A 144,179-nucleotide genomic window follows, 5' to 3' on the forward strand; every position below is an offset into this window, starting at 1 on the left:
GCTATTAATTACTGATTCAATTTTGGATCTTTGTTATTGGTCTGTTAAGGGATTCAGTTTCTTCCTGGTTCAGTCTTGGGAGGATGTATGTATCCAAGAATTTATGATTCTTAATTTTGCTAACACCTCCCTCTTCCCTTATCTTTTCCTCACCATCAATATAGCTGCATGTTGATATGGATTCCCCATGTAAATTTCTTTACAAAATTCAGAATAATTATGAATCAGTTGTACTATTTAGTTTTACAAAACTAGTACAAAAATTGTAAGTTCTTACAAGTTTGTGGAGGACAGAAAGCACAACTTTTTAAATTATTTATATCACCATGACAGTTTAGACGTTTATCCTTTAGTAGCAATCTGATAAAATAATATTTCAGGTAAATTACTACCAGTAACTAGTAAATAAATTTAGTAACACTAAAACATCTGCAAAAGATGCAATTTGGATAACTACTAAACTGTACCACTGATGTAACATTTTATATTCTTTCTTTTTAATTTTAAAGCAAGCAACAATTTAAAAAGAACAAATTTCAAAGTCAAAGATACTAATTATATTCAATAAACTATTTTGGGGGTAAAATAAAGTTTGAGCATGCTAAACCATTGCATCTCAAAGTTTGCCCTCTCTTTCTCACCATTTTACATGTGAAACACAAATCAAAATCCCAAGCAGTCACAGAAAAAAACAAAACTGAGGTAATTTTCATCCTTACCATCATTAGGCTATCATCCTTACCATCATTAGGCTGTCACTGCTTATTTCGACCTGTTTAAACACAAGACTATGTAGGACCAGAGCAGTCAAAATAGTGCCATCTGCACCCAAAGCTGGTGTGAAGAAGTCTGAACCCTGGAAGTCACGGTCAACTGAGTCCACTAGAGTTGATGGGCTACCTGCATAATCAAGGTCTGTAAAATAACATCCATGTAGAGTGCAGTGTTTTTTGAAGGAGACATAATAAATATGTGCTAGTTAGAAGATTATATGTGTGCTATGAAGAACAACCAAAACCTGAGCAATTGTTTAAAATTTAGACCAAAGAAATGTTTTTAGAGAAGAGTATTTTACCATGGGTATTGTTTACACATAGTAATTGTTGATCTAGTCATCATAAAGGCAGACAGATGTTTACTCAGTTTCATTATTGTTTCTAAATTCTGTACAAACAATGCATTTCCTTGAAGCCTGCACCTGGGAGTTCTGCTGCTGGACCTTGGTGCCAGAACTTGTAAATATGTGTTCCTTTGAACATATTTTATCTTTGTTATTTTAAGTAAAACTAAAGATGACTAAAAAGAAATCTAAATTCTTAGAAACAAGTTGGCACTGCTGAGAAACAGTGGCCATATAAGAAACCAAGTTCCTTCAACTAGGGAACATCTGAAGTCCAGTGACATACTCCAGAGAGCTGTAATCTCATCATGGTGACAAGGGGTTATACTTCATCTTACCTTTTCTGGCTTAGAGTTACAAAGACCTGTCTGTGAGGGAAAAGGGTACCTCTGTGTTGCAAACATACTCTCTCCTACTAAAGACAAAAAATCCCTTTTATAATGGCCATATCATCTATCAGAAAGCCATTCAATGGAAAACAGGGAGCAGCATCACTATGGCCATTTAGATGAAGTCTGTGGCTTCATGTTAACTATGTGTTTCCAGGGAGAGAAGTGTTGCTGGTCTCCAAATTTTTAACGTGTGAAGTATTGAAGAATCGGGAAAAAATGACCAGCAAAGACAACAACCATTTAAAAGAATATTGCCTTATGTTTGCTATTTTGAATTGAGTGTCTCATAGAAAGCATGATATTTTTCTTATTATGCTGTAGCATGGATAACAAGTCTGTGGTTTTCGTTCATTTAATAAAATCTAGAACACGAAGAGCTTATACTATATTGGTAAGAGTGGATTTCTTTTCAGATGAGATGTTTAAAGCATTGCTATTAATAATGCTGTGTATAAAAGCTGTCTTTATTTATTCACAAATACAGCACAAACATCTTACTTGTCAAAAGGAAAGGATTTTCTTCTACTATAAAAAGATAATTAATTCAGGCTGGATAAACTTAATGGTGCATTTGCCATCTGGGCAAAGCAAACAAAACACCAGTATGAAATTGTGTGAAGAAAAAATAATCAAAATATGAAATAAAAATATATGATAAACTTTATTTTGATTTCTTGAACAACAAATAATTTTCCACCATAAGTATCATGCTCATGCTCATTTGAAAAGAAATATAAAAGGCAATAAGTTATAGAAAAATACACAGCTCAGCTCAGATAAAATTTCAGGTAGTGTCTTCTTTTATTATTTTTACGTGTCAGTGATATATATAAAAAGGTTTTCCAGGACCTGCATATCTTCTTGTCTTTACCCATGAGGGACAGAAACCCTTACCAATTAAAATAATGTAGATAAAAGTACTTTGTGAACTTTAAAGAATCATAAATGTATAAGACAATTGTCATTACCATCAACCTGGTGTGTCCTTAGCAGAATTCATAGACACACTGAGGGTTTTGCCTTTGTTAAAAACTGAATGTGGTTGATGATCATAATCTTTAAAACTCTTGAAAAGATAGTGCTTGTCATGCACAACCAACACAGTGACATTCTATCCTTACCTGTAGGCTCTTAGCTGTCACTTATTCAAAAATGTTGCTTCTTTCTTATCCTCCCCTTAAACATATCAACTTTTATCTCTTCTAAGCTAATGTATAGCCTAACTTTCTGAGTCCCTGATTGTATGTAGCATAATTGTGCCTCAAAATCTTTCTCTCTCTCTACCCAGCCACACCTACCTTGCCTGTATTCATTCCCCATGTTTTAACTGTACCCTGTCATCACTCAGCAGAGCACCATCAGCATGCTCCTGTGCATTCCTCTACCTCATTTTTCTTACAGAGAATAATTAGCCCCCCTTATACAAAAAGTTTTCGCTGAAAATCTGAAACAAAGAAATCTTGAGCAAGAAGAACAAAGCTGAAGGCATCATATTACCTGACTTCAAAATATGCTACAAAGCTATAGTAATTAAAACAATGATACTTGTATAGAAACAAACACACATACAAGTGAAACAAAGTAAAGAGCCCAGAAATAAATCCACACATTTATACTAACTGAATTTTGACAAAGGAGTTAAGAACATACAATGGAGAAAAGACAATTTCTTCAATAAGTCATGTTGAGAAAACCGTATATCTACATGTAGAAGACTCTTATCTCACACCATATGTGAAAATCAACTCAAAACCAATTAAAGACTTAAATGTAAAGCTTGAACTTATAAAACTACCACCAAAGAAACCAATGGATAACAGCTCTATGTTGTCGGTCTGGGCAATGATTTTCTGGCTATAATCCCAATAGCAACAAAAGCAAAAATACACAAATTGGATGACATGAGCTTAAAAAAAAAAAAAAATCTCCAGAGTACAGAAGAAATATTTGCAAACCACATATATGATAAGAGAGTAATATGAAAAATATGTAAAAACTCAGACAACTCAATAGCAAGTAAACAAATAGCTTGATTATAAAATGGGCAAGTACCTGCATAGATATTTTTAAAAGGAAAACATAAATGTACAACAGATAATATGAGAAAATGTCCAACATCACTGATATTCAGAGAAATGCAAATTAAACCATAATGAAAAAGAAAAGATAACAAGAATTGGAGAGGATGCAGAGAAAAAGGAATATGCATTGTTGGTGGGAATGTAAATTAGTATATCCATTATGGAAAACTTTTTGGAGGTTCCTGCCAAAAAAAAAACAAAATAGAACTACCACATGATCCAGCCATCCCATTTGAGGATATATAGTCAAAGGAAATGAACTCAGTATGTCAAAGAAATATCCGCACCCCTATGTTTATTGCAGTATTATTCACAACAGCCAAGATATGGAATCAACCTAACAGTCCATCAACAGAGAAATGGATAAGGCAAATATGGTATATCTACACAATGGAACATTATTCATCCATAAAAAAGGAAGATCTTGTCATTTGCAACAACATGGGTGAACCTGGACGACATTATGTTATGTGAAATAAGTCAGGCATGTAAAAACAAATACTTCATGATCTCATTCATGTATGTAATCTAAAAAAGTTGATCTTAAGAAGTAGAAAGTAAAATGGTGATCATCAGGAGATAAGGTAGTGGTGGGGGAGCAGATTGGGGAGATGTTGGTCAAAGCTTGCAAAATTTCAATTAATAGTAAAAATAAATTGAAGGGATAGATCGTAAAACGTGGAGACCATAATGTATTTTATTCTTGAAAAATATTAAGAGAGCACATTTTATGTGTTCTCACAACAACTGCTTGAGGAAATGTACATGTTGGTTGGTTTGGTTTGGTCCTTCTGATAGATGTGTTTTGGAATGTCATGTTGTGCATGATAAATATATATAATTTTATTTGTCAATTAAAAAAGCAAAACAAAAACAAAAACTTGTTATCACTGAAAAGTAATCTAGAAAGTCCTTTTTTCAAGAAGCCACCCCTATATTAAGATTTTGATGACAGATAAATTCTGTCAGTCTTCAGAATTCAATGCTGGATTTATTTATTTTTAAAAATTTATTCAAATTGATATATTAAATTTTATGTATTTATTGTGTACAATATGATGTTTTGAAATACATATATATTGTGGAATGGATAAATCTAGGTAATTAACAAATACACTACCTTACTTGGGTGTCATTTCTGTGATGGGAACACCTAATGGCCATTCTCTTAGCATGTCAAGAGTACAATATGTTGCCATTAACCATAGTCACTATACGGTACAATAAATGTCTTGAAATTATTCCTCCCACCTAACTATAAATACATATCGTTTGACCAACATCTCCCTAACCCTCCCTCCTGCATAAATGCCCAGCCTCTGGTAACCACCACTGTATTCACTACTTCCTGAGATCAACTTATTAATATACCACATATGAGTGAAATCATGCAATATTTGCGTTTATGTGCCTGATTATTTCACTTAACCTAATGTCTTCCAGGTTCATCCATGTTGTAGTGAATGACAAGAAATTCTTTATTATGGCTAAATAATGTTGCATTTTGTATATACACCACATTTCTTTATCCATTCATCTGCTGATGGACTGACTCCGTATCTTGGCTATTGTGAATAATGCTGTGATAGACATCAGAGTGCAGACATTTCTTTCACTAATTTTATTTCCTTTGGGTATATATTCAAAGCAATGGGATTGTTGTATCAAAAGGTAGTTCTATTTTTAATTTTCTGAGAAACCTCCATAAAGTTTTACATAATGGTTATAACTGATTTACATTCTCACCTACAGAGTGGCAGGGTTCCCCTTTCTTTACATCTTTGCAACTTTTGTTAACTTTTAAAAAAATAATACTCATTCTAACAGGTGTGAGAGTGTAACTCGTTGAGATTTGGATTAGTGATGTTGAGCATTTTTTTTCCATATATCTCTTGGTCATTTGTATGCCTTCCTTTAAGAAACAGATCTCTGGCTGGGCGCGGTGGCTCACGCCTGTAATCCCAGCACTTTCAGAGGCCAAAGTGGGCGGATCAGCTGAGGTCAGGAACCGGAGACCAGCCTGACCAACATGGAGGAATCCCATCTCTACTAAAAATACAAAAATTAGTTGGGCATGATGGCTCATGCCTGTAATCATAGCTACTCAGGAGGCTGAAGCAGGAGAATTGCTTGAACTCAGGAGGCGGAGGTTGCCAGGAGCTGAGATCACGCCATTGCACTCAAGCCTTGGCAACAAGAATGAAACTCTATCTAAAAAGAAAAGAAAAGAAATAGATCTCTGTTCAGGTCTTTTGTTCATTTATTAATTGGGGTACTTGATTTCTTGTGATTGAGTTGAGTTTCCTCTATATTTTGGATATTATTCCCTTATCAGACGTATAGTTTGCAAATAATTTCTACTATTATGTAGGAGTTCTCAAACTCTGTTGATTGTTTTGCTGTACAACTTTTAAATCCCATTTGTATACTTTTTATTTTGTTGCCTGTCCTTTTTGAGATCATAACCAGAAAATAAAATAATTTCCCAGACCAAATGTCATGGAGTTTTCACTCTATGTTTTCTTTTGGCAATTTCATAGTTTTGATTCTCACGTTTAAGTCTGTAGTCTGTAATACATTTTCAGTTGAGTTTTTGATGTGATGTGGGATAAAAGTCTATTTTTTGAATGTGGGTATTCATTCTCTCAACACCATTTTTTGAAGAAATCATCCTTTCCTATTGTGTGTTTGTGGCACTATTGATCTTAATTCTTCTGTTCCATTAATTTCTGTGTCTGTTTTATTTTGTTTTTAATTATACCATGTTGTTTTGGTACTGTCAGAAAACTGTACTGTTATTGGTTATTGTATTTGGTACTACTATAGCTTTTTAGTGCATTTTGAAGACAGGTAGTGTAATGCCTCCAGCTTTGTTCTTTTTGTACTTCTTTGGCTATTCAAGGTCTTTTGGGATTCCTTATGAATTTGGAATTCTGTTTCTGTGAAGAATAACATTTCTATTTCAATGGACATTGCATTAAATCTGTAGATCACTTTGGATAGTATAGACATTTAACTATATCAATTCTTTCACTCCATGAACCTGGGATACCTTTCCATTTATTTTTGTCTTTTTCAATTTCTTTCATCAATGTTTTCTATCTTTTAGTGTAGCACTTTCATTTCTTTGGTTAAGGTATTTCTAACCATTTCATTTTTACTTTTGAGCTATTATAAATGAGACTGCTTGATTTCTTACTGAATTTGTTTATTAGTCGTAATAGTGTTTTGGTGGAGACTTTAGGGTTCTCTACATATAAAATTACACCTTCTACAAGAACAGATAATTTAACTTCTTCCTTTTCAGTTTGGATGCCTTTTATCCCTTTTATCTCTTTCTCTGGCCTAACTGCTCTGGCTAGAATTTCCAGTACTATGTTGAATAGAAGAGGCAGGTCGGGAGTCCTTTCCTTGTTTCTAACCTTAGAGAAAAACATTTCAACTTCTCCCTTTTAGTGTAATATTAGATGTAGATTTTTCATATATGGTGTTTATTGTGTTGTGGTACATTCCTTTAATATCTAATTTTTTGAGATTTTTTTTAAGTGAAGGAATGTTGAATTTTATCAAATGTTTTTCTGCATCAATGGAAATCATATGGTTTTTGTCCTTATTTCCATTAATGTGATGTATCATGTCTTTTGATTTGCTTAAGTTGAACCATCCTTTCATCCTTAGAATGAATCTCACTTGATCATGATGAATAATCTTTTTAATGCTGGTGTTTTGTTGAGGATTTTGCATCTATATTCATCAGAGATATTGACCTATGGTTTTTTGTTGTTGTTGTTGTTCTGATTTTGTCTGGTTTTGGAATCAAGGTAATATTTACCTTATAAAATGAGTTTGGAAGGATTCTCTCTTCTTCAATTTTTTTGAAGAGTTTGGGAAGAATTGGTGTAAGTTATTGTTTCAATGTTTGGCAGAATTCAGCAGTGAAGAGTGGACTTTTCTGTTATAGGAGGCTTTTTATGGGTGTTTCAATCTCCTTACTCATTATTGATCTGTTGAGATTTTCTTTCTTCATAACATAGTCTTGCTAGGTGGTATACGTCCAAGAATTTATCCGTTTCTTCTAGATTACTCAATCTGTTGGTAATTGTTCACAATAATGTCCTATGATCCTTTTTATTTCTGTGGTATCAGTTGTAATGTCTCCTTTTTCATCTCTGATTCTGAGTGTTCTCTCTTTTTTCCTTTGGTCTAGTGAAAGGCTTGTTGAATTTTTTAAAAAATCAACTCTTTATTCAACTTTTCTACTTTTTTTTTCTAGTTTCCATTATTTTTAATTTCTCCTCTATCTTTATTATTTCCTTCCTTTGAGTAATTTTGAGTTAGTTCTTGTTTCTCTAGCTTCTTAAGGTGCAACATAGTTTATTTGAAATATTTCTCCCTGTAATCCCAGCACTTTGGGAGGCCGAGATGGGCGGATCATGAGGTCAGGAGATCGAGACCATCCTGGCTAACATGGTGAAACCCCGTCTCTACTAAAAATACAAAAAACTAGCCGGGCGAGGTGGCGGGCGCCTGTAGTCCCAGCTACTCCGGAGGCTGAGGCAGGAGAATGGCGTAAAACCCGGGATGTGGAGCTTGCAGTGAGCTGAGATCTGGCCACTGCACTCCAGCCCAGGAGACACAGCAAGACTCTGTCTCAAAAAAAAAAAAGAAATATTTCTCTTTTTTGATATTGATATTTATTGATAAAAACTTTTTATCAATAAAAAGTGTCTCATAAGTTTTTGCTGTGTCTCATAAGTTTCCATTTATATTTGTCTTAAGAAATTTTTAATTTTTTTATTGACTCATCGGTTGTTCAAGAACATGTTTAATTTCTGTGAATTTGTAAATTTTGCAAATTTCTCATTATTGATTTCTTGTTGTATACCATTGTGATCAGAAAAGATACTTGATATTATATCAACCTCGTTAAATTTGACAAGACTTGTTTTATGGCCTAACATATTATCTAATCTGTTTTGGAGAATGTTCTATGTTCCGTTGAGAAGAAGGTGTATTCTACAACTGTTGGGTAGGATGTTCTTTTTTATGTCTGATAGGTCCAGTTGGTCTAGAGTGTAGTCTAAATCCAATGTTTCCTCTTGGATTTTCTGTCTGGATGCTCCATCCGTGCTGAAAGTGAAGTGTTGAAGTTCCTTATTACTGTTGTATTGTAGTCTATCTCTTCCTTCAAAGCTATTAATATTTGCTTTATATATTTAGTTGCTCTGATGTTGGGTGCATATATACTTACAATTGTTGTATCCTCTTGTTGAATCCTTTATCATTATATAGTGACTTTCTTGGCACTTTTTACAGTTTTTGTCTTAATGTCTGTTTTATCTGATGTAAGTATAAGAACTTTTACTTTCTTTTAGTTTCCATTTGTGAAGAATAGTTTTTTAGATCTCTTCACTGTGTGTCCTTATAGGTGAAGTGAATCTCTTTTAGGTAGCATATAATTGGGTTTTGGTTTTGTATCATTTATCCATTCTGTGTCTTTTGATTGTAGAATTTAATCAATTCACATTCAAGGTAATTATTGAATTAGGACTTATTATTAGGACTAATTATTGGGTTAGGACTTATTATTTCCATTTTGTTAATTGCCTTTCTTTTTGTAGATGTTTTCTTCCTCTCTTACTATCTTTCTTTGTGATTAAGTGACTTTTTTGCTAGTAGTATGTTTTGATTCCTTTAATTCTATTTTTAATTTCTCTATTATGGGTTTTTGTCTTGTGGTTCCCAAATGGTTGACCAAAAATCTTATGAAGGTTATTTTAAGCTAACAACTTACCTTTGATCACACATATACAGACACAAAACTCTGCACTTTCACTCCATCCTCTTTGATTTTGGATTTTTGATGTTACAGTTCACATCTTTTTTATATTCCATATCCCTTAGTTAATATTGTAGCTATTATTTTTACTACTATTATCTTTTAACCTTCATACTACAGATATAAATGATTTGCACACCACTATTATAGTATTAGAGTATGCTAAATTTGACTGCATACTTACTTTTACCAGTAAGTTTTATACTTTCAGATATTTTTGTGTTACTCATTAATATCCTTTTCTTTCAGCTTGATGAACTCATTTTATCATTTCTTGTAAGACAGGTCTGGTGGTGATTAACTCATTTAGTTTTTCTTTGGTTGGGAGTTTTTATATTGTCTTCATTTCCGAAGGGCAGCTTTTCTGGGTACAATATTCTTGGTTAATAATATTTTTTCTTTCAGTATTTTGAATCATCCCACTCCTTCCTGACCTGTAAGTTTTATGCTGAGAAGTCTGCTGCTAGGTGTACTGAAACTTCTTTACATGTTATTTGTTCCTTTTCTCTTGATTTCAGGATCCTCTCTTTGTCTTTGCTCTTTAACAGTTTGCTTATAGTATGTATTGGGATAGTCTTGTTTGGATTGACTCTGATGTTAGGTATCAGTGAAAAATTATATGCTCATTCCTTTCTGTTTCTCACAAGCAGATGGTATCTCTCTGTGCTATGTGCCTAGGGTTGGTGAGGGTGTGTGGGTAATGCAAATAATATAAAATCATTCTTTCTACTCTCTTTGATGCATCTTTTCTTATTATTATGCTGTAATCAGACACTATAATCTCTCACCTGGTTTTCTTAGCCATTGTGAAGGTACTTTCATGCATGGATAGTTGTTCAAATTGATCTTTCTGTGGACAGAGGCAATCCCTGAAGAGAGCTATTCCATCATCTTCCTCAGCTCTCCTCACCAATTATGGATTTGCATGTTAATTGTCCTGACTTCAGCCTCTCAAATTATATACACTACTAAAAGGCTTGTTGTTTTGGACAGTGAGCAGGTAATTACTTGCTGAAGTTTATGCCCATTAAGTTGAAAAGAATTCATTAAATGAGTGCGATGATGAGGCCCATGTAAGATGTTGTTATTAGAAACTGTTTTATTAACTTGGGATTTAGTGGTAAGGGAATTTTGACTTCACCTCTTCTCTTGACAGTAGAATAATACATTCTGTATGTTTTATGCATGTCAGAGTAAGTCTCATTTCTTTTGTTCAGACAGCAAATTCTTACTAGCGCCTAACCAGTTGATACTTTTCTTATCGGCTTCCTCTTTTAGTTCTTTCATTTAGCCTTGCTGTACTGTCATTCCTTCCACTCTATGAAAATGCCATGATCCTTCCTGACTGAAGGTTTTGGTAGGCTGTTTTGCTGATGAACTCTTCCCACTTCACCCCAGATAAGTCCTAATCATAATTCAGAGTTGACCTCAGATATCACTTTCTTAAAGATATTCTGATTCCTTGAATGAATCAGATCCTCCCATTATATGTTCTTCTGGTGGTGTTCATTAGAAATGATGGTAAGTGAATAAATTCTCAAGTTATTAGTTTGATAATATGGCTCTTCTGCTGAAATGAAATCTCTATGAGGGCTGAGACTATGTTTTCTATTCACAGCTAGAACTGTAGCATCTAACATAATGTTCACATACAGTAGGTTTTCAAGAAAGATGCTTTCAGTATGACTAAAGGAGAGAATTTGTTAATAAAAAAAAAAAAAAGTGATGATGACAATGAAGACAAATAACCTGTTGGGTGACCCTGGACTCTCTGATGACAATATTCTGAAAGTGTTGACACCTTTGTATAAATTACATGTAGAATTTTCAATTCTATTTGTCTAACAATTTCCTCTTCAGTTCCTCTAATTGTCATTTTGAAGTACAGGATTGAAGAAGTAAAATATAGAATAAAATAATTAGCCTTTATTAATAATTCATTAATTATTCTTCTGTGTGTCATCTGATAGATTATACAGTTACAATTAGGATACTGTTTAATTAAGCTAAAGTTTACCTTGCATAATCAATTTCTTACTAAGGACACAATTCAGTCATCAGACACATTCAGAAACATTGAACCAAACCTCTATGGAAATGAGATATTCTCTGTGCAAAATATTTATATATGGCATGCATACATTAACCATGGCTCACAAGGAATGCAAAGAACTTAAGCTAAGCCTAACATAACACAGATGAAGGAACTAAAATGCATTCTCTAGTATTTTTGTGCTAAGTTGGGGGAGAAGGGAGGGAACAACCACACTACTTGATTTTCGTATTGTATATGTTGGTTGACCTTATGAGTTATTGAATTTGATGGCCATAAACAGTAGCACATCAAAACACGTGATCCCCTCTCACAAAAACAGTAGCAAAAGAAGAAAAGTAATTCTGTGACTTACTCTTCTAAGATAAAAAAAAAATGAGAGTATATAATACTAGCTTTGTGATTAAGTTTTAAAATTCTCTGGGCTCAACAATTATTTTATTTTATTTTATTTTATTTTATTTCATTTCATTTCATTTCATTTCATTTCATTTCATTTTGAGACAGAGTCTCGCTGTGTCCCCCAGGCTGGAGTGCAGTGGCCTGATCTCGGTTTACTGCAAGCTCCGCCTTCTGGGTTCATACCATTCTCCTGCCTCAGCATCCCCAGTAGCTGGGACTACAGGCCCCCGCCACCATGCTTGGCTAGTTTTTTGTACTTTTAGTACAAACGAGGTTTCACCGTGTTAGTCAAGATGGTCTTGATCTTCTGACCTCGTGATCCACCCGTCTCGGCCTCCCAAAGTGCTGGGATTACAGGTGTGAGCCACCATGCCTGGCCTGGGCTCAACAATTATATATTGGTTCTGTTTACATTTCCATGCCCTCTGCCTTCTAGCCCTTTTGTTCATTGTCAGGGAGAATGTGGAGAAAATATTCTTTCATATATCTTTTTCTTTCCCGAAATTAAGAAAAAGATAAAAACAAAATTCATCAATATAACTTTGGACTGTATGTCATATTGTTATGCTTATCTTTACTATTTGAGTTTCTAGGTATATGTTTCTGTGCTTCCTTTATTATATGTTCCATATGGAAGATATTTTCAGCATTTAAGGCAGTAAATGAGACATAAACACAGTATCCTCTAGGCAAATGACATTGGGTTGGTTAATTAAGGAAGATAGTTCAAACAGGCAGATTTTGAATCCAAAGGAAAGATTGATTTTGTAAAGAATATAAGCATGAAAAATAAAATTTAGATTGTTTTACACTATTATTTTGTTTCTTCAGTTAACTAATAGTATTTTAAAGTAGTTGAAGATCTATGCTTTGAGTTTTCTAAGACCAACTGAAGTGATCCATATCGAGTAACTAATGTAAGAATTTAAATTTTGAGCCCTGGTGAATTCCAAGTTTTAAGCCCACTTGTATGCCTATGTAACCAAAATGAACTATTGATCACTATAAAATATTATTTGTAATGTGACTGGCATTATTATTTTCCTTCCCCCATTCTCAGGAAAACTAACATTCCCTTAAAGACTGAACTGGAAACTTAGAGATGAAAATGGTACACTTTTCCTCCTCTCCCTAATAGAAAAAGACACATAAAGCAAAACAAAAATACAGGTATACTAAAAATACTATCTCAATTGAAATAAAAAATAAATAAATAAACTTCCACAATCCAAGACTTTTAAAAGTGGCTGCCAAGTACTATTTTTTCTAGACTGAGATTAGGTAAGAAGCTGAGAGCCAATATATGATTATTGAAAGTCAAATAGGATACGGATTTCTTCTAAACTTTCTCAGAAGGTATTTATAAGTACCATTTGACTAGAGCAATAAGACCCATGTACATGGATAGGGCACTGGGGTGATAGAAGAATGTTTCAACAGAGAACCAGTTTTTACTGTGGAATGGAGAGAAATCGAATTCTTAAGAGATAATTTCCCATCCCACAGTCACTCAGTGAGTATTACCAGAATTGAATTAAGATGAAATAAATGTATAATAAAACAAAAATGTTCCATCTTTATTATAGTTCCATTAGAAGAGAGCTTGCTAATTTTAGACAGTGTAGTCCAAAAAATATAAACAATTATTTTCTGTCAGATAACAATGGCTCCAACAAATCAACAGGACTTTTTAAAAATTATATAAACATGGCAAAAAGAATGTAAAAATAAAATACCTGTATTTGGGAAAGCATGAAATATAAACACTGTCACTATTAGTTTTCTATACCAGGGGCATCCAATCTTTTGATTTCCCTGGGCCACATTGTAATAAGAAGAATTGTCTTGGGCTGCACTTTAAATACACTACCACTAATGACAGCTGATGAGCTAAAAATGAGATTTATGAATTTGTGTTGGGCCACATTCAAAGTTGTCCTGGGCCGCATATGGCCTGCAATCCATGGGTTGGACAAGCTTGCACACCATTCTGCCTAACAGTAGAAGTTTATTATTGCCACCACCACCAAGATTTACTGATGGACATTATATACCAGTTATTGCAATTTCTTTATTTCATAACAGTTGCTTTATAGATCAATAACTAAATTACAGTGTAAAGAAGAGGATTCACATATAGTTCTTCTTTTTCTTATTGAGAACAAATTCTTCCTCTGTTTGCAATGCTTAGTAAGGAAGTCAATGAGAGCCAGTAGTCAGTGGTTCCACACTGGCAGGAGCATACCAACATAGCTGTTGACCTGCAGCATTGGTACCCATCCCCGCCACTACATAATTTGACCCTTAAACAAATGCTATTTTGCCATAATAGGTAAAATATCAGTGCGACTTCAAATAACAACACTTGTACACGTTTTTATTCAACATTTTACATTATTCCACAAATATGTACAATTTCAATAATAAATTAAAAACAAATGAGTAAAGTAAGTCTGAGAGAAGTTCATAGTCACTATATTACTTAATGACATTTTTCTGTCTTCATTTCTAAGAGTTCATCTGATCCAAAGTCCGATCATCTTCTTGACAGAAAAACTTGTTTTGACAGCACATTTGAAATGCCAAGTGTTTTGTTATGTCTAAGCAGCAGAGTGATGTTCGTTAGTAACAGAAACACTTTATAAAGAATCAGTTGCAATCAAGAAGTGTTGATGAACATTTGGACAATATGTACAAAACTCTGCAAAAATTCTTTAATATTTTTTTCCTCTAGTTCCTCACATTCTTTGCATCCAGATTCTGTTATATTCTGCAAAATATAAAGAAAGATTAAATTGGCAATTTATAATTAAATTAAATATATATTCATGGGAATGGGAATATCATATCGTTTGAACCATATGGTGAGGTCTTGAGATATGAAAACTTTAGTAAATAAATAGCATATTAGGAAGAATTATGAGAAAAGAGAACTGGGAGATTTGATATATGTTTATTTTTCCAATAATGGGTTAAGGACATTGAGAAAAATAAGCTGTGTCTGTCAGACCATGGAGTTCCTGCTTTGAGCCCTTCAATGGTTTCCTATCATCTGCTTCTAGCATAAAGACTATGCCTCCCTGCATAGCACACAGGCTCTTCATGAGCTGTTCCTTACCTATTTATTTCACATATACCCCGTGCCTCAGTGTTATGCTCTAGGAACACTGAGTGAGCATCTGGCTTTCCTTGCCATGCACAGCTTACTATTAGATGCCTCTCTGCCTTTGCTTTCCTCTGTTACATTCTTTCATATTTTAGCTGCTGCTACTTACACTTAAGATTATTCAGGTACTCATTTAGGGAGTCTTCTCTGAACCCCTGGGTTCCCAGGGCTGGACTCAATGTCCCATCTTTACATCTCAGAACCTCTTATTTAGACCTCTCTCACAACATCTCATGTATTCTATTCATATTATGAAGTTTTACTCTTTTTATACTATAATACTATTCTCTAAGCTCTCTACCAGAAGGGCAAAGCCAGTATGTTTATTTCCCTAGCATTCAGCACAGGGCCTGATGCACTGTAATCACCCACTGTTTGAATTGAGCCATTTAGGTGAATGCCACAAATTGTTGTAATTCAAACATAGTTTTATGGATAACTAGAATGTTCCAAATGTAGCAATTAAGAATAAACTTTTTAGAGATCATCTGAACCATGAAGGCTGTGCCAGCAAAAATAAAAATTAGATTTTATATCCATTAACTATTTGGAATTCAGCATCACTAACATTTATCAAGCACATCCTCTATGCCAAGCACTGTCATATTTCATATAATGCTGTCCTATTTGATCCTGAAAATAATCATGTCAGCTAGGAAGACAGAGATATTGACTCATCTCAACTGACATAATCAACTGAAATTCTTCACATCCAGGTCTTCTGACTGTGCAGTCCTGCCCACCCATTCCAGCATGTATATCACACTCTGCCATGATGAGCATTCACATTGAAGAGCTCATCATTTATTTTGCCATGAGTTATCTCTTGCATGGCTCACTCTTTCCACCAATAAGATGGAGATAACATCATAAGAGTATTATAAACCTTAATAAATTCATTTCATACATATATAAAGTATTTAATATATATGAGACACTGTTCTGGGAATTTGGATATAGTACTAATAAAAGACAAAAACACTTGTCCCTTTTAAGCTGACATTCTCGTAGGGAAAAACAGACAATACTCATTATATAAAATATATCGTATTCCAGATAATGGGACATGCAGACAAGAGGACAGGGAGTACTCAAATAGGGAAGGGATTACAATTGTAAATAGGTAAATCACTGAGAAGGTTACACTGAAGCAAAGACATAAAGCAGCATTGTATTTTTAGAGAAAAGTCAAGGTGTCCACCCACACAAGTTCAGGGTCTTTGCACTTTCAGTTGTGTCTGCCTGAACATATGTCCCTAGATACCCTTAAGGCTCATTCCCTCACATCTTTGTTAAATGGCAGCTTATTAGTTCAGCCTACCCTAACTGGAGCCCCAGTCCCCCTACCCTGCCTCCTTTTTCACCACTGGGCTTCATAAATAACTAACTTATTACTCATTTGCTGAGTGGTTGGTTTGTTTCCTCCCTCTTTAACAGCAGGGATTATGGGTATTTTTTCATACTGTCTCCTGAGGGCTAAAAAGTATTTATGAAATGAACTAATTTGATTATGCCTCTTTGTTACAAAAACTGCTTTCTCTCTACCTTGCTTTGGCCACTGGTGTTTTGCCATGAAAGTCATAATTCTTTGCACTTCAGGGCCTTTGCACAGCTGATGCCCCAGCCTATCATATGAGTACCTAGAATTTGCTTTCCTGGAACCCTCTACTGCTAAAGTTGCCTGGAATGTCCCAGATTATACTCAAATTATTAATATTTTCATTGTTATCCTTTTAAAGCATTTATCTTCTCATGAGATAACAGACTCTGAAGACAGACTGCTCGGGTAAGAATTGTGGCTCCTCATTTTGCTAGCTGTATAAACTGGAGCAAGTGATCCAAGCTCTCAGTGCTACAATTTCTTCAACATTCAAATAGAAATAAAGATAACTATCTCTCAGATTTGTCATGAGGATTAAATGAATTAACAATTTAAAGCTCAAAGAACAGTGTCTGCCACACTGTAATAACTCAATAAATGTGAGTTACTATTATTGATGTTAGACACTTGAGTATGTAATTAGATTAATGTCTATCCACTGCACCTGACAATAAACACCTTGAGGTCAGTGACCTGTCTGTCTGGTTTGCAACTATAATTCTAGCACTGAAGCACACTACCTGGCATGATTCTGTAAATGTTTGTCTACTGAATAAATCATTGAACAGTTTAGCATTGTGTGCATGCTGGAGTTGGTGCCACTTTTGGATGCCATTCCACTGGAAAAGGACTCCTTCTCCTAAGTGCCCCTTAGGAGGATCTGCTTGTCCATGAACGACTTCTCCAAATCAGGCCCAAAACATAAGATGCAACTCTAAGCAACTGTTGGAAAACTCACCCCATTAGAAGACAAGATGTTGTTTGCTAGGATGATAAGATTTTCTACTGTATCATGAATATCTGTATCTCCAGACTCATGTGAAATAACTTGCAACTCCAGGAGAAAGCACTTCATTGCTGTTACTTTGCAACTGGGCTAAAAATAAAAGTTAAAAAGAACAATTAATTTTTTGTGATTATTAATTTTCATACTGATGTAATTTTGATTTTCAAAAAGTTAATCCAAATATTTTATAAAGATACACAATATCCTTAAGACATTTTACATAGGAGGCAGCTTAATTTTTTTTCTTTTGGCTTTGAAATAAAAACCAAAACAAACCAACAAAACACAATCAAGAAGGATGGCAATATTGTACAGAACATGAAACTAGAAAATGTAGAAATAGTGGCCAGTTTTTCTCACTGAGCACATTTCCCCTGTGGAAAGGGTAATAATACTGGCCTTAGACTCTGAAAATATCAACATAGACAGTGCATTTGTAAGAAGTTTTAGAATCAAATTGCGTTGTTAACATTTTAAATAGTGGTAGCTGCTAATTATACTATTCTTTCAAGTTCCAAAGTTCCAGAGGGAGAGAAGCAATTCCAAGAAATTTATTAGAAAAATCAAAGCAGGACTAATGTCCACTCACAGGCTGGCCAAATCAGAAAAGGCTCTTAGGTGCCACAAAAATATGTTTTCCACAACATTTACTTTAACAAGAACTTAAAGAAAGGAAACAAGGAATATCTAGGGATTTGACCATTATTTGACTTTGTGTTCTCAATACCTTGCACAGTGCCTGGGAGCCTGCAGGCACTTCACAAATGCTTACTGAATGGATGAAAAAATGAAGAAATACACCCATGTGCCCAGCACTGGTAATATTCCTTAACCCCGACAGTCACTGCTTAGGATTGAAAGACAAATACTGTCACCGTATCAGCAGTAATAAAACTGAGCTTCAGAAATGTTTAGCAATTTCCAAGGTAACACAAGTAAAGAGTGGTGGAGTCAGTTTTTAAATCTAAACTGCAGTCTAAGGTTGTTTCTATAACCCATGGGTTGCAAAGTTATCTTATTGCAAAAAAGCAATCTCAGGATGCTGAATTTGGTGGTTAATTGACTACTTTCCATTTTACAAAAAATGCAGAGAAAAACAATACATGCTGTAGCCAGAGGAGGGAGACAATTTCTTTGTGCAGCAGCATGACCCAATTGGTTGGTGAATATCTCTTTTTTCTAGTTTCTGGCTATGGTTTCTTTCCAATGCTTAGAAAGTCATCTATGTAAAAGAAGTTCTAATTGAAGAATAATGGAGGGAGGACATAGAGTTTGTTTTCCCTGAGGTGAAGTTGGGGATTCATTTCTTGGTTTTAGTAACAATCCCGAAGGGAAGGACCACCACCAAAATGACAAATCCTACATGCCTTAGTAAATGTCAATGTATTAATGAAATAAGTTCAAAATCACTTTTCAATTCCAAGAAGTTTCATGGGTTATGTTTCTTTTCTCACACAAAGAATAATTGATCAGAATCTTTTTCTGACAAATGTAGAGAACCATGTAAAATGCAGAACATGGATGACTTTAAGCAATTTATGGAAAATATGATTGCAGACGGTGATACATTACAGCATTGGAAATAACTGGTATGTTGGCTACTCTTAAATTGAATATGTTAATCTGATTTTTGCTTCTAATTGCATTATGATGCAACTGTATCACAAAAACTTATAATGCATCTTGTTTGGCATTGAGGGAAAAGACTTTTTTAATATTTTGATTTGGCACCATTACAAAAATAGCATTTATGTAGCTATCTGCCCCCAGTCCCATCTCAACAATCACTAATAAAACTCATTGATCATATATTATAGAAACACACCAAAAGTTAGATTTTAAAACTACACATAGTTGTTACAAAAATATACTTTTAAAAACTTTGATAATGAGACAAATAGCAATTTTGAAAAAAGTATACTCACGTGAACATCACTTTCTGTATATAAAGTAGCATCAATATGCATAGACTGGAAGGAAACAAAATTAGACAATATTAAAAACTATGCTCTGCTTTAAATATTATGAGCACAACCTACTGAAAACATTAAATTGTTTTTAATTCATTTATTTATTTTGAGATCATTTAATATTTATACGAAACTGTAAGAGTAAATACAGAGAGATCTTGTGTACTCTTCAACAAGCTTCCCCCAGTGGTAATATCTTCTATAACCACAGTACAGTATTACAATCAGAAAAATGACATTAATACAATGCAGTCACCTTGTTCAGATTTCACAAGTTTTATGTGCCACAGTGTGTGTGCATGCATATGTGTGAAGTTTTATTCAATTTTATCACTTGCATAGATTCACATCACCACCACCACAGTTAAGACACAAAATAGTTCCATCACCACAAGGATTATCCTGCTATTCTTTCATAACCAAAGTCACCTTTCTCCCCATACATACCTCATCATCACCCAATCTCTCTAAATTCTGGCAACCACTTCTCAGCTCTCCATTCCTATAATTTTATCATTTCAAGAATGTTACATAAAGGGACTCATATCGTATGTAACCTTCTGAAATTAGCTTTTAAAATAATTGATAGACATTTTTATGAGTCATTTAGGTTTACAGAAAAACTATCAGAAAGTACAAAGACTTATACACCCCTTTGTCCTCCACCCCAGTTTCCCTATTGTTAATATCTTACATTAGTGTGGTGTGTTTGTTATACTTGATGAGTCACTATTATGATCTTAGCTATATAGAATATTAGGGCTCATTATTTGTGTTGTATGTTCTACAGCTTTTGACAAATGTATAATGCCACCCATCATCATATGTTAACATTTTCATTGCTTTAAAAGTAGTCTGTGCTCTGCCTAGCCATTTCTCCCTCCCTCCGAACCTTGGCAACCACTGATCTTTTTATTGTCTCCATAGCTTTGCCTTTTTCAAAATGTCATAGTTGGGATCATACAGTGTGAAGCCTTTTCGGATTGGCATCCCTATCTTTCACTTAACAATATGGCTTTGAAGGTTTCTCCATTTATTTTCATGGCCTGATAGCTTATTTCTTTTTATCAATGGATAATATTCTGTTTTATAAATGTACCACAGTTTCTTTATGAAGATTGGCTTTTTTCACTCATCATAATACCATGGAGATCCACCCACCTTGTGGGTATCACTAGTTTGTTCCTTTTTATTACTCTGTAGTATTCCCTGACATGATATGCCACAGTTTTTACAACGAAAGCACATTTGCTTCCAGTTTTTGGCAGTCATGAAAAAATCTCTATGAACATTCATGTACATATTTTTGTGTGCACATAAGTTTTCATTTATTGAGGATAAATGTCTTAGAGTACAGTTGTTGGATTGTAAGGCAAATGCATGTTTTGTTTCATAGGATTCTGCCAAACTATTTTATACAGTGGCTGTATCATTTTACATCATCACCAGCAATGTATGAATTATCCAGTTTCTCCACATCCTTGCCAGCATTATCACCCTTGTTTATTTATATTTACTTAGCATCATTACTTTTTTAAATTTTGTACATGCTTATAGTTGCATGTAATAATATGTCATTGTAGTTTTAATTTGAATTATTTTCTAAACAAAATATACCCATTTTTAGTACTTTCCCTCCAAAAAACTTGGGGCAATGTATAATTTTCCTTTCCAATCTGCATGCCTTTTATTTATTTATTTTTCTCATATAGTTTTTCTCTCCTGCTTTATAATTTGGCTAATCTTCCAATATTATTGCTATGGTTTGAATGTCCCCTGCAAAATTCAGGTTGAAACTTAATCCCCAGTATGGCAGTATTGAGAGGTAATTGGATCACAATGGCTCTGCCCTCATGAACAGACTATTCCACTCGTGGATTAAAGTATCAATGGGTTATTATGGAAGGGGAACTGGTAGTTTTATAAGAAGAGGAAGAGAGACCTGAGCTAGCACAATAGCACATTCAGTCCCTTGCTTGTGATGCTTTGTGTCACCTCTGGACTCCAGAGAGCCCCCACCAGCAGGAAGGCCCTCACCAGATGTGGCTTCTCAACCTTGAACGTTTCAGTCTCATAACCATAAGACATAAATTATTTTCTTTATAAATTACCCATTTCAGGTATTCTGTTATAAGCAACAGAAAACTCAGACAATTATGTTGAGTAAAAGTGGTGAGAGAAGATATCCCTGCCTAGTTTCCAGTCCCAGCAGAAAAGCATTCAGTCTTGTATTCACCATTAAGTATGGTAGCTCTAGACTTTTTGAACACATTTTGTATCAAGTTGAGACAGTTCTCCACACCTACTTTGCTAAGAAATTTTATCTTCGATAGGTGTTATATCAGTCTGCCAGGGCTGCCATAAAAAGTACCAGGGACTTGGTGACTTAAATAATAGAACTTTATGCTCTCACAATTCAGGAGGCTAGAGGTCTGAAATCAGGGTACCAGCAGGGTTGGTTCTTCAGAGTCCTCTCTCCTTGGTTTATAGGTGGCCATTTTCTCCCAGTGTCTTCACATGGTTTTCTGTCTCTGTGTATCTATATCCTTATCTGTTTTTCTAAAGACATCAGTCATATTGGATTAGGACCTGCCCTAATGACCTCTATTAACTGACCCTATCTCAAAATACAGTCACATTTTGAGATACTGGCAATTAGTACTTCAACATATAAATCCAGGCGGCATATGGGGAGGGACATAGACTATGAGAGGTGTTGTATTTTATCAGATACCTTTTCTACATATGATTTTCTTCTTTAGTCTGTCGATATGGTAGATTACATTGCTTGATTTTCAAATAATTGAGCAAGACTTGTGTACCTGAAATAAATCTCACTCAATCATGGTGTATAATTCTTTTTATACACTGCTGAATTTGATTTGTTAATATTTTATTGGGCATTTTAATATCTAAGTTAATGGGTATGAGTATTTTTGTAGTTGTCTTTTTTAGTAATGTCTCTATTTGGTTTTAGCATCAGAGCAATACTGCCCTCCTAAAATCAACTGGAAAATGCTCCTTCCTCTTCTATTTTCTAGAAGAAACTGTACAATTGTTGTTAGCGCTTCTCTAAATATTTGATAGAATGTTTCAGTGTAACCAGCAGGCTTGGAAATCCCTTTTTGGAAGCTTGTGTATGATGAATTCAATGTATATAGTGATTACAGGAGTGCTTGGATTGTCCATTTCATCTTCATATGTTTTGGTAGTTTGTGGTTTCTGAAGAATTGGTCCATTTCCTCTAAGTTGTCAGATTTGTGAGCATAAAACTGTTCATGGTTTTTCTTATTATCCTTCTAATGACTGCAGATTCTGTAGTGACAGCCTCAAATTTCATCCCTGAGATCTGTGTCTTCTCTCTTTTTATTTCTGTCAGTCTTATCAAAGATTAATTGTATTGATTTTCCAAATAACCAGTTTTATATTTCATTACTTTTTTCTACTGTTTTCTTGATTTCAATTTCATTAATTTTGGCTCTTACATTTAAATATTGTCTTTGTTATGCTTGTATTGAATTTGTTTTGCTCTACTTCTAGTTTCTTGAAGTGGTAACATAGATTTTTTATTTGATAATTCTCCTTTTTTCTCATGTATTCATTTGATTTAAAAAAAAAATGTCCCTGTCAGTATTGCTTTAGCTGCATTGCATATACCTTGATATGTTATATTTCATTTTTTTCATTGTATGTATTATGAATATCCTTTGAGATTTACTCTTTGACCCATGTATTATACAGAGGTATAGTATTTAATTTCCAAGCATTTGGAGATTTGCCCGTTGTATTTAATTTCCTGATTTCTGGTTTGATTCCACTGTGGTTTGAGAACAAATTCTGCATGATTTAAGTTCTGAAAAAATTTTTACAGTTTCTTTTATGACTCAGTATATATTCAGTCTTGATAAAAGAAAGTATATTCTGCTGTTGTTGGGTGTAGTGGTCTATGTATTAAATTAGATCCTGTTGGTTGGTTATGTTGTATTTTTATGCCCCTGCTGATTTTCTGTCTAGTACTTCCATTAGTTACGGAGGAGGCGGCGGTAAAATCCTCAAGAATAATTGTGGATTTGTCTGTTTCTCTTTTAGCCCTATTATTTTTTGCTTCACAAAGTTTGAGGCTTTGTTGTTTGATGTGTATACAGTTAAGAACATTATGTTTTCCTCATGGATTTGTTTTTTATCATTATGCAGTGTCCCTCTGTATTCTAGTAATTTTATTTTCTGTGACGTCTACTTTATTTGATGTTAATCTAGCCACTTCTGCTTTTTATAATTAATGTATGCATGTGTATTAGTCTAGAGCTGCTGTAATAAACTACCAAAAGGTGGGTGGTTTAAAACAACAGAAATTTATTCATTTACAGTTCTGGAGACTGGAAGTCCAAAGTCAAGATGTTGGTAGGGCCATGTTCCTTCTGAGGGGTCTAGAGAAGAATCCTTTCTTGACTTTCCCAAGGTTCTGGTGGATCCTGGCAATCCCTGGCCTTCCTTGGCTTATAGGGGCATCACTCTGATCTCTTCCGCTATATCTTCACATGGCTTTCTTCCCAGTGAGTTCCTCTGTGTCCTTTCCTTTTCCAATAAAGACAGTAGTCACTGGATTTAGGGCCCACTCCACTCTAGTATGATCTCATCTTTATTTCATTAATTATATTTGCAAAGATATTATTTTGAAACAAGATCACATTTTAAGGTTCCAAGTGGATGTGAAATTTGGGGGGACACTATTCAACCCATTATAGTATGGTATATCTTTTTCTGTCTTTTTAAATTTCAACCAATGTATGTCATTGTACCAGAACTGAACTGCTTATACATAGTATAGATGGGTGGTGTTTTGTTATCAACTCAGCCAATCTCTCTCTTTTACTTGGTGTACTCTCATACTCTCCTATGATACTAACCACAGGAATGCTGGATCTTTTGTTACTGTTCTCAAGATCAGTGATGCTTTTTCTTTTTTTTAAGTCAATTGTCTCTCTAGTATTCTGTTGTCAAATTAACTATCATTCCTCTGTTATTCATTCTGCTAATGAACCTTTACAGTTTGCTTTATATTACAGTTGTATTTTCAGTTCTATAATTTCTATATGGTTCCTTTCATATCTTCTATTTCTTTGTTAAGGCATTTAGTTTTTCATTTGCTTCAAGGGCATTTGTAATTGGTTTTTGAAGCACTTTATATAATGTCTGCTTTCAAATCCATGTCAGAGAATTCCAACATCTGATCCCCTTCATTTTTGTAGTCTGTTGACTATATTTTCTCATTCAAGTTGTAACTTTCCTATTTCTTGGTACAATGGGTGATTTTCAATTGTATCTTGGCTTCATGTCTATTATGTTAGGACACTCTGGTCCTATTTAAATCTTCTATTTTAGCATGCAGTCAGCCTGTTTGGATTTAGCATGCAAGTTCTAACCTACTTTTTAATGCTGTGAATCCAATGACAATTTAGTTTTCAGAACTTTGTGGTGCTATTTTGGTATGCTTGGTGCCACTGAGCCTTCCACTGAAGCTGGTATTACCTTCTATGGCAGGAAGCACTTCCTTAGGTCAGGCAATCTATTTTCTCAAGGTGGGAAAAGAGGGCCTTTAGTCCACAAAAAACAACAGCTCTTCTCTGGGTCAAGCCATTCTTCCTGCAGATGCCACCAAGATATCTGGCTTCTCCAGATACAGGAAGAGAATACCTCACCTGTGCAGACTAGAACTCATCAGGCTGGGCCGCTTATAAATTAAGATTTAAAGATAATTAGATTATAAAACAGTAAAGAAAAGATTTTTTTTTTACCTTTATAAGATCATAAATTTCTACAAAAATCTTATTGTTTCAAGTGTGGTTTCTTTAAGACAGACAGAAAAACACAGAGAGAGACAAACTCCATAGCAGTTCTACCAGGCATTATATGGAAAAATGAGTACTCACTTGAATAAGATCTTCAATTTTTTTCAAATCACTTATTACATTCACCCAGTTGGCTTCTGTTTTAGGGAGCCCTGCACTGAAACAGCTGAAAGAAAAACCATGAGCAAAGCATTTTGAAGGAGCCTGTTCATCTTGATGAATACTATAAGCAAAAGAGCAATCAATAATTTTTTATTCTGACTAGTGAAAAAATCAGTGTTATCCTTCCCTCTGTGCATTCAACAGCCTTGTAGCTGAACATAAACATTGAGCATATAGTACAACTTTGACATTTTATGATAACTTGAGGCTTCACCAACCTGGATTAGAGAAAAGCCTCATTGTAGGCATACTTTATAAATAAACTGGCTCAATTTATCACAGTGAAATAGAAACAGTGCCAGATGTGTGGCAAGGCTCAGTAAATGATTTTGAATGAATTACTAGTTTCCTTTAAGTAGAGATGTACTGAGACTTTGAAGTCTAATAAATAGGTAAATTTCTTAAAATAAGTAATAATTATTTTCATGTAATGATTTTGACAGTAAATGCTTTTTTACAAAACATTAAACATGCCCCTTTCATGTTGCTCATGCTCTTACTATGCTTGCAGCAGCTTTCTCCATAAACATTACAGACCTCATCCCAGTGTAGGCTGAATGATCATATACTTACTCACTTTCATAAATTTCATAAAAATTAAAATGTAATATCCAGACAAAATACACTTATACTGACATTGGAATGATTCTTACAGCTTGAGGAAAAATAATCCCTCACTTCCTGATGGATCTTACACAGAAGCATGATAGTCAACACTAATCTGTCTTATGATAAAGAATTACCTGCACAAATCTATGGTTCCCAATACCATGAAGGCATTAGTAGAATAAAACTGAAATGAGAGTCAGATTATATAACTATAGGTTAGGTGCTTTGGGTCAACTGGGTATATTAGCTGCATCTAAGAGAGAAGAAAAAAGTTAATAGTCATGGAAACATATGAATTTTATTAGAAGGAAACAAGAAAAGGCTTAAAGAAAGAAAGAAATGTTTTCAACTGAACTAGGATAAGGATCAAGGGATAGGAGGAGTCAATGTCAGGGACAGATAAGAAGTAACATAAGCAAATTCTAAATATCTACTTTTAATTGCTGTGAAAAATATGTAGTCTATCAGTAAGTGGCACATTTCCAAGTTCAGTTAAATATCAAAAGGCCCAATTTATTTGAGGGCTATAATGCTCATTTGTACTATTACCACAATGTAGAAAAACGCTCAGTTAGGTGTTTACCCAACCTCCTCTGAATCTCTATAGTCTGCCTTCTATCCCCCAGATACTGAGTACCTAGAGATATAAGCAAACTGAACATAAACTAACTTAATGGAAAAGATATCCGAGGACAGTCATCATGACCATGAACATAATATTATTTATGCCTAAAGATAAAATTACCCCAAAATGAAGACATGAATGCCAGCTTCAGTTAGAAAATGACTGTTTAGAAGTAAACACAAGTAGCACTGGATGGAACTACTTCTCAAATGTGGTTTCTGAAAAATATAATCATAGACAAATGGTTACTTTTTTAGTTAAAAAGTGAGGTTTAAAATACCATGTCAACATATTTTTAGGTCTAAAGATGTAATTTTTTCATATTTTCATAATTAATGCTCCTTATCAAAAAATAATAAAACTATAATTTATCTTTTTTTTTGCTTTCTCTCCTACCTCCAACTCTGTGTCTTATGCACAAAATTCCTTAACAGATATTTCTGCAGATGCATGTCAAAGATAATTTAACAAAGTTGACATATTTGTTAATTTACATACATACCAATGTCACCACTTCCACTTAATGTTTTTATATTATCTTTGACCTCCTCCTCATCCTTCTCTCTGTTTTAACAGGCCAAAATATTTTATAAAGCACAGGTTAATAACATGCATTAATAACAGAGATGCACTAGTTATATTAACTTCACGTAAATTATGAAAATCAATTATATCAATATTATTTGGTGAAAAATTGGATAAAATGGAACCAACTACAGATACTGTATTCCATCTCGAGAGTGACTATCTAATAATTTTTCTTGGTGATTTAGGAAAATCATTTATCCTAGAACTTACCAGAGTTTTGATACTTTCACCTGCCTCTTTTGTGTTGTCAAAGCTTTTATAGTTTCAGAAAGCAGTGTTAACTGCCACCTTAACCACTGATTGTTCATGCTTCCTTCTGTTTACACTGAAAAGATGAATGATACCCACACCCTGCCCTCTAAGAGTACACAATTTAGTGTGTACAAAGACATTTAGAGAACACAAAAGAGTGGGATAAGTGAAATAACACATTTATAATGACAAGAAGAGCCTCAAGATGGTCAATAGAGTTTTTAAAAACTGATTTAATTTATTTTCAAAATAAGAACAATCCAAATGTGAACATACATCTATGATATCCCAAGATCTTTAGAGAATAACCATGTAACTTATTGCAAAGACTCTGAGATTCAAACGACCTTTTAGGGAAATTCCATATGCTATTTTCATCAATTTTTTTTTTTTCTTACCGAAATTCTCATTACTCAAAGCCACAGTAAATCCTTAGGTATTGAAGAAGAGTTGGCTATGGCAGGGGATTTCCAGCAGCCATCCATCCACGATGCTTCCTACAATACAACCTAGGGTAAGGTATGATCCATTAAAAACACAAGTGGACTAGTGAGAAAAAGAAAGGGAGGGAATTTATACTTATTGAACACCTGCCTTTTAATAAGCACTCTATTAGTTACTTAACAGATGCATCACCTTTAATCTTAACAATAATCCTATGGAGGAAGGTTAGTAGCATTTGGGTAAGCTGCTCTAGGTCCACAGCAAGTACATGACAGCCAGCATTTGAGACCAGGTCTGTCTAATTACAAAGACTTTGCAAAACTTTTCTATTATATTATGTCCCTGAATTGAAAAATTCCAGAGTCATACTAGTAAAAAGAAAAAACAAATACTTAGATTTATAGAAGTACTGATTGTTAGTTTACAACAGCAGTAGTCATTTCTACAGTCACTGAATATGTATCTTCAGTCTTTTAAATAAACCACTGTTAATCATTTGAGAATTCTGTAGCCAAGAAAATTTTATTTTTCTCACTCAAATCAAGTGAATAATGTGAAGATTAAACATTCCTAAATTCAACTCTATGTCATTAAAAGCAGTTTATAACCAAAATATACCAAAATACAAACAACTATTTTCTGCCCTTTAAAATAGTATCTATGTGGTGACCTCTTCCACAAAAAATCAAAATCTTCCACAACCCATGACACAAATATTCACTGAATTAAGTTCCATAAACTCAGATAATTAAATTATTATACTTTTCAGATGTTTCTGAAATATAAAAATGGCTGCTTTAAAATATGTATAACTCACAGAAAGAAAAAGCTAACACTTATTTAGGTATTAAGCAAGATATAAAGGTGTATCCAGTAGAAATACCTTTTTGTCCACAAGAATGTATCAAATCTAATCTTCCTGTTACATACTATCTAAATCACTCATTGATTGGTTTATTTAAAGCAAACCTTCTCTATCACTCTCATTTTATAATTATTCCCTTTGTCTATATTACCTCAGTGCTTCAAATTTTTTATAGGACTTTACAGTTATCTTCATCATTTCATCCAAAGTTTCTTAAATTCCCTACCTCCCTTTTAGTTGTGGTATCCTCAAATCCACATTTTTCAAAAATCAATATTATTGACTTGGGATTGAGCAGTGCCGTGGGCGATATAATTTTTAATTAGGCCTTACTAAGCTACTTTTATAAACAATTTCATTCCTGGCCTCTTATAGCAGTGAGCCTTTACAATGTCACAATGGATTTTCACTACCCTGCTCAACTACATCCTGCTGGCATAAATAAAAGAAAACTAAGTGTTTAGCCAGAATACTCCACAATAGAGTGTGATTGCCAAACATGGAGGAATGCAACAGAAAATGTCCACAAAGGTATCTAACCAAATCATGATGTTGGAAGCCAGTATAGATGAAAAGAAGTATTGGCCGGGCGCGGTGGCTCATGACTGTAATCCCAGCACTTTAGGAAGCCGAAGCAGGCGGATCGCCTAACACCTGAATTTTGAGATCAGCCTGACCAACATGGAGAAACCCCATTTCTACTTAAAAAATATAAAACTAGCCAGGTGTGATGGTGCATTCCTGTAATCCCAGCTACTCGGGAGGCTGAGGCCGGAGAATTGCTTGAACCCAGGAGGCGGAGGTTGTGGTGAGGCGAGATCATGCCTACAGCCTGGGTGACAAAGTAAAACTCCATCTCAAAAAGAAAAGAAAAAAGGAAGTATTTTATAGCTCTGCTTGCTGCCTGAATCCATTTTCTGCTGCTAGAAGAGAACACCACAGACTTAATTTATAAGGGACACAAGCTCATTTGGCTCACAGTTCTGCAGGATGGGAAGTACATGAGCATGGCACTGACATCTGCTAAAGGTCATCCTGTGGCAGAAGGGTACAAGGTGAAAGCAGGCACACAAGACAGAGAGGAAATTCAGCCAAAATCACCCTTTAATAAGGAGCCCACTCAGGCAATAACAAACTCACTCCCTCAGTAACTGCATTAATCCATTTGTGAGGGCCCTAATGAAAGTGCCTAAAGAGGTACCTAATTACCTGTTAAAGATCCCATTTCTTAACACTGTCACAATCACAATTAAATGTCAACACGAGTTTTGGTGGAGGCATTCAAACCATAGCATTCTGCCCCTACCCTCCCCTCTCTGCCAAATTCACGCCCTTTATACAATGCAAAGTATATTCATTCCATCCTAGTAGGCTCAAAATCACTCCAGTATTAATTCTAAAGTTAATACTGTTAGTTAATACTTATCTAAATCTAGTTAATCTAGTTATCTAGTTAGTCATCTAGCTAATACTTATCTATATCAAATATGGGTGAGATTTCATCCTGAAAGCAAATGTTCTGTAACCACGAGTCTGTGAAATCAAAATAAGTTATCTGCTTCCAAAATACAAAGTGCGAAGGTATAGAATAGACATTCCCATTCTAAAATGGGGAATAAGAAAAGAGGGATAACTCATCTGAAACAAGTCCAAAACCCAACAAGGAGAACAATATTAAATCTTAAAGTTGGAGAATAATTTCCTTTCACTTCATACTCTGCATCCTGGGCACTGAGTGGGTGTTGGACCCCTAAAGCCTCAAGCAGGTCAGATCCCACGGCTTTCCTAGGCTCAGCCTGTGCTTCAGTTGTCATGGGTTGGAGTCTCATGCCTGAAACTTCTCCAGACTACAACTCTACATTGTCAACCATAGTTCTGGTATTTTGGTGGCAACCCCATTTCCTTGGCTCCACGAGGCACTGCCATGTTGGGGGTTCTCTGTAGTGGTTCTGCCCCTGTGCAAAGTCTCTGCCTGTGCCCCAAAGAAGTCAGCATCATCTTTTGAAGTCAAGGTGGAGGAAGCCATGCCCCCTGAGTTCTTGTATTCTGTGAGACTGCAGACTTAACACCACATGAATTTCACCAAGGCTTAACATCTGTATGTCATGAAGCAGTGGGTCAAGCTGTAGCTGGGGCCACTTAAGCCATAGTTGGAGTGGCTGAAGAGTGTTGCACCAGAAAGTAGGGAGTCAAGTCCCTTACTGCCCATGGAGAGCAACCAGGCGGGGCCTGGCACCCGAAACCATTCTGCCATCCTAGAACTCTGGACCTGTGAAATAAAAGAGACTAAATCCCAGCCCTGTCCTCAAGGAGCTCACAGGGTAGGAACTGTTTGGAATCTTGTGACCGGGTCTCACTGCAGGGTGACTGGTGACTCACGGCAGCACTGAAATCGCAGCAGGATGGTACTGCCCAGGGAAAGTACATCGTGAGGTGAGCAAGTTCACACAGCCAGGCATCTCTGTAGTGTTCATTCTGAAGTGAAAACTGTGCCTTAGACTCGTAGTCATACAGTTGCCTCTGCTCTAGCTTTTCCTCCTGCTTCAAATATTCTTCACTCAGATACTGTTGGGGCTCATGCCGTTGCTGTTTCCCAAGCAAATAATTGCTTGTGAAAATAACTGTAAACATCTTACATTCTATACCAATATTATAGTTCTTCCCAGTGAGGAAAGATGATCTGACATACTTGATGTTTTGTTTTATTCTGCTTATTAACTTGTCTAATCACACATTTAAAATTAATTAAACATACAAGAATAAAAGATTTACAAGTATTGGTGTATTGGGTTAAATACATCATCCATTCATTCAAACCACTAGAAACATGACAAGACTGAATAGAATATAGAGATTATAAGACAGCATCACTTTCCTTGATTCATCTAGTAACTATTCACTGAACATTTACTAAAGGCTAGGCATTTTTTATGACCTTCGAATACATCAATGATGGCAGAACACAATTTTGATTTCAGAAAGAAAGATGGACTATATAGAAAATGCACAAATAAGTTATTATAATTTTGTATTTTATTAGAGAGTGAAAAATTATCTAGGAAAAAGGAAAAAAGGAAAGAAGGGTGAGGTTGAAATTCTGGGTGGTCAGGGTGAAGATAGCAAGGGTGTGAACCCTGGTGGTATCTCAGTGAAGACTATTTGAAGCAGAGGGAATAGATAGGGCAGAGGCAACTGTGTGGCTCTGAGTCTAAGGGACAGGAAAGAAGCCAGTGGAGTGAGCAAGGGCAAGAATAGTCTGAGATGAGGTCAGAAAGGTGGAGGAGAGGAGGACCTGAATCTGCTTCGGGTGGCAGTGGAGATACAGACATGCGGTTAGAGTCTGGAAACAATTTTTACGACAGGACTAGTAGAATTTCCTGACAGATTGTAGGGTACAGGAGGAAACAAGAGAATGAGAACGACTCTGAGTCTTTTCCTCTGAACACCTGAGAAGATGGAGCTGCCATCAACTGAAACAAGCAAGCCTTGGACAGAGCTGATGCCTTGAGAAGAGGGGACAGGTCAGAAGTATCTGTTCTGGACATGCTGAGTTTGAAAGGCTCATTAGATATGCACAAGGAAATGCCAAATACGCCATGGGATACATAAATCTGGAGTTCAGGAATGTTACTGAACTGGAAATAGATATGCGACTCATGAGAGTGCTCATGAGGGAGTGGTGTAGGTAGAGAAAAGGACCAAAACCTAAGCATGGGATACCTCAGTATCAATTAGGTCAGGGATTATAAAAGAAGGACCAGGAAAGAAAAATCAAAAGGAATGACTACTGGAAAAGGGGAAAATGAAGAGTATCATATTCTAGAAGTCAGTCAAGGGAAGTATATCCAGCAAAAGAGAATGATGGACACACATCAAATGCACTGATAGGCCAAGCAAGACACAGTTTTAGCACTGACCAGTGGGCTTGGCAACCCAGAGGTCATGTCAGATGACTCTGACAATAGCATGTTTAAGGGGAAGCCTGCCTGGGATGGTTGACGAGAAAGTGGCAAGAAAAGATTTTGTAAATGCTAGTGCAGGAAATGTTTTTAAGAATCCTGCTCCAAAAGGGTGGAAGGCAAGGGGGTTGTAGCAGGTGGTAGAAAGTGGTGGAAATAACAACACGTTTGCATGCTGATGAGAATGACTTACTAGAGAGCGGGAATTAAGGATGTTGGTGAGGGTAGGAAGTGCGAGAGCAATGTTCTCTAGCAAGCAAGTGAGGATGAGGATGTTAGCTCACCTCCAAGAGGGGGTGAGTCATCTACTGTCACAGGAAGGAATGCTGAGTTATAAGGGGGGTGGGGCTGGTAGCTAGGTGTAAGTTTTCTACTATTACTTCCATTTTCTCAGTGAATTAAGATAAAAAGTCATGAGCAGAAAGTGAAGATTGGAGGAGGATGGGGAAAGGAGGAGGATGACAGGGAAGAAGACACACAAAATAGCCATTTAGGTAACTGGGAGAATAGTATGAGAGCCTGGCCTATTGAAGGATCAATGTTGTGAATGGCTGTAGAGTGAGATTAGTCATTAGGGCTGTATGTGTTTTCTCCAGCCACAGTAAGCTGAAAGGGAAAGAAAACCTGGAATAGGTAGATTACTGGATTTAAACCTGTTGTGTGTATACAAAGCTAGTACAAGGAAGAGAGGGGCAAGGGATTTCAGACTATATGTAAGGGAGCGGTTGGGAGATTTGTCCAGGAAATTTTACTTCATTTCTTTATTATAGGACTTCATAAAGGTAGTGTTACTTGAATCATACCTTGAAGGTCGGATATATTCTAGCCATGAGTGAAAGGAGAAAAGCAGCATTGAGGCAGATGGCAGAACCCAAGCAAGGCCATATGCAAACAAGTATAGCGTGTTTGCAGATGACTGTGAGCCATTTTCCTAACAGTGTGAAAGTAGTGGTCGGCAGGACTCCACAAAACTGTCACCATTGTTTAATGCAGCAACTGTTAACACTGTGTAGAGGGCCAGATAATGTTTCATGCTTTTCAAGCCTTGCAGACTTTGTCGCCAGTGATTAACTCATCCACTCTAGTGTAAGAGCAGCTATAGACAACACATAAACAAATGGGTATGGCTGTGTTCCAATACAACTTTATTTATAAAAACAGGTGGTTGGTGATTTTGACAAATAAGTAGTCGGTTTTGATAAATAAACAGTTGGTTTGCCAGCTCTTGACCGCTACAGCTCTCTTAATCAGTCCTAATTTAAGCACAGCTGAGAAAGTGATATCTTTAAATATCTCCAATCTTCCTATCATTAATTGCATTAAGACATTTTCAGTAATTGCTTTCAAGCTGTTTTAAATTGACACCAATGTGAGATTTTCAAACAAGAAATTTCCTCAAACTTAATCTGTGTTCAATATCAAGGCTAAATAAACCCCAATATAAACTATAGTAATTTGGGTTACTATAATGATTTTTAAAAATTCATTCATACAAATATAAGACCTGAGGTTGGTATTAATTCTCCTATAAGACTACCCAACATATTTATAAGGCCTATAAATTTCAGTTTATCAAAACAAAACAAAAAAAAAGATTAGGTAACTACTGCATACAAAGGTATACAAATATATGTATCTTTTTAAATGAAATACCTTTAAGTCCTTTGGAATGCTTAAAATAAGACAAATTTGTTAATTGTATTGAAATGTTTCCAAACCAAACAATAATCTGCATAAATATTCTTTGAACTGCCACGGACAGAGGTAGCAGTAAGATTTGGACATCTTAGTTTTAATCACTATCAAAAAGCATTAATTAAACAAATAGTGGGTAAATATAGAAACACTATATTTAAACAATATATTTATATATATAAATATATATTTAAACAATATTTAATATATATTTAAACAATATATTTATATAAATAAATAAATATAGGAACACCTCAGGTAGTTTATCATTTAAGGTAAACAAGGGATATTCATTTAGGTGGCTGGAGGGGATATATGATAGATTCTCTTACCATTCTCTGATCATAGTTTTCTGTAGCACTATGTTCATGGGCTATTGTCATTTGGTGCAAATGTTTTGGAAAATGTTTGGTATAAATGTTTTTGAAAAATCCCAGCTAGTATAATTCTGTAGGGCAGGAACAATGGACAGCTTCCTCGGGGCAGCACAGATATATTTAACGTACTCTCCAGAAACAATCAATGATATCTGTTCCTTTGGTCAGTTTCCAAAAGCACTTCATTCAAACACTTGCTAAAGTGAAGAAATTATCCCAAACCATACTACAAAAGAATAAAAAGTTGGAAATTATGAGATAGATAGGTCTAGAAATTCCAACATAGTATCCAAAAGGAGTTCCATAAACAGACAGCAAAGAGACAACAGACAGAATGAAATAATCAAAACAGTCATAAAATAAAAGTTTACAGAGCTGAAGTAGAACACAAGCTTTCACATTGACAGGGCATAAAAGGGATAATTGAAAAACACAGCAATTTAAATTGAATTTCCTGATTCCAGGATAACGAAATACAAAGCTATTTAAGGACAAAAATCAGAATGAATCTGATCATGGTACTTACAAGACAAGAGAATTCATCTTCAAGGTTCTAAGTGAGTATGAGTTTGAACCTAGAAAGTTATTAGTATTTGAAAAAGAGGGCAAACACATTCTTTCATAGCACATCTTAGAAAATATAAGACCCACAGAATGTCCATGAAATAATTATGTAAAAAATGCATTCCAGAAAAATTAAAAAGTTATCCAAAAAAGATGTGGGATATAAGAAAGAATGCAGAATTAGTAACATTTACATTTGAGTCTAAATCACTAATTCATTAAAGTACATTTTTGACATCATTCATTTTGCAAAAATGTGAAATTCTTGTGGTCAGAAACCTTGTGTATCTTACTAATTACTGTACCTACAGTACCTACAACACCTATAAGCATGCTAAGCATATAATAAGCACATATGACGTATTTACTGGATTTGATTTTTAATTTGTTTATATTATAAATAGATTGTCCTTATTCTCACAAATATCAGCATCTTAGCTGCACTAGCTTCCCTAACCAGAAGGTGGCCCAGCCAGTCACTGTAATAAATACTATCCTAAATAGCACACTAACTTTACCCCACATTTTATCTTTCTCCTGCATTCATCCCACCAATTTCAAGTTCCAAACTGCTAAGTATTTCTGGAAAAACCATGCCAGTATAATTTCATGAGATGTAACTTGCAATGGGCTTTCTCTACATCTTGCTGATTCTTTCTTACTCTCTCTGACATTCTGACGTTTAAATAAACTTTATTGAGATACAATTTTAAGATAATAAAATATACACTTGTTTTAAGCATACAGTATGCACTTCTGATGACAGTATACACTCATGAAATTACTACCACAACCATGATATAGAAAATATTTGTAATTATAAAAAATTATCTTATCCTCCTTTTCGGTCACTGTATCATCAGTCCCAATGCTAGGCAACTACTGATTTAGCCATGTACTTTTTGAAGTAGCAATGTGCCAAGAAAATCATTTCTCCCTGGGGGAAATGGTGTAGGAAAAGGAAGAAGAGGAAGTAAACTCATACTGTGATGATTATTTTATTTGTGGAATTTGAAATACACTTATGCTGATTAATTGCAAAAAGTCAAGAGAAAATTTAACTACGAAAAAAAACCCAAGCCAGACATGTATAATTTCCAAACCAAAATAAAATAAAATGAACAGACAAAACTCAAAGAATCTAACAGAAGGTTGTAATAGCAGTAGAGGTAGTGGGGACAGGCAGAAAGAGAGAAGAAAAAAAGAAAGTGCAGTAAAAATATACAGAAAAAGCAATGTGGCAGTAGTAAGTCTAAACATACCAGTAATCATTCACTCACGCAAGCAAAGATGTAAATAAACTATATTTGACTACTAAGAGATGGATACTAAGATTAGTTAAAAAGTAGACAGATACATTTTAAAATATGAGTTTATAAGAAATGAAACAAAAATAAAATGATACGAAATGCTTAAAAATTACAAAAAAAGGATATGCCAAGTAAATATGACTGTAGTAACAAGAATAGAGAAAAAGTAGAATTCAAGTGAGAAGTACTAAACAATATAATGGATAATGCACATGGATAAAAGTTAAAACTCTCTGAGAATGTTCATTAACACTGACTCTTGAACACCTCCCACTCCTAAGACCTAAGATGATATAGCTCAACGGTTTCTTGATACCAGACCCACTAATAGAGGGTATCCTGCCCCAGGGGCCAATAACTCTCCATCGCTGAGGCCCTGCTGTCATTCCACACTAACAATGGACTGAATTTTTTTAAATGTGATACATATACACCTTGGAATACTATGCAGTTATATAAAGAAGGAAATCACATCCTTTGCAGCAGCATGGATGAGGCTGGAAGCCATTATCATAGGCAAAATAATGATTTTTAATGATTTTCTGTTGAAAATCAAATACTACATCTTCTCATTTATAAGTGGGGGTAAATAGAAACTGGGCACTGAGTTAGTGTGGGGGGAGGGTGGGAGGAGAACAAGGGTTGAAAAACTACTCATTGATTACTGTGCTCACTAGCTGGGTGATGGCATCATTCATACACCAAACCGCAGCAACACACAATTCACTCATGTAACTAACCTGCACATATATGCCCTGAACCTAAAATAAAAGTTGAGAAAATAAATAAACCCTCTGAGAAGATATAATAGCTATGAATGTTTATGTGCCTAGTAGTATAGCTTCAAATTATACAGAGAAAAATGAATAGGAAAAATAAGTTAAAAATATTTAACCTAGTTTTTTAGAAATTTAAACATATACAGAAATCAGTGAGGCTTCAAATTATACAGAGAAAATTATAGTATAGCTTCAAGTTTTACAGAGAAAAATGAATAGGAAAAATAAAAATATTTTAACCTAGTTTTTTAGAAATTTAAACATATACAGAAATCAGTGAGGCTAGCACTGATATGCCAATAAACGAGCTCTCAAAAAAAAAAATCGTTACTTTGTAGCATTTGCCAATTTTTGTTTTATAAAAACCTCACTATACTGACTTCAAAATACCAATGGTTTAAAAACTGGCTCATAAAATTCCTAACTATTTAACCATTGGCCCTAATGAGCCAATTAGAGCTGGCTCCAGCAAACCAATGCCTAGGGTAAATTTTAAAAACACAATGAACAACCTTTTTATGTAGTATATATGTACATTTGATTAAACAGATTAGATACATGACATCCTACACCACAGTGATAGTACATTAAAAATAAACATACAGAATATTCGTAAATGGTCATCCATGACCTAGACCTAAAGTGTTTATGTCCTAGATCTGAAATAAAGTATCAAACATTACAGAAATCTAAATTCATGCTTGTTACATTATATGATCCAAAAAATCCAAAAAATTAATAATATTGAACTATTAAATGGAATATTGAATTCCAAAAATTTCAATAATATTGAATTACAAATTAATAATAAAAGACTAGCCAATAAAAAATCCTGTCCACTTATAAATATAAAATTATCATTTAAAGTAATCCTAAATAAAAGAGGAAGTCAATCTGGAAATGGCACTTAATTAAAATACCTGTCCAAGTGAAGTCAGAAAGATGACTGACTATAGTTACCTGGTGCTTGTTCCCCCAACTAAAAGGGATCAAAACAATGACTAAACATCTATAATTTGACTGGAGTGACTGAGGAAATATGATGGAGAGCACCAGGGAAGTGGCAACATCCCTGGGAAGCGCAGAAGGCGAGAATAGCACCATAGAGAGGAGAGCAAGTAATCTACTTCTGCCACAATGTCATCTTCACCAGAATTAGCTCAGAGTCAGGGAGACTTCTTCTTATGAGGTAAAGGTAAACTGTAAATCCCCAGCAGTCCCAATTGTTACTACACATGCCAGAAATCCTTGCTGCAGGAGAGTTTCCTGGTCCTTACAGGTTTTGAATCCAGTTTGGAGATTAGTCAGAAGTTTGTACAGCTGTACTGCCTTAGAGTAGGAGCCCACCTTGAACACCTCCCACCCTTAGGACCTAATATGATACAGCTCAATGGCTTCTTAAAACCAGACCCGGTACTAAGGGCCAATAGCAACTGACTGTCTCCATCCTGAGGACCTGCTCTCATTCCACGATGTTCACATGAATGCTTGCAACTCCACAAACTCAGCTACCTAGAGCATAGGCCTGTCATGATGACCAAGACCCCAGTGTCCAGACTCACATGGCACACCACCATCTCAGGGAACAGGCAGATATGCACAGCAGGGAAGCTTCGAAACAGCCACTAGCCATGTTACCAACACATACCTGTGCTTCACAGCCAGCAAGCACACTGAGCATGTATGTGTCTGCACCCACCCTGGCAAATGGTCGTGTGGCAATCCACTCCTGTGAAAGACAACTGCAGAGTTGCCTGGCCTTATTGCACCCACAGACATTCACATGCAGCCTGACATCCAGTCCTGCAGCAGCTCTGCCTCTCCAACAGACTGCCACAGGGATGCTTGGCATTGCTGTGCTCATCTAGTTTGGTGGCAGCCCTGCCTCCCTGAAAAGAAAGTCACACAGCTACTTTGCTGGCAGCATCTCTGTAAGCTCAAGTCTGGCCCAACAGCCAGCACAGCAGTAGCCACTGACTCTCTGGAGAGGTAGCCAGGCAGCTTGTCAGCTCACTGTGCCCACACATGCCCAACCTGAAAACCAACCCAGTGCTCCCATCCCAAGAAAACTATGCCACTGCCTCAAAAGCTCTCACAGCATAGGCCACTGAGGCAATCACAGACATCACTGATGAGTATTATAGCCAAAGAAACTGCACAGATACCATGCTACTGAGTCCACCCAGAATCAAAGCCATTCTCCATACTGAACTTACACCCTAGGACTTATCTACAGGAAATGTCTCTCCCTAAAAAAGCTACTGCATAAAATTGTAAACAAAAACTATTCTACTATATGAACAAATATCAATGCAGAGAAAAAGGAAATATAATAAAAGCAAGAAAACATGATACCCACAAAGGAACACAATAAATCCTAGTAGAAGACCCCAAGTAAAATGATACTTATGAAATGCCTAAAAAATAATTTAAAATGATAATCTTTAAAAAACTCAGTGAGATACAATAGAACACAAACAATCAATAATTGGAATGACAAATTCATAATATGCAAGTATAATTTTAAAAGAACCAAACAGAAATCTGGGAGCTGAAAAATTCGGTAAATGAAAATTTTAAAAATACAAGTGAAAATTTTGACAATAGACTAGATCTTTCATGAAGGAATTTCTGAACTAGAAAACAGGTCTTTGAAATAACCCAGTTAGATGAAAAACACAGAAATAAGAACAAAAGAGAATGAAGAAAGTCTACAGAATACATGGGATACAATTAAACAAACAAATATTCACATTATAGGAATGCCAGATGAAGAAGAAATTTTTTAAAAAGGCATAGGAAATGTAATTAATGAAATAATAGCTTTAGGCTTCCCAAGTATGAGGAGAGATATAAACATCTAGATTCAGGAAGCTGAAAAGTCCCTAATTAAATTGAACCCCAAAAGATCCTTTCTAAGGCACATGATTATCAAACTATCAAAAGTCAAAGACAAAGAAAGAATTCTGAAAGCTGCAAGACAGATGTGTTAACTCACATACAAAAGGATCTCTATTAGACTATCAGATTTTTCAGTAGACTAGGAGAGAATGGCATGATATATTCAAAGTGCTGAAAATTAAAAAAAAAAAAAATCAGCCAAGAATACTATATTCAGTAAAGCTAGCCCTTCAAAAATGAAGGAGAAATGAAGACATTCCCAGACAAACAAACACTGATGGGATTCATCACCACTCAACTGATCTTACAAGAAATGCTTAAAGGAGTGCTACAATTGGAAATGAAAGGCTGATTACTATAATAAAAACTTGTGAAAATATAAAGCTCACCAGTATAGGTAAATTCATTCAAACTCAGAATATCTGAGCACTCTAATGTTGTGCAAATCTTTTAATCCTCTAGTATGAAGGTTTAAAGTCAAAATCATCAAAAATTACAACAGCTACCTAATGGATAAAGAAGTAAATTAAGGAAACAGATATATAAATAGTGAAGAAAAGAGAAAACATCTGGAGTATTTTTATGTGACCAAAATTAACTTGCTATCAGATTTAAATAAACCATAAGACTGTTTATTGTCATAATAACCACAAAGAAAGATACAACATATATAACATATACAAGCAAGGAGAAAAGAAACCAAGCTTAGTACCACATAAAACCACCAAACCACAGAAATAAACAATAAAAGAGGAAGAAAGGAACAAAACATTTGCGAAATAACCAGAAAGTAATTTTTTTTTAATGTCAGGAGTAAGTTATTATCTATCAATAATTATGTAAGTGGACTAAATTCTCCAGTTAAGAGATAAGAGAGTGGCTAAATAAATTTTTAAAAGGAACCAACTCTATGCTGACAACAAGTGTAACACAGACTGAAAGTGGAGGGATAGAAGATATTTCATGCAAACAGAAACAAAAAGCAAGCAGAAATAGCCATACTTATATCAGATAAAATAGGCATCAAGTCAAAAACTGTAAAAAGAGGTAAAGAAGGTCATTACGTAAAAATAAAAAAATCAGTTCTGTAAGAAGATGTAACAACTATAAATATTTATGCACCCAACACCAGAGCACCCAGATATCTAAAGCAAATATTATTAGACCTAACAGGAGAAATAGAGGGCAATACAGTAATAGTAGAGGACTTCAATATACCACTTTCAACAATGAACAGATCATCTAGACAAAAAATCAACATAGAAATATTGGACTTAAATTATACCATAGACCAAATGGACCTAACAGACATTTACAGAATGCTGCATCCAACAGAGTACGCATTCTTCTCAACTGCATATGGAACAGTTTTTTAGGCTGGATCACGTTAGGCCACAAAACAAGTCTTAAAAATTTTAAGAAGATACAGATCATATCAAGTATCTTTCCTAACCATAATGCAATAAAACTAGAAATCAACACTAAAATTAAAACGTCAGAAAATTTAAAAATACATAGAAATTAAACAACTTATTCTTAAATAACCAATGGGTCAATGAGGAAATTAAAAGTGAAAAACTATTTTCTTCAGACAAACAAGAATGAAAACACATCATATCAAAACCTAAGGGACATAGTGAAAGTAGCTCTGAGAGGGAAGTTTATAACAGTAAATGCCTGCACCAAAAAAGAAGAAAGATTTCTAGTAAACAATCCAATGATTCACCTCAAGGAACTAAAAATAACAAGAACAAGTAAACCCAAAATCGGTAGAAGGAAGGACAGAAATGATAAAATTTAAAACATAAATAAAATATGGACTAAAAATATAAATTCATATAAAAACCAAAACAAAGATTTGGCTTTTTAAAAAGATAAAAATCAACAAACCTTTACCTAAGCTAAAAAACAAGAGAGAGATTCAGGTAAATAAAATAAGGGATGAAAAATGAGACATAACTGATACTGCAAAAATGCAAAGGATCCTGAGAGACTATTATGAACAAGTATACACCAAAATAATTGATGACATGGAAGAAATGAATAAATTTCTGAACACATGCAACCTATCAAAATTAAAATATAAAATCTACCAAGAAAAATAAAATATGAACAGACTGATAATGAGTAAATAAATTAATAACAATTAATATAAATTATTTATTATTATCACTAATAAGTCTTCCATCATCAAAGAAAAGACCAGGACCTGAAAGCTTCACTGCTGAATTCCACCAAATATATAAAGAACTAATACCAATTCTCCTCAAACTACTGAAGAAAACTGAAGATGGGAGAAAACTTTTAAACTGATTTTATAATACCTGCATTAATCTGATTCCAAAACCAGACAAGGACACAACAAAAACATAAAACTATAGGTCAATATTGATGATGAACATAGATACAAGATTCTTAACAAGATAGTAGCAAACTGAATCCAACAGCATATTAAAAAGATCACTTAGTGTGAGTAAGAGGAATTAATCCCAGAGACGCAAGCACGGTAAGCATGGCATAACAAGCTAATCAATAAATAAGGTACAACACGTTAACAGGAAGAAAGACAAAATACAGTTGATAATATGCAGAAAAGCATTTGAAAAAATTCAACATTCCTTCATGTGAAGAACTCACAAAAATATTAGACATACAAGGAATGTATCTTGGTAGGTCATATATGACAAAACAACAGCTAACATCATACAGAAGAAGGAAGAGCTGAAAGCTTTTCTTCTAAACTTAAAGACAAGACAAGGATGCCTATCCATCACTTCTATTCAATATAGTACTGGAAATCTTACCCAGAACAATTAGGCCAGATAAATAAAAGGCATCCAAATTGGAAAGGAGGAAGTCAAATTGTCCCAGTTGGCAGATGACAAAACTTTATATATTAAAAACTCTAAAGACTTCATCAAAAAACTTTTAAAATTAACAAATTCAGTAAAGTTGCAGGATAGAAAATCAACATATTAAAATCACCAGCATTTCTATACAGCAATAATGAATTAGCTAACATGGAAATCAAAAAGCAATCCTATTTACAATAGCTACAAAAAATTTAAAAAAATCATATACCTAGAAATAAACTTAACAAAGGAAGTGAATGATCCATACACCTTTTTTTTTTTTTTCAAGATAGCAGATAGGAGGCAGTGTTGGCATGTCTCTCCCACTGGGAAAACTGGAAAAATCCACAGACCTTTTGAAAGAAGCGGTAGGCTGCAGCCTACTCCATGAGATAGGAAAAAAAAAATAAAAGTTCCCAGAGTATAAGAGGGGGAGATTCTGCCTTTGAGCACATGTCCCCCCTAAGGAATCTGAAAATCTAGGCCACAGGAGAAGGCCTTAACGCTACCCAGAGCTGGAACAAATTTAGGGAGCCTCGTGAAAATAAAAGCAGAAGCAGTCGCAGGAAGTGCCTTGCAGGTATTCCGAGTCTCTAGTGTGAACCAAGGGAAGCCATTCCTGACTATATCTCACAGGAGCCCTCAAGAAAGTTAGCCAATGAGCTCAGGGAGGGGTCACAGGGTGAAATAAGCTCCCAGCTGAATTTGTAATATAATTTTGAGTAGGGACGAACACCCATCAACTGAACTTGGTGGCGAGTGGGAAGAGCACTGCCGACTAGCCTTGAGGGCAGACGAGGAGGGACATGACCTGAAAGTCATGCTTGCTATTTCTGCAGGGAACGTATGGCCTCAGGCAAGTCTGAGTTTTGTGCACAGGCTATGTGGACCTAAACCTGGTGCTAATAGCATGGCACTTCAGAAACGAGACTGACCTTGCCAACTGTATTGAAGCTGGATGAGGCTTACTGCTGCCCGCTACTCCCCACTCCCTTTGTGAAATCTTCTGCATAGCAGAGGCAGTTATACTCACCTCTGGAATATTACCCTATTGGCCTGCAAACCAACCCATGCCTCTTACAGTGACTGTGGCAGGCCCCACCCAAGGGGAATCTGAGCTCAGATCCACCTAACCCTGCCCCCACCTGGTGATATTTCTCCACTCACCCTAGTAGATTAACGCAAATAACAAACTTTTGGGAGTTCTACAGCCCTGTCCATCACCTGAGAAAACCAGAATAATTCCCCTGAGCCACTTAGAGCAAGCTCAAATCCCACTGCTGCTACTGCAGCTGGTGCTGTCTTGCAAGCGCCACCTCCGGCTGGAGGCCAGCCAACTCAGGCCATTACAATACCTCTCAGCAGAATATCACTGCTCTCAGGAAGGAGAAAACGGCTGTGTGATCTCAGCTTACACCACTGCCTGCAATAACCTGGCTATCCAGGGGTCCTGAGTCTGTCCACATGACAAGTTCACTATTAGTATAACCAGCATTCAAGAAAGCCAGCACACGTGACAACCAAGGAATCTCAGAGTCTATGTCACTCCCCTGCCACCTCCATTCAAAGCAGGCACTGGTATCCATTACTGGGAGACTTGAAGACGGGTCACATCACTGGATCCATTGCAGACATTCTCCATCACCAGCCCAGGGTCTGGTAGCCCTACTGGGTGGCTAGACCAAGAAGATCAATAGTCATCACTGCAGTCCGGCTCTCAAGAAGTCCCATCACTGGATCCTTTGCAGACATTCTCCATCACCAGCCCAGAGTCTGGTAGCCCTACTGGGTGGCCAGACCAAGAAGATCAATAGTAATCACTGCAGTCCGGCTCTCAAGAAGTCCCATTTTTAGGGGAAGGGGTAGAACACCATATCAAGAGAACACCCATGGGACAAAAGAGTCTGAACAGAAGGCTTGAGTCCCAGATCTTTTCACTGGTGGAATGTTTCTTACAGCAGTGACCCAAGTGCAGAGCTGGACACAATAGAGACAGTCAGCACCTCTACCCAAACAGGCAGGCAGCCTCTGTGATCATGAAGGGTCTTGGAGAAGAGATCCTTGTTCAACCCTGGTACATCACTGCAGACATAACTGGAGTTTCTACCACAAGAATGCAGTGTGGATGCATGTATAGACAGCCTTTCTGGAGCACTTCATAGTGATTGCAGCCCAACAAGGGGGGATACACCCCATATTCAGGCCTGTATGAGAGGCAGGGTCACAATTCCCCCCTACTTGGAACACCAACATTCCTATGCGTGAAAAGAGGTGCCTGTATGATCTGAATAGCCAGAACACTGGTACAGAAGTGAGGCTGTGAGGTGGATAGTTTTTCTGCTGGCCTGGCAGGGGAACTGAGGTAGCTCACACCCTTCATCCTGGTATAACCTCTGCACATCTAATTGAGAACTCCCCTAGCCACCTTCATCAAGGCTGGGATCCCTGCCCACCACGGAGTATTACGTGTACCCACCTGCCTTAGCTACAGCCAGTGACTACTAAGGGCTACCTCTCCTATTGGATTGAAGCCTGAATCATCAACTCAGTAAATAAAATACTGAAGTAAAATTAAATAAATAAAGTGTACATCACAAAAGAATGAGAAAAAATTCAAGAGATCCCAGCCATTCCAACTCCATAGGAGACAGTGAACTTGCCCACACATCAAGTCCATAACTACTACAAGCAACATTTAGAAAACCCAGCACACGAAGTCTCTCTATAACTAAAGAACTCACATAAAGTCTTCACCCTAAAAGCACCAAGAATTAAATTAGGCTAAAATAAAGTATAAACTTTATTTTATATTAATAATTGGTATGTAATATAAATTTTATATATATAATTTATATATAATATAAATTATATAAAATATAATGTATAATATATAAGATTTAATATAAAATATACTATATAATATATAATATACATAATATATGTAATTGTAGATAATATATGTAATTATATAATATATAATTATATATTAAATATTATATAAATTTTTATATATAAAAATAAAATAAAGTATAAAAAAGGATCTTAAGTCAGATCCTTGAGAGAAAAAAATATATTTAAAAAACTCAATCCCATCAAAACTAAATTCAAGAACAATTTGAAGAAATAGTCTACCTAAATGAGAAGGAACTAGAAAAGTAATTCTGGTAATATGACAAAAAAGGTTCTATAACACCCCCAAAAGATCACATTAGCTCCCCAGCAATGGATCCAAACCAAGAAGAAATCTCTGAAATGCCAGATAAAGAATTCAGAAGGTTGACTATTCATCTACTCAAGGAGAAACCAGAGAAGGCAAAAAGCAACTTAAAGAAATGTAAAAAATAATCCAGAATATAGATGAAAATTTTTCTAGACAAATAGGTATTATATAAAAAAATCAGAACTTCTGGAAATGAAAGACATGCTATGGAAATATAAAATGCAGTGGAAAGGTTCAACAATAGACTAGAACAAGTAGAAGTAGCACAAGTAGAAGAATGAATTTCAGAGCTCAAAGACAAGGCTTTCAAATAAATCAATCAGACAAAGACAAAAACAATTTTTCTGTAATGAACACAGTCTCCAAGAAATATGGGGATTATGTAAAATGGCCAAACGTAAGAATAATTAGTGTTCCAGATGGAGAACAGAAGTCTAAAAGTTTGAAAAACTTATGTGAGGGAATAATTGAGGAAAACTTCCCTGACCTTGTTAGAGATCTAGACATCCAAATACAAAAAGCTTTAAAAACTCCTGGAAAATTAATTGCACAAAGATCGTTACTGAGGCACATCATCATCAAGCTATTTAAAGTCAAGACAAAGGAAAGAATCTTAAGAACTGTGAGAAAAAAAGCATCAGACAACCTATAAAGTCAAACCTATCAGATTAACAGCAGATAAATCATCAGAAACCTTGCAAGCCAGAAGGGATTGGGGCCCTATCTTTAAACCTCCTTAAACAGAATAATTGTCAGCTAAGACTTTTTTTATCCAGCAAAACTAAGCTTCATAAATGAAGGAGAGGGCAAGTATTTTTCAGACAAACAAACACCAAGGGAATTTGCCCCTGCCAACCCAGCACTACAAGAAATCCTAAAAGAAGTTCTAAATCCTAAAACAAAAGTTCAATATAACCTCCTTAAAGAATAGAACCTCCTTAAAGAATAAATCTCGGCCAGGCACAGTGGCTCACTCCTGTAATCCCAGCACTTTGGTAGGTTGAGGCAGGTGGATCACCTGAGGTCAGGAGCTTGAGACCAGTCTGGCCAACATGGTGACACCCTATCTCTACTAAAAATGCAAAAGTTAGCCAGGCATGGTGGTGGGTGCTTGTAATCCCAGCTACTCAGGAGACTGAGGCAGGAGAATCGCCTGAACCTGGGAGGTGGGGATTGCAGTGAACCGAGAACGCACCATTGCACCTCAGCCTGGGTGACAAGCGGGAGACTCCATCTCAAAATAAATAAATAACTCTCATAGAGTATATAAAACAATAACACGATAAAAGCAAAGTATCTAGGAAACAACTAACATGATGAATAGAACAGTACTTCACATCTCAATATTAATGTTGAATGTAAATGGCCTAAATGCTCCACCTAAAAGATACAGAATAGCAGAATGGATAAAAGAGCCAATAACCAAATATCTGCTGTCTTCAAGAGATGCAGCTAACACATAAGGACTCAAATAAACTTAAGGGAAAGAGGTGGAAAAAGATATTCCATGCAAGTGGAAACACAAAACAAGAGTAGTTATTTTTACATCAGACAAAACAGACTTTAAAGCAACAACAGTAAAACAAGACAAAGAAGGACATTATATAATGATAAAAGATTAGTCCAACAGAAAGATATCACAATCCTAAATTTATATGCACCTAACACTAGAGCTCCCAAATTTATAAAACAATAGCTACTAGACCTCAGAAATGAGTTAAACAGCAACATAATAATAGTGAGGGACTTCAATACTCCTCTGACAGCACCAGATAGATCATGAAGGTAGAAAGTCAACAAAGAAAGAATAGACTTAAACTATACCATAGAACAAATGGACTTAATAGATATTTACAGAAAATTCTTCCTAATAACTATAGAATATACATTCTTCTCATCAGCACATGGAGCATTCTACAAGATAGACCATATGATAAACTACAAAACAATTCTCATTAAATTTAAGAAAATCAAAATCATATCAAATATCTTCTCAGACCACAGTAGAATAAAACTGGAAATCAACTCTAAAAAGAACCCTCAAGACTTTCTAAATACATAGAAATTAAATACATGGAAATTAAATAATCTGCTCTTGAATGATTTTTGGCTTAACAACGAAATCAAGATGGAAATGTTAAAATCCTTTGAAAAGAATTATAATAGTGGCACAACTTATCAAAACCTGAGGGATACAGCAAAAGCAGTGTTAAGAAGAAAGTTAATCGCATTAAATGCCTACACGAAAAAGTAAAAAAGCACAAATAAACAACCTAATATCACACCTCAAGGAACTTAAGAGACAGAAACAAACTAAACCCAAACATAGCAGAAGAAAAAAAATAACAAAGAGCAGAACTAAATGAAAATGAAACAAAAATAAATAAATAAATAAAACAAAGGATAAATGAAATAAAATAAAACAAAAGATAAATGAAACAAAAAGCTGGTTATTTGAAAAAATAAACAAAATGGATAGACCATTGGTATGATTAAGCAAGAAGAGAGAAGATCAAATTAAGCTCAATTAGAAATGAAAGGAGATACCTTACAACCAAAACCACAGAAATACAAAAGATCATTCAGGGCCACTATCAACAACTTTATGCATACAAACACAAAAACTTACAGGAAACAGATAAATTCCTGAAAATATACCACCCTCCTAGATTAAATCAGGGAGAAATAGAAACCCTGAGCAGACCAATAACAAGCAGCCAGGTTGAATCACTAATAAAAAAGTTGCCAACAAAAAAAGAGTACAGGACCAGATGGATTCATAGTTGAATTCTATCAGACATTCAAAGAAGAATTGGTACCAATCCTACTAAAACTATTCCAAAAGATAACGAGAGAATCCTCCCTAAATCATTCTATAAAGCCAGTATCACTCTAGTAACAAAACCAGAAAGAACAAAGCAAAAAAAGAAAACCACAGGCCAATATCCCTGATGAACATAGATGCAAAAATACTTAATAAAATACTAGCTAACCAAATTGAACAGCATATCAAAAAGATAATACATCATGATCGAGTGAGTTTCATACCAGGGTTGCAGGGATGGTTTAACACATGCAAGTCAATAAATATGATACATCATATAAACATAATTGAAAACAAAAACCATATGATCATCTCAATAGACACAGAAAAAGCATTTGATATAATCCAGCATCCCTTTATAATCAAAACCCTCAACAAAATAGGCATAAAAGGGACTTACTTTAAAGTAATAAAAGCCATATACGACAAACCCACAGGCAATATAATACTGAATGGGCAAGAGTTGAGAGCATTCCCCCTGAGAATTGGAACAAGACAAGGATGCTCACTTTCACCATTTCTATTCAACATAGTACTGGAAGTCCTAACCAGAGCAATCAGACAAGAGAAAGAAATAAAGGGCGTCCATATCGGTAAAGTAGAAATTGATTGAACTGTCATTCAACCCCTTTTTATAATAGCTGAAAAAAAAGAAATAAAGGAATATACCTAACTAAGGAAGTGAAAGACCTCTACAAGAAAAACTACAAAACACTGCTGAAAGAAATCATAGATGATACAAACAAATGGAAACAGGTCCCATTCTCATGGATGGGTAGAATCAATATTGTGAAAATGACCATATTGCCAAAAGCAATCTGGTCATTCAATGCAATTCCCATCAAAATACCATCATCATTCTTCACAGAACTAGAAAAAACAATCCTAAAATTCATATGGAACCAAAAAGGAACCCACATAGCGAAAGCAAGAGAAAGCAAAAAGAACAAATCTATAGGCATCACATTATCTGACTTCAAATTACATTTCAAGGATATAGTTACCAAAACAGCATAGTACTGGTATGAAAATAGGCATGTAGACCAATGGAACAGAATAGAGAACCCAGAAATAAAGCCAGATAGTTAAAGCAATCTGATCTTTGTCAAAGTATACAAAAACATAAATTGGGGAAAGAACATCCTACTCAATAAATAGTGCTGGGAAAACTGGCAAACTACATATAGAAGGAAGAAACTGGATCCTCATCTCTCACCTTATACAAAAATCAACTCAAGATGGATCAAAGAGTTAAATCTAAGAGCTGAAACCATAAAAATTCTAGAAGATAACATTGGGAAAACTCCTCTAGACATTGGCTTAGGCAAAGAATTTATGACTAAGACCCCAAAAGCAAATGCAACAAAAACAAAAATAAATAATTGGAACCTCATTAAAAAGTTTCTGCACAGCAAGAGAAATAATCAGCAGAGTAAATGCACAACTCACAAATTGAGAGAAAATATTTGCAAACTATGTACTGACAAAAGACTAATATCCATAATGTACAAGGACCTCAAATAAATCAGCAAGAAAAAAACAAATAATCACATCAAAAAGTGGGCAAAAGACATAAATAAATAATTCTCAAAAGAAGATATACAAATGGCCAACAAACATGAAAAAAATCTCAACATCACTAATTGTCAGGGAAATGCAAATTAAAACCACAACGAGATACCGCCTTACTCTTGCAAGAATGGCCATAATTAAAAGGTCAAAAAACAATAGATGCTGGTGTGGATGTGGTGAAAAGGGAACACTTTTACATTGCTGGTGGGAATGTAAGCTAGTACAACCACTATGGAAAGCAGGTACAGTGACTCCTTAAAGAACTAAAAGTAGAACTACCACTGGATCCAGCAATCCCACTACTTGGTATCTGCCCAAAGGAAAATAAGTCATTATATTTTAAAAACACATGTACATGCATGTTTATAGCAGCACAATTAACAGTTGCAAAGATATGGCACCAACCTAAATGCCCATCAATCGAGTGGATTAAAAAAATCTCATATATATACAGCATGGAATACTACTCAACCATGAAAAGAAATGAAATAATGTATTTTGCAACAACTTGGATGGAGCTGGAGGCTATTATTGTGAGTGACCTAACTCAAGAATGGAAAACCAAATGTTATATATTCTCACTTGTAAATGAGAGCGAAGCTATGAGGACATAAAAGCATAAAAATGATATAATCAACTTTGGGGACTCAGGGAGAAAGGTTGGGAGGAGAGTGAGGAATAAAAGACTACATATTGGGTACAGTGTACGCTACTCTGGTTATGGGTACACGAAAACCTCAGAAATCACCACTAATGAACTTATCATTGTAACCAAAAACCACAGTTACCTAAACTCTATTTAAATAAAAATAAAAAGTAATAAAATTCCATACACTAAGAACTATAAACCTTTTCTGAACGAATGTGAAGACATCGAAAAAATGGAAAGCTATCCAGCGTTCATGAAGTAGAATAATTCATATTGTTAAAATGACCACACTACCCAAAGCAATCTACAGATTTAATGGAATACCTATCAAAATAGTAATGACGTTTTTCACATAAATATAAAAGAAATCCTAAAATTCATGTGGAACTACTAAACACCCCAAATAGTGAAAAAAATTCAGAGCAAAAAGAATAATATAGGAGGCATCATATTACCTGAAATATGCTACAAAGCTCTAGTCACCAAAACAGCATGATACTGGCATAAAAAAACAGACACATAGACCAGTTGAACAGCAAAGAAACCCCAGAAATAAGTTCACACACCTACAGTGGATATTCAACAAGGGTGCCAAGAATATATATTGGGTAAAAGACAGTCTTTAGATAAATTGTGCTGGAATATTGCATCATCACATGCAGAAAATTAGACTATATGCAAAAGTCAAATAAAAATGAATTAAATACTTAAACGTAAAGCCTAAAACTGCGAAGCTACTAGAAGAAAATATAGGGGAAATGTTTCATGACATTTGGCTTGGCAAAGATAATTTTTAAATAACTTCAAAATCATAAGCAGCAAAAATAGGAAAATGAGATTATATCAAACTAAAAAGTTTTTGAACAGCAAAGGAAACTATTAACAGAGTGAAGAGATAACATACAGAATAGGAGAAAATATTAATATTTGCAAACTATCCATCTGAATATATAGTGTATATATCCTGAATATATAGTGAATTTAAACAACTCAACTTTGAAGAAACAATACAACTTGAAAAATGGACAAAAGTCTCTAATTATCAAAAAGACAAAACAAGTGTTAGTGAGGATGTGAAGAGAGGCCACAGCTTATGCATTGTTGGTTAGATTGTTAACTAGCACAACCATTACAGAAAATAGTATAGAGATTCCTCAAACAATTAAAAACAGAATTGGATACAATTTCTGAGGTTTTCGTGTACCATAGGATCCAGCAATCCAACTAATGGGTATACATCCAAAGAAAATGAAATAAATATATCAAAGAGATATCTGAAGTCCCATGTTTATTGCAGCACTATTTCCAAAACCCAAAATGTGGAAACAAACAAGAATCCAACAACAAATGAATGGATAAATATAATGTGGTATATATTCACAATGGAATACTATTCAGTCATAAAAAGAATGGAGTGTTGTCATTTATGAGAACATGTGAACTTGTAGGACATCGTGTTAAGTGAAATAAGCCAGACACAGAAAGACAAGTACTACATAATCTCACTCATAATGTGGAATCTTAAAAAAAAAAAAAAAAAAAAAAGGTATCATAGAAGCAGAGCAGAAGAGAGACTAGGGAGGAGAAGAGGCTTAGAAGGATTGGGAGAAGTTGGGCAAAGAGTAAAAAGTTAAAATTAGATGGGGTGGCAGGAGGTGTGCCATCAGGTAAGAACCTGGGATTTAATTGGGAAACCCATTTGAAGCATGTTGAGTGTGGAGAGAATGTAAACTGGGTTAAATTTTAAAAGGCACACCAGGGCTACCATATTGAGGAAGTATTTGTGTGGACAAGCATGGGCACAGGGAGACAAATGGGAAGGTGCTACAGTAATCCAAAGTAAATACTAATGGACACAGAGAGAGGTGTATATTCTGATGGTATAGGGTTTGCTAATGAATTGGACATTACATTTGAAATGGAAGCCTCAAGGATGGCTCCAAAGGTTTTGGCTTGAGATACCAATAGAGCAGGGCTGCCATCTATTAAGATGGGTGAAACCATGGAAGTACCAGGTCTGTGGGAAAAGTCCAGAGTTTTTTGAAAGTTTCATGCCTCATAGATGACCAATTTTTTCAAGACGTTGAGAAGGGGACTGTGTTTCAGGATAGAGGTCCAGGCTGGAGATATAAATTTGGAATAGACCTGCTTATTGATGATTTGCAGGGCCTCAAGGCTGGATGAGATCATTTAGCAAAGGAAGGAGGATGAAGAGGGCCTGAGAATTGAGCCCTGGGCTTCCCCAATTCTTTCTGTTGCAGGCCTTCCATGATCTTAAATATAAGCATGTACCACCTCCATTGCAACCAGATTCAACAACACTGCCTCTTTTTTCCTTCACTGAAATTACTTGATAAAGTATCTGACCTGGTTAAGTTCACCTCTCTGCCCACTGTGACCTCACCCCTACATCAGACTGTGCCTAGAGAAATACCATATATTGAATGGTGAAGCTCACTTTCAATTCGTGATCTCTAACCTCAAGAGAACCCACCCTTAATAATGCCCAGCTATTTTATTACGTTTAATAGTCTAGTAATTTTCTCAGGTGACTGTTGCTCTGCTTCTCTTTTTTCCTTAAACCAGTACTCTCCATGTTCACAGGTAGATGATCACTTGCTTATTTCACCTAGAAAACAGGACTCACCAGAGGACTTCCACATCTTCCATCTCCTTGTATCTGTGTCCATCTGCTCTGTTTTCCCTTTACAACCATAGATAAACTGTGCCACTACCTAAGATAAAACCATCCATTGGTGCAGTAAATACTTGACTTTTTAAACTTTCTCAACACCATTGTTCCATTAATTGAACCCACTGTCTCCCACATCACCAGTTTTTCTGACACTGCTGCATCATTTATATCAGGCATATCTATATATAATTATTTCTCTCATATAGAAAGACTCTTGACCTCACCAATTCCTCCAACTACTGCCTAAGTTTTCTGTCTTCAGTACAATAAAAAAAAAACTCTTAAAAATAATCTATATGTGCTACCTCCTTTCTCTCTTCCCAGAATTTTCTTCCTTCCAGAATAGTGCCTGGAACACAGTATGTGCTCACTAATTTTTTTGTTTCAAATGACTAATGAAATTGTCTTATTTATCCAATAAATGTGTATCCAACTCACTTAATATTAATTTATTCCTGTTTTTCCACTATCTAGAAGTATCTTTCGTATGATTGCCACTCAATAAATACTTACTGTATAAATAAATCATAAATTCATTAATTTTTAAAGAAACAGTCATGGAAAAACTGGTAATATACCAAATAAGAAATAAGTCAATACGTGCAAAGAGATCTAGGGACCTATTAGTGTTAACTATTCAGATCTGTTCAGCAGACATTTACTGAGTATCCCCTATGTGTCAGGCACTATGGTTACAAAAGTGAATGAGCATGGTTCCTGTCCTTTAGGAATTTATAGAAAAACAACACATACTTCTGTTATAGTATTTGATATGATTTGGTTCTGTGTTCCCACACAAATCTCATCTCAAACTGTAATCCCTATGTGTTGAGGGAGGGATCCAGTAGGTGGTGATTGGACCATGAAGGCAGTTTCCCCCATGCTATTCTCAGGATAGTGAGGGAGCTCTCACAAGATTTGATGGTTTAAAAGTGGCAGTTTCTCCTGCATTGTCTCTATTGCCGCCTTTTGAAGAAGGTGCCTGCTTCCCCTTCGCCTTCTGCCATGATTGTAAGTTTCCTGAGGCCTCTCCAACCACGTGGAACCATGAGTCAGTTAAACCTCTTGTTTGTAAACTACCCAGTCTCAGGTAGTATCTTTCTTTTTTTTTTGAGTCGGAGTCTTGCTCTGTTGCCCTGGCTGAGGCTGGAGTGCAGTGGTGCTCAAGTAGTATCTTTATAGAAGTGTGAAAATGGACTAATACAGAGAATTGGCAGAGTGGGGTACTGATACAAAGATAATCTGAAAATGTGGAAGTGACTTTTGAACTGGTAACAGGCAGACGTTGGAACAGTTAGGAGGCTCAGAAGACAGGCAGATGTGGAAAAGTTTGGAACTTCTTAGAGATTTGTATAATTTTGACCAAACTACTGATAGTGATATGAACAATGAAGTCCAGGCTTGAGGTGGTCTTAGATGGAGGTGAGGAATTTGTTGGGAACTGGAGTAAAGGTCACTTTTGCTATATGCTTTAGCAAAGAAACTGGTGGCATTTTTCCCCTGACCTAAAGATCTGTGGAACTCTGAACTTGAGAGAGTTGATTAAGGGTATCTGGCAGAAGAAATTTCTAAACAGCAAAGCATTCAAAAGGTGACCTGGCTTTTCCTGTAAGTGTTTATAAGTGCTCTCAAAGAGATAGTTTGAAATTGAACTTATGCTTAAAGGGGAAACAAAGCATAAAAGTTTGGAAAATCTGCAGCCTGACCATTTGGTAGAAAAGAAAAACCTACTTTCTGTGGAGAAATTCAAGCCTGCAGAAATTTGCCTAAGTAACAAAGATCCAAAAATTAATTGCCGAGACAATGGGGAAAATGTCTCCAGGGCATTTCAGAGATCTTCAAGGCAGCCGCTCCCATTAAGGCCTGAAGGCCTAAGAAAATAAAACAGTTTTGTGGGCCAGGCCCAGGGCCCAGCTCCTTTGTGCAGCCTCAGGACATGGCACCCTGTGTTCCAGCCACTCTAGCTCCAGCTGGGGCTAAAAGGGACCAAGTCACAGCTTGGGCCATGCTTTAAAGGGTGCAAGCCCCAAGCCTTGATGGTTTCCACATGGTGTTGAGCCTGCAGGTGCACAGAAGATGAGAGTTGAGCTTTGGAAGAATCTGCCTAGATTTTAGAGGATGTATGGAAATGCCTAGATATCCAGGAAGAAGTCTGCTGCAGGGGCACAGCCCCTGGAGAACCTCTGCTGGAGCAGTGTGGAGGGGAATTGTGGAGTTGGAGCCCCCACACAGAGTCCCCACTGAGGCACTGCCTTGTGAAGCTATGAGAAGACAGCCACTGACATCCAGACCCTGGAAAGATAGATCCACTGACAGCTTGCAACATGATCCTGGAAAACCCACAGGCGCTGAATGCAACTAAAGGGACTGTATGCTGCAGACCCACAGGGCTAGGGATGCCCAAGGCCTTGGGAGCCCACCCTTTGCATTAGCCTGCCAGGGATATGAGACATGGAGTCAAAGGAGATCATTTTGCAGCTTTAAGAGTTAATGATTGCCCTATTGGATTTTGGACTTGCATGGAGCCTGTGGCCCCTTTGTTTTGTCCAGTTTCTCCCATTTGGAATGGGAGCATTTACCCAATGCCTGAACCCCCATTTTATCTTGGAAATAACTAATTTGTTTTTGATTTTACAGGCTCATAGGCAGAACAGACTTATCTTGTCTCAGATGAGACTTTGGACCTGGACTCTTGGGCTAATGCCAGAATGAGTTCAGATATTGGGGGACTGTTGGGAAGGTGTGATTGGTTTCAAAATGGAAAAGGATATGAGATTTGGGCAGTGCCAGGGGAAGAATGATAATGTTTGGCTCTGTGTCCCCACCCAAATCTCGTCTTGAATTTAAGTCCCACATGTTGAGGGAGGAACCTGGTATGAGGTGATTGGATCATAGGGGCCATTTCCCCCATGCTGTTCTCATGACAGTGATGGAATTCTCATGAGATCTGATGGTTTAAAATTGGCAGTTTCTCCTGCATGCTCTCTCTCTCCTGCCACTTTGTGAAGAAGGTGTCTGCTTCCCCTTCACCTTCCACAATAATTGTAAGTTTCCTGAGGCCCCTCCAGTCACACAGAACTGCAAGTCAATTAAACCTCTTAAGTTTATAAATTACCCAGTCTCAGGTAGTATCTTTATAGCAGTAAGAAAATGGATTAATACAGTATTATAGGATTTTGAGGTGCAAGAAACATCCTAGAGATGATAAAAATAAATCATCTTAAAGAATGATTAAAGTTAGTTAATCTAATAAAGAAGAAAAGTGCTTTCCTGGAAGAGTGGAAATAATGGGCAACAGCACAGAGGCATGAAATTTGAAGCACACCAGTAGGCTCCAAGCAGTTCAATTTTACTAGCCCATAAAGTTGGACAAAGGGAGTTGTGGTAATACAGAAAATGAAAAAAAATAGGAGTATGTCATAGAGAGCCTTTCTTGACAGGAGAAGTTGCTGTTCATTGTGTTCATGAATGTAATGGCACGATCAAATTTGTATTTGATGTAGGGTATCTGGACCACTATGCAGAAGGCTTAAAGGAAGCCAGGCTTAGGGTAGGAAAACAAGTCAATTATTATTGTAGTAGTCCTCATAAGAACCTAAACCGAGAAAGTAGCAATAGGAATTGCAAAGAGGAAGCTGATTGGAATAATACTTCATAGGAAAATTAGCAGGTCTTGTTGGCTGTTTGGATATGCAGGATAAGGGAGAGGAAAGAATCTAGGATGATTAATAGGTTTTATTATTTGAAATGTCAGGGTAGTGGGGCCACTAATTGAAACTGTAAACAAGACAGGACTGATCTGAGGGAAAGTTAACTCAATGTTGGACATGTTAAGTTTGGGAGGTTGGTGGGATATCAACAAAAGGGCTCTGGCAAACAGATGAATATGTAAATCGGAAGCTCAAGAGATGGCAGAACTAGAGATGTACTGCAATGGTCAAAAACCATGAGTTCAAAAGAGATCAAGCCAAGAGAGCATATAAAGAGAAAATTGCAGTGGGAAAAGAAAAGAACAACAATCTTTAACCTTTCTATAGGAAATGGCTTCAGTGAAAGGCTTGTCATTGCTTCAGGTTGTTGGTCACAGCTAACATACAGCAAACAATTATAGCACTCCTGTATACTCTGATAGCACACTTTCTTGAATGTAAGATTTTTTTCAACTTGAACGTTTTTGGAATTGGATCACATTTTTAAAGTGATCTCCACCCTTGTCCCCAGAGAAGCTATTATTTAACACATTATGCCTCTTAAAAATTGTGAAAATGCTTCAGGTAGTGGACTCTAAGAATGAGGCTCTGAGAATGATTTACGTACACAAGGTATACTGGAAAATGTTTTCAGGGTCACTACCTGTCAGGGAAGGGAGGATAGGTAAATCGGTCAGAGGGAGGAGAAGTAAAGTCACTATTCTGTCACTAGCCAGACCTTGTGGAGCTCTGAAGCTAGGATGATCCTTCAGAATTATGCCAAGTTGGGTGAACTAGACCAGGGTCTTTGTAAACAACCCTACCCCATTCCTGTCAAAGAAACATTGGGTGTTAGCTGCCCTTAGGGAGTGGCTGTGATGTTGCACAAAAAGAGTTTGTCCCAGAGAGAACTGTCATCTTAACAAGTAGCAAGCAGCACTCCTAACAACTGGGATAACAAATTCTTCATCTCTGAAAGGATCTATGGACACAGAACGGTGTCCACTACAAATGATATTTAAGAATGAAATGAATATGGCATTTTTTTTTCTCAATATGATTAGATCTTAACATGATCATGAGGTATTAAACAAATTTGCTCTATCACAACTCATTTCAAATTCACTTTAGTAAAAGGCTGGGTTATTTAGAATTCTGTCCTGTTTGGAATAAAGTAGAGAAACACAATTAATGCTAAGTTTTTTAAAAAATAAAATAGAATTAAAAAAGGCATTCATTACAAAATTCCTAGGGTTTTAATGAAAAATAATTTGCCAATGAAACAGTAAAATAATTTGGGTAAGTGCTAATTTATTGAGCACTTAAGAGTCAGAAGAAGATTTACTAGGGAATTAATGGAGTTGAGGCTTCAGAGCTCCTCATCTGCTTTTTCTATAGTGAGGAAGTAATAGCCTCAGGCCTGTAGTGGAGGTGTGGAGAGTGGTCCTAGCCTGGTCCTCACCTTCTACTTCCTAAAAATCATCCTGGGTTTGCAGCAGATGCTATCAGGAGGCAGGCTGCCAGCATTTCCTTCAATCTATCTACACTTCAATGACAACCTAACCCCAATGGACTTCAGGGAGATTTTGGACCTTACCTTAGTGACCCTAATAATGTAAATGCAAAGCTTTGTGACCACTCTCTCCCAGGCTCTTGGCTACTTTCTACTTCCTCCCCTCATCTCTCACAGAAAAACCTGCCCTGCTCACAGGGATGAAGATGGGGAGTCAAGAGAAGGCTGCCAGGATGGAGCCGCTGCCAAGGCACTGGCCTGTCTGAGACCATGCCAAGTGAGACCCATAACCTGAACTTCTCTGAGGCTTCCTTCCAAACAAGAACTTACTGGTCAAAAAGCCATGGAGGAAGTCAGAATGTGGCATTTCCAGTAATACATTATGAATTAAGTAAATGAATACTTCCTAAACCGGCAACAATAAAAAAAAATCAATAAATAACAATCCACTTTGCTAAAGAATGAATTTTCTTTCTATTCTCTTTATAGAAATTATTTAAAATAATTATTTGTAAAAGGAAATCTGAGTGTATGCATCTGAAAATATATAGGAAATAAAGTATTATAATGAGCCAGGAAAGTACTAGTAACAATAATACTTGATGATAACTGGGGTATTTTTCAGACCTTTGCTGCCTATAATTTCCCACTCCAAAGAAATACCTTTAAAATGTTCTAAAAAATGTTCTAATTAACTAATTTTGAATTCATAGATTGAAATTCATTTTCTTAAAGAGAGCTCAGACACTGTAAAAGCTTAAGGCCCTACAAACCTGGATTCTCTCTTCCCTATGATGCGTTAGGCACTTTGCCAAGTGCTAAATTTGATGCTCACAATGACCCTATGAGGTAGGCACTGCCATTGCTGCACTTCACAGAAAAGAAAGCTGAGTGACGAATTTAAGGAACGTGTCAAAGGTGACTCACAGAGGACCAGGCAGTGTCAGGATTTGAACATGTGGTCTCACTCCTGGGCTCATGCTCTTTAAATTCTGGGCGATAATGAAATAGGAAATTTATTATTTTGATGCACCTTGATATGCAGCCTTTCGTTTATGATTAAATATTCACTGTGCCCCTCCCCCACCTTTTATTTATTTTTTAATTTTTATTTTTTTGAGATGAACTCTTGCTCTTGTTGCCTAGACTGGAGTGCAATGGCATGATCTCGGCTCACTGCAACTGCTGCCTACTGGGTTCAAGCGATTCTCCTGCCTCAGTCTCCTGAGTAGCTGGGATTACAGGTGCCCACCACCATGCCTGGCTAATTTTTGTATTTTTAGTAGAGACAGGGTTTTGCCATGTTGACCAGATGGGTCTCAAACTCCTGATCTCGTGATCTGCCCACTTCGACCTCCCAAAGTGCTGGGATTACAGGCATAGCTTACTGTGTCCCTTTTTGATTAGGGGGATGTGCTAGGTTCTAAATAATATCAAACAGGTCTAAGAGAGTTCCTGCCCCTCCAAATCATAAAGACTAATGAGGAGACCCCAATGGCTGTAACAGTAAGAATAACAAAATACAAAGTTTTTTTTAATGTTATGAAGAAATGAAAGAGAAATAACGAATTAAACATTCTGATCTGCCAAGTGGAAGATTGTGATTAATGGTATATAAACATCTGATAAATCTATTCATTCATGAAACATTAGGAAGCTAATGCAATAATATTCTAAAATTTCAACTCAACATAATAGATATATTTGGGGCTATAAAATTTTAAAGTTTAATTTCAGATTTACCAATTAACCGATGTTTTTTGAGTGCCTATGATGTCACTGGCATTCTGAAGAGCATTTGGTGATTGAATCAAGAAATAAATTTATATCTGGGAAAAATAGCAGAGATTTTATAATCTATCCTTTTTTTCCATGAGGGAGCTTAGGTCAAAAACTGCATGGCATATATTCCAAAAGTCATCTCTTTCAAGAAGTTTTTCCTTAAATGACCATAATCAGATATCAGTTTACCTTTCTCTAAACACAGCGTAGGGTTTGTTGCTCTTTCATGACTCTTGTTCTTTAATTGTGTACTTATTTCATACATACTGAGATCATGAGCTCTTCAACCTTTTTAAAAAATTATCAATTACATCTTTAACATCTAAAAACCACATGCCCTCTCCTCAGAAGAATGAATATAAGCACATATCCAAACTTTAGATAAAATCCTCTGAAGTTAAAACATAGAATTCTCTGTGGGGGTCTTAGGACCTCAAATACAGGCTCTCTCTTTTGGAATACTGACTCTATTAAGTGATTGTCTGTATATCTCCTATAGTGTATAACATTGCAATTTACATTATAGAAGTTTAATAAATGTCCATTGATTTGAATTATCCAATGACTAAGTAGTAGCCAAGAGGAAATACAAATCAGCCTTATAATTCACTACTTGGTGTTGTCTTACACTATTTCATGACCTCTCTGTTAAAGAAAAAAAAAAAGACATAGTCCCTGCCACTGTAGTCTCGGTTTTATAGAGGAGACACAATACATATTCAACTACAAACTCAGTGTACTACTCGATTATGACTCTACACGAAATAAAAATTCATGTTTAGGTGAGGACAGCATCTGTAACATAGAAGTCACCCAATAAATATTTGTTGAGTTATTGTGAATATATGAAAAATGAATAATAAATAATACTGAATAAACACTGCTGCAAATGGAGAAGGTCTTGGAATGGGTGGTAACTGAGGTCAGTTTTGAAGAGTGGATAAAGTTTGAATAGAAAGAAGGAGGATATTCCAAGTTTATATAGGCCTAGCATAAATAATAATAGCAAGTATGAGAAAACCTAAGAGGTGCCACTGAACGAAAAGTATTGAAGGAAGGCAAAGGAAATACATGTGGATAGGCAGCTTGAAGCCAGATCGCATGCGTCCTTCAAAGCCAGACTGAGGAATCTGATATGATTTGCTCAGCAATGGGATATCACTTTAGATTCTTAGACAGTGATGCTGCCTAATAATTATACTTGACAGAGATTAGTCGGTAATTAAATGCATACCTGAAGAGAAAAAAAATTTACACATTACTTTTTAACGTCAGCTAGTGTGAAAACTCAGACCAGTCGTTTACCTGTTAGATAAACTAAGAGCCTAATCTGATAAATAGCCCTTCTACTTGAATAAATTGTTTATAATTCCTGGTCATCATTGGTCATTCCTTTAACAGAAAAAAAAGACTATTGAGTACTGAGGAGTGAGAATTTATAGTTGATTACATGCTAAACTTCTGTGTTAATTTTTAGCTGTCTGGGTACAGGCTGGGTCATAATTAGTTGAGGTCATAGCATGACATCTCCCAGCTTCTCCAACACATATCCCCAACAGGGGCTTTCACCTGCACTGTAGCACTCTTTGTTACTGTTGCTTCCATAAGTGTATTTTTGGGGAAGAAAATCCTGCTATGTATCAAGTATTCATATTGTGTCTACATTTCAGTCTGTCTACTAACGCTAGTCATTAATCTCTCTACAAATCCATTTGCAGTATGTTTGGGTTGTAAATCCCTTTAGAATCCTTGCTATAGATAAAAGTAGATGTGAGCAATGCCATTTTCCCCCAGAACATCTGTACTGCTCGCTCTCCGACCTAAAGCTCTTTTCTGTATCTTTAACATCATCTTCTCCATCTTCAAATAACTGTCATTCTAATAATAATGTGAAATTACACTTGAGAATGTTTTCCTAATATATGGACAAGATAAAAGTGAGCTAAAAGTTATTAAACGACTCGTTCCAGGTTCCCACAGTGCAGTTACTAGAACAACCAAGAGGAGACACTGTCCACTATTGTTTTTCTTTTCTTTCTTTCTTTTTTTTTTTTTTTTTCAGAGACGGAATCTCACTCTGTCACCCAGGCTGGAGTGCAGTGGCGTGATCTTGGCTCACTGCAACCCCTGCCTCCTGGGGTCAAGCAATTCTCCTGCCTCAGCCTTCCGAGTAGCTGGGACTACTGGCACACGCTGCCATGCCAGGCTGATTTTTTATATTTTAGTAGAGACAGAGTTTCACCATGTTGCCCAGGGTGGTCTCGAACTCCTGAGCTCAGGCAATCCACCCACCTTGCCCACTCAAAGTGCTAGGATTACAGGCGTGAGCCACCACACTCGGTCTATTGTTTTTTGTTTGTTTGTTTTTGTTTTTGAGATGGAGTCTCGCTCTGTCACCAGGCTGGAGTGCAGTGGCATGATCTCGGCTCACTGCAACCGCCGCCTCCCAGGTTCAAGCAATTCTCCTGCCTCAGCCTCCCGAGTAGCTGGGAATACAGGCACACGCCACCATGCTGGGCTAATTTTTGTATTTTTAGTAGAAACAGGGCTTCACCATGTTGGCCATGATGGTCTCGATCTCTTGACCTCGTGATCTGCCTGCCTCACGCTCCCAAAGTGTTGGGATTACAGGCGTGAGCCACCACACCCATCCCCTATTGTTTTTATTATACCACATTGTCTCTCATTGTTCCCCAACTCCCCAGAGAAGGTTCCAATGTTGGTTTTCCATTGTGTGTGGATGTGTACACAAGTATGTACACGTGTGCATGTGCCACTGAAAGAACAAAAGAGAAAAAACATCTCCCTTCTTATAGAGTTGACACGTTTTAAAATATGACTGTATATATTACTTATGTGTGTTATGGACATGCAGAGGTAAGTAGTAGTGACTTTCTGACAGATATATTCTAGCTAGTACTTTATATTTTTTAAATAATTTTGGTCAAAAGGTTTATGTAACTCTAGGTAAAGTTATTTATGAGATTCAATTATCACTGTTTCCCACTCAGCAAATAAAATTCACAGTTAGACATAATTAAGTAAAATTTTCCTAGTATTCAAATTTTCTTTCAACAATTACAAATTTTAATTTAAGGAGAGGGAGATATTTATGCAGAGAACAAAGCTGAATATTTGTGTCTTAATCATTTATATGTGATCTTAATGGTTATACTTACCTTGTTGTTAACTCTAAACAAATGTTTAGAAAAAAGATCACAGTTTAGAATAAACAATTTTTGAAGGGAGACAGGTACACTACAAAAACAAAAGCTTACATTAATGATCTCTATAGTAGAGTATACTAGTTCAAAAGTTGCATCTAATGTTTACTTCTAATCAAAAACATTAAACAATTGTTTAAAAACATCACTTCTCAGCAGAAATTACTTCAACCTGAGCTATAAGTTTGTGAATTAAAAGTCCACAGTATACTGCCAAAAGAAAATAATGATTCTTTGCCTTAGTAACAACAAAACGGGTCATTTATGTCTATGGGTTATATAAAACCAACGGAGAGAATAAACTTTCTGCACCAACAACCACTTAGTCAAGCCAATTAACGACTTGACTTGAGTATCTGAAGAGATACTGTGGGTTATTAACTGAAAAGAAAGACAGTCTTATAATAGGGTAAAAAGGCCTTGCAAAATAATTGCCTTTGGGAGAAAACGTTTTCTCAGTTTTCCAGTAGAAATATATGAAACATAAATTATATGGGAATGAAAATTTGTTAACAATCCTGTTATTTCACTTTAAATTCCCTCAGGTACCCATTAGCATGCTAGAACTGAATATTTACATCATGCAAACAACATTATCAGAAAGGGAGATGAAAGAAATTGTTTTCCCACTCATCTCATCCTAGCACCTGTGCTACCACGAGGCATCAAGACACAGTGAAGCAGCCTGTCTGGACTGCCACTTACCCTCTTATTTATTTATTTTTAATTAAATAATGCATGTGAAGAAATACATGTATAGTTTAGAATCCCTTTGGACACCGAGAAAGCTGTTTCCAGGCAAAGCAAAAGATTACTATGACTTCTATTACCCTTTAAAACAAGTCATCTCTTTTCTTTCTTTCTTTCTTTCTTTCTTTCTTTCTTTCTTTCTTTCTTTCTTTTTACACAGGTTAATTAAACATACCAACTCATAAGAAAAAAAAAAGAAGGAAAGAAATTGTGTTTCATAGTGCATCTCATATAAGAGATCAGAGCAAGAATCAAAAGATTTTCTGTGAGAAGAAAAATGTACAATAATGGAAGACAGGCACTCTCTCAGACTGTATTCAATTAAGGTAAAAGAGGACCATTAATAAGTCTCAGAACTACAGAGAGAATATAAATGCATACTGGCTGGGCTGAATATATAGACGTCAGCAGGTAAGGATACAAAACCAGGATGACATGGCCACAAAATATAAGTGGAGAACAAGAAGTTTTAATAAGGAAGAACTGGCACTGAAGCATGTTCATTGCAATACAAATCTCTCAAAAATGTATAATTAATATTTATTGAGGACTCCTTGGTGCAAAGTACTTCTTAGGAGCTATACCTAGGGTAATGAAAGAGGTGAATTGTTGAACATAAAGAATATTTTGACCTTGGTGTTGCAAATATCCTAGGAAAACACCCAAAGAACTTGGTTCTAGTGTACAGTAAAGATGGGTTGAACAAGACCATTGAGCCCCAAAAGGGAGGCTTGTGGGAGAGAGATTCTGTAGGAAGAAAGTGATAAAATGAAGGAAAGTGTTTAACTCAGAGCTGCACTTGCCAAATACAAAAGGCAAGCATAGCTCTGAGTGAAAACTAACACCCAGGTTCTGAGCTTTTAATAGCACACAGGATGGCAACCCATAAAGACAATTTCTGATCAAATTTTATGGAACTTTATAGCCAAGTCATAAAGCCATCTCCATGAAGGAAGCTTTACAACAGGGCTTTCCATCAAGAGTTCGACAGAAACAGAACCATTGGAAAAGTCTCTGACACTCAAACAAAAAAATGAAAACAGCGATACAATATTCATTCAGTAGAATGAAGCGCATAAAACACAGGGGATAGCTCACTTCTGGACATGGTATTGGTGGCATTTGCCTTCCTGCCTCTCACAAACAGAGTCACACTTTCCCTCCAGCTATAATAAAATACTGCTATCAAGCTAGATAATCAGCGCATTGGCTTCCAAAGCACATGGAATCGGTAGTTTCCCTATCAGAATCCTACAGCTTTATGAAGCCACGTACTGACAGGATGGCAATGTAAAAAGAAAATAAAACCAAAAGAAAAACAGATAAACAGCTGTTTTCCCCTGCATTAAAGCATCATTGCAAATATATAGTAGTATAAGTTCTTGTGTAGTGGAAACTCTTTTTGTTCTCTATGTACTGAATGACAACATGAATAGTTTTGTTGTTTTGGTTGCTGTTTTCCAAACTTTATTACCAGAAAAATCATTCTCTATGTGCATGTTGCTCATAATGTCCTCCCTTCTAGGAAGAGAAGTTATAGCTCATCCTCCATTTCTAATTTAACTGTTCATTTAATTTTCTTTAACACTTTAAAATATGTGAATGCTTTGACTTGTAAAAACCAGACCATCAATTTTGGGGAGAATCCATCAAAATGATAACATCAGTGTTTCATGCAATATATTTCACAAAGAAAGGCAAAACTAACTTTTCTAAGACATTGTGTAGCCATGTTGGCCATAGTCTGCAATCATCATGTCTGTTTTTTTAATATTTTCGTCATGTAACCTAGACAGCAGAAATAATCATATCTCATTTAAAGTCAGCACAATCATGCATGAATTATGACAAAACAACATTCAAAATAAAAGATATTTCTGGTTAAATAAAAGAGAATAAAAGGAACACCTTTGAGAACACAAGTGTATACAAAAAATTGAAACCAAAGAAAGAATTTTATTGTGTAAAGAAGGAAAAACAATCTTATAACTTGATTAAGTATGACAAGCCCCATGTATATTCAAATTAATTTTACTATAATATTTACATATATTGACCTATAAAATGTTTCCATGTCTTTATGAGATCTAGAGAACAACTTTTTTAGTGGTCAAACTAAAATAAATTAAATATTTCCAGCCTCTTGGATACACAGCAAAGTATATCACAGCAGATGTCATTTAAAGTAATAGAATTGTGGAACTGTTTGCTTATTTTTATAATGGAGACTAATGACGTCCAGCTGTATCTAATGACTTGTCCCAAATTACTTAGTCATTGAGTAAATAAAAGTTGGACTTTGTTTCATAAACAATCCATACTGCTCCTCATACCGCTGAGCTAGTTGTAATCTGGGAGGCTGTCTCTGACCTGGTGAGTCATGAGGAAAAAGAAGATTGTGTCATTTTCTTAATGGAGGCAAGCAAACAAGATTCAAAAGCTGTTAACAAAGAAATTAATAGTTATCTCAAAATATGTTACACTTAACAGCCTAAGAAATATACGGCATATATTTGTTTATGTTATTAAACATAACATAACAGCGCGGTGGCTCACACCTGTAATCCCAACACTTTGGGAGGCCAAGGCAGGTGGATCACAAGGTCAAGAGGTGGAGACCATCCTGGCCAATATGGAGAAATCCCATCTCTACTAAAAAGACAAATATTAACTGGGCATGGTGGCGGGTACCTGTAGTCCCAGCTACTCAGGAGGCTGAGGCAGGAGAATCGCCTGAACCCAGGAGGCAGAGGTTGCAGTGAGCCGAGATCATGCCATTGCACTCCAGCCTGGGTGACAGAGCAAGACTCTGTTTAAAAAAAAAAAAAAAACCCAACGAAATCACACGTTTGCTTTTTTTTTTTTTTTCTATTGTGAGCACCAGATCAAATATTCCACTTCATAAAAATCTATGGAGTCCCTAGTTAAATGATAGCTTTGTATGATCAAGTAAGGGATTTCTCTTGATTGGTTTTGTATCTTTTGCAGTTCCCTTAGCACATTATGGTCACTCAACTCAATCACCTCTGGAAAGGATTTAACTAAACAGAAAAAATATATATATGACTACAGATTTCCAAAAGAAACTACAATGAACCTGACTCTTAGTTAACCAAGTTTTTAAAGTATGTTCATAAGGTAAGCAGAAGGGAGAAAGGGTAGAAAGTAGAAATCAAAGCTTGTAATAAAATAGCGCAGACTAAACAAACACACACAAGTGCAAATCACAGAAACATAAGGTGCATAACAAAACCTAATGTATGCATTTCTGACCATCTGGATCTCCTATTTTACAGGACCAGTGTGTACGTAAAACTGTGCTGGAGACCTCTGAGGCAATACATTTATAGCACTATATGGAACCAACATAGCCTGGCTATATAGAACTAAGACTGGTTTCCATATCACCACAGATAAAATTAGGCCCTCTGATGAATGTGGTATAGAAAGAAGCTCTGAAGTTCAACCAAACCCAGGCTTGACCTCTAACTCTGCCAATTTCTGTTTTGAGCAATATGATATGGTAAGCAGAATTATGCCCCTTCTCCTCCAGAATATCTCACCCTAACTGTGCATGTGACAATGTATCACTCCTGTGACTGTTTCATGTTACAAGGCATAGTTAACCTTAACATAGAGAGATTTTATGTAGAAGGGGTGACTAATGTAATCACACAAGCCCTTAAAAGCAGAGAACTTTATCTGGCTGGTAGGAGAAGGGAAACCCAGAAAGACTCAAATCATAAGAAGGTTTCAACATGCCATTGCTGGTTTGAAACGAGTGAGCCACATGAGCAGGCGCACAGGTAGCTTCCCAGAGTGGTGAGCAGCCCCTGTTGACAGCCAGCAAGAAAACTGGTACTTCACTCCTACAACTGCAAGTACAGCTGATCCTTGAACAACTCAGGTTGGGGCACTGATCCCTGGCAAAGTCAAAAATCTATCTATAAATTTTGACTCCCCCAAAACGAATAGCCTCCTGTCGACCAGAAGCCTTATTGATAACACAGCCAATTAACACATATTTTAAATGTATTTCATATGTAGTAGATACTGTATTCTTACAATAAAGCAAGCTGTAGAAAAAAATTGTTATTAAGAAAGTCATAAGATAAAACATAATTACTATTCATGAAGTAGAAGTGGATCATCATAAAGGTCTTCATCCTCATTGTCTTCAAACTGAGTAAGCTGAGGAGGAAAAGGAGAGGTTGGTCTTGCTGACTCAGGTGGCAGAGGCAGAAGAAGTGGAGGAGGTGGAAGGGGAGAAAGGAGAGGCAGGCACGGTTGGTGTAACTTCGAGGAAATGTATTGTAACTTCTGACTCTTTTGCTTTTTCATTTCTTTAAAAATACTTCTATGTGGTAGCATCTTTCTTCCACTGTTCACTTTAGTTTCAGTGCCTGTATCATAGAAGGGTCCATGTCATGAAAGAAGTTGAAAGCAGTCTTTAATAACAATAACCCTTCTGCCAGATTGTCTAATGTCAATTTGTTTTCTGGCACTGCTTCATTTATAATATGTCTTCTTCCTCATAGTGTGGCACTGGTAAAAAAGCATTCATCTCCATTAAGTTGTCTTTTGTTAATTCCTCTGGTGTAGTTTCTATTAGCTCTTGAATTTCCTCAAGATCCATATCCTGAAATCCTTTACCCCATCTTTTTTTTTTTTTTTTTTTTTTCCATACCTACAATCTCATCCATAACTTCCTTGATTGGCCCCATCATAACTCCTGTGAAGTCATGCACAACATATGGACAGTTTTCTCCAGTAGGAATTTATTGCTTTGGGCTAGTGGCCTTCACGGCTTTTTCAATAACAATGACATTTTCAATGGTGTAATCCTTCCAGACTTTCATGGTGTCCTTTCTATCAGGGCTGTCTTTCATGTCACTGACAATCACTTCCATGAAGTACCATGTGTAATGAGTTTAAAGTCCTTGTGACCTCTTGATCTAGAGACTGAATTAGAAAAGTTGTGTTTGGGATCAAATAGACAACTTAGATACCTTCAATCTTGAATTCATGGAGTTCTGGGTGGCCAAGGGAATTGTCCAAAATCGAAAGAATTTTACTTGCAAGGTGCCTTCTGACTTTAGGGACAAAGCACTGATAAAACAAATGCAGAATAGGGCTTCTCATTGTCCAGGTCTTCTTGTAAAAGCAAAAGACTGGCAACTGGTGTTTATCTTTTCCCTTCAAGGCTCTTGGATTAGCAGCTTTATAGATGAGGGCGGTGTTGATCATAAACCTGACTACATTTGTACAAAACAGTAGAGTTAGCCTGTCCCTTCCTGCCTTAATTCCTGGTGCTGGCTTCTATTTTTTACTAACAAATGTCTTCTGTGGCATTTTTTCCCCAGAGTAGACACTTTTGTCTGTATTAAAAACCTGTTCAGGCAGATATCCTTTCTATTTAATTATTGTTTAATGGTGTCTAGGAAACTAGTATGGTTTTTTCTATGTAGGAAACTACTTTCCTCTTGGTCTGTAGCTATGACTTTCTCATAGCAATCCTGTACCCGCATAAAAACTACATTTTTGATATGAAATACAAAGGTATTTCACAAAATGTGCAAGGATTTTGCACCTGCTGTTGTAGCTGCAGCTACAGCTTCAGGAATTTCCTTTTCCTAGGATGGATTCATGTATCTTGAAATGATGGTCAATCAAAGTGGCAGTCCTCGTTTTATATCAAGCAATCCAACTTTTTCTTGTAATGTCATGACTTTTCTGTTTCTTGGAAGCACTTCCAGCATCACTAGTGACACTTCCTACGGGTCTTATTCAAGGTTTATGGTAGTACACTAAACACTATGACAAATACTCGAAAACTGCAAGAGGTAACTTTTTACTTCAGTATGCAATTTACTGGAAATAAACTGCTCACACAGGTTGATTAGCATCACATGGCATTTAATGCAGAGACTCACAGCACTGAAGTTCACCTCAAAACCAACAGGAGGGGGTTACAAAATGATTACAGTAGCTTAGTATGTTCCACAATTAATTTTATATTTGTTTACATTTCTGTCAACTCTAAGTGCTTCTATGTGTAAGTTCTGATACATTTTAACTTTTAATAATAGGTTTGTGTATATTTTTTGGTAGTTAATGATAAAATAGACTAGTATCTCCAGACTAGTTAGTGTCACACTTAACTTTTTCCGAATTTTTTCAGTATTTCTAGCCTACACTGTTCATCTGTTTTTTTTTTTTTTTTTTTCAAATTGGCTCAAATATCCAAAAGAATTCCAATATAATTATTTTAAAAATATGTGTATAAGTGAACCTGTGCAGCTGAAACCCATGTTGTTCGAGGTTCAATTATAATTTAATTCTGCCAACAACCTGAATGAGCTTGATAATCAGTTCTTTCCAGCTGTCAACTAAGAGCCCAGCCTGGCTGACACCTTGATTTCTACCTTCAGAGACCCTAAGTAGAACATCCAGTCCAGCTTGCTTGGCCTTCTGATCTACAGAACCATGATATAAGTCATGGTGTTATTTTAATTCTCTAAGTTTGTGGTGATTTGTTACATAGCAATAGAAAACTAATACATGGGGCAATTTAACTTCCAGAGCTGCCGAAAAACAGAGATAATAATACAAATCATAAACACATTTTAGGAGGCACATTGCGTACATATTGCATACATAATCTTGTATGTAATGTGCCTAGCACACTATTTAGCATACAGTAATAAAATAATATGCTGTTACTGTACCTTTAAATTCTTTATTTTATGAAACTTCAGAGATTTTTTATTTCTTTTTTTTATTTTTTTGAGACTAAGTCTTCTCTGTCACCCAGGCTGGAGTGCAGTGGCATGATCTTGGCTCACTGCAACCTCCACCTCCCGGGTTCAAGCAATTCTCCTGCTTCAGCCTCCTGAGTAGCTGGGATTACAGGCAGGCACCAGCACACCTGGCTAATTTTTGTATTGACACGTTTTATATTTCTGAAATTCTCTGCAAAATTGTTTGAGTATTACTTCTACCTGGGTTTCCCTGTACCTTGGACAGACTTACAGGTTTGTTTAAATTAAAATTAAGTCTCATGTGAGACACCACACAAATAATCAAATGACCCCACAAAGCACATAGAAAGTTCAGTCTGGTTGATCTGTATTTGCATCCTATCCATGCTACACTTCAGTTGAGAATAAACCAAAAGTCAAATCCCCACTTCCCAAAATTTCCAACTAGATATCCTTAAAAATTATGGAATCCTAGTAAGCATACAAAAGCACAAGGGCTCTAGGCTGTGGTTCATTATTTCAATAAAGATCAACTGAAGAGTTACCTGAAATTCCTGCAAATTTAACACTTTAATATCAACTTTGGCTGAACTTTCTAAATAGCAAGACCAAGACAAAACAGATCAAATGCTGTGAATGATCAATTTGCTTACATTGTTTAGCTGGCCCAAATAATTCATAGTTATCAAAGTACAAATATGAGTTGAGTGAAAAGAGCAGATCATTAATTATGCTGGAATATTAGAAATGGTATAAAAAACTAGAATGTTTGTTTTTAGAGGAAGCAAACCATATAATGAAATTAAAAAGAGAATGAAATCTATGCTACTGCAGTCAGAATGAATAAAGTAGTTTATTTGTATTATATAAATGGACAAAAATTAAGGAAAGGTGGCAACTACAGAAGGTGAGTTGAAATATATTGTCAGATAGTATAAATACATTATTTCATGTGTGTTCCAAGAGGCAGATACAGTCAAATAACTTGTATCTAATAGCCAAGCCCTCTGAGAACAGTGGGGCACTGAGGTCATTATTGTTTCAGAGCGTGAAAGGAAGCTGTAGAAAATTTTAAGAAGCAGAAAGATACAGGTAAAGTAGGTAGGAGAGTGATGAGTAAGATACCAAAGGCATAATTGAGGTATTTGATTTGTGTGACCTTAATTCCCATAGTAATTTGCTAGGGAACCACAAAATAAAAGTAACAAGAAAAATCATATCTTTGATTATATAAAGAACCATTTAATGAGAGACTATGTAGACACTTACAAAGCATAATGTTTGATCTGTTGTACACAATGAAAAGATAGACCATTGTATGCTTTTTCTATTTCAGTGCCAAACAACTATGAGTCCTGCTTCAAAAAAGAGATTTTCTATTGTATTTTTATCTGAATGAAAATGCACAAAGTGGGAAATTTTATTACGGTCCACCCCAAATTCATTCATTTAACAAATATCAATTGCCCACTACAATGTTCTAACTGCTGTGCTAAGAAGTGAAGGCATAAACATGTTCAAGGTCAGCATCATGCCTGTCCTCATTGAGCTAATAATCTAGTGGGAAGAAAGAAAAGTCCACAGCAGCTAGATGATAATGGGAGGCATTAGAGGAGGGTGCTATGCAAACATGCAAGAGAGGTGCCTGGCCAGAAGACTTTCTGGAGGAAGTGACATGGAAACTGGGACTTACAGGGTAGGGAGATGCTCATCAAAAGAATAGTAGGGTGTGTTTTAACCTGAGAGGGCAACATATCTATAAGTTAAAAGATAAGAAGTTGTCTTGTATTTTCAAGAAAATGAAAGGCATTCCTATAGCTAGAGTCTATGATCAACATACATCATTGGCTATAAACTGCTATATTTTTCTTTGTTATAACTCTTTTTATGTATTTAAAGTCTACAGTTCATCTGGAGACTGAATATTTTTCAAAGTAAGATTCTTGCAACTGTCAAAAGTTTGGAATACTTTTATTTCACCAAAATGGACAAGTTTGTGTTTTCTGCTTTAGCACACATACCCTCAAAATAGTGTGGGATATAAATTATAAATTCACTGAGACTTCAAAACAACAAAAATAAATCAATGCAGCAACATAATACTTTGTGGTGAGGCATTGGAAAAGTAAGGCTATCTACTTAGAAATGATATTGAAACTACTAGATTAAAATAAAAAGAAAACAAAATCACACTTCACCCCAACTCCATGCTCTGTAACCACTGGTTATATACTTAGACAAGAGGAAAACTGACTTAAAATATTTATCTTCTTGTTATGGAGGAATAAAAGTGACAGATATTAAGCAGTAAAGTAAAAATGGACCTCTTATTGCTAAAAAAAATTGACGATAGTGTAATAATAAAGTAACAAGAATTAAGAACCTTCAAACTAGTAGATTTTTTCACAGATAAATCCTTCACTCATAACCTATTGGTTAGAAGTTGCTGCAATATTTCTTTAATTACAAACAACAATGATGGAATGAACTATATAGGAGAACTCAAACTGTGCCTTTTCATACTATTATTTCCTTGCTAGCAATGATGATTGAAATACAAAAAACTAAGTACAACTCTTAGCCACTGTACACAGAAAAATAGATTACTTACATTTTACCAAATGGGAAATAAAAACCTGCCATGTGTATATGTAGTACATAGTTGCAAAGATGGCCACAACAGCCTCTTCCATCCCATGTGCCCTTCTGCAATGTGAATTTGCCACTTCTCCCATTGAAAGGTGGAGTCTATCTTCCCTCCCCTTAAATCTGGGCTAGCTAGGATTTATGTCCTAGCTATGATTTATGTCCTATGTCTTTATAACTAGCTATGACCAACAGGATATGGCAAAAATAATGTGTGACTTCCAACTCTAGGTCCCAAGAGGCCTTGCCATTCTGTTTGTTACATCTTTGACTGTTTCTGCTGTCATGTAAGAAAATCCAGCTGGACTACCTAATGAAGAAACTGCATGATGAAAGCAGCTCGCACAACAGCCATCACCAAGGCACCAGGCAGGTGAGTGAGGAGATCTCGAATGAGCCCAAACAAGACAGGGAGAAAATCACTCAGTCAACCAGTAAAATAATGAGAAATAATAAAGTGTTGTGATTTTAAGACACTAAATTTTATATGGTTTATCACACCACACATAACTAATTTACTGTAAAATTTTAAATCACGAGATTCAGAAAACATGAGTTAGTAATCTCTTATCCAGAAATCCCTCAGTCAATAATATGTCATCTAACATTCTATAGAATTTGTAGTACTTTTCACAATTTCATATTCCCCCATAGATAATCCTCTGAGTTATGCATTATTATTATTATTATCTGGACTTATAGAGGAGGAAAAGAAAGCTAATGGTTTACCTAACTAATAAGAGTTCCCACAAAATAGGAGCTTCCTCATTAGTCTATGAGCTTCTTCAGGTAAGGGTTATATTACTTATCTTTCTGTCTCTAGTATATACTTTAAGATTAGCATATAGAAGGCTATTTCTATATGAAATGATGGGTGAATGATTAGACGGATGGATGAATGGATAGATAAATGAGTCTGCTCCTTCTTCTGCCATTTTAAATATTTAAGACAACTGTGATATACACCCCATTGTGCAATGCATACATGAGGTCAGACCGTCCAAGGTCTTTCTTCTCCATACTAGTTGTTTTTGCTATTTTTCACTTGAATTAGTACTTAGATATGTTACATTCCTGGTTATGTCTTTCTACATAAGCTCCAATTTGCCAATGTTTCTCTCAAACACTTCAGGTATAAAGGTACTGGAACTTGGACATAATGTTGAATCTAAAACTAACTTCTGTATTCTGCACTCTGCATTTAATATATGAAAGTCATACTCTATAGATTTCAAAAGTTTATCTGAAACATTGTATCATCTTAAATGAAAGTAAAATAATTTCTAGGTTGTACTAGTAAAAATATTGAATCTTTCTGTAAATATGTTGCAAAAAGCAAAACATGTTGGTTAAACTTACAATCAATCAAATTCCATTAGGAAAATAGACTTTAGTGATCTACTTGAATTAAGGGAATAAATGAACTCATTAATTATGGCTAGTTTAAAAGACTTCTTCAATTTGTGCCATTCATTTGGTTAATTTGGACAGAATTAAAGAACTCATGTTGTTTTTATTTAATTCGACCTATAATGCATTTATTTCAGTCAATTTTGAAAGGATATAACCCCTTTTAATCCCACAGTTAAAGCATAAATATTATAATTCCTTGATGGCAACACAGCTGGCTATAATTCTTATAGCCTGTCTTATTCTATCATGTATCATGATATTCTCATAAACCAAAGATTACTTTTAGCCTCTGTGACATCCAGTAAGCTAAATGTTATTTTCCATTAATTTCCACAGAATTATGAAATTAGAAATTTTCTGAAACAATTTTTCTTAAATCCTAATCAATATTTGAAAAATTTTATTAATTTTATTGAATCTATTTTTATATCTAGTTGATGGAAGTCCTTAGTAACTTTACATGGCTCAAAAAAATAAGACATGATTTTATAAAAATCTATTTCTGGGCAAAACACTTTCAATGTAAATACTTATATAATTTACAATAATAATCTATCTTAATTAGAATATTGTACCTCTATGCTTACTCATGAGTTTTCAAATTATCCACATGGTGAATATTAATCTAGATTTCTAGACCCAATATCTCAGTCAAGGCTCTGTCATGAACCAAGTTACATTGTAGCTTTTTGTTGTTGTCCTACATTTTTGCGTTTTAAATATATATCAAAAGAATAGTAAAAAAATAAAAAATAAATACAAAGAATAAGATGTGACAGAGATCACATCCGGTCCACAAAGACTGAAATATTTACCATCTGGCCTTTTACAGAAAAAGTTTGCCAATCCCTGTCCCCGGGATACTTCCACTTGAATAGCCTATTATTGCCTCAAACTTAATAAATCTAAAATCAAAATTTTTCTACCCAGACAACATTCTCTTCTTTTAACTCTCTATTTCTGCTAAATTCAACATGATGCAGCCATTATCCTTGGCTCAGAAACACCCTGGGCAGCTCATCTAAGCATCTTCTCTGGAAGGAATCCAGAAGTTTCTGCCAAAACCCACAGGGAACATGGAAGATAGCTGAGGAGAGAGTCAGAGGCTTGCATGAAGAGGCAGTGGCCAAGTGGCATAAAGGAAGCTGAACCCACCACCTCAGAGACAGCTTAAAGGCCTGGCCCAGGGAGGTAGGCTGAGGCACAGGAGAGCTGCAGTGTCTCTCTCAAAAGGCCTTCCATCCTAAAGAAAATACCTCTCAACAAGGATGTGCATGTATTTCCCAGCATATGTGGCACTCGGTATGATCTCTATCTCAAAATCAATCATTTCATACGTTTTAATAAAATTATACAGTGATTTAACCACAACTGTAAAATGTGTTAATAAAAGGTAATTGTATATATACATTTTTAATGCACAAATTAAATTTCTGTAAAGTGAGCTTTACTAACTGTGACAGTAGTCAAAGTTTAATGTCCCATGAAAAGGTTAACAATGTCAGGTTGGTTTTCACAGAATATTAACATAACCTATTGTACCAGAAAATTAATATAAGAGAAAGAATTAAATAAATAAGCTCACTAATGGTAGCTGCTGACAGTGAGGTTCATGCTTATTTATCTATGCATATATGTCTAATCCCTAGAGGATTCTGACAACTAAGTATTATATACATTAGAATACCAAGAAAAACATAAATACACCCCACATTACCTCACATTATAAGAGAACTAAAAAAACAAAAGATGCTTTAAGAATTAGTATTTGATTCAACCCTACCCTTCCTTCCTATAACTGAAAAAAACAGAGACCCAAAAAGCAGAAGACAAACTTATTTCTTAGTCTTGCTGACTAGACAAGACACTCACATTTTTATTTTTTTAAAGTAAGTGGCATACAGAGTGAAAAAAGAAGGTATGAATTAAACCATAGGTACTGGGTGGGAAAAACAGTTTTTCTCTACTCTCATGCCACAACAATCAACACAGAAAATTTCTGTGACCAAGTGTGTGGGGATTTCTCCCAACGAACAAGCAAACAGTCAGTTCTGCAGTGGACACCCAACTATCTACCTGGAAATAGCCTTCTGACAGTATCTACCTGGAGACAGCATCAGATCACACAGGTTGGAGGCTCAGTTCCTACAAGTCCCAGGTTATTTTGCCTGGGTTTCTAACCAACCAGTTATAAATGAGAGTTCCCATAGCCCGGTCCTTGGGTTTCATTAATTTGTTAGATTGGCTCACATAATTCAGAGAAACACATTTACAACTTTATTATAAAGGATATTTTTAAAAATACAAATAAACAGTCAGATGAAGAGATACATAGGGTGAGGTCTAAAGGGTCCTGAGCACAAGCGCTTCCATTTCTGTGGAAGTGGGATGTGCCACCCACCCGCATGTGGATGAATTCTTCTTCACCTTTCTGCAAGCTTCCACAAGTTCAGCTATTCAGAGGCTCCCCACATTCTATCTTTCTGGGCCTCTTATGGAAAATTCATTGGATAGGAATGATTGAAGCATGGACAACCATGTAAAAATATGACTGGACAAAGAGAGTATGGCCTAATATGAATAGAGTGAGTGGGACAACCCAGCAAGGACTGTTGAGATTTTTCTTGGCCTCTCTGGGCAGCATTCCTCCTTCCTGGGTATGGTGCAGGAGGACCCCTTCAGAAATGGGGATCTTATGACTTACAATCGGACAACTTCTCTACGGCCAGCTCCAAGACACAAAGGGAGGGAAGATGAGAGTATGTTTGTAATTTCTACAGCTTTCCTTGGGGAGAAAAAGGAGAAAGTTTAAAAAAAGTGGCGGGGGAGGCAGGAAGGCCAGGTGGGGTGGATCACGCCTGTAATCCCAGCACTTTGGGAGGGTGAGATGGATAGATAGCTTAAGACCAGCATAGGTAACATGGTGAAACCAAATCTCTACAAAAGAACACAAAAAATTAGCCAGGCAGTGTGGTGTGCACCTGTAGCTCCAGCTACTCAGGAGGTTGAGATGGGAGGATCACCTAAGCCCCGGAGGTCAAGGCTGCAATGGGCCAAGATTGTGCCACTGCACTCCAGGCTGGCTGATAGAGTGAGACCCTGTCTTATAAAATTGAAAATTTTAAGTTAAAAGGAGGGGAGCCATCTCCTGACCTTGTGATCCGCCTGCCTCAGCTTCCCAAAGTGCTGGGATTACAGGCGTGAGCCACCATGCCTGGGGATGTAGTGGTGGGTGCCTATAGTCCCAGTTACTCAAGAGGCTGAGGCAGGAGAAAGGTGTGAACCCAGGAGGCAGAGTTTGCAGTGAGCCGAGATCGTGCCACTGCACTCCAGCCTGGGCGACAGAGTGAGACTCCGTCACAGAAAAAAAAAAAAAAAAAAAAAAATGAGGGGAGTGTCAGGAAAAGGTCAGAGAGAGATTCTGTTTTCTGAGTCCTGCTTCTGAGCCCTAAACAGCCCCAACATTATGACAAAAGGCTGTCTTTCACCTTTATTACTTTAAAGCTGTTTAGAAGCTGCTTCGGAAGTCAAGAACAAAAGACTAAATACTTTAACAAAAGACATACCTATTGTTTTAGTCACCTAGGAAAAACAAGATCTATGGGAATTATGAGACAGAAACCACGGACAGAAACCAAAATATATACCTCATAATATCAACAACTCTTAAATTCATCATTCCATGTCTCAGCGGTAAGTGGGGGAAATTACCTAATCCACATTAGCAACAAAATTATACAATAGTTAGGAATGAATATGGTAATATATGGAAATATATAAAGAAATCAATAAAACTAGATTGAAAGGCAGAAAGAACAATTAAGTAATTTGAAAAGTATACTTTATTCCTAGATGGAAACTATATATTACAGAAATATCATTTTTCCAAATTATTTCGTAAGAAATAAATTCGGAAGTGAAATTGACATATAAGAATTGACATAAGAAGCGAACTTGACACTATGATCCTTAAGTTCATCCAAAAACATCTACTGGTGAAAATAATTTTTAAATAGAAAAGGAATAAAGAGGAACTAGACCTAGTAGATGTTAAAATTTATCACAAAATAAAAACAAGTTTGTTCTATCAATACTAACGTATTGACAGATGACTCAATGAAGCGCTCTCTGAATCTTGAAGCAGCAGGTAAGGGACAAGTTATTACTTAACAAGGGTTTTGTGAAGCATTCATCTAGGTCTTTAAGAGATTTATATTCTCATATCACCTCCTATGACAAATAAATTCTAGTTTAAAAAAACCATCTAGAAAAAAAGTAAATATTTACATAATTTCTAGATGAGCGCTAATATTTCTGGAACTTCTCAGTGACAGCAGAAGCCCATCTTAACTACAGTGGCAAAGAGATCAACCGGTATCATTCAAGACTCACATACCTGCCCTACCTGATGTGCCAAGTCTCTGTGAGTACATCCTTGGGCAAGGATGAATCATTTGAGGCAATGTCTTGAGTTCCATTCATTCCTTTTTCCATTGTTTATTAAGAAGAGGAAGTGTCATAGATACATTAAGGAGATTCTTAGGAGGATTTGGGGTATGTATTAATTGCCTCTTTCTGAAGACTTACATCATTAGATCCCAGCCTCCATGAGGACAGGAAGCCCAAACTATCCCAAAGGAATGAGCCTACTAGGAGTGGTCTACATGAAGAACAACTGACACCTCCACTTGACACTTCTTATCAACCTGACATGCAAACAAATTATCCTTCAGGTACCTCAGGGAGCCAAACCCAACCAGTTGCCTGTTTTTGAAAATAAAGTTTATTGGAACCCATGTTCATTCATTTATATATTATCAATGGTATCTACTATCGTGAAACAGCAGAAATATGTAGTAATGACAGGGACTGTACTTAAATCTTGCAAAGCCAAGAATACTTACTCTCTGGCTCTTTAGAGAAAAATGTCCTGCTTCCTACCTCCCAGCCTTCAAGTCTTCCATTGAAGCCCCATGCATCTGGAGCAGAAACAACCATACCTGTTGTGCCCTGTCTACATTCCTGATCTGCAGAATTCATGAGCATAATAAATGGTGTCTTTATTACATGAAGTCTGAGAATAATTTGTTATGCAATCTGAGCACCTGGAACATAGGTAAATATAGTGCTTGGAAAATTTCAAACTTCTGTTTGTTAAAATCTTGGATGATCTAAACCCATTTTATTTCTTCCCTGTTCCTCCATCTCCCAACACACATACACTCAGATCTTTGTAGTCTTTAAATTCCACATAAGATTAAGGAACATGCCCACCTATCTCCCCTTTAGTGTTTGCAACCTAATATACTTTCCTTCAAGAAAGCAAATAGTAGCTACAGATGTCCTAATTAACGTTAAAAATAACAATGTTTTGTTCATGTGGGAGAACTTCAGTTTCACCTGATGTTTCCAGATCTCCCAAACCATGACGTATCATTTCACAGTTAGTCTTTGTTTCCTAATCACTGTAAGAATCTCTAATGAACAAGCAACACCCTCCAGTCTCATAGCACTGGTAACTGTAGCTCATAGTTCATGCAAAGAGATGTCATTAAAGTACCCAGAATCATTTTCTGTATTTTCTCCTTTTGTCATTCATTAAAATGAAGGTTTCATGAAGAAGATTAAAGGCCATTAAGTAAAATATACCGTCATGATTCCTTTGAAATGTTTTATGCATGTATTAAAACTAGGGCAGTTTGAAGTGAAAGGTCAGTCAGTGATAATCAATTTCCTTAAAATTCATATGATTATCATTAAACATTTAGCATTCAGTTGTCATCTCAAAAACAAAATAATGTTTCTTAAAAAGTCAACACAGGAAGATTGATAGATCTGACAAAATAAGAATTACTAATTTCTCTAAGTTAATGTATAATAAAAAAAAGATAGGATAACCAGACTTTTAAAAGGTGAGATAAAAATATTAAAATGTACTTGTTCCTTAATATATTAAGGAATTTTAAAGTTTGGTTAAAAAAAACTACAAAACAAAAATATCTCTAAAGAACTTGAACAGATAATTTTAAGAAATAAAAATACAAATAGCACATGAATGCTTTAAATAACTCAACTTACACAGTAATTGAAAGAGGTAAAATTTTTCACCTTACATAAAGGAATTGCAAATTTATATTTTTATTTTTTTCTATAAAAGTAATATGTTCACATGGCTAAAAAACAAAACAATATGAGAAAGTATTTACGTAAGAATTAGGCTTCGATTCCTGTCTCATTCACCCTATTTGTTGTCCCTCCACTCTGGTCTCTGTAGGCAACCATTTCTATTAATTCTTATGCTTTCTTGAAAGTTTCTTTATAAAACGCAAGCAAATTTAGAAATATGTATTTATATTTTCTCATTTCTTAAATAAAATCAAATAACAACTAGCATCTTATGTGGAGTTGAACACCTTTTTTCTGAGTTGAAATGCTATTTGCAATTATTTTTATATAAACTGTTCATTTACGTTCTTTGCCAACAGCTCTACAGTTTATATTTCCCCAAATGCCCCAGTTTCTAAAAGCTCTTAATATATTAGGGGGGAAGTGCTTGGTGATTGGAGAAGTAAATATTTTTCTCACTTTATCATTCTTTTGAATTTCCCCAGGTGTTTTTGTTGTTGGTTTTTTTTGCGTGTGTGTGTGTGTGTGTGTGTGTGTGTGTGTGTGTGTTTTTGTCCTTCCAACCAAAGGATTTTTTTAATGAGTCAGATGTATCTCTGTTTTTCCTATTTTAGATGCTGGAATTGAGTAATGGTTAGAAACTTTCATAGGTTATTTGGGGGTTTTCTGAATATTAAGTCACAAAAACATAAAGGTTTTACTTCCACCTGCTTAGGTCTTAGAGCTTAAGACTTAACTTGTCTCTTGCATCTGCTTTGTTGGCTAAAATCTCTGGTACAGTATTAGTAGCAGGGTTGAGAATTGTGCATCCTTATCTAATTTATACTTTTAACTGAATAAGCAGAAATGCCTCTAGTGTTTTTTTTTGTTTGTTTGTTTGTTTGTTTGTTTGTTTTGTTTTCATTACAATAATGGCTTTGAGACAAGATGGTGTGTTTGTGTGCATGTGTGTTTGTGTTTGTTTGTGTGCATTCTTAGGGCTCAAAACATAATATTTCAAAATGAAGGCCTCAGAAGCAGCCTCAGAAGCAAGTTTCTCTCTGATCTTCTATCTCGTGTTTCTCAGCCTCATTCTTCCCCAAGGAGAGCTATAGAAACTAGAAGCCCTCTTCCTCAAGGCAGGTCATAGGAGCCAGAACCCCTTTTCACCAAAGCCAGGCGTAAAACCTAAAAATATTACTCTAAACTTCCCTGACCTTTCCATGTAACAGTTGGCCAAAAAGAAATTAAGACTCTCATTTCCAGAGGGGCCATATCCCATACCTGGGAGGAAGGAAAGCTGCATAGATAGGGCAAGAAGAATCTGAACAGGCTTTATTGAGATTTCCCCACCAGGTCTATTAACATTAGATCATGCCATTTTTGTCCAAGTACAGTTCTACATTAGCTGTTTATGCTTCAATCATGCCTAGCTAATGAAGTCTCCATAAACGTTCCAAAAAGACGAGTATGAAAATGGATAGTTTACCCTGAGTCTTTGGGTCTTCATTTTTGAAGGCTTCTGTGTCACATGAAACTATGATCAAATAAGTGTGTTATGCACTTCTCTTGTTAATTTGTCTTTTGTTAGAAGGGTGTAGGCTGTGACCTTTATAATGGGGAAGAAAGGGATCACCCCATTTCTGCCCCTACAGCATAAATAGTTTGTCAGTTCGCCATGTTCATAAAATGTTTTAACTCTTATTTTATTGAGTTGTCTTTTTAAAAAATAACCACAATGGCTGTTGAATTTTGTCGAATAAATATTCAGCATCTATAGAAATTACAATATGATTTTTAGACCAATTAATATGATAAATTATTTTAATAGAGTTCGTAATATTTCATTCCTAGAATGAACCCTGCCTGCTTGGTCATGATATTACTTTTTTAATGAGTTACTTTTTTAATGATAACCATTTTAATGAGTTGCTGGATTTTTTTTTCTGCCAATAATACAAAGAGTTTTGCACTGATATTCATAAATAAAATTGGGAAATAGTTTGCTTGTGAAATTTTTATCAAGCTTAGATATCAGTGGCATTCTCACTTCATTGAAACAATTTGGAGTTTATATTCTTCTCTAAGGGTTTAAATCAAACTGCAATTATCTCTTCTTAAATCATTAAATAGAATGTAATATGCAAAGGATGCATGTTGTAATAGCTAAGTAATAACAACAAAAGAAGGAAAAGCTACATAAAAGCTGAGTCAAACAGAAAAAAATAGGTTGATGAATACAAACACAAATTACATTAAATAAAAATGAACTAAATACTCTGTAAAAGACTAAGATTGTCAGGCTGAATTCAAAACAACAACATAAAACACAGCTACCTGCTGTTTACAAGAGATGCACGTGTATAACATGGAGAAAAAAACGGGCTGAAAGCAAGTGGATGAGAAAATATATATCATGCAATATTAAATGAAATAAGCTACATTAATAACAAAGCAGACTTTAAGACAGGTAGCCTTATTACAAAGATGATGGTGTGCATTTCTTAACTATGAAAAGGTCAAACTACCAGGAAGGTCTCACGTTCCAAAATCTATAGTCTTCTAAAATCACAGCTTTAAATCTTATAGGCAAATTCACCGTAATTGTGGGTAATTTAAAAACATCTCTTTCAAAAGCTGATAGAATACACAGTAAAAGAAAAAGTCAACAAGGACAGAGTAGATGTGGACAAAACAATAAATTTGACCTACCTGTTCTCTAAGGTGCATTGCACTCAATGGCAAAACTTACTTTTGTTAGGTCCTCTTGGAACATTTGCCAAAATTAACCATATGTTGGGCCTAAAGCAAGTCATGACAAAACTAAAAGGACTAAAAGTACTCAATGTTTTATTCTCTAAAAGAAACCTGGCTGTGAAATCTAAAACTGAAAAAGACAACTAGGGAATCTTCAATTGCTTGAGAATTAAGCAATACATTTTTAAGTAATCCATGAAACAGAAAAGAAATCCCAATAGAAATCAGAAAAACAATAAAGGTATGACAGGTATGACATCATCATTAGACACAGAAAAAAGTATTTTATTGCGGGGTATGATTCCAGGAAAGCAGAAAGAAGTGAAAATAAGGAGAAAAAATAATAACCACGACAACAATAGCAAAACAGAAACGAAGGATGGAGGGAGCCAATATAAGGGTATGCAACAGAGCTCGTCATTTCTAAGTGCACAGCGGTACAGAAACTGTACTTTAAGAGGTCACACCCAGGCAGAGAAAAGGGGAAGAATGTGTTGCTGACTTCTGTATCCCATTGGTCAAAGATGAGCCACATAGGCTATTAACTTGTCCACATCTCCGTACAAGGAGAACAGCCCCAGGCACTAAGTGCACAATGCAGGCAGGAATCCAACTCTGCCTGTCAGGATGCGCCTCATGAAGTCCATTGGATCTTAGGAGAAAGGCACATGCACCAGCTCTGAGCTCCTCCAGCTTCCTCACTAGAAGCCGCCGCCAAGGGATACAACCCCTTCCTTCCAATGCATTTCTCTCCTTTTTAAAAGATGTGCTTTCTGAGATCTGCCTCTTATGGGGACAAAAACATATTTCTCCAATTCTCCCAGGGATGACTCCCTATTTGAGTTTAGCTCCCACTCAAAACAGGGCTCTTACCTTCTTACCTGCTGGCAGTCAGCAACATCTGCTATCACTGTGGCCCCTCCACACTCTCATTCCTCCTGGCAGTGCTTCCTGCACAAATTCTGCTAATTTCAGTTGCTTTTGCCTATCTACAGTAACATGTTCTGGATTTTATGGTTACTCACTGTCTCTGGGTTTTGCTAGACCTAGTTTGTGGGACTCCCTTCAATCCCATTCTCATAATTTTCTCTGTGGTTTCCAAGATGAGAATTACGTTTGGCATAAACTGCTGCCCCTATTCTTCATAGAACCAGAAAGAATTGTGAAACATCAGCACTGGTGAGGATGCAATATCACCAAGACTCATATAGAGATGATGAAGGTGTAGGGATGACAAAAAGTGTCAATCTGTACATCATTTTTGGGATAAGAGCTGAGCACCATTAAAATATTTATTACTTTAGACATCTTAGTTCCCTTCCTAGGAAATATACCTAATGAAATTATCAGAAATATGGACAAAATTTATTCAAAAACATATTCACTGAAGTATTATTTATAATAATCAAAAATTAGAGAAAGGAATGATGGGTTGGAGCCTGTTTTGAATTCGAGTACTATATACACATTAAAATAACGTTTAGTTATGTAATGTCACAGAGAAATGTCACAATTTCCTGTTAAACAAGCAAAACCACAGTGCAATTTTTCAATCTTTTTTATAGCAATCACGTAAACAAAATAACCTTGTTAACAGTCATGCGTTTAGCTGCCTTCTAGTAAGTACGGCAACTGGTGATATTTTTTCCACTTTAAACTTTTTTGTAGTTTTCACTCTTCTATAATGAGCATATATTATCCTGATAATCAAAGAGATAAGAAGAAATAAAATTAAAAACTTTAACTAAATTGAGTTAAAAGTGGTGACTCAAGGCCACCCCAGCTTGTCAGCTGCATCCCTAGCTAAAATAAAAGAGGAGGGGCCTTGAGTGAAAACATGCACTGGTGAGGTTTTTAGTAACTTAGTTGATACCCAAATTCTTCTTTATAAATGTGTTTATTTTCAGAATGTAAAAATTATAGCAAAGAAATCATGATAAAGACTACAAGTGAGATTCGGTTGGCAGAAATGTTTCAAATGTTTCTTTAGCATTGAGCCTATTATATTCCCCAGTTGACTATCCAAAATAAAAGCTACCTTCAAGGGATTAACTGATATAAATAGTGCTTTTCTGGGTTCTTGTTACAGTAAGAGCAGAGTTCACCAAGGAACAAATTACACTTATTTGCCTGTTTTACTATGTAAATTGAAAGAGATACTTGAGGTCTTTAATTCCATCTAACCTAAATCCTGACATGAATAACTATTATTGGCCACCAAAAAATAACCAATCAAAGTGCCCCTGTTTTTAAGTATCCTGACAAAGGAAGCTGAACCTAAAAATCTAGGAATCAAAGAGAATTCATAAAAAGAAAAGCAGAAGGCACACGACACTCTTCTTATGACTTTGAAACACTTATTTACTACTCACATACTAGGGGAGATCTCTGTTTAAATCTCTTGCATATTTCAAGCGTAATTTCGTTTAAGCAAAATTCCCCTGCCATAGCTTATTTGCCACAGAACTGATCAGAATAATTTTTTTAAAAAAAGAATGTTTATTCATTCCATCAATATCTCAGTGACAAGACACTTTACAACTACCTTGCTATTACTAAAAATGTCTTAAATATTATCACTCAATACCCAAAATTTCCCCCTGCTTCTTTTTTAACCCCTCAGTGAGAGCAATACCTAATTTGTGTGGATCAGTAAGACACCGGCCAGGCACAATAACTCACGCCTGTAATCCCAGCACTTTGAGAGGCCGAGGTGGGCAAATCACAAGGTCAGGAGTTCGAGACCAACCTAACCAAAATGGTGAAACTCCGTCTCTACTAAAAACGCAAAAATTATCTGGGAATGGTGGCATGTGTCTGTAATTATAGCTACTCAGGAGGCTGAGGCAGGAGAATCACTTGAACCTCGGGGCGGAGGTTGCAGTGAGTCAAGATCATGCCATTGCATGCCAGCCTGGGCAAACAAGCAAGACTCCGTTTCAAAAAAAAAACCACCAGTAAATTTGTTCTTGAGGTTGGGGAATTCTTAATGAAAATTCCAAGAAATGGTAATTTCTAGGAAGTTCATGAAGTTAAGGGGTAAGTTTCAGTTTATAAATAATTACTGTCAAAGAACATGATTTCCGTGTTTCTTCTTTGAATTTATAGTTATTTATTTTCTCATACTAAAAATGATGGAAAAATAAAGAAACTACCTTTTTCCTCTTAGATTCTTATAAAATGTTTCAATTTCCTTAAACTCTTTTACTTATTTTACTGTTTATCTTGATCTAGTATACATGCTACAGAATTCTATCTGAGGATGTTAATTAGCAATTATAACTGGAAGTGAAAATAAAATGTATAGATTCACTTTACTAGTAAGAAGCCAGATACTTAGATTTATTTCTGTGGCTTTAACGCCTCACATGCCACATAATGAAGTTTCAGTCAATGATAGACTGCATATACAATGAGGTGGTCCCATAAGATTATAATGGAGCTGAAAAATTCCTAGCATCTGGTGACAAAGATGTCTGTATTAGTCCATTCTCACATTGCTAGAAAAAACTACCTGAGACTGGGTAATTTATAAACAAAAGCAATGTTTAATTCACTCCAGTTCTGCAGGCTATACAGGAAGCATGACTGGGGAGGCCTCAGGAAACAAAATCATGGCAGAAGGTGAAGGGGAAGCAGGCATGTCTTACATGGTCAGAGCAGGAAGAAGTGCGAGCAGGGGGAGGTGCTACACACTTCTAGACAACCAAATCTCATGAGAACTCACTATCATGAGAACAGCAAGGAGGAAGTTTCTCCCCATGATCCAATTACCTCCCACCAGCCCCCTCCTCCAACAATGGAGACACAAATCCAAACCACATCAACATCATAACGTCATAACAAGTGCATTGCTCAATTTATGGTGATGCTAGTGGAAACACACTTACTGTGCTGCCCATCAAATAAAAGTATAACATAAAATTATATACAGAACATAACACTTGATTATAACTATGTTGCTGGTTTAGGTATTCATTATACTATACTTTTTTAATCATTATGTGTGGTGTACTCTTTTTACTTATATTTTCTTAAAAGTTAACTTTTACACTGTTGATGGGACTGTAAACTAGTTCAACTATTGTGGAAGACAGTGTGGCGATTCCTCAAGGATCTAGAACTAAAAATACCATTTGACCCAGCCATCCCATTATTGGGTATATACCCAAAGGATTATAAGTCATGCTGCTATAAAGACACATGCACACATATGTTTATTGTGGCACTATTCACAATAGCAAAGACTTAGAACCAACCCGAATGTCCATCAGTGATAGACTGAATTAAGAAAATGTGGCACATATACACCACGGAATACTATGCAGCCATAAAAAAGAATGAGTTCATGTCCTTTGTAGGGATATGGATGAAGCTGGAAACCATCATTCTCATCAAACTATCACAAGGACAATAAAAACAAACACCACATGTTTTCACTCATAGGTGGGAACTGAACAATGAGAACACTTGGACACAGGGAAGGGGAACATCACACACCGGGGCCTGTCATGGGGTCGGGGGAGGGAGGAGGCATAGCATTAGGAAGTATACCTAATGTAAATGACGAGTTAATGGCTGCAGCACACTGACATGGCACATGTATACGTATGTAACAAACCTGCACGCTGTGCACATGTACCCTAGAACTTAAAGTATAATGAAAAAAATTATATAAAACAAAGTTAACTGTAAACAGCCTCAGGAAGTTCCTTCCAGAGATATTCCAGGAAGAGGGCATTGACATTATAGGAGATAACATCTCCATGTGTGTTATTGACCCTGGAGACCTTCCAGTGAGATAAGATGTGGAGGAGAAAGACAGTGATGTTGATGATACTGACTCTGTGTAGACCTAGGCTAATGTGTGGGTTTGTGTCTTAGTTTTTAACAAAAACATTTAAAAAGTAAAAATTAAAAAAAATTTAAAAACAGGAAAAAGCTTACAGAATAAGGATATAAAGAAAAACATTTTTGTACAGCTGTATAATATGTTTGTGTTTTAAATTGTGTTATTACAAAAGTCAAAAAGTTAAAGAAAATGTTTGTTTCTTAACTTTAAAAAGTTATAATCTAAAGTGAATTTATTATTAAAAGAAGAAAAATATTTTAATAAATTTTGCATGACCTAAGTGTACAGTGTTTATAAAGTCTACAGTAGTGTCAAGTAATGTCCTAGGCCTTCACATTCACCCACCACTCACTCATTGAATCAACCAGGGCAACTTCCAGTATTGTAAACTTTATTTATCCTAAGTGTCCTATGCAGGTATGTATTTTTTATCTTTTATACCGTATTTTTACTGTATCTTTTCTATGTTTAGATACACAAATACCATTGTGTTACAATTGCCTATAGTATTCAGTGTAGTAACATGCTGTACAGGTTTGTAGCTTAGAACCAATTGGCCATATCATATAGACTGGACATGTATAGGCTATACCATCTCGGTTTGTGTCAGTACAGTCAAGGATGTTCCCACAACAGAATTGCACAACGATACATTTCTTAGAACATATCTCCATCATCAAGTTATACCTTACTATATTTTGTTAGTTATCAAGACTGAACTTGACCTTACATTTCTCTAAAATACTCCTCAGAAGTCTCAATTAGTCTTTTAAAAAATCTAATCTACATTACCTTCTAATATCCTTACATTAGTAAACTAATTCAAAAATTAGATGGTTTGATTACATTTATTATTGAATTTTAAGCACCCAAGTTCTTTCAAAATTAATCCAGTAATATACAGAAAGTGATGTGCACAATTCTGTCATTTTATATGCCTAGAATTGACAAACTATGACCCAGAGGCCAACCATCATCTGCTGCCTGTTTTTGTAAATAGTTCCGGTGGGACACAGCCATGCCCATACACGATGATGGCTGCTTTCAAGCAATAGAGCAGAGTTGACTCGTTGTGACAGTGATCATTTGACTCAAAAGCATATAATATTTACTAAGTGGCTCTTTTCAGAAAAAAAATTATGTGCAATATTCTGTGCCCTCAAATATATGCTTTAAGCATGCAATAACAAATGGTATATTTTTTAAACCAAGATGCTCATTTTAAAAGTTCTAGGTATATATAACTTCACCTGTTTTGCCACATCTTCCTTATTTTTAGTTATGCTATTACATAAAAGTATCTATATTGCATGATACAATTTTTAAAACTTTACTTACTCGATTTTTTATGGGCTGGTTATCTGCTAACATTGATTTCTGTGCTCCGTATGATGTCACCATCGTGGAACATGATGGAACACTGCTCCAAAGACCCACATGGCCATATATTGGAATGGATTCTGTAAGAGTCAAAGGTAGGGATAAAAGGATTAATAATTATGTATTGAGTAATGCTCCCTTCCTCAGATTTATGGTTACCTACATACCTGATCATGCTATAAAAAACAGGAAGACTCATATGGAGAAAACTACATAAGTCAAGACTGAACTTCTTAGGGAAATCTTTTCTACAATCCTCAGAGTTCCCCATAATTTAACTTATGTCCTGCTGACTAGAACTACATCATTTTGGAGAAAAAAATATTATATATCATTTTGGAGAAAAAAAATCATATATCATTTTTTAAAACCTATAATGCTTCATATAGCTCTTTAGCAAAATGTTTTTCTCTTTATCACAAAATATCACAAAGCACATGTGATGTCAAATGTATTTGTTTGATATCAAGTTACTGACCAAGTCTAAAGACGGTGTTGAAAATAAGTTGTAAACGTATATTCTAAAAGTAAAGTGGCACAGTCTCCACTCAAATACGAAGTAGTAAACCACAACATCACAATATAGTATAATATTTTAAGGCATATGTGATTTGAGGGGGGTATAAGCATGTCAACAGACTATATGATTGGAAAACCTAAAAATAGTATAACTTCTGTTTTTATAAGGGTAATCCAACTTATGCCATTTTAAAAAGTAAAGTAGTACTTTTATTTTATAAAATACATTAAGAAACATGTTAACCAAATTTCAGTATGATCCAAGAATCCTTATGAAGCTTTGTGTTGAAGAAAAAGATTAAGGTTTTTAAGAAAAACTTACATTCAATTTAAAAGTTGATCCTACACCCATACAGCCACCAATCTTAAAATTGCTTCTTCTTTTTTTTCCTTTTTGTTTGCTTCTCTGCATCATATTTGTATAATACCCACTGCTTTAAATTTGATTTCACTTCCCATTTCCTTATCCAAAAAGAACATTTTCTTTTTCTTGGATATATTTTCCATCCTCTTTATGAACCTTCATCAACTCTACCAGGCACACTTAACAGAGGCCCATTCCCTGAGCCCTTTTCCCTCTCCTGCCAGGAAACAAGCTTCCATCAATAACAACCACAATTGATGAATCCTGCAGGAGCATGAGAATGAAATTCGCAAGTACCGTAAAAGACATAGGATGGGCATTTAGACCCATCTGATTCCCAAACGGATGGTCCTTGAGAAATTGCTATTGCTGTTTATCTACACCTGTTTGCTTCCTGAGCTTCTAAAAGGAGAATAAATAAGAGCTTCTAAGAATGTGCTTTAAAGTTAGTTACGCTCCTCTCTCTTTTACACCTCATGCCAGTATATTCCTTCAATTTTATCAATATGGGCCAATGTTCCTAGGAAGATAGCAGGCTAGCTTCTTCAGTAAACACCTAACAAGAGGTAACCAAAATATTTTTAAAATAAAAAGCTCTAATTCAGCTCTCTTATTCAATTTTGCCCCAAGAGTCTGCCCCAAGTTAAGTAACATATACTTGAAAGCATTATAACAATGCACGTTTTTTCCATAACTGCACAGCAGAAATATTAAAAAATTAGGGCTTATCTATCCACATTATTGGCCTCTCTATGGCCAAGTATGTCTTTGGGAAAACTTATGTCTGACCTTAGAATTTAATTAGCACATACTGAAATGGAAATAGATGCAAAGAATGTTATAAACTCTAAAGAACTTTCAGTTCAGTATACATATTTCCTACAGCAAGAAACTGAGTCCCGGGAGACCAAATGACTTGCTGTGACCAGCAAGATACTCTAGGAACTGATAAACACTTCCTTTAAAAATCTGAAGATTCTACACAGAGTTGTAGTGAACAATGAAATTCATTGTTCCAGTTGATAGCTCACAGCTGAGACCCTCCTGAGAAATGCTTCCAATGGAAGAAAGCTGTCTAGCATCAGGGAGTGGCTCTCCCTTCCAGGAATCTGGCCTGCTTCCCTTCCAGAGTTGGAACATCTCCAAAGGGACATCCTGCTTCTAGAAGGCTCCCCATGGGATCCTGTGAGGCCATTGTTGCAACTGCATCACAGTCCAACTTCTCCCTCTGCCCACCCTGTTTTGATCTGCCCTCACTTCTATCAGGTGTTGTTCTTTAGAACATGCCCCAGTAAGCCTCTAGCATGAACATTTCTATCTCAGTCTGCTTCCCAGGAACCTGACCCAAAACAATAGTGTATTCTGTTCCTTGAGAAAATATGAGGTTGGGAAACACTTGGATTACATCGAAGCAGATTATTGCAAGATTTCTTTTAATTTGACAGTGTACACTACGAAACGTCAACAAATACCCAGAGTTAACCAAAGTTACTTAACTATAGAACCCTTTTGGATATTGAACATCTCATGAGACTTGTGTTCTGTGGAATACGGTCTGGGAAACAGGAATGCAGTCACTCTAGCTCACTTTAGAATACAAGTATTGAAATTACTCATATGAATATTTTCTGTAATAGCAAAAGAATGGAAAAAACTTAAATGTCCATCAGTAGGGAAATGTTTAAGTAAATTATAATACATGCATGCAATGTAATGTAATGCATCCATAGAAAAGAATGGGAGATTTTTTTTAATACTAGCATGAAAATATATCCAAGGTGTATTTTTTAAGTAAAAAGAACAAGGTAACTCAACAGTGTTTATTTGGTTTCAGAAAGGGGGATGGTTGAGTACATATGTGCACTTTTGTGTGTTGCACAAAACATTTATTTGTAAGGACATACACTAGAAAATGACAGCACTGGTTGCACCTATAGAAGGGAATTGGAAGGCGCTTTGAACCTTTTGAAGTTTAAACCATGGGAATGTATTATCTATTCATAAAATTAAAATCAAAATACCACAAAATACTATATAGCACAGATTTTAAATACTTTGTCTAATCATTTATGAAGAAATTTTGGGAAAAGAACTATGATATTCTCTATAAAGCTACTTAGACGATGAACTCTTGGAAGACAAAATTCATTTAGAATGCCCAAAGCATGACACAGTTTCTGAACCAAAGGAGACTGTAAATAATTTTTTTAATTGAATTCTGTTACCTCCAATGCAGCAACAATTTAAGATAGTACCCCTGCTGTTGTTGTTGTTTTTTGTTTTTGTTTTTTTGTTTTTTTACAATGTCTAAGAAACTCTAGAAATGGAGAAAAACTAGACCTTACATGAATATACTTTCCTGGACTGGGTTTCCTGTGATTAGCCTGTAGTTAGCAACATTTTAAAGTCTCCGGACCTGTGTTGTTGATCATAGTAGCCATTAACCACATGTGGCTATTTAAATTTATCTGTAAATTAACTAAAATAAAACTAGGAATTCAGTTTCTCACTTGAGCCAGACATACTGCAAGTATTCAAAAGCCACATGTGGTAAATGGCTACGATTTTGAAAACAGAAGACAGAACATTTTCACTGCAGAAAGCTCTGTGGGACAGAATAGATCCAGGTATAGACTTTGGTTTCAGACAAATCTGGGTTTGAAATCTGAATTAGCCCCTTACTAAGTGTAAGGTTTGGGACAAATTAATTTCTCAGGATCTCACTTCTTTTTTTTTTTTTTTTTTTTTTTTTTTTGAGATGGAACCTTGCTCTGTCACCCACGCTGGAGTGCAATGGCACAATCTTGGCTCACTACAATATCCACCTCCCAAGTTCAAGTGATTCTTGTGCCTCAGCCTCCCAAGCAGCTGGGATTACAGGCGTGCGCCACCACACCTGGCAAATTTTTGTATTTTTAGCAGAGACGGGGTTTCACCATGTTGGCCAGGCTGGTCTCAAACTCCTGACCTCAAGTGATCTGCCCACCTTGGCCTCCCAAAGTGCTAGGATTACAGGTGTGAGCCACCGTGCCTAGCCTCAAGGGCCACACTTTTTTCATCTGTAGAATGGGCAAAATGGCAATTGTGAGGTGTAAGTGAGCTCATTCATAAAAGCTGCATAGAACAGGCCTTGACACACAGTGAACACTCAAAACTGTCACCTCTTATTAGCAATTATCCACCACTGTGAATGTCACAGCTCACTACCAACCAGTCACCTCATCTATCACAATTATCCTACAGGAAGATAAAAAAGTATCCACTAACATCCCTATAGTCTAGTTCATTAAAGTGCCAGTTTGCAATTAATAAAGCTTGCCCTAATTTCTTTTTCAGGAAAGTCTTGCTATGAGAAAAAAAGTCACGTGGACTAAACCTGTGTTAGTGATGTGGCTAGTTTATATTCTGGTACAAGCTCTTTATCAGGCCAAATACTAGCAACAAACATTTTTATATTTGGATGGTAGTGGTCTTACTGGGAAGACATACTCCTTGATATGATTTGAACATTTTCACAAAAAGGAAGACTGTCGTATTTTGCCATGAAAAGGGCAAAGCCTAGTACAGTAGCACTGAAGGGGCAGAGACAAACTGAGGTAGTCAAGGTGAGGTTTCTACAGCTGGTAAAGTTGAGCGAAGTTTTGAAAACATAAAAACCATGATGGGGAAAGAAAGATAAGTAAAGAAGAATGATAAATAGTACCAAGACAAAGGAAAGGGTAAGAAGGAAAAGAAGCCTTATAGCTTTAACTCTTCAAGAATAACGAAATATTTTCCTTTCATTCTATAGGCCAAGGCATTCTCTTTTAGTTGTAGCTTCCAACAACAGAATTTGTTAGGCCTGAATTTAGTAGTGGTCAATTTTGGCCTCTCAAGTACCATTATTATATAGTAGAAATTATATTTTATTTATATTATAAATATATAAATTACATATGACTACATATGCATGTCATACTTTTAAACTCTAAAAATAGATATAGAAAGCTATTTTGATGGTTTTCTGAATAGTTCCAGCATTTGCATTTAAAGATAAATAAGTCCAGACAACAGAAAGTTCCCAGAAATGCTTTTAAAATTAATGTCCTTCTTTTGAATTCTTCAGGTATTTATATAAAAAGATTTGCATAAGAATTATCCTTCATCATAAAAATCAGCCAATTATTACTAAACAATTTTCCAGTAGTGCCTCTTTAGATAATTGCTTAACTATTAAAATGTATCCTGTAATTTATAACAGCCATTTTGACACCAGTCTCTATGTGTTCACTCAGCGCTGCCACAGAAGACATACCTTGTCTGTTTTAGAACAAAATACCACATGAGAATTTGTAATGATGCACATTTCTTATTACCTGCTGATAATAACCTATTTGGTGAGAAGGACGCCTAATGATAGAGCACATCTCCCACTCACAAATAACTGGACTCAAACATTGCTATTGCATCTCACCAGCCCCTTACAGAAGCAAAGAGATGCGATGACCATAATCCTCAGGAATAACACTTAAATTTAAAAATCGAGGAACAGCTTATCTTTTACTAAGCACAAATGCACATTAGACCACAAATCCTCCAGTACTCTTTCTCCAGACAGTTTCGCTAGACTTGGCTGTCGTTCTTCTGTTTATTATTCTTGCTGATTAGACCTCTAGCATCTCTTGTTCCAACTACTTAGCTTCATATGAAATGTATCAAGTGATTTAGCCTGAACATTGGATCCCTGTAGCAGTCCCAAACGTCTTGTTTCTAAAACATTGCTTTCCAGTCTACTTTCTGACAAGTAAACTAACCTTCTCAAGTCTATATGAAAAAGCAATAGTGTTTATAAAACTGCTAAGGGGGAAGTTGTCTTTATTAATAAAGTTTATTTGGCAACTAGCAGTGTTTGGACTCCTGAGCTTTAATGTGATCAGTGTGGTTGCTTTTTTCTCCCTAGATTGGACAGAAGAACTTATCTTTTATAGCACTGCTGGTTCTTTCTTCTCCACTTGGGCTGTACAAATTATCTGAGACAGAGCTAACAGAGATCCTGTCCTCACGATAGGAGAATGGTCAGTTTTAGTACTGTATCTCCTCTTTCACTGGCCTCATGAACTATTCTTATCTAAATGGTAGTTATCAAAACCATTATTATAAATAGATTGCCATTCTTATCTTTATAATTTTTGCTTTTCATTTTTCTCTGCTTTATATCACTTCTATGCCTTTCAGCTTTTGTCTAAGGAAAATAGGTTTTGTAGACATCATCCAACACTTGGCATGCCTCATCCCTTTTGTGGGATTACAGATTTGTCACAATCTTTAAGATTTTGACCCTTTCTACTGGGTGTACTTGTTGCAGGTTTCCCAAGATGGCTGCATTTTTTGTAGTCTAAGAGGTCAGATTTATTTGGAGGGCTTTTTTCAGCAGTGGTGCAATGAAAAGTGAAGCGGTGTAGAAGGCAGAAGTGAGTAACTTTTTTCTTGCACCAGAGCAGTCCCTGAGTAACTAAGCCTGCACTATTAACTTACATGACCAAATTACTAATAAATTTTTTTGACAAATACAGAGTGAGAACAAAGAAAATTGAAAAATCTTACAGAATATATATATCATCTAGGTTAGAATACAATGTAGAAAATTATCTCCATTCAGTTATAAAGCATACTTCTAGGGAACTAACATTAAATGTGGCCATGTGGTGGGACCACAAATATCCATTAAAAAATATACATTTAAGGAGTACAAAGGCAGTGCTGTTACATGGCCGTATTGCATAGAGGTAAAGTCTGGGCTTTTAGTGTAACCATCACCAGAATAATGTACATTGTACACATTAAGTAATCTCTCATCCCTCAACCTCTTTCCATCCTCCAAACCTTTGGGATTCTCCAATGACTAGTATTCCACATTCCATGTCCATGTGTACACATTACTTAGCCCCCACTTCTAAGTGACAATATACCACATTTCACTTTCTGTTTCAATTTGTTTCACTTGAGATAATGGCCTCCAATTCCATCAGTGTTGCTGCAAAAGACATGATTTTATTATTTTTATTGCTGAATAGTATTTCATTGTGTATATGTGTATATATATAGTGTGTGTTTATATATATATATATAGATGGCATGTGTGTATATGTATATATGGTGTGTATATATACACATGCACACCATAGAATCTCTCTCTTTGGATGTGTTGTGTAAATAACGGTGGAAGTGTTCACCATCTATTCTTTTCTTATACTCCATACAGACTACCATCATTCCCATCTATTCATCATTAACATATTACAATTTCCAAAACTATAGTTCATGTAAAATTCAGATTGAGAACTTCTTAATGAAATTTGGAGCTTTCCTAATCTTACCAGAACCATGGAATGGACTGGGGTCTAGAGACTTGGACCCAAGGCTTGATTCTGTCATTAAACAGCTATGTGACACTAGCACAGTACTTTATGTCTTTAAGTATCAGTTACCTTGTCTTTAAAGTAAGGAGATTAGATTGCAGGTGTCTAAAGTCCTTTCCAGTGCCTAAGTAACATCTATAAGGATTACAGGTTGAAAACCTCAGCATATGATAGAATCCATCCATGTTATGTTGGTTCCCTGAACCACCAGATTCAACACCGAAGGAAATTTCTCTGGTCTAATCATCTTAATTTTCAAGAAGAGAATAATAAGTGCAGAGAAATTAAATGTATTATTCAATTTTACATAAAGAGGTTAAATTGAGATTTAACAATGTGTTTTGGATCCCCACTTTAATTCTTCACCAGAAGTTCATTCAGCTAACATAGCACAAGGCATATGCTATGCATTGTGCTGCTTCTCCATATTAATTTCAAAAGGGCCCTGCTTCAATCATAAAAATCCATAATTACAGTATGTTTGGTACTTGCACCTCCATATGTATTGACTATATCTAAAGTGCAGTTATTAGTAGATATTGAGGGATTTTTTCATTTCACAGCTTAGATCTAACTATCCTACACCATCACTACTGCCACCCAAATCCTACTACATTGTAATTTGCTCCATTCCATTATGTCCAAATAGCTACATTCTGGGTCAGAACAATAAATTGAACATCCTACCTACAATTGCTCTGCAACAACTCCTTTTCATCCTGGCTCACTGTAGTTCAATTATCACCTCTACCTTGGAGGAGTAAGAAGATGGGAGTTTCACCATCTCCTTGCACCAATGGGAATCCACCACACTTTTGCTTTTATACTGCTTGGCACATAGGTAAATACTCAATAAAAATGAATGGTCATTATTATTTTTATCTTCGTTACTTTACTGAATAGTTGTGCCAACACTGGCATCCTCATCATCTCCCAAAATTTAAAACAAAAAAAGTTTTTCTGAGCCCTGTATTAAATTTGATGTTTACAAAAATTTTTCATAGATATACTTTAGTCAGTTTTGGAAAATCCCATCTATTCTTATTCTTCTCAGAACTTGACATTAACTTTTCCTCTATCGTCAAGATTATTTTGATAGATTTTCTGATGTTGAGCCATCTAGACTATCCTCAAATAAACCATATTTAATTGCAGCAAGCAGGCTCCTGCTGGGGAAGGTCGTGTTGCTGGTTTGTTTTACTGTTGTGATATGTTAGCTAATGCTTTATTTAGTATTGAAAAATGTTACTGAGTTTTAAAAATCTTGGTCTGGCAACTTTGCTGAACTCATTTGTTTTAGTAGCTTGTTAATTTGTATGGCTTTCATCTATAATGAAAATTTTACCTCCTCTCTTTTAATCTTTATAATTCTTATTAATTGCACCAGCAAGGTAACACCCTCTATAGGAAGTGTGCATGCTGGGGAGAGAAACCTGAGTTCAAGCTTCAGTTCCACCACTTCCTACTGGTAGTCCCTGCACCAGTCACCACCCTTTCTGGTGCTTCAGTTTACTTATCTGAAAAGTGCAAAGGAAAGTATCTCATGAGTTTGAGAAGGCTACATATGTTAATGTACTTGGAACTATAGATGAAAATAAATGTTAACTATGTAAATATTCATGGTATGAAGTTAAGAATCAAAGACACCTAACCCAACTCCGGACATTTAGGACAATATTCCCAGAGAAGCCATTATCAGACTGAGACTTCTGGAGGAGGCGAGTGAGGAGAAGGGGGCAAGGAAGAGACAGACACTGGATGAAGTAGTGCATTTCCAATAAGAGAAACGTGTCCCAAATGTTTGGCTATGAAAGTGTGTTGTGTTCAGGGGCTGACAGTAGTTCAGTACCCTGGACACTCAGCTCTTTACTTGCAAACAATAATTGTTGCACTAGATAATAAGTTTCTAAAGAGAATCATGTGTGCTGCATCTTTTTATCCTTCACAGCACTTGGCAGGGAGTCATGTACAGAGATAGTGATAGGTAAGTATCCACTATTGTTTAGAACTTTTGGTGTGCTGTTAGCTTCTTCGGATTAAACACCTTAGCCTGGAAGCCATGTTTTATAAATTGCAGTGGCTCAGCGTAATACGGCTTGACTTAAGAAAGGTCAAAGTTTAGAAGATGAATGCTTCAATATCAAGTCAAATAAGCCATCAGCATAACCACATCTTTCCAGTTTTAGAGGTTCTTTGCAAGGATCCTGCTTTTCAGGGGTAGAATCGAGAGATTCTACATACAAATTAACAAATACAGATTTTAATCTGATATTTGAGGTAACTACAAATTTTTTAACAGCATAACAAGAGAAGAAACTATATTTCTTCTCTTAAACCCTCAGGAAAAGAGATACTAAATAAATTAAATTTCAGCAATACTATAATTTTCACACAATTTCTCACCTCTTTTTTGTCCTACTGAAATAACTTCTCAAAATATTCAGCAAATAAAATTAAGAAAATGAAAGGATTTCTGTTTGAAGGAATTTAGAGAATAGGGTGTGACTTGTTTCAATTTCCTTTCATTTACTGAAGCACTTACTTTGCAAATTTATAAAATTATCCCCCCCATATTAAAACTGGCACAAAATATTAAACAAACCTATTTGTTTTCAGTTCTCTAAAGTTCATACTCCTAATAAGGAAGGTAAAGATTCTATTTGTTACCTGGCCAAAGTACACCCTCAGAAAATTCTGTTTCCCTTTCTGACCCTGATAATAAGAAATATGCTGGGAATAGTTTCCCAAAAGCCATGTGATCACCAGTAATATACTATGAGTCAAATATAGTCAAACTCATTTTCTCAGAACCTTATCTAACTTGACCCCTTGGGGATATATGTTGGATCACTGACAACAAGAATAATGTTATTACAGGTCTACTCTGTGCCAGGCAAGGTGTTAGACACATAAGGATGCAGTGTTTCTCAAACTTCAGCCCTTCCAACTCCACCACCACAACTCTTGTCATCTATGACCTTTAGCATATACCTGTGGAAGAGGCAATATGAACACAGGTAAATAGAGTGAAACACTGCAGATACTATGAAAGAAATATCTATCAGGTGGAGAACTCACAAAGAAAAGGTGTGAGGCAAGACAGGAGGTAAAGATGGCATCTGGCCAGGAAAATGTCACAGAGAAAGTGAGTCTTTAAAGATGAATATGTAAGAATAAGCATATAAGGGATTAAAATCCCTCTAGATAGCAGCAGGCAGAGCAAGTATGACAGGCAGGCAAGGGATAGGAGGTGTAAAAAGCCTGGCCTTCTCTTTTGAAGACCTGGGAGCTGGCCAATCCCTCCTCGAAGGCCTTCCTGAACATCTCCTCTTTCAGGGTGCTTAGCTCAGTGACAGTCCTTCTGATTGTCTTATGTGACCCTAAACCACCTATATATACATTTACCTCCTGGGGAAAAAGCCTGACCACTTGTTTTAACCAATAATTTTTACTTAACTCACAAACTGAAATCTCTTGTACAAATAGTTCATCCAATCTTCAATCTAGCACTTCTAATCACTTACAGGACATTTTAAGTGGTTTGTTCCACTTCTAGCTCTATTGTGATATTTCTAAAATCAAGTTCATCCATTCCCCTACCTTGCCCCATGTGTTAGCTGTAATATATATCTGTTCCTAACGTGTTTATCTTTCCTGACTCTCGTGGTTAAAATCTTGGGCATCCTCTGACTCTTCCCTGTGCTCTGCTCCTCCTATTCAATCCAGACCAGTCAAGTATTTAGGTAGGTGCCCAACCCATATTAGGCACTCAAAATCATTAACTGCTGAATTGCCAAAATCAATTCAATGAATAAATAGAACATCTTCCTTGAAATTAGCTTGTCTTTCTATTCTCCATTCTATTTGCAGTACCCTACTACTTAGCATCCATTAATCCATTCATTCCCTCATTCATTTTTGCTTCAAATATTGCTTTAAACACTCAAGCAAATATTTGTTGAGACACTACCATATGTCTGGCACTAATAGGTGATGGGAATATAACAATGAATAAAATAACAAAACTGCATAAATTGGACTTTCATATTCATATTCTAATGAAGGGAGATATTAATAATCAAATAATTCAATCACACATATAAGTCCATAGTTCCTTATGTGAAATATTAAATCAAAAAAGCTCTAAAAACTGAAAGTTTCTCCTTAATTCACTGGTTAACAAAACACAAACTGAACTAACATTAGACTATGTGTAAGCAGTATTTATTCCCTTTTGAGGAAGTATCTGAATAAGCTTGGTCGTTACATGATATATAGTAAACACACTATATTACTTTCCAAAATCTGAAAAATAAATTGAATTCCCAAACAGGATTGGGACAGGGAGTGCTGGGGAGGCTGCAATTTGAAGTACATGAGTCAAGGATTACTTCATTGCAACAGGGATATTTGAGCAAAACCCCAAAGCAGGTATGGGGAAGAGGGTGATATCTGAGAGAAAAGCATTCTAGGAAGAAGGAACAGCAAGGTAAAAGACTCTTCGACAAGAACATAGTAGTATGGTTGATGAATAGAAAAGGTGCCAGTGTAACTGACTCAGTGAGCTAAGGAAAGAGTAGTAGATGGCAGACATCGGGGTACAACTCACTTAGAGACTTAATATCCACTGTAACAGAATTTGGCTTTTATTAGAGTGAGACGAAAGAACCGTGGGGGCGTTGGAATAGAGGAATGGCATAACCTGATTAATATTTTAACGGAATTATCCTTTGTGGTGGATAATCTCCAAAGACAGCTGCCATCAATCAATGTCTTCCTCCCATGAACATGCATGACACTCTACTCATCAAGAGGTGGAATCTTTGTCCTCTCCCCTTCAATCTGGGTGGTCTTCTGACTTACTTTTCCCAAAAGAATAAAACAAATGTTACAGTCTGGAAATTGCATATCCAAGCCTTAAGTGATTACAGCTCCAACTTCCTCTCTTATAGAAGTTGGTCAAGTTGTGAAGAGTCTGACAACCCTGAAACTATCATGCTGTGAGAAAGTCCAGTTTAGCCATGTGGAAAGACTAAGAGAAGGAGAGCCAAGGGGCCCATACAACAGCTGGAACTGAGGCTCTCTATATGTGACTTAATGTCTGAGCCATCTCAGACATCCCTTGACCATTGAGTCATACCAGCTGAGGCCATATACATTGCAGTGTAGATACAAGTCATTCTCTTTGTAACTTGTCCTAATTCTTAGGTTTGAGAAAATAAAATGGTTCTTATTTTACACCACTAAGTTTTGGAGTAGTTTATTATATGGAAATTAGTAATTGAGTGGTGGGAAGACACCTGGAGAGAGGCAAGGACACTCTCAGTGAAGGCCAGAAACACAGTGATGAAATAGTTCAACCTAAGACTTGCTAGATTGGAAAATAGCAACTGTTCTCATTCTTGCCTTTCCAGGCAGTAAAAGATTCTCCAAGAAATAAGTAGTTTCAGAGCAAAGATCAAATCCAGGGTGTACTATTACATGTGCTCTCAGGTTGAAGATCAAATCAGTTGTATGGCAGGGAGGCCCTTCATTAAGAACTCTGAAAGATTTAAAGTGGTGCCTCATAGACCTTTCTAACTAGTCAAAGGGCTTCTAAAAATGCTAAGGGTTTCCATGGCATCTCGATTTCCCAACAAATTAAAGTGGAACTTGTCTCAAGGATTTGCTGGTTATGTCTTTTATCTAACGAAGTGAATGAATCTCAATAAAATTCATAGGAAGCCCCGCAAATTTTAAATATCATTGAACTTAAAAACAAAAAGCAGTTAAACAAAAGCGAGTATACAAAAGTCTCTAAATTATCAACGCTCTAACATCAGGAAGGCAGGCTACATTACTGCAACGAATAGCAAAAATTATTTCTCATAGAAAAGAAAGAAAGAATGAGAAAAAGAGCCCAAAGTACAAAAGGTAAAGTTAAAAGCCACAGAGAACGATTCCTAGGGAACAAATTTAAACCTTAATCAGGAACATGTATTGCTTCCAGAGCAAGAACTGGGACATATGCCAGCTCTATTTAGACTTGCTATGGACTAGCGACTGTTACACGCCTTCTATTGTCTTGTTTTGAAATTGTATTGTTTAAAGCAATTGTCCTATTTTTGTTTTACCGTTGTATGTTGGGACAAGGGGAAGGTCACAGATAACCTATCTTTTTAGTTATAGGTTTCTGCACTCAAGAAACTACATCAGAGAAATATCATCCTCATCTGGAGATCCAGTTTAGAGACTTAAAGTCTGAGTTTGATGCCATAACAAGACAAGCTATAGGGGATCCTGAAAGTCAATCATTAGTTCAATGGTACAACTATTTGAGACCAACATGATGTAAAGTCCAAGTTAGCCATGTATAGAGGTCACATAAAGAGAGATGGATGCCTCGCCAGCATAAGCTTTCCAGCTATCCAAGCTGATGTTCTAGACATGTGAAGGAAGATGCCTTCTTGAATGTCTCATCTCCAGCAGCCTAGGAGGAGTCAAGCAGACGAAAGTAGCCCAGATTACAAGATCATGATAAATAACAAATTATTGTTATTCAAGTCACTAAGTTCCGGGGGTGTTGTTTTGTTTTGTTCTTGTTTTATGGTTATTGATCCTTTTGATGCAGGGACAGGTAACCGAAACACTGTGGCTGCGATGCTGAGAACAGGCTGTAGTGGAGATGAGGGGACAAGCAGCAGGCACTTTTGCAATAATACTGTGAGACATGACAGCAACTTGAACCCAGGTGACAGTAGTGAAAAAAAGGGTGAGAAGAGATAGGATGTGGCATATATTTTGAAGGCCTAGCTAAATAATTTGGTGGCAGATTCAACGTGGAATATGACATAAAAGAGATGCTAAGGACAAATCCAAGACAGATTGATTGATTATCTATGGAACTAAGAGAATGAAACTGCCATCAAGTAAGATGAGGAAGAAGGTGGAGCAAGCAGATATGGCACTAAAGGCAGGAATCCAGTGAGTATTAGGCATCCAATCAGAGATGGGTGAATAACAGATAAATAGACTGCTAAATGAGTCTGGAGTTCAGGGGAGAGGTTATGGCTAGATTCACATGTACATTTGTGAATCATCAATGTAAGAAGGGATTAAAACCCATGACACTAGATGAGATCACCAAGACAGAGAGTACAGATAGAGAACAGACCTAAGGACTGAGTCCCCAGACTGCTATGTTTACATGTTAGAGAAATTAGGAACCAGCCAGAGACTGAAATTGTTGCTGGTAAAGTAAAAGGAGACTGAAATTGGTGCTGGTAAGGTAAAAGGAAAATAAGGAGAAGGGGAGTGGCTTGGAAGCCACATGAAGATCTCTCAGGTCCTGCTGAAAGGGTACATAGGAAGGGACCCAAGAACTAACCACTGGATTTAATAAAAGGGATGTTCTTGGTACCTTTGACCAGTGTATTTCTAGTGGAGCAGTGGACATGACAGCCTGCCTGGTTCAAGAGAGAATGGACAGAGGAAAACTGGAAACAGAGAATATAGTTAATGCTGTAAGTTTTCCTGTAAATTGTGGGCAGAAACAACAGATATAGAAGTGAGGAGAAGCATGAGGAGAAAAACATGAGTCTTTTTTAAAAATGGTACAAATTATAGTATGGCTACATGGTATTGGGAAAGACCCATAAGAGAGAGAAAAAAATGGTGATGGAGAGAAAGAATGAATTACCAGAGTCATGTCCTTGAGCAGATAATGAGAATGAAACTACACTCCTGAATTAGCTGTGAGATTTTTAGCTGGTTTCCTTATCTCTAATTGTCTTTTCTTCAATAAATTCTACCTCAAACTAATTTCCCTAAAATGCTATTTTTATTACAGTATTCCAACATTATTTTGCTATATTACTTATGTTTCCTACCTCTTTTACAGTTGTCCGCTTAGCTGTCAAACCCCTGAATGATGACTGACTCTTACTGAAGCCAATCCTAATAGACTCTGACCAACCCTCTGCTAAGCACATGGAGCACATTGTCCTTACTCAGAATGTAAGTGTAGAGACAGACACATAAAAATGAGTTTACAGACATTAAAGTTGTTATGAGGGAATGCAGACTGCACCAGAAGAATTCATGTAAGGGAGAAAATAATTCTGGCTGGGCAGTAGGTGGGGACAGAAAATGTTCTAGAGGGTTAACATTTTGAGCAGGACCCAGGAAGGCTGACAAAGAATGGCAAGTGTGTCTGGAACACTGAGGCAGGGTGACTGCAGCTGAAGAGGAGACTTCACTGCAGAGGCTACCCAAGCCCTTTTAGAGCTTATTTCCCACTAGTCTCCAGTGGGAAACCTCTACAGAAGTTAGCCCAGGCTCTTTACTGCTCTCCATCCCACTCCCTGTGCTTTGCTTTAAGCACAGTAACCCATGGTAATCCAGAAGCCAAAGGGAGGGTGTGGGAAAGAAGGCTGAACTATATATCCCAACTGAACAACACACACCTCTGGCGTACCCTACAACTTTCCCGGGGGTTTGTGGGCATAGAGGGTTCTAAAGGAACCAATTTCAAGATCCGTTACTTGCACAGGAGCCCCTTTTACCAGAGATATGACTGATATGTGCCCAAAGCAGGCAGATTTCTGGCAAGTTCTCCTTCCTCACTTCCTCTTTCATAATTACCCTTCTCCCACTTTAGGAAAAAAATGCCTATCTCTCCCTATCCAGAATCTTAACATGTGTCTTGCCTCACCAGGATGCCAAATAAAGGGGTGATTTGAAAAGTTGATATAAGAGACATATTTAATCAAAGCATTGGCACATCTACTTGTATGATACGTATTTCCAATGTTATTTTAGTTTTATGCTTAATAATCACTTGCCAAAAATTAATGGTTCCTTTGATTAATTTTGTAATGATAATATTTTAAATAACATAAGCAAGAATAATTTTCACAATAAAAATCCTTCCAATAAAAGATCAAGTTTTATGTACTTATTTTTGTTGCAGATGAGTCAGGAGAGCAAATGACCTAAAAATATAAAATCTTTATCAAATGTTCAATTAAGAAATAATTATTTGATAATTTTAGAGGTCAGTGCTAACAGTGTGCAAGGACTACTTTGTCAAATTTCTATTGGAAGGCACATGAGCAAAATACCCGGGAAGGAGAAGTAGCACTCAGTGATACAAAGGACCAAAGACCCTCTCTAGGCTCCTTTGATGTGTCACAATGGCAAGCAGAGCTCACCCCCACGGCCACCCCCCCATCAACCTTACAACCATCATATTTTCCTGTGCTAGAACCATTTGCAGTTTCAATTCCCTCATTTCACAAAATAATTTGTCACTTTCCTCATCTTGTCTGCATCCTGTCAGCACTTGGAGGAACCATTAGCATTTAGAGAAGAAACAACTGTGTATTACATGCAGACTTTTAAAAATCCAATTTTATATGGTCTACATAGAGTCTTCTGCCCCTGCAGTGGGATGAAACACTATAAAATAAGCGCATACAAATACTCTGGCTCTGGATGTGAAATGTGGACAAAAAGTATTATTGAACTAAACTGAGATCAAAGAGCCTCTTTTTCTTCTCTTTCTGACTCCAGCACTAAACAACTTTTTTTTTAAATTTATTTAAAAAAGGGCAATATTCTGGCCAGGCACGGTGGCTCAAGCCTGTAATCCTGGCACTTTGGGGGACCGAGATGGGCGGATCACGATTTCAGGAGATTAAGACCATCCTGGCTAACATGGTGAAACCCCGTATCTACTAAAAATACAAAAAAAATTAGCCAGGCTGGTGGCAGGCATCTGTAGTCCCAGCTATTCAGGAGGCTGAGGTGGGAGAATGGCGTGAAGCCGGGAGGCGGAGGTTGCAGTGAGCCGAGATTGCGCCACTGCACTCCAGCCTGGGAGACAGAGCAAGACTGTGTCCAAAATAAATAAATAAGGCAATATTCCTTTACATAGGCAAATTAATAAATACCATTAAATCACCCCAAATGGTGACCAGGGTCTATTTCAAGGTAAGGATGGCAGCATTTTAGTTTTCAGTACACTGAACACCTGAGTTTTCTTAGCCGAGAATACATATGATATCCAAAAAGGGGCATTAACATTAGAATCAAGATAAATCTCATTGGAGTGTCTGTCTTACACAGTTGTGTCCTAATGCAAGTGAAACTCTGCATGCCTTTTTTTTCTTTGTAAATTCAGGATAAAAATGCAATGGTTAGTCAAATTCAGTGAGGACATACAGACGAAGGGCCAGTATGGTGCCTGAAACATAGCACAGGCTTCCTCTTTGTAACTTTCAAATTCACATTAGGTTCCTGCTGGAATGGCACTATTAATAACAATAATTTGTGTTTCAGGCTTTCTGTCAAGATTTCTTAGCTACTTATGTTTACCTAGTCAATACAGTCTGGAAGCTGAGTAAAAAGTAGCCCTTGTCTGCCCACAGCTGTTAACAAATGGTACAGTACAAAATATACATAAACACACATATACACACATATACAGTATATATACACATATATAGGCATATATGCACACATATAGACATATACTTGATAGTATTGAATTAGTGAAATTCACCATCAAATAGGTGTTAGTTAATGCATTCCAGTACTCACTAAAACAACAATTTTTCCTTCAAATCCTCTATGGAATGTTTCCATCCAACCCATTCCTATAGGACAGCAGCAGGTATTTAAGCAATGTTTAGTGTCGGTAGTCTCATGCAGTTACTATAATCACTGGGTAAGTAAATCAAAGAGCTAATATTGAGTAAAAGAACTGGCTTCTTGCCAACCATTCTACCATAACGCCTTCTGAAAAGAGGATGTCCCAAATGGTTAACCTTATCATCACCAGTTGTGATATTATGGAAAACTCTTCTTCTCTGACCTCTCCATGAATCCCAGTCTTCTAGTTGTATGGATGAATGGATACACAGATAGGCGGAGATAGATATCTAGATCAGTCCACATTTGCCTACTATTTGTCAAGCTCTCTCAGCAAAAAGTGATGCAAATTAGACAAATGTTTTCATTCGGGGACCATAAAAGAAATTTCTCCAATGAACCAAACACATATTGATACTCAAATGAATATTATTTGATTAGAAAAATAATCCTTAAATACATAATAATGTCAATTGCACAAGTACCATACAAACATTATTTTACAACCAACATTCTACCATTACAATGCTGCCTGACAATAAATAGGGATTGATTATCACTGTCAAATTGTAGGAAATATTTTTATGCAGATAATACCATCCTCCATAAATACCAACAATTTTAAACTTGTCTGAGTTGGAATTCCAGCTCTACCACTTTCTAGCTCTGTGACCTTGAGAATTTCCTCAGCTGTAAAATATATTGCCTACCACATAAGTTTATTATGATGTTTTTAAAAAATACATCCTTAGAACAATGTCTGATACATAGTAAGAACTCAACAATGTTAGTTATTATTCATACTGTTTCTCATAACTTAAGTTATGGGTCTGAAGACAGAACTCTGTATTATCATTAGCTAACCCTCAGAAAAATAGTTAACACAGTGAGCAGAACTCAACATTAAACTCCAGGAGAGATGAGGAGAAAAGGACAGTAGTCTATATTTCTGAAAGATTTAAAACTGTTTTGGGTCAGAGACGCATTTAAAAAGCTGACCAAAGTTGCGGATATTTTCCTGAGAAAAATCCACATGTACCCAGCATTTCAGGGCTCCTTTTCTAGCTATTCTGAAATCCATTAGAGGCAGCAAATCTGAGATGAGTATCCCGTAGGCTTTAAAACCTTCCATTTCCAAAAGCTATTTCAATAAACTTTAAGGCACTGTTTTTCTCCATCCCCCAAGGAAATGTATAAACAAATATTTCATTGACAAACATTGTGCCTTGCAATATAGCTGTTGATATTTGCTACATTAATTTCAAGGATTAAAACAAAAGAGCGTCATTTTAATCACCAGTAGTCTGCAGATAAATTCAAACCAGAACTATAGCTTCCCATCAGGTTCTGGAGTTGCCACTCCAAATCAGCAGGGAACAGTGAAACCAAAAGTATGGGAACACCCTGCCTATCAGAAGTTCCATTGGACCCTTTTCTGTCATGTTGCAAAGCAAATGATACCGCAGGAGAGGCTCTTCTGATTGACTAAAATTCTGTGAGAAAACAGAAATGTAAGGATACGAAACTAAGACAATCATAACGAACCTTAAGATCTCTACGATACTTGTTAACTTTAAGTAAAACTAGCTTTTTCTTCACTTTTTCTATCTAAATGGCTTTCGCTGTGTTTTCAGTTCTTCTTTTTATATATCTTTATGTTCATTCCCTTGTATCTTGTATCTCCTGTCTCTGTTGATCACATTATTTAACACGAAAACAAGAGGAGTTTAAATTTTTAACCTGTATTATATCTTTTTTATTTATTTATTTTTTTGACAGGCTGGAGCACAGTGGCAGATCATAGCTCACTATATCCTGGAACTCCTGGTCTCAAGCTATATTCTCGCCTCAGCCTTCCAAAAGTGTATTGTATCTTGATACTTTCAGTAGAGTGGTTCACCTTGCCTCCTCTACGTGGCAGGATGCATAATCACCAGTTTATTCTGTAATACTAGAGCAAGAATTCAGTCTAGCTAATATGGCCTCTTTCACCACACTGACAAGATAAGGATGACGACCACTTAGTTGGCCACCACCAGTATCATAATACTAGAAAGTAGTTTAAAAATATGTAAAGGAAACTAGCTGGTGACCACCACTTCACTTCCAGTTTTGAAATTGCTGACTCATCCTATTTAAGAATCTGTTGTAAGGGTCATTTAATAATTAGTTTGGTTTACACATACTTTGAAGTCAACATAGTTTTTAATGCATGGAATTACATAAAGTCAAAAGAACTGTATACCCTAGTAACATGCGGTCTTAATAACACTTGAAAAAATTAGCTGGATTTTCATTTAAAAGCCACCGTGAATAACGATTTTATTTTAGTGAAATTCGCTCTTATTTTTTCCAAGTTCCTTTGGCATTCTAGATACACGATTGCTTCTCTAATAGATAACTGGCTGGCTCAGAGTTGGAACCAATACAGACCCAGTCCTGACTGCCAAGCACTATCCATTCCTGCAAATTTCTCTCCCAGAAGACATGTGCAAGCAAAGAAGAGGGCGATAATTTGATTTTGCAAAGGTAGAGATAGACGCGCACGCACAAACATCTGCACCGGCCCACAGGGAGTTTGGGGCGGGAGCAGTTAGGAACAGGGAGCTGCGGTACCTTTCCTTGGCCTTCCTGAGCTTGACCGGGTGCAGAACTCAGCCCTCAGGGCTGCGGGACAGCGTCTTCTCAGAAACCGGCAGCTTGGCTGGGGCCACCAGAGGCGCGTCCCTCACCCTCCCAGCGGAGCGCAGGGTGCCCGGCCCGCCTTGCGCTAGCCAGCAGGCTGGAACGCCTTAAGAGCGCAGCGCAGTAGGGAGTCGCACGCCAGGGGCAAAGGGATCTGTGATCTGCGCTCCTCCGGAAGCCGGAGGATGGCGAGGAGAGCCTCGGAAGTGTCATTAAAGTGTCATTAGGGGAAAAACCAAAAACTGAAATTGCGACTAAGTTTTCCCCAGGAGAGGGCGGGGCAGCCGGGCCAGTTGGGTAGACCAGAGGGTACCTCTGGAGCTGGGAGGGGCCCCGGGCGTAGGCTTTCGGGGAAAATACCATCGCCCTTTCAACCACCACCACTCCCCTCCCAAAGCAGAGAAGCCGAGCTCTGTACCTCCATCAAGTCCTGGCTGCAGGGTGGGGGACGACAGCCACCGCAGCCGGGAGGGTGCGGCCACCCAGTTGCCTCCCGGGGAACGCCGGACTTCGAAGGCAGTGAGCGAGTCAGCTGGGATTCCCCCGGGCGCCTTCCACCCGGAGTCCCAACCACTGGCGAAAAGAAAAGTGAAAGAGAAACAGCCGGGAGCAGAGGCGAAGACAAACACCTCCTGCAGAGACTGGGGGTGGGGCTGGTGGCGGCGGGTCCTGGATGACTGACTGCCCCAGGTGTCACTACTTCCCGGCCTGTTTCCGTCCCTGCCGGGTCCTGGGGCGCAGAACCTGCAGGGCGAGCGTAAGGACATGGAGGAGTCCCAGCCCCGCCTTGCAGGAACACCAGCCACCGGCCTCCTCCTCTACCTGCCGGGACACCTGCAGAGAAGACACAAGGACACTGGAGGGAGCCCACCAGCCGCATCCCAAGCGACGGGCACCATGTGGGAAGCTTCCGCAGCAGAACCTGGAGACCTGAGCTGGGCTGGCACGCATCCAAGTCTCCCAGAGGAACGGGAAAAGGGTGTCGGAGCCTGATGCTGGGCGGCTACTCTAGACAGGCCTCTTGGTCCCCGCACAGACTGGAAGAAGGAAACTTTGAGGTCCAACTAGAGGAAAAGATGGAAGAAGACACCAGGGTGGCAGCTTTGTGCAAGACAGTTCGTACATGGAGCGAACTTACAGCAATGAGCCTCTCTGCGGATCACTTTTCCAGTCTGTTGTGTAGTCCAGTGTAAAATATCACACATGGTCCCATTTGATGGAACCATGAGATGTTGTTCTTGTAGTATTTTTTACATTGGAGGAAGGAACTGAGTTGAGGCTGAGTGATTTGCATGCCATAAAGGCAGTAGCAAAGACCTCATGCTCAGTTTTGAAAGTACTTTGCAGAATCTTGCAAATCACTGAAATCCCTGAATCACTGAAAATCCCTATTGTATGGTGCTTTCCAAATGTTCAGAGTCATGGCTCAGAGAAAATGATAAGTCTTCCTGGAGCTCAGTTTAATTTAGTTTAAAATTTAATTATGTTTTTTAATTACATAAATATAAATATCAAATAGAAAAATAATGGAAATTATTCAACTTCCATATACATAAAGTTCCATATAATATCATTTTATATTTTTTATGAAAAATTTGAGTTTATTTTCATTAACTCAATTTTTTGATATCAGTTTTATATTTAAAATAATTACTGATGGACTTTTTGATGAGAATTCCAACTCTAGATAGTCTCCATCGACAAAATAAGTGAGGTACAAACATGCAGGAACAGTTTTTACAATCATTCAAAATTTCACCATAGTTGGTAAGAATATGAAGCAATCATCCATTTCTGTTCATGACAATGTCAAGTGGAATTTTCTTGTGATGGTGTCAATGGATTTCAAGACCAGATAGAATTTTTTGTAGCAATACATTGAAGCTCTCATTTGCAGAATGAGCATGCACTGGGAGAGCAAGACTACAGCTGGATTGGATCCCAACACAAGGATATTGCAGCCACAGAAGGACTGATATGCATATGTGTGAAAATAGAGAATAGGGATGAACAAGTGTATCATGTGCCCAACCTCATTTTGGACTGCTGTAGAGCTTCTTGGACTCCTGCCATGTAAACTCCTCTAGCACCTCCTTCAACTCCTTTAATGGATACTGTGTTCTCTGCAGCCGGTGAAGGAAGCAGGTGTCCCAGACAATAAGACACCTCAGAGGCCATACTCAGCACCACCTAGCAGAGCTCGATATCAGATATTGCTGCTGCCAGAGGACATATCATGACATCTCAGATCCTGTCTCTCTTGGGCTGCTCACGAAATCTGTAGAAAGTTGCTTTCAGTTGGTGCTCACTAGCCTGTGGACTTCAGCTTTGTTAGCTATCCGCAGGACTGAGGGATATCAGTATCTGTCTGACTGCATACTTTTAATACATTGAGACCACCAAGAATGTTCTGAGCTACTAGAGAGTTTTCACAACACTATGAAATTGATGGAAAGTTTACTTGTAGGGTGAATTTCCAGGCATAATCTGAGTATATAACAGTAAGAAAATTGGTCTACAACTATTTATTGGGCTTCAAATACAGTAGATTCTAGAACAAGATGGACTGAATGATATATAAAGCATTTTGTCGGAGTAGGGAGATAAAAAGCATAAATAACAATAAAGTACAACTAAAAATTATTATAATCATAAGATATGCTTTGCTCTACTATTTGCCTCCCAAATATGTTGGTCAAATTTGTTTTCATAAATGCAGATATTTTAAAGGTATTTTTAATTAGTTATGAGTGCCTGCAGTTCAATGAAGTTGGGTTTGCACGTAATTTGTTTTTGTTGCATTGCACTCAAACAGAAAAGTCTGATGTATGCAACTTGTGCCTTCAGTTGCCACCGGCTGTTTGGCAAAATATTGAAAATTACTCATACCAATGAACAAGTAAATTCCACTACATAAATTAAAAGCAAAGTTGAAGATTGATGAAATAATTTGAAACTGCTTTAAGATGACTAATAAAATTACAACGTAGAAAGAAGTGAAAATTAACTAAACCTCACAGAAGTGACCATAATAATCTTCTTGAATTCAAATAATTAACAATAAAATTACAGTTTAATAAATTTTTAATATCTTTTTTACAAAGACAATGTCAATTGGGTAATCTTCTTTAAAATAAATTACTAATAAATGTTTTCTAACTTTTGTGATTACATGGAAGAAGTTACAAGTTATTTCATCTGATTTAGTGTTCAAAGTCCATGACTGTGGCCTTATTTATGGTTTTCCTAAGATTTAAACCACCCATCAAGAACAAGTTGATCCCCTGCTCTTTGGAAAACATGGCCTGCCTGGGTCCTCTATGTTTCCATTCAGGGTAAAGCGTGCTGAAATGCAGCATTACCTTGAAGTTGCTTCTCACATTTTTTTCTGGTGATCCTGACAATAGACGGATACTCTTGGCCTTAAATGCTATTTAGGTTTTCAAGAGCTCCTCAAGTTGCTGCTTTTTCAGAACCACAGCAATATTAGTTAGGACTTCTGTAGTTCCTCCAATCTGCTATTTCTCCAGTGCTGTGCTAAACACAAATGTTAACTTATTAAATCCTCACAGCAAATCTATGAGATATAAATTATTGTTATCTCCATTTTATAAATGGGAAAACCAAGGCCCAAAAGATTATGCAGCTTGCCTAACATCACATGGAAATTGGCTAACCCAGCAAGGATTTGAACTCAAACAGTCTGGCTTGAATACACGTTCCTACTGTCCAGTGCCTCTAAATTGGCAACCATTCTCCACTGTTTCTAAAACAGAGTTCATAAGGAAAGAAGCCATGGGCCCTCAGACAGTATGTCTTGGTCCAATTTTGTTTGCTTCAGGGTAAATTTAGTCACCACCAGGGAGGAAACTCATCAGTTTTCCTTGAATTTCTGCTTTCTCATCTTATGTTTCTGTAATGAAACTGCAATAGGTATTGCATACCTGCTACTAACATAAGTTATTTGAATAAAGTGACTGACAAAAGGCTGGCAGAACATTGCTGCAGGTCTGAAACAGAGGAACTAGGAGTTGGCAGATTCTAATAGACATGGGTGACTTTGAACTGAAATGTCAGAGTGTACCCATGACAAAGAAGGAGAAAAGACGCCTAGTTTCAAGCTGGAGATTAAGAGCAATAATAACTGTATTAGTCAGGGTTCTCTATGGGGATAGAACTAATAAAATATATGTATATATGAAAGGAAGTTTATTAAGGAGAATTGACTCATGATTGCAAGGTAATGTTCTATGACAGGCTGTCTGCAAACTGAGGAGCAAGGAAGCCAGTGGTGGATCAGTCCAAATCCCAAAACCTCAGAAGTAGGGAAGACAACAGTGCAGGCTTCACCCTGTGGCCAAATGTCTGAGAGCCTTTGGCAAACCACTGATGTAAGTCCAAGAGTCCAAAAACTGAAAAACTTGGAGTCTGATGTTTGAGGGCAAGAGGCATCCAGCATGGGAGAGAGATGAAGGCTGGAAAACTGAGCAAGTATAATCCTTGCTTGTTTTTCTGCCTGCTTTATTCTAGCTGTGCTGGCAGCTGTTTAGATGGTGCCTACACATTAAGGGTGGATCTGCCTTTCTCAGTTCACTGACTCAAATGTTAATCTCCTTTGTCAACACCCTCACAGACACACAGAAGGATAATACTTTGCTTCTTTCAATTCAATCAAGTTGACAATATTAACCATCACAATAACATACTTAATTTTTGATGTATTTAAAAGTACATGTTATCTTAAATGCATTGGTACTTAATGTGGGGGAAAGGGGCTTATGTAGAAAGAAATGACAGGTTCATATGCTAACAGTACTATTCTGAACAGTCATTTAATGTTGATCTTAAGTTATAAAACATTAATAAACCTATTTAGATTTATAATCTGAGAGTTTATTATAAATGTATATAATGGATCTTGTCAGCATTTATTTCAATGACAAATTATAAAAAGGAATTTTACTTCTCTTCACATACATTGGCTAAAACATGGCAAATACACCTTCCTTGAATTTGTTCTATGATTAAAATTCATACATTTTTTTACCACATATAATAACCTTTACAAAAAGTGTAAATCAAGTCAATACCAATAATATGTTTATGTCAACAAAGTTAAACTGGCATTGGTTTTGACTCTATGGCTGACAAATAGTTGGCCTTATATTTGTTATATTAACAAATATTTGTTATATTAATATTTGTTATATTAATCTTGGTTAAAAAAAATCACCTCTTGTCTCATAGTTTAAATACTTGCTAGAATCAAAATCTAGGAACTTAGAGGTATGTGTGTATGTATGTATGTGTATATACATGTATGTGTATATATATGTGTGTGTATATATATGTATGTAAAAAAGCTCTTTCCATTATCATGAAATAATTTGATAATTTGTATATTTATGTAACTTCATTCTGTGGTTAACGTGTGTTTAATCCTACAATCACTTTTTATTAAATTTTCAACTAAAATTTCTTCATAATATGTATTAAAATTAGCTGTAATCACTGGTAAAATATCAATATAAGTTTCTGATCACTGGTTTAAATATTGATTTTGTTATTATGGTTGTGTGGGAAAGTACCTTGATGAAATGGTAGCCTCCAGTTACTACTCGACAAGTCTCAGAATAGAAAAACTTACAGACCAAATTAAGATGCCCAAATAGCATGATATATTAAATGAATCTAAAACATACAATGAGATGTAAAAGAAATGGGGCACCAGGTTAACACAAAGTGTAGGGTACAAGTGTGTGAAAGGATCATACTACCCAAATCCTGAATTATATAATTTTCACATAAACAAAGCTATCTCCCTCCCTATGTTTCTCAGTCTCTGCCATGTCAACCTTCTCTGCTGATGCTATGGTGATGGGGACCAAGGCTGAAGTTTGAATAAGAATGGAATGCACGGACGGAAGCTACCTGGGGCCAAAATACACACTCTACCAGAGAGTGTGTTAGTCTGTTTTCATCTCCATAAAGGAATACCTAAGGCTGGGTAATTTATAAAGAAAAGAAGTTTAATTGACTCATAGTTCTGCAGGCTGTACAGGAAGCATGGCAAAGGCCTCAACTCAGCTTTTGGAGAGACCTCAGGAAGATTTTACTCACAGCAGAAGGTGAAGTGGGAGCAGGAATGTCACATGGTTAGAGCAGGAGCAAGAGAGAGGAAAGAGGAAGTGCCTGGCTCTTTAAACAACCAGATCTCACATGAACTCTGGAGAACTCACTTATTACCATGGGGAGGGCACCAAGCCATTCATAAGGTGTTGCAGGAAATCAGTGACCCCAAACGGAAGGACCGGCTGAAGCCGCAGCAGAAGAACATAAATTGTGAAGATTTCATGGACATTTATTAGTTCCCCAAATTAATACTTTTATAATTTCTCACACCTGTCTTTACTGTAATCTCTGAACATAAATTATGAAGATTTCATGGACACTTATCACTTCCCCAGTGAATATTCTTGTAATTTCCTATGCCTATCTTTAATCTCTTAATCCTGTCGTCTTCTTTGTAAGCTGAGGAGGATGAATGTCACCTCAGGACCCTGTGATTGTGTCAACTGCACAAATTGTTTCTAGAGCATGTGTGTTTGAACAATATGAAATCTGGGCATCTTAAAAAAAGAACAGGATAACAGTGATGTTCAGGGAACAAGAGAGGAGGTAACTTTGAAATGGCCGCCAGTGAGCCGGATGGAACAGAGCTATATTTCTCCTCTTTCATAAGCAACTAGGAGAAATATCGCTGAATTCTTTTTCTCAGCAAGGAACATCCCTGAGAAAGAGAATGCACCCTGAAGATAGGCCTATAGATGGCCCCTTTTAAGGCATCCCGTCTTTTATAGTCGAAGCCAAAGGGATGAAATAAGCCCCAGTCTCCTATAGTGCTCCCAGGCTTATCAGGTGGAGGAAAATTCCCACCTAATAAATTGTGATCAGACAGGTTATCTGCTCTCAAACCCTGTTTCCTGATAACATGTTATCAATGACAATGCCATGGAAACTTCATTAGCAATTTTAATTTCTCCTCTTCCGGTGGTCCTGTGATCTCGCCCCGCCTCCACTTGCTTTGTGATATCTTATTACCTTACGAAGTATGTGATCTCTGTGACCCACACCCTATTCGTGCACTCCCTACCCTTTTGAAAATCGCTAGTAAAAAGTTGCTGGTTTTTACGGCTCGGGGAACTTCAGGGATCCTGCCGACATGTGATGTCTCCCCCGGACACCCAGCTTTAAATTTCTCTCTCTTGTGCTCTTTCCCTTTATTTCTCAACCCAGCCGAGACACTTAGGAAATAGAAAAGAACCCATGTTAAACTTCGGGAGTGGGTTCTCCCTATAATAAGGGATCTGGCCTCATGACCTAAAGGTTTCCCTTTGACTGTCATGACTTCCCACCAGGATCCATCTCCAACACCGGGGGTTACGTTTCAACATGAGATTCAAAGGGACAAACATCCAAACCATATCAGAGAGACATAGGAGCAAAATTTGAAGCAAAATTCTATTTCAATTAGCCTCCTAAACAACTATGGGTTTTATCTACACCTCATAGACACAAAACATGTGAATGCATTAGAATGGAACCATGTTGGATGTCACTGATAATGGTCAACTTAAAGATTATATATAAAAATGCCTGCCTGAAAAGGGCATGATCATAACTACAACTTTCTATCCTTTTCTATTATACGTAATATTCTTGTTCATTCTAGTATATATTTCATTTATTCTACCTTTAACATGTCTTTCAGGTTACAAACTTACCATCTATTTTTAACACATCTAATGAATTTTGCCATACCACATAAGCTACTCGCTTTTGCATTGTTTATATTTAACATACATCCTATAATTTTTTGCTAAATATTCTTTAATTATATAGTAGAGTCATATTATGGAAGTTCTTTGTGATTACTTATTTTATTTATTTGAGACTTGTGTGCTTTTTGACTTTGTTGCATTTATAAGTTTCTGTTATGTATCAAGCTTGATGTCCTCAACCCAAGGCTCTCCTGACCTGTAGCATCATGTCTGCTCTGATACTGAAACTTTCTCCTTCACATTTATGCCACTCCCTCCAATGTGATACCATCTTGGATCTCAATAACTCTCTGAAATGAAATCAAATCTGTTATAACCTGTGGGGGAATATAGATCGTGTATATAAGTAGATTGAATCCTGAGTCTATTCTCTACTCATACTTTATATTCTAAACATGCCTTTGAAAAGACTAAAAGGCAGAAATGAAATCCACAGGCAGACAGCCCGGGCAGCGCCCTGGGCCTGGTTAAAGATCGACCCCTGACCTAACCGGTTATGTTATCTATAGATTCCAGACGTTGTATGGACAAGCATTGTGAAGGTCCCTGTCCTATTCTGTTCTGTTCTGATTACCGGTGCTTGCAGCCCCCAGTCACGTACCCCCTGCTTGCTCAATCGAAACCACCCCCCCCCCACCCATGGTTAAGCAAGCAGTTTGTCTAAAAAAAAACCCCTAGACGTTTGTGGTTTAAAAAAGGGCGGGAGCCAATCAGAAACTGCCAAATGTTCAAACTTCAAAATGTCAACCAATCCCAATCTTGTAACTGCAAAAATGCCCTAATCTTCTGTAACCTGTTTGTGCCTTACTATAAAAAGTAGGCTTGAGCTGTGCTCGGGACCTTTCTCTTGCCCTCCTGACTATGCCTGTACGGAGAGAGGTCCGGGTTCGAACCTGCAATAAAGTGATCCCGGCCGCTTGGCTTTGACTTCGGTTTCTGGTGGTCGTCTTTGAGGGGGGTCTTGGAACTCAGGGCACAACATTTGGGGGCTCTCCCGGGATTCCCCCCGAGCCCACCAGACTCCAGGTCAACGGGTCATCACTAATCAGTAAGTAAGCCGGCTTTGTCTCTGTTCGTCTTTGTCTCTCTGAGGAATCCCGCGGGATCTGTACTGAGGTTGGCATAGTCTTGGCGGATGCGCTATAAGATAGTCACCAGGGACCGGTAGGAGACGTCCTCCGGTGCCCATCTGGGTCCTCTGTATTCTGTTGGCCCGTCTGACTCTGATCGGGAACTAAACCCGAAACGCGCTTGCGGAACTGTTGTCTGTTGTTGCTGTTGTAGACTGTTACATGTTTAAAACTCACTTTCACTTTTCAGGAGCCGCTGGACGAGACAAAAGTTACTTCAAATCCTGTTACTGATATTTCTCTGTATCCCTTTCTCTACCTCCAGGGTTTCCTGAAATGGGCGGCGCCCAGAGCACGCCACTCTCTCTCCTTATGACCTTAGTGTAGAGCTAAAGAAAGGAAAATTGATAACCTTCTGCCGCTCAGAGTGGCTCACTCTCCGCCTAGGGTGGCCTCCTGAGGGAATAATTTTGCCTCCCTATTATCACTAAGGTAAAAACTAAAATTTTCCTACCAGGACGTTCAGGGCATCCTGATCAGATACCCTACATCTTGGTATGGCAAGACCTTGTGGAAAACCGGCCACCCTGGCTAACTCGTTTCGTACTGGCCCCGGAGCCATGTAAAGCACTGGTCGCAGGACCAGTGGAAAACTGTCACAAGCCAAGAACACCATCCGCACCCCTCCACCCTGTGTTGTCTGATAGTCAGGACCCTCTAACCTTAGAACTCCCACCCTATCTCCCTCATCCCGGTCCTCAACCTCAGGCCCCACCAGCGGCCCTCCCCAGGGGACACGAGGAACGGGAGGCAGCGGCCATGCCATTGGCAATCGAAAACGAAAATAGTTCCGGGGGACCAGCGGAAGCGTCCAACGCGAGACAGTCCCGCGGCCCCCCGATTCCACTATAGCACTCCCCTTAAGAGAAATAGGACCCCCTGATGATACGGGTAACCCTAGGCTCCAGTATTGGCCATTTTCCACCAGCGATTTACATAATTGGAAAACCCAGAATGCCCAGTTCTCAGATAAGTCCAAAGACTTAAAGGCTCTTCTAGACAGTGTCATGTTCACCCACCAGCCCACTTGGGATGATTGTCAGCAGCTCCTCCGGATTCTGTTCACGACGGAGGAGCAGGAAAGAATACAGGTTGAGGCCCATAAACTGGTTCCTGGAAACGACGGCCAGCTGATAGCCAACCCTGACCTCATCAATGCAGCCTTCCCTCTGACCAGACCCAGATGGGATTACAACACAGCAGAAGGTAGGGGAAGGCTACTCCTTTATTGGCAGACTCTAATGGCGGGTCTCCGGGCTGCTGCTGGTAAGCCCACTAATTTGGCCAAAGTATACTCTGTACTGCAGGGAAAGACAGAAAGCCCAGCTGTTTATTTAGAAAGGTTAATGGAAGCCTTTAGGCAGTTTACCCCAATGGACCCAGAGGTCCCCGAGAACCAAGCGGCTGTTGTTATGTCCTTTGTAAACCAGGCAGCCTCAGACATTAAGAAAAAACTCCAAAAATTAGAAGATTTAGAGGGAATTACGCCCCACATCCACCGACTCTTAGATCAAGGAGTTCTGGGCGCCTGTCATTCGCCGTGGAACACTCCGTTGTTACCTGTCCGTAAACCTAATGGTAAAGACTATAGGCCGGTGCAAGATTTGAGAGAAGTCAACAAAAGAGTCATGGACATACACCCCACCGTACCCAACCCATATACCCTCTTAAGTACTTTGAACCCTGAAAAACAGTGGTATACTGTCCTTGATTTAAAAGATGCTTTTTTCAGCCTACCCTTGGCTCCCAAAAGTCAAGAGCTTTTTGCATTTGAATGGACAGACCCCGAGAGGGGTATAAACGGCCAGCTAACATGGACCAGATTGCCACAGGGATTCAAGAACTCGCCAACCCTGTTGGACGAAGCCCTCCATGAAGATCTGGGTGAGTACTGATGGCAACACCCTGAAATAACTCTTTTGCAGTATGTTGATGATCTTTTAGTAGCAGCCAAATCCCCGGAAGCCCGTGTTCAAGGAACCGAAGACCTCCTAAAGACTTTGGGGAAGCTAGGCTACCGGGCCTCAGCAAAAAAGGCTCAAATCTGCAAATCAGAGGTGACCTATCTGGGATACCTATTAAAAGGGGGGCAACGCTGGTTGACCAGTGCCAGAAAAGAGACAGTCCTACGTATCCCTAGACCCCAGTCAACAAGACAAGTAAGAGAATTCCTGGGGTCGGCGGGGTTCTGTAGGTTATGGATACCCGGGTTTGCAGAGTTAGCCAAGCCCCTGTACCAGGCAACAAAAGAACAGCAGCCCTTCAATTGGACGGAAGAGGCTGAGTTGGCCTTCCAACAGATCAAAACCGCTCTGTTGTCGGGCCCTGCCTTGGGACTCCCTGATGTCTCCAAGCCCTTCCACTTATACATGGACGAAAGTAGGGGCATTGCCAAAGCGGTATTAACTCAGTATTTAGGCCCCTGGTGGAGGCCAGTTGCCTATCTGCCAAAAAAAATTGGACCCAGTAGCCGTAGGATGGCCTCCCTGCCTCCAAATAATCGCAGCAACCGCTTTGATGGTGTAAGATGCTGATAAACTGATCATGGGCCAGGAACTACGGGTCACTACTCCACATGCCATCGAAGGCGTTCTCAGACAGCCGCCTGATCGATGGATTAGCAATGCCCGGCTCACCCACTACCAGGGGCTACTGCTAAACCCCCTCAGGATAACCTTCCTGCCCCCAACGACCCTGAACCCTGCGTCACTACTGCCAAATCCGGACTTAGAAACCCCGTTCCATGACTGCTCTGAGATATTGGCCCAGGTGCACGGAGTCAGGGAAGACCTGCAAGACCGCCCACTGCCCGATGCCGACCTCTTCTGGTTCACCGATGGGAGCAGTTTCGTCTACCAAGGACAATGGTATGCAGGGGCGGCGGTAACTTCAGAAACCAAAATAGTTTGGGCAGAGCCTTTGCCCCCGGGGACATCAGTTCAAAAAGCTGAATTAGTGGTTTTAACCCAAGCCCTAAAAATGGGAAGAGACCACAAACTGACAATATATACTGACAGTCGGTATGCTTTAGCTACCACCCACATACATGGGGCAATATACAGAGAAAGGGGGCTCCTCATGGCAGAAGGAAACAATATCAAAAATAAGGAAGAAATCCTAGCCTTACTAGCAGCCCCTTGGGGACCCAGAAAGCTAGCAATAGTCCACTGCCCAGGACACCAAAAGGCTACTGACTCAGTCTCCCGAGTCTCCCGAGGAAATAACTTGGCCGATCAGACTGCTAAAAATGTGGCTAAAACTCTCACAGAACTACTAGCCCTACAACTACCTGACCCGGGGCCCAAAGAGTTACCCCCAAATCCAGAATACTCAGAGAGTGACCTTCAGTGGATAGACAAACTTCCCATGGCCCAAATCCTTAATAATTGGTGGAAAGACTCTGAAAATAACATCATACTTCCAGAAAAATTAGGACAACGAGTGTTAGAACAAATCCATCGGAGCACCCATTTAGGCTCGTGGCGAATACTGGACTTAATAAGACGCTCTAAACTAAAAATTAAAGATGCCTCCAGAAAGGCTGATCAAGTAGTCAAAAACTGTGCAGTTTGCCAACTCAATAAGGCAGGTAACCAACCCCAAAGCAGTGGGAAAAGGCAGAGAGGAGACAGACCTGGGGCCTATTGGGAAGTTGACTTTACAGAAATAAAACCAGGAAAATATGGATATAAATACTTGCTAGTCTTTGTAGATACCTTTTCAGGATGGACGGAAGCTTTCCCCACAAAGAGAGAAACTACTCAGGTTGTGGCGAAAAAAATCCTAGAAGAAATCTTGCCCAGGTATGGATTCCCAGTTATGATAGGGTCAGACAATGGGCCTGCCTTCGTCGCTAAGGTAAGTCAGGGACTGGCTTCCATTCTCGGGACTGATTGGAAATTACATTGTGCATACCGCCCCCAGAGCTCAGGGCAGGTAGAAAGAATGAATAGAACATTAAAAGAGACCCTAACTAAATTGACCATGGAGACTGGCGCTAGCTGGGTATTCCTTCTCCCCTACTCTCTGTTCAGAGTGCGTAACTCCCCTTACAAATTAGGACTTACCCCTTATGAAATTATGTATGGCCGGCCTCCCCCTATCATCCCTGACCTGAAAGACAATCTCATTAAAACCGGAGCCCATGGTAGTCTTAAACTCTTATTCTCTACAAGCCCTACAGAAAATTCATGAGGAGGTCTGGCCTAACCTAAGAGAACTATACAAAACAGGACCTCCACCCGAACCACATCAGTTCCAGCCAGGAGATTGGGTTCTCATCAAACACCATCAGCAAGAGACCTTAGAGCCGAGGTGGAAAGGACTGTTCCAGATAATCTTGACAACACCAACCGCACTCAAGGTGGAAGGAATCGCCGCCTGGATCCATTACACACACGCCAAACCAGTGGATCCAGTCTCGGATCTTGTCGGACCGCCAGCGGCTTGGACGATGGACCGGACTAAAGACCATCCTTTAAAACTCACCTTGCGCCGTCAACAACCTAAACTGTAAATATGATATCGCTTTCCCTCACAATGCTTTTGCTTGTACAGGCCTTTATCTGGGAGACCCAATCACAGGGGGCCTCATCCCCGTTTGCTTGGCGTTTTTACTTAACTGAGAATTGGACCGACCATGCCCAGACACAAAAAGAGAGCCAGGTCTTGGTAACGGCTGACTGCCACCCTGCAGGGTGTCAAACGGCCATCTATCTAAATTTCTCTGATTTTGCCGCACAACCGGGAAAGGTCACCCCCGCTATCTGTTTTCTTTTTGACCAACAAATCACCTATTGTAAAAATTCTTGGGTCGAACAGAATGTCGGTTGTCCCTATGGGTCCTGTAAAATCCACACTGTCCAACTAATGGTCCTTAGAGCCCAGTACCAGCCCGTCATAACAGCAGAGTCAGACATCTAAGACCCAAGATTGGCTCTTAAAAGGCACCTGTTAAAAGGGGGGAATGAAAAGACTAAAAGGCAGAAATGAAATCCACAGGCAGACAGCCCGGGCGGCTGGGCCTGGTTAAAGATTGACCCCTGACCTAACCGGTTATGTTATCTATAAATTCCAGACGTTGTATGGACAAGCGTTGTGAAAGTTCCTGTCCTGTTCTGTTCTGTTCTGATTACCGGTGCTTGCAGCCCCCAGTCACGTACCCCCTGCTTGCTCAATCGAAACCACCCCCCCCCCACCCATGGTTAAGCAAGCAGTTTGTCTAAAAAAAAACCCCTAGACGTTTGTGGTTTAAAAAAGGGCGGGAGCCAATCAGAAACTGCCAAATGTTCAAACTTCAAAATGTCAACCAATCCCAATCTTGTAACTGCAAAAATGCCCTAATCTTCTGTAACCTGTTTGTGCCTTACTATAAAAAGTAGGCTTGAGCTGTGCTCGAGACCTCTCTCTTGCCCTCCTGACTATGCCTGTACGGAGAGAGGTCCAGGTTCAAACCTGCAATAAAGTGATCCCGGCCACTTGGCTTTGACTTCGGTTTCTGGTGGTCGTCTTTGAGGGGGGTCTCGGAACTCAGCGCACAACAAATGTATCTGAGATCTGTCTTAATCAATTTAGAAGTTTATTTTGCCAGGGTTAAGAATGATGACCTGTGACAAAATCTCAGGAAGTCCTGGGAACATGTGGGCAAAGCTGTATGGTTACAGCTTGATTTTATACATTTTGGGGAGACAGAAGTTACAGACAAAGACATAAATCAGTAAATCTGAGGTTTACATAGGCTTGGCCTGGAAAGATGAGACATTTTGAAGCAGGGAGTTTCCAGGTCATAGGTGGATTTAAAGATTTCTTGGTTGGCAATTCATTGGAAAGCTCAAGCTCTCCATAAAGAAATGAGGTCAGCTTGAGTAAAGGTAAGTAGGGGATTATGGAGGCCAAGATTCTTGTCATGTAGATGAAGCCTCCAAGTGGCACGTGTCAGAAAGATAGACGTGCATGCCTTTTATTGGATATTAAAAGGTATCAGACTCTTTGAAAGAACTCCCTAAGGAAGATTCTCTAAAAAATGTAAATTCCCCCACGAAAGATAGCTTTTCAGGGCTATTAAAAAATGTGTTGAATTAATACATTTTGGGATTAAAATACTTTGATTTCCTTCAGAGCCCACTATCTGTCATGTGACATTATACCAGAGTCAGGTTGGAGTAGCCAACCCCCAACTCAGCAACTTATCTAGGAATGGGACACAGGCAGAAGACTGCTCTCTACAATCTTAGATGCAGGAAAGAAAAACTCAAGTTTGCCTTCCTTGATGGAAGTAAGTGACAACTCCACAAAGGAGTTAAATTGCTCTCCATTGTCATGGAAACAATCTTAGGATCTCTATTCTAATGTTAACGATTGGTCAGTTTTACCTAGACTCCAAAAGGGAGAGGGTATAATGAGGCATGTCCAACCCCCGTTCCCATCCCATCATGGTCTAAACTAGTTTTTCAGATTTCTTCGAAAACCCCTAGGCAGAGAGAGGCATCTATTCAAGTTGGGAGACTCCCTAAAATGCATGAAATCAAGCTGTAATTGAACTACCTTGGGCACAGGTTCTCAGCACCTTCTGAGACTGTGTCACAGGTCACAATCCTTAACTTTGGCCAAATAAATCTCTAACTTGAGACCTGTCTCTGATACCTTTTGGTTTACAAATTGGTGATCAATGAAAGGGACCCAGGGTGGAGGTGCCCTGACTTTTCACAAATCTTCCATCAGCGCTTATTACCAATTCAGGCTCCTCATTGCTCAAACCATGAGGACAGTCTGCTGAGGTGAAAGAGCTTTCCCACTCCAGAGAATCTCTCGAATTTGGAGTGAAATCTAAGGTTCATTTTGCTGTATAGAAAAGCAAACAAACAAAAAACCGCCTCCTTTTCTGGAGTTCTGCCCTCTTCCAATAAGGAAAGCAAATGTCCTTGCTTCTGTGACAATGATGAGCAGTTTAACTTTTTTTCTGGAGTTTCCCCTTGCTTCCACCAAGGAAGGCAAGTTTGAGTTTTTTTCCTGCTTCTAAGATTGTAGAGAGCAGTCTTCAGCCTGTGTCCTATTCCTAGATAAGTTGCCGAGTTGGGACTTGGGCTTGTAATTTCTCCTTAATGACTAAAGGTTTAGGTTCACAATCAGTGGGTCTTAATTTTCCCTCACTTTTAGAGTGCTCAGTAATTGTATACATTGTGTGATCATTTGCTTATTTAGTTTAAATTTTTTATTTGTATGTTTCCATTTTTGTTGTTGCCTTTTGTTGTTTCAGCCCTTCTCTCATTGGGTTTGACCAACTGTACCAGGTTTGGTCATATCTGAAGCAAAGTCTCAAATTAGGGGGAACAAGGCCTCTAAATTGGTTGAAATTCCAACAGCTGCAAAACAAAGGCGAGGGGAAGGGAAAAAAAAGTCCAGCAAAAAGAAAAATTAAAAAATTTGACTACATGGGGGACTTCATGTACCCAACAAGGCCACTTTTTGCTAGCCAAGCCTAAACTGAAAGAGCAATGGCAGCCGCCTCATGTTGTAGTTCAATAGCTAAGATTTGCCCTTTTCACCCTGACAGCCTAGGTTTGGTTCTTACATCAAGTCCTTGCTGGTTTGATATTTGTGCTACTTTTGAAGTATCAGCTGTTTGTCCCAGCTAAGATAGTAATAGATTTAAAAGGATTTTTTTTAAGAGCTCTAGGGTTAAAGCTCAGCTTAATTAATAGCAAATATCCAATGTGTGTGTGTGTGTGTGTGTGTGTGTGTATGCTTTTTTTGTTTATGCTTTTTTTCTCTCCTTGTATTTTTTTTTTTCTCAGTCAACTAAGTTCCATTTCTTCCTTTTGCTTCTGCCTGTCTCTCCTCCCTTTTGCCACCTCTACCCCATGAGGGACCTAGAAAGAAGAAAGGAATTTCTGACAGCCTGGGATCCCTTGGGGGCCGGGAGGGAAAGGAGGCAGTGGGAGCAGTGGGCGGCTAGACTCCTCTACTTATGAGAAATCTGTTTTTCCTCATGGGATACCAAGAGTTATAAGCAAACAGATTTCCACTGAGGTCACAGAAAAAGCAAAAAAAAAAACAAAATACAAGACAGAAAAACTTCTTCTCTCTTTTTGTACTGCATTACATGATATTTTTTACTTTTGAGGGTACTGGGAATTACTTTGCATTATGAAAAAATGTTTAACCTTGGTGTGTGTAATAACTAGGTAAGAAATAAACTTTTAGAGACAGCTAATGGCAATTGCTTAAATAGTTATTGTTTGGACGAACGGAGGCAAGATGGTGCACTTCCGGGTTCTTCATCCCCTCCCCCCAACTCTTCCCGCGCGCCCGAAAATGCAGCCAGCGCCCAGGGAGGGTGCAGACCAACTGGGCATGCGCCAGATGATGTCAATCTGAAGAGACCAAGATTTACCTGGTCGCACCTGCCGAACGCCTCTGACACGCCCATGCCCCGCCTATTGCCCTCCCACTCCTAGAAAAGCCGCTCTCCGCCATTGAGCCACGCGGCCTTCTCACAGCCCGGGGGACTTCCCAGCTTCCCAGTCCTGTCGGGATGTCGGGACTGTGGGAAGTCCGTCCCAGGGCCCCACGGGGGAACTCTGCTGGCCTTCTTTGCCGGAGGCCTACAGACTTCTTCTCCACACCTTAGGTTACCAAAATAAACTAGCAGTTTTGCGCCTGACCTTTGCCTACTTGCTGGTTCTTTTGTGCTCGCTCTGGTGGTCTTAGAAAAACAAGACAGTTATTATTACAGGGGGTACCCTTTGCATGTTTAAAATAAAAAAAGGTTGCAGTTTAAACACTTAGAGAAATGTCTTCATAACAAATTGCACTGTAAGAACATAACATGGCCTGGTCTTATGGCATTTTCTCTCTTTTGGGTGACCCAGAATTCTCTGTGGGCTCTGCCCTGAGCTCAGTGGTCCACTTAAAAAATAGAGACTAAAGTACAAACCTACCTACTTTTCAGCAGGTTTGGCTTTCAGGTTATCCAAATGGGCTTCCCATAAGGAAAAACAATCACTGCAGCAGGGTTTTTGTTTGCTTGTTTTTTGTTTGTTTGTAACTAGCCTAAGAAATAAATATTTCACATTTTATCAAATTAATTTCTGTATTGTTTTCATTAGGTTTTTAAAAATTAATTAAAAAGCTAAACTTTAAAAGGATTAAAGTTTTATATCCTTGTGAACTTCCTTCATCTCTTTTGAAGTATTTCAATTATCCATTTAGTTAAATGAATAGCTATTATTCTACAATGACCTGTTTTAATAAATTTGTTTTGGGCCTTTAAACATCTTTAACAAACATCCTCAAAAGAAAATCCTAAATTTAGTCTCTGATTTAGATTTATTGTTGGAGACTTATCAAAACTATAAAAATTAATCACCTCGAAGTTATAAAATCTTCCTACAGCTTCCAATTAAGTCATTAACTCCAGTATTACCACTTCCAACCTGATGATTAGCTATCAGTTGAGACTCCCTCCAGCTCCAATAAAAAGGATCTTTTATCAAATATTTTTAACTAACCTTTGTGCTGCTAAGTTGTAGGGCTTTAATTCCTGGGTACCCCTATCTTCTTTAAAAGGGGGCACTGACCCTTACTGAATCCTAAACATCAACTCTGGTACCTGGCACCAAATTCAAGTTTACACAAGCCTCATCTTCAAACCGGGAAAAAGATGGCAGTCAAAACAGTTTGCTTCCATATGACATTGGACCAGAACTGTATGCAAAGACATAAGTACTCATTTAATAATTTTTCCTCTATCTAAATTAATATAATTTGTTTATGCCTTAATATTAGATCATTTAAATGTTTAGCTGCCTGTGTATTTCCTTTTCCTGTCATTGTCAGATTTAGGCAGGGCTTATGTCATGTCCTTTCTGTTTAAAATGTTGCTAATTCTATATATAGCCTACAAAATTGGGTAATACAACAAGGATTACCTTTTTTTTTTTTTTTTAAATCCCACTGGGCCTTATCTGTTTTCATTGTTAGCACCCTGCTGCTAAAACTATATGAGCACCTTCCCTCTAAATCCAGGAACTGTCATGGAAAATGTGGACATGTGAGATCATAAGGGCTGATTTTGAGGGAGAGAATTAATCCAGGCCCCCCAAATCAAGGACAAACGGATGCCAAAACAGCTGGCAAAACGAGGGACTTTACTTCCTGGGATATTTCATGGCCCTTTCCGTTCATCCCAACTGTAAAGAATTAACTGCTTCCCATTGAATTAAAAGAAAAATTACTGAGAGGATATCCGGATACCTGGTAATAAAGTCTCCTGGGTGTAGTGCTCTCAGTTATGACATTTATGCAAATATATATAAAAAATGTTTTCAGCCACCTCAAGACAAATTACTAAAAAGACCACAAAAGCACAGTGGCATACCAAAAATCTCTAATTTCCTTAGCTAAAATGGTTTTAACAAAATGCTTATGTTTTGTATAGCTGATTGCTAGAAGTCTGTAGCTAAAATCAAGTTTAAGGTAGCTCAATGCATAAAAGTAACAGATAAGCCACGTTTGTAACCTTGCCTTTTGCATTTGGGTTTTATATGGTTTAAAGAATTCTAAGGGTTGATGAATGCCTGCCCACTTCCACTCCCATCTGACCTAGAACATTTAAATTAGCTATCAGTCTTTTGTCTCTAAGTCCACTGACCATGTGGGTCCCACTGAGGGTCTGGATGGACCCGGGGCAGGCAGCCACACCATCTCGGCAATGCTATGGGAAAAAATAAAAGTTTGGCCATTGATATTACCTCTGGCAAATTTTGGCCAGAAGGGAGAGAATGTAAACCAAAAATGAAATTTTAAGCCCCCTAACTGACTGAACGGAGCCCCCTCTCAGTGTAGGGGATTCCAAAGAAATCTGAAAAACTAGTTCAGATCATGGTGGGAAGAGGGATTGGACATGCTTCATTATTCCATTTCCCTTTTGGATTTTTAGATACAACTGACCAACATTAACATTACAGTGGAGACCTTAAGACTGACAGAACAGAGTCTGTAGCAATAAGAAACTTATTCCAGCCTGGCTCTGGTATAATGTTACATGACAAATAGCAGGCCCTGAAAGAAATCAGAGTATTTTATCTCAAAATATATTTATTTGACATATTTTTAAGGTCCTGAAAAACCATCTCCTGTGGGTGAAATTCACATTATTTAGAGAATCACTTTCCCTATCTAGCTATTTCCAGAGAATCTGAAATCTTTTAAGGTGCAGTAAGTGACATTGACTTCTATTCTCTCTGAAGTCTGCTACCTGAAAGCTTCATATACATGGCAAGACCTTGGCTTCCACAACCACCTCCACTAACTCCTGCTTACTTTAACTAAAGCTGACTTCAATTTTTCAGATAGAGCTTGACCCTTCCACTCAGTTGCTAGTCAGGAATCTTTGAATCCACCTATAATCTGGAAGCCCCCTTCTATAAGATGTCCTGTCCTTCCATTCCAAACCAATGTATATCTTAAATGGCTTGATTTATGTCTTTGCCTGCAACTTCTGTCTCCCCAAATTGTATAAAATCAAGTTGTAACCCAACCACCCTGAGCCCATGCTCTCAGGATCTCGTGAGGTTGTGTCACAGGTCATGATCCTTAACCTTGGCAAAATAAACCTCTAAATTGATTCAGACCTGTCTCAGATATCTTTTGATTTACAATACCTACACTTAGTTTAGGAAGGCAAAGATTTGTGGATTAGAAGTAGGCTTTGACAGACCCAAAACTAATGTTATCAAATCATCCTTTTACTATCACTTACTAACTCTGCATTCAGAATCTACTACATGCCACAGACTATATAGAAGTAGCATAAGATATAATTCCTCCTTTCCAAAGGGACAACATCTGACATAATTGCTACTATTAAAAAGTTTATAATGTGTTGCTATTTCTGTAGGTGGAACAAAACTGGAAACAGTGGTTTGCACATAGTCCTCCACAAAAGGCTTTCCTACACAAAAGGAATTCTCTATCACAATTGCTTTGAAGTGATATCAGAATATCATTTTAATTGACTAACTTTCTATGATTGTTTGTGAAAATTTTCACACTAGATGTGTGCTAATTCTTCTGTAGCCCAAAACTAGAGGAAAAAAAGGAATCTTCATTAATTTAAGGCCCTAACACTTTACTCCACTTAAGCAAGTACCATGGGTCATAAGAACTTGTCTCGCTAACATAGATTTACTAAGATAAGATACTGTTTTTTGGTGTCGGCATAATATAATGTAAAACATATAAAATTGTGAAACACTTTAATGTGAGCCCATTCTGAAATCTATTTGGTCTAAGTGGGTACTTCATTAATTTAGATACTGAGAATTGAAATGAACTTGTCCAGGATCATACAAAACTTAATGGTGAATTCAATAGTTGAACCCATCACTAATTATCTGCAAAGTCTCATCTCGCCTAATATATTGAGGATTGGTTCATATACTATTAAGAATTGATATATGCTAATTCCCACTCCACCGCCCTGGGGCTTCATATGCATCATTATTAAGCCTACATCTAAATTACATGGTAGAAATTATTATCTTCAATGTACACGTGACAAAACTGGGATTCAAACAGGTTACATAATGTGCCAAAGAGCATATGGCTAGAGCACTCCATAGTACTTTTTCTTTTCTTTTAGAAATTTTTGATGCCAATCATAGTGTCTCATACATACAAACACTGAATAAACTGTTAGCAAATTATAGGATGAATTAATAAATATGGATGTGAAAAAAAGCATAATGTACCATTTCTTTAATTCCTCTTATGCTTCAATAAAAACACACACACATTGATTTTCATATCTGTTTTTTTTTTTTTTTTTTTTTTGGAGAGAGTTTTTTGCTTTGCTGCCCAAGCTGGAGTGCAGTGGCGCAATCTTGGCTCACTGCAACCTCCATCTCCCGGGTTCAAGCAATTCTTGTGCCTCAGACTCTTGGGTAGCCGGCATTACAGTTGCCTGCTACCACATCTGGCTGATTTTTTTCTGTTTTAGTAGAGATGGGGTTTCACCATCTTGCCTAGGCTGGTCTCGAACTCCTGAGCTCAGGCAATCCATCTGCCTTGGCCTCCCAAAGTGCTGGGATTACAGGCATGACCCACAGCGACTGGCTGATTTTCATAGATTTTCTTAAGGACCAAACCAATAACTATAGAAAAACTGTAGAAAAAAACAGTCAGTTAAAACGATTTTGTGACATTACTTCAAAGTAGTGTAAAATGTACATTTTTTTCCCAGAAATCTACAGAGCATTCAGCCTTATAATTGAACTATGATTGTCTGTGTAGCCTGAACTCAAGAGTCTTTAATATTTGAAGAAAAAGCTATGCTTACATCTGAAGTTCCAACAAAATGTCCCCAAATAAGCAGTAAAACATAGATTTTATTTGATAGCTTTTTAAATTAACATAGAAAGCAATAGGTAATAAAATGCTATTTTGATTTTCTTTCTTTCTTTCTTTTTCTTTTTTTTTGAGACGGTGTCTCACTCTGTCGCCCAGGCTGGAGTGCAGTGGCCGGATCTCAGCTCACTGCAAGCTCCGCCTCCCGCGTTTATGCCATTCTCCTGCCTCAGCCTTCAGAGTAGCTGGGACTACAGGCGCCCGCCACCTCGCCTGGCTAGTTTTTTGTATTTTTAGTAGAGACGGGGTTTCACCGTGTTAGCCAGGATGGTCTCGATCTCCTGACTTCGTGATCCGCCCGTCTCGGCCTCCCAAAGTGCTGGGATTACAGGCTTGAGCCACCGCACCCGGCCGCTATTTTGATTTTCAAAGGAAAAAAATCCATGGTCAAATGTTCTTCAGTTGATAGACTGGAAAAACTTCTGAAATTGAAGACAATTTGAGAAACCTTGCAGATAAACTGTGTAGCCTAGATATATCAAAAAACTTAAGAAAAGGTTAGGTATGTCATGAATGCAAAAAATGTATGCAAAGACCAGTCTATTTTGTCATTTGCCACTAAAATATACACGAATCTATTACAAAATGTTAAAATTTATCACAACTTATGCAAAAAACACAGAGCATTCATAGTGCCATTCTCAGCTGAGAAAAATGTTAACACATACAAAAATGCACTATCAAATCATAACTGCACAAAATAACTGCATTACATATTGTAATACTATAATAATTTTAGAGTCACCTCCTGCTGCTGTTGCAGTGTGATCAAGTATCCCCTTAAAAAGCCCTGTGATGCTTATTATCTCCATGAGAGCAGTTCTGTCTATCCAGTAAATTGCAAATCAAAGTAAAAAATGATCTCTTGCAGTTCTTGAGTATTTTTCATAGTGTTTAGCGCCCTACCTTAAACTCGAATAACACCATGGTGTTATTAGTGCCAGTAGTGATGCTCCAGGTGTTCCCCCACAAAAAGTAAGAAGTCATGATATTACAAGAAAATGTTGAATTGCTTGATTTGTACCACAGACTGAGGTATACAGCTTCAGTTGCCTGTCATTTTAAGATAAATGAATCCAGCATAAGGACAAGGACCACTGTGCTACACCAGGAGACACAAAAACCTTGTAGTTTTTGTGAAATCCTTTTTTATTGCATATTGAAAATGCAGCTTTTATGTAGGTGCTGTATTACTATAGGAAAGGCATATCCATAGACATTAATACGATTCAAGAAAAGGTGAAGCCATTATATGACATCTTCAAGCAAAAGGAAAGTGAAGATTCTAAGCTGGAGAATTTAAGGCCAGCAAAGTATGGATTGATCATTTTAGAAAGAGGCTGAGCGGACAGACTGGATTAAGAAAATGTGGCACATATACACCATGGAATACTATGCAGCTATAAAAAAGGATGAGTTTGTGTCCTTTGTAGGGACATGGATGCAGCTGGAAACTATCATTCTCAGCAAACTATCGCAAGAACAGAAAACCAAACACCGCATGTTCTCACTCATAGGTGGGAACTGATCAATGAGATCACTTGGACTCGGGAAGGGGAACATCACACACCAGGGCCTATCACAGGGAGGGGGGAGGGGGGAGGAGGGAGGGATTGCATTGGGAGTTATACCTGATGTAAATGACGAGTTGATGGGTGCAGCACACCAACATGGCACAAGTATACATATGTAACAAACCTGCACGTTATGCACATGTACCCTCAAACGTAAAGTATAATTAAAAAAAAAAAAGAAAGAAAGAGGCTGAAGAAGGGAAGAGAAGCAGCTTTTGCCAAGCAAGAGGCACCATACTAGTTCCTGGAAGCCAGTAATAAAACCATTAAGGAGAAGGGGTATCTGCTTAAACAGGTTTTTAACGAAGACAAAAGTGTCCTATCCTGGAAAAAAAAAAAATGCCACAAAGGACATTTATTAGTCAAGAAGAGAAATAAGCACCAGGAATTAAGGTGGGAAGGAATAGACTAACTGTATTGTTTTGTGTAAATGTAGTTGAGGTTATAATCAGGATTGTCCTTATCTATAAAGCTGCTAATTCCTGAATCTTGAAGGGAAAAGATAACCACCAGTTGGCAATCTTTTGCTCATATAAGAAGACTTGGACAAGGAGAAACCCTTTTCTGGACTGGATCCATTGCTATTTTGTCCCTGAAGTCAAAAAGTACCTTGGCAGTAAGAAACTGCCTTTTAAAGTTCTTTTGATATCAGACAATGGCTCTGGCTACCCAGAACCCCATTAGTTCAACACTGAAGGTATCAATGTGTTCTACTTGACCCTAGATACAATGTATGTAATTCGGCCTCTAGATCAGGGGTCATAAGGACCTTTAAGGCTCATTACGCACACTACTCTAAGAAAAGGATTGTCAATGCTTTGGGAGAGAATCCTGGTAGAGAGAACATCATGAAAGTTGGTGAAGATTACACCATTGAAGGTTGTATCATTGCTATAGAAAAAGCTAAGAAAGCCATCAAGCCTGAAACAGTAACTTCCTACTGGAGAAAACTGTGTTCAGATGTTGCATGACTTCATGAGATTTATAATAAAGCCAATCCAGGAAATCACAAAAGAGGTATGTAGATATGGCAAAATAAAAAAAAAAAAAAAAAAAGAGAGAAAAAAAAACACCAAAAATCAAAGGTGGAGTGAAGGGTTTCAAGATATGGATCTTGGAGAAATTCAACAGGTAATAGACACCACACAAGAGAAATTAACAGAATAGACTTCATGGAGGTGAGTCCTTCTAAACCACTGCCAGATGATGAGGAAGATGACATAGAAGCAGCAGCATCAGAATCAAATTGACATTAGACAATCTGGCAGAAGAGTTCCAATGATTCAAGACTGCTTTTGATGACTTACAAAATGGATCATTCTATACTTAGCAGTTAAGTATTTGGGGAGTCAAAAGTTACATGCAGAGTTTTGACTACACAGGGAATCTGTGGGCCTACCACCCACATTGTTCAAGGGTCAGCTGCATTTACTCTCAAGCAGTTTCAGGAGTTTCCTGTTTCCTCATTTAGATAGTGTGCAAGCTAAGAGATGGTTAGGCTCTCAGAAGTCAAACACATAAATGTCTCAGAGTTGGAACAGGTTGAAAAGAACTCTCTGTGTGTGTGTGTTCATTTTAAAATAATCTCTACCTTGTGGTGCTAGTTTTAGGATTACAGATGAATGCATGGCTCATGATAGGCAGTAAGAATATGGGTCTGTCCTTAAGGAGAGCACAATACAGTAGGAAATATGGGACTTTGGGAAAAGAAAGATCTATGCTCAAACACTGGGTTTACCGTTTAATTTCTCTGTGATTATGAAGAAGTCCATTTGATATCTTCAGTTTCCAATTTATAAAATGAGGACAAACATACCATACATTCTAAGCTTTGTGAGAATTAATTTACGATCATCTACTTGATAACATTTTCATTGATGTGAACATGTTGAAGTCAGGCTTTCACTAGGAGAAGCCAGCTGTCTGGCTGTCACGCACATTAAATTCACCAAATTTAATATGGTTTAGTTGCTTCATCCAAGATTGTGTTATATAATTTGAATGTTTAATAGCATTATGATTTTATAATATCAAATGTCCTGATACTCAATAACCCAATCAAATAACTGTCTTATCAAGATATCCTTTTCCCTAGAGAGCGCATGAATGGGCAGCTCACCACCAGGGTGTGCTGCTTCTGTTACCTAGCAACCTTCCCTGATTTATACATTGTTTCTTGCTAATGGCAATGATTGTAATCAAATATAGTCTTGGTCTGAGAAACCTCTTTTTCTCTCTCTCTTCTCCTAATCCCCTTACTATTTGAACTGAATACAGAAACACATAAAGACAGACATACGAATGACAGTAATCATATCACTAAAAGATAATAAATGTTAAGTATAGCATCAACCTTTTCCTTTGTGGTGATCATACTGGATATAGAGAGTCTTTTTAAATTTTATTTTAAAATTATATTTTTCATAGCATAAAAATAATATATACCCTTTCCACTTAAGAAATTAGCATTCCACATTATTTGACATCTTTCCAAATCCAAATTTAGTGAACGTGTAGTATATTTTAATTAAGCATTCTTCGTTGCTTGGACATTTAGATATATTCCAATTTTGTAATATTACTTAATAAGCAACATAGTGATCATGTTTGTATATACATATTTTTGCATAGATCTGGCAGTTTTTAGGATAGAGTCCAAGTAGTTAAAAACACAAAGCTCTTAATTTATGTCAATAAATTTTTAAAATAAATTTACTGCCCCATATAACACTATATGAGAGTGCCCATTTCCCTGCACCATGCCAATATTTAGAAATAGAAAACATTCTAATTAGTTGAATTAGAAGTAATTTTTTAATAAGAGTAGTTATGCCATCTGCATATCATCGTAATTCAGTATACTTTATAAAGTTATATATAACACTTTCTGTTTTAAGATTATTTTAAATTTTTTTTAGAGATGGTCTCGCTGCGTTGCATAGGCTGGAGTGCAGTGGTACAACCATAGCTTACTGCAGCCTCAAATTACTGGCCTCAAGCGACTCTCCTGCCTTAGCCACCCAAGTCACCGGGATTACAAGCAAGTGCCACCACACTCAACTAATTGTTTTGATTTTTTGTAGAGATGGGGTCTCACTATGTTGCCCAAGGTTGTCTCTAGCTCCTGGGCTCAAGTGATCCTCCTGCCTCAGCCTCTCACAGAGCTGAGATTACAGGTGTGAGTCACTGTGCCCCCAGCCACGTTCTTTATACTTACTGAATTGACTACAATTTTAGAATATTTTTAAAAAATAATATTGGTGACTTGTTTCTTGATTTGAGAATGATTCTGGTATTTTAACCTTAAATGTAGTTTTGGCTGTTGGTTAGAAAAATATTCTTTTCATGAAAGGAGTCAGCATATTCTCATTTAATAAGACATTTTATTATTAAGGGGGTTTAGCTATTAAGTGCCTTTATAGTACAACAGAGATTACTTTGTAATTGAACTCCTTTGGTTTATATAAATGATACATTACATTTTTCCTTTACCATTTTATAATAGTATATTACATATTCTAATATCAAACTATACATATAGTTTTGTTTAAATCTTCTTGACTTTGAGGCTTATTCTTTTGCAATTTTGATGAATCCAATAATTGTTGATTTGATTTTAGACATTTTTATTCACACATAAATTATATTCCTTATCCATTTTCCTTTGATGTATATGTTATGAGATATATACGTATAAGATTTATATGCTGTATTATTTGGAGTTAAAAGGTTTTAATATTTTTATATGCACTAATATTTTGTCTGTTATGAACACACAATGACTTCTTCTCTAATCCGAAGTAAGTTAACTAGAAGTTTACCTTCCTTGATATTATTTAAAACGATAAACAGTTCAAACATTTGAACCAGAAAAACCTAGGTTCAAATTCCAACTGTGTGATCTTTAACAAGTAACTTCTTTGTGGCTTAATATCCATAACTGGAGAAATAATGCTAACTTTACATGTTAGTATAGTAGTAAGTGATACGACACATGCTTGTATTACCCCAGAACCTGCAAATAGGAGGCACTCAATCAATATGTTGTGGATGTTCTATCTGCTTTCTTTCACACCACTATCTATAATCTTCTTACTTGTAGCCCTGTTCTGTTTTTCATGTTTATTGTCCTTTCATTACTTTCTTTACCTTATTATTTTATACTTCATTCTAAAAGAACTTTGAAATTTGTCTTCAGCTCACGGATGCAATTTTCTGTATCAATTTTCTAGCAAGGCCCATTCTATTATTGCTATTTCATTGGTCAATTTTTCCTCTACACAATTCCCATGACTTCCTAGTTGATTATGTTGTCTCCTTGACCTGTTTTTTACATGTTTCAGACACGCATATTTCTTGAAAACATCTCTTTAAATACTTTGGGGGAAACAGTTGTCTAACACAGTTTGTTCAAACAGTTGTCAATAATATTTGTTTGCTTTGCTTCCTTTTCTAAGTTATTCTCAGAGATTTGTTTTTCACTGTGAATTTTTTGGGTAATATGCTCCTGTTTCTCTTATACAAATGTATTTTTTTTCCACCGGAATCCGATGATAATTTTCATCCATTTTTAAAATTATGAAGCATTTGGTGCATATAAAAACATATATAACATAATAAATAATAATACAACGAAATACAACATTTCCTAGGCTATTGAAGCTCCCTGTAAGCCCTCTCCAATTTCCTCCCTTTGTTCCTCATTTATTTATATATCTCAGACTGTCTTTCTAAGATGTTTCTAAACTATATTCTTCCTAAAGTATATTCTTTCCTAAAGTATATCCTCTAGATACCATTTCAGGGAGAATCTGTTGGTGATAGACCTTTTATTTATAAAAGTGTCTTTAAGTTGACTTTCTCAAAAGTTGTTTTTGCGGGGTATATTATTTTAGGTTGAAATAAACTTTCAGCATTTAGAAAATAAAATTCTAGTGACTTCTGGGAGTCTGTTGAGAAGCCAAATGTTAATCTAGTTTTCATTAGTTTGTAAATCATCCTTTATCTTTGCTTTTTCTAAGCACTTACTTTTTTATTTGGTGCTCTGCAGCTTTTCTAGTTTCATATCTAGGTATGAAAATTTATTCTGTGTGAGACTTGTTAGTATCCCTCAGCATGACTTAGTTTGTTTCGGGAAACTCTTGACCATTATCCAGTAAAATATTGTCTGTCTTCAGTGTATTATTTTCTCCAGAACTTTGACAGATATATGCTGAACTATCTCAGCATCTTCATGTTTCTGAGCTTCATATTTATACTTTTCTATGACTTTATCTCTCTGGGCATCAACTATATGTTTTTTGCATTTATATCTTCTGTGGCATTAGTTCTCTTTTAAGCTGCTATACCACAAACTTAGTTTTAATTCACTAACTATATTTTTATTTCTAAAGATTGATTTTGCTTTTTCTCAACTATGCCTATTCGTCTTTGATAGATGCTTGGTCTTTACTCGTGCTTTTATTCCATATTTTATTCATATAAGCTTAGTCATACTCAGATTATATTTGTAAGAATTCTAATACTGCTGGTGTTGCTCTTTCACAATGCCTAATTTATTTTTGGGAGGGTTTATAATCTCTAATTCTGAACACATGTTTATTAAAACTCTCTGGGAATTTGTTAAAGCTTGATGTGAGGGTGTGTTTATCAAGAAGGAATTTACCTACTTTCTCTATGTCCTAGAAAGCTACAGACTTAGATCTTCTTTCAATTAAAATTATTTAATTGCAAATAGTGTGAACTAAGGATGCAAGCCCACTGAAGAACAGATATATGGCCCAAAATGTTTTAGGAAGACTACTGCTTCTCCCTTCACCCAAAGCAAATCCTAATCAGATAATCTCTTATTTAATCCTTTCTTTGACTTAGGTCTTTGTAAGTCTGGGCTTTTCACAAAGGTCTTCAGTTGAATTCCGCACTATGCAATGGCCCTATCTTTGTCTCTTTCTTAAGCAATCATTAAAACTAAAGCTCTAAGCTACCAGTGATCATATAGCCGGGGTCAGTGAGGACACTCAGTGTCCAATTACTTCTTAGGCTTGTGCTCTTGCTTCATTCCTGGCTCCAGAGAAATTTCATCAATCTCTAGATCACATTAATTTATATAATTGCTATTTTAAAATTCTTACACAGAACTTAAATGATTTTTTGAACATTTCTTGCAGAATTTTTCACAATTTCCTAGAACTCATAACGGTGCTTCAAACTAGTGACTTAATATGAAGATTTTTAAATCATCAATGTTAACCATTGCATAGACACAAAGAGAAATGTCCAGCAGATCCTGTTTAATTCCACCTTGCTCATGAATTTTCCTCACCTAAGATATTTCCCCACTCTGATTATTATACAAAAGTGTAGGACTGTTGGAAAGAAAGTTGGACATAGATGATGGATTACAGGGAAGGTCTCCACTGATAAACTGCTCAATTTTGAGTCTCTTTCTGACAATATCTTCTCTCTCTTATTTCTTGGCCAAGTCCTTTCTTTCAGTTCTGCCTGCCTTTTTACCTTGCTCCAATCATACTTAGTTTTTGTAAGTAAGAAAATGAGACTCTGTAAGAGTATATTATAATCTTTCTGTGCACAAATGGCTCCTCTGGGTAATTGGTTTTGCTTCTATGTTGGCCCACAGTGGAGGTAGGGAAATAGGTAGGGAAGACCCCCTTTACAGGACAATTGAGAGAGCAAAGGTGGAGGAAAATGCCAATAAACACGCAGATAAATTCTTCAAGATTTTAGAGAGAAATTCATCAATTCATTGCAGGATACTATTACTTTCCTTTGGAGTAAGTAGGTAGGTTTCTTTTTCTTGGATCTCAAACAAATAACTTCATGTCAAGAATATTAGTTTACTCTGGTCATTACTATTATTTTTCAATTTCCTGTGCTTAAGTGTGCAGATTCATTTCACTCAGTCCTACACAGTGTCTTCTGCCTGCTGAATTTGAAGCGATCATGTCTCTACAATTTCTTGGGTAGTCTACAATCCCTGCCACAGCTGACCCACAAGAGTACTATTGCCAGCACTGCTATTGTGCCAGTGACTGGCTACGTTCCAGCACTTTGTTGTTACCCTTACTATTCAGTGAAGCCAGAGCTTAGAGGAACAATACTACTCAAGAAATATCATGTACTTAAGCCTGTGGTAAACGTATGTCTCTCAATGGCAAAAGTAGTCAAATGTGACATTAATTCTACTTCTTCAGTCAGATCTGAAGCTTATCTAGTAGTTATGATTTGACTCAAGAACTTTCTAAAATTGATATGTAAATCAACTCTTCGAACAGGGCACAAATATCACAAATGATTTGCAAACTGATAAGTATGAAAATAATCAGCATAACAAGTTTTCTCTTTTACCTTTGAATAGATATCTGTAATATTGGTGTAAGTTGATTTTTTTTCTCTCCCTTCTTCCCTCCATCCTTTTCCCAGTTCTGTTATGCTTTCAGAAGGGAAGGTAGAGATACCATAATTTTCAATATCTATTTTGCTCAAATTGAGAAATAACTGTTTGACAGATACAGGGTGGAAAGCTTCAGAAACTGGCCAGAAGTTCAAACAGCAAAAATACAAAAAACTTAACAGATGATTCTATCCTTTGCCCTTTATTTGATGAATAGAAAGTTATATTAAATGTAATTTTATTAAATACAAGCTCTTATGTAAACAATTTGATTAATGGGATAAAAGTTTTTTTTCTAAGTGTTGAAAATAAGTTACCAAAGTGGGCAATAATTTCTTAGGACATGCCATCTTCTAATCCCCAGAAAAATACTGGAAAACAGAATAAATATAATTTTCTGAATATTCTTATGCACAATAAATGGAATTAATACATACTGAGTTTTTAAAATTTGATATGTTTTGTTAAGCAAGATAGAAAGTAGTCAGAAAAATGATTAAGAGTTACTTAAACTGTTTCATATATTTTTACTTTTAGTCTGCATCTCCTAATTTAACAGAGTGATATATTTGATATTATGAGCTCCTTTATTTGTTTAGAAAAAACACATCATATTAAAAAAATCCTCCAAACTCAATGAATGATAAAAATGCTATTTTAATAGATGATATTTATTGAGCACTAACAATATGCTACAAACTTGCTTGAGAGGTTTACATGTATTGCTTTCATTTCACCGCACTGCAGTGAGGTATGTATGACATTATCTTAATTTTACACTTGACAAAACTGAGGCTCAGAGAATTTAACTGACTTTCTGGTCCCCAGATAGTAAGTAGTGAATGCAAAATCCGTATATGTCTGGCTTCAAATCATTACTCCTATCTATGCTGCATATCAACATCTTTCATTAGGAAGAATACAGAATTCAAAATGTAATGGTGCCCTTAAATATGTTGGCAGGGTTGCTGTTTTCTGAAGGCTGCGAGGGAGAATTTGTTCCTCACCTCTTTCCTAGCTTCTGTAGCCACATGTGTTCCCAGGCTTGCAGTGTTCTGCTTATTTCTTGTTATCTTTCCCCTCTGCATTTCTGTGTCCAAATTTCTCTTCTTTTGAAGTTCACCAGTCATAATGGATTAAGGCTC

General features: G+C 37.0%; 1 protein-coding gene across 4 annotated transcripts; it reads right to left on the minus strand.

Annotated features, from left to right (window-relative positions):
• Window positions 1-13,940: 13,940 nt before the first annotated feature.
• IL15 (interleukin 15) lies at window positions 13,941-112,277 on the minus strand. Of its 4 annotated transcripts, none has more exons than XM_023226005.2 (8): window positions 112,090-112,277; window positions 91,032-91,153; window positions 27,894-27,992; window positions 26,776-26,873; window positions 25,341-25,425; window positions 19,366-19,410; window positions 17,393-17,530; window positions 13,941-14,657 (listed from the first exon to the last, which is right to left on the minus strand). In XM_023226005.2, the coding sequence occupies exons 3-8, from the start codon at window positions 27,903-27,905 to the stop codon at window positions 14,547-14,549; spliced, it is 489 nt and encodes a 162-aa protein (XP_023081773.1). In that variant the 5' UTR covers window positions 27,906-27,992; window positions 91,032-91,153; window positions 112,090-112,277; the 3' UTR covers window positions 13,941-14,546. The 4 variants fall into 4 exon arrangements, with proteins under 4 accessions (XP_023081773.1, XP_023081771.1, XP_023081772.1 ...); XM_023226003.3 differs by having other exon boundaries at window positions 27,894-28,004; XM_023226004.2 differs by having other exon boundaries at window positions 27,894-28,004; window positions 111,603-112,277.
• Between the last annotated feature and the right edge of the window lie 31,902 nt (window positions 112,278-144,179).

Source organism: Piliocolobus tephrosceles, chromosome 3 (assembly GCF_002776525.5).
Source record: "Piliocolobus tephrosceles isolate RC106 chromosome 3, ASM277652v3, whole genome shotgun sequence".
Taxonomy (NCBI): Eukaryota; Metazoa; Chordata; class Mammalia; order Primates; family Cercopithecidae; genus Piliocolobus; species Piliocolobus tephrosceles.

Coding starts and splice junctions, on each gene's coding strand:
- IL15 (XM_023226005.2), bottom strand. Junction 25,426..26,775: donor ATTCATGTCTTCATTTTGGG/GTAATTTTATCT, acceptor TTTTTCTTTCAG/CTGTTTCAGTGCAGGGCTCC. Junction 17,531..19,365: donor ATACAGAAAGTGATGTTCAC/GTGAGTATACTT, acceptor TTTTATTTTTAG/CCCAGTTGCAAAGTAACAGC.